This window comes from Urocitellus parryii, chromosome 13 (assembly GCF_045843805.1).
Source record: "Urocitellus parryii isolate mUroPar1 chromosome 13, mUroPar1.hap1, whole genome shotgun sequence".
Lineage (NCBI taxonomy): Eukaryota > Metazoa > Chordata > Mammalia > Rodentia > Sciuridae > Urocitellus > Urocitellus parryii.
Window position 1 is genome coordinate 16,563,223 of NC_135543.1, and position 125,937 is coordinate 16,689,159.

A 125,937-nucleotide genomic window follows, 5' to 3' on the forward strand; every position below is an offset into this window, starting at 1 on the left:
GCAGGGAACAGGGTCAAAAATCAAAAAAGAAATCCAAAGAAAAAAAAAACAAAGAAGCCAAGAAGGACTGAGGTGTGGATAGAAAGCCGAACAAGAACTCAAGTCTGGTTCAGAGGTTAGACTCCAGGGGATAAGGTTAGGAAGGGGACATGGTGTCTTTTGGGGAAGGAGTGGGGACTGAGGATTGAATCAGTCCAGGGCCTTGTGCATGCTAGGCAAGTGGTCTACAAATGAGCCACACCCCCTGCCTGGAACAGGGTGTCTTTCTTTTTTTTAGTGCCAGGGATTGAACCCAGGGGTGCTTAACCACTGAACCACTCCCAGCCCTTTTTATATTTTATTTTGAGACAGGGTCTTGCTAAGTTGCTTAGGGCCTTGCTAAATTGCTGAGGCTGGCTTTGAACTTGTGATCTCCTGCCTCAGCCTCCGGAGCTGCTAGGATTACAGATGAGCCCCTCTGCACCCTGTGAGAAATGGTGTCTTCTAAAGCCAAAGGACAATGAACCATCCCTGTGCCACCTCTGTCTCGGTGCGGCTGCTGGGCATGAGTGAGAGACAATCCCAGAACTGGCCAGAGGAGATCAGCTGGAGGGACCCAGCTCCCTCTCCTGTGAATTGGAGGTGTCCAGTGGGGATCATGGCCCCTGGTTAGGTCGACACAGTAGCCAGCAGGAGACTTGTCAGGGTTTGCCATGTCAAGAAGACTGGAGAGAAACCGCATGGCTGGAGAGCCCCCCATACCAGCATACTCTTACACTCACATATATTCTGAGACCCTTGTGATAGGAAAAAAATCCTCCAATGTCCTGCCCCCAACTTCTTGTCCTAATTCCCGGGGCCTGGAATACCCTGACTATGTTCCATTCAGTGTCAAAAGGGGATTTTGCAGATATCATTAAGGTTCCTGATCAGTTGATTCAGAATTAATCTAAAGGGAAATTATCTGGGTGGACCTAATTCAATCATAAATCCATTAAAAGCAAAGAGTTTGATACAGCCAATGGCAAAAGGGGAAGTCAGAGTGATTGACATCGGGAGAAGGGTGGTTGTCCCCTTCCTGGCCTGAACACAGCAGGGATGGCATGTCAGCCCCAAGAGCGACCCTGGGTGAAGCCCTCAAGGGAACAGACCTCTGTCTAAGTTTTGCCATTAATCCAAAGGAGCTTGGAAGTGACGTATTCTCCAGAGACCTGACAACAGCTTGGTTTCAGCCCTGTGAGACCCGGAGCAGGGACCCAGGTAAGCCTACCTGGACTTAGGACCTTATCAGCAGGGACTGCTTTCTACAGCCAAGTTTGTGGCAATTTGTTTCGTGGCAATTTGTTTGGCAGCAATGGAAAACGAAAACAACCGTCCATTGGGCTGGACAATACAGAGACAGAGCTGCTGCCTTCCAGAATCTTTATTTTGTGGGGACAATAGGTGCAAGCTGTTGCAGAGAAACGTAGGATGAAAGCCAAAGGAGTGGGGCGTGGAAAATGCACTCCTGAGGCCTGGTGGGGTGGTGCATGCATGTGATTCCAGTGGCTCAGGAGGCTGAGACAGGAGGATCACAGTTCAAAGCCAGCCTCAGCAACTTAGTGAGGCCCTGGGCAACCCTGTCTCTAAATAAAATGGAAAAAAGGGTTGCAGATGTAGCTCAGTGGCTAAGTGTCCCTGGGTCCAATCCCTGGTGGAATGCCCCCACCCCCAAAAAAAATCACTCCTGAGACGATCTGAGGAAGGGGCTGCGGTGATGAGGATGGTGTCAGAGGTCGCTGCAGTTATAGTCTCCAACATTTAGGTGTCTTGGCACCCCAAAGGGTGTGTATATGGGAACAATTCCTCCCTGCCTTTTAAACATCAAAATCAGTGAAAAATAAAATCAGGGACGGACAATTTAAGGAAAAGATACAGGACTAGATAGGTCCCTTGTTTCTGAACATTCATGCGCTGTCCTCTAGGATGTTGGTCACAGATACCATTCATAGACTGTGTCTGCTTTGCTGTAAGAGGCTGCTACTGCCCAATTATCCAAAATTCTGCTTCTTTTCAACAGTACTTTATTAAAAAGTCAGCACATTCACATACATTAAAGGAATATTTAGGAACCCCAGGGAGAGGCAGGTGTCAGCCAGCTGAGGCAGACACTCTCCTGGGAGCAGGCTCTTCCCCAGGACCCCTGCCCACCACCTACGGTTGAGGACGTCAGCCAAGAAAACACACCTCCACACTTGTCCCTTCTCTGAAGCCTGAGAGGTGGGCAAAAGGGAGGGATGGGGTTGGGCCATGGCAGATGTGAAAGGGAAGCGGACCAATCAGTGCTCATGTTGCTGTGACCAAGTGCCTGCAAACTGGACTGATGCATCCTGTCAGTTACCATCGCCCAGAACTTCCATAAATGGTTGACAAAAACATCCACTGGCTTTTCCCCCCCCTCCCTGCTCTGTGTGAGAGATAGGACCCAAGGGCACTTTACCACTGAGGTACCACCCCAGTTCTTTTTTATTTTGAGACAGACTGACCTTGAACTTGTGATCCTCCTGCCCCAGCCTCCTAAATTGCTGGGATTACAGGGGTGGCCGCCACACTCAGCCAGGTTTCTGCTTTGTCATATTTCTCCACCACCATTTCCTCTTCATCAAGCCTAGCAGAAAACGACTCCGATAAAGGCTCCCGTGCTGTGTAAAACTTTTAATTAAATGTGCATGCTTTTCTCTTGTTAATCTGTCTTTTGTTGGAGGGACACAAGCCTTGAACCCAAGATGGGCCCAGAGAAAGGTATTTTCCCTCCTCTCCCCCTTCCTCTTCAAGGACCCTTCTTCCAGAACAGTCCCCTTTAACTAGCTTCCCTCTCCTTTGTGTTTTCAATCTTTCCCCTCCCCCTTCTCCACTAGCTCCTACTTCGAGGCTGGAAAGCATCTTTAAATTCTCCTTCATTTAAAAAAAAGAAGAAACAAACAAACAAAAACATGAAACCACCCCAGCCATCATGCTGTGTACAAAAATACCCCTTGACGGTTGAGGCCCGAGCAGGGGCAGACACACTGGGTCTTTCAGGGCCAGGCAGTAAATTTTTTGTGAGCCACGTACAATGTCTGTTGCATATCACTTTGTTTTTCTTTACAACCTGTAAAAAATATAAAAGCCATTTCATAGCTTGTGGACAATATAAAAACAGGCTGCACACCAGATTTGTCCTCTAGGCAATACTTTGCCCATCTCTTGTTTATGGAAACAAGCATTTGCTTCTGAAACAAAGTCGAACATCAGCCCTGCCTCCGCACTGATGCTGGGCAGGGCCACGGGCTTGCTTGGCTGGTAGAATGTTAGCAACTGTGACATGAGAATAAGCCTGGGGTACTTGCCGGTCCAAGAACAATGACAGACATATGGAGCAGAAGTGGATACAAGCTCCAGCTTGGAACCAAGCCTGGCTGGGCCCATTTTGGAGCGGCCAAACCTCAGCCTGTGATGTTGTGCAATATTAATTGTTGACTACTTAAAAGTAAACTGTAAAGCGAGCCTGGAATTCCAGCAACTCAGGGAGGAGAAGGCAGGAGGATTGCAAGTTTGGGGCCAGCCTGGGTAACTCAGTGACATCCTGTCTCAAAATAAAAAATAGAAAGACCTGGAGATGTAGCTCAGCTGCAGCATCTTGACCAGCATGTGTGGGGCCCTGGGCTTGATCTCTAGGATCTTAAAAAATAAATAACTGAACTGCCTAAGGAGTTGAATTCAGTAATTGCAGTTCTTTTTGTTTTGCTCAGGAAAGTCTTACACAAGTGTTTCTCTAAGTGTGGTCAGGGACCACCTGCAAGATGTGATCAGAGACAGCTGGGAGGGTTGCTAGGTATCAGTTTCCTAAGCCCTCACCTTGCAGGGAATAATTTAGAATATCTTGGGAGAAAACTTAATAATGTGCATTATTACTAAATTCCCTTGGAAGATGGGAAATTACTGACTTTTTTCCCTTCATTACCAACATGGTGCTGGGTTATTGACCCACACATACTAGGCAAGCACTCTACCACCAACCTGCACTGCCAGTCCTTTGTCTCAGACTTTTTCTGAGGAGTTCTTTGGTTCATTTGGGCAGTATCTGCTTTTGCAGGGCATCAGTTGCTCTGCATAGATACATGAACTTAATTTTAAACCTGTTACAACTCACTGGGTGTGTAGTGCATGCCTGTAATCACAGTGTCTCAGGAGGCTGAGGCAGGAGGATCTCAATTTCCAGGTCAGACTCAGCAACTTATTGAGTCTGGGTCTCAAAATAGAAAATAAACAGGGCTGGAAAGCTTGGTGTTGAAGTGACCCTCGGGCTCCATCCTCGGTACCGTTAAAAAACAAACAAAAAACTTGTTACAGCTCTGCCAGGTCGGTGTGACTCTCGAGTCTTACAGCTGAGGACACTGAAGCTTAAGGAGATGAGGTCACTCTCCTTGGGTCACATGAGAAGCCAGAAGCAGGGCAGACTCACCCGGGGATTCTTCTGTGCTTGCTTCCTGCTGGCATCCTTAATTTGGTTGACAGCTTTAGACTTACTTGGGTTATATAACTATGCAAATCCACCTATGCAGTCGGCCTTCCAGCCAGAGAGTCCGGGGAAGCAAAAGGGAAAACTAGAGCAAGGGAGGGGGAGGGGGAGGGGGAGGGGGAGGACATGGGCTCCGGAAGCTGTGCCGGGCCTGTAGGGCAGGGGCAGCACTGGGTCTGCTCCTCAGGCCTGATTGGCTATTTTGGATTCCAGGGAACCTATAGAAAGGAGTTAGGGAGGAGGAAGGGACTTTAGGAAAGCAGGCTCCGGACAGTGGGGTCAGGTGGTCCAACCTGAAGTGCTTCTCTCACTGTGGAGACAGAAACTTTGAAGTTCATGTCAGGATTGTAGTGGGCTGTGCACTTCACAGCATCCTGGTCTGGAAATGAGGGTCTTGCCTGATCCAGGGCAAGCTCCTCCCATCCTGGCTCTGGACCCTCCTGGGCCTTTCTGACACTAATCCTGAGGGTCTGCGGGGCTGGCCGCTTTAGGTTACACAGTGTTTGCCCCAAGCCCCAACCTCCCCTCTTCCATGCCCATGAGTCCCGCAGGGATGTGTAGGGCTGGCTCCAGGACAGAGACCTTCAGCCAAGTGAAACCAGAGCCGCAGCCTTTGAGCCACAGCGCCTGCTCCCCAGCCCTGCCTCCTGTGCAGGCCTCAGGCCTGCAGCAACAATGCAAAGTTCAAATCTATGGCTACTTGCAAGCCCATTTGGCAGCCATTAGGTGGCCCCTGACCCCCCCCTGCCCTCTGACATGTGACCCCAGGCCGCCCTCCCTGCCAGAGACTCAGGGTTCTTTCTGAATCAAAAGAAAAATGTATGAGGCCTGTCTGGGGGGAAGAAATGAACTTAAAATACAATCTCTAGTAAATTTTTTTTTTTCTTTTAAGTAATTGGGATAATTGGCTTCAGTCTGAGATAAACAAACAACAAAGCAAATCCTTTAACCTCCTGTTTGGGGCTGTAAAAGGGCCTGCATTTGTATTTCCCCGGTGCTTTTATGACCTAAGGGCTGGCCTCTCTTTGCCACTGGACTGGGGCCAGCACAAAGCCAGGCTAATCACAGAGCAGTTTCGGAAATGAGGGTCTTGAATGGAATTTCCTCAACACGCCCTCCCCAGTCTGCAGCCTCCTCACTGAGCTTCCCCTTCTGGAAGGCTCCGGGCCCAGCTCTGGACAGGGCAGGAGAACAAAGGACTGTTTCTCCCAGTGTCCCTGGAGCCCACGGAGCCTGGCCTTGTACGAAATTCAATAAAAGCAACTCTTAGGCTGCGTTCCCTGTCCTGGGGTTGTCAGAAGAAAATAAATCAAGGGCTGTATATTTATGGGGAGTTTACAATGTGTAAATCTCTGTGGGGGGAATAAAAAATTGTATGTTGTGGACAGAAGCCTTGCCCTCAAAGAGCGTAATGTTAGGTTGGAATGTTCGGACGAGTCACAGCAAGAGGGGAAAGTCAGTCATGGAAATCATTACTTGTGGCAGCAAAGCAATCTTTTTTTTTTTTTTTCCCCCAGTACTGGGGAGGAACCCAGGGGTGCTCTATCACTGAGCTACATTCCCACCCCACCCCTGCCCCTGCTCCTTTTTTTAAATTTTGAGACAGGGTGTTGCTGTTGCTAAGTTGTGAAGGCTGGCCTTGAACTTGCGATCCTCCTGCCTCAGCCTCCTGAGTCACTGGGTTTCCAGGCACGTTTCCACCCCTGGCTCAAGCATTCTTTTGGCAAATAAAAGCTCTCGGCTCTGAGTTCAGTCGATGTGAAATACATGTTGGATCAGCCAAGATTGGGGATGACAAAAGCCCTCCATGGCAGCTTGTCTTCAAAGGGGCTGCCATCAATTCTTGCCTTCCTCTGTACTCATGCCCCTCGCTCTGGGAGGCTGGGAGACTATTTCCCGTCTCCTCTAAGTCTGGACTGGCCTCTGACCACCTTGACAGACAGCGCATGATGGGAGAGAAGCTTGACGGGCACAGGCCTCACCTTTAAGAGGGTGGCAACTCTGCTTCTCGTTTCTTAGAGCCCAGCTGTGGAGAGTCCCAGGGGTGGACGACCGAGGCTTCAGGACCATGGCCCCAGCTGGGCAACCGGCCCCTGCACTGACTTTCCAGCTCTGTGAGCAAGCCATCTGGAGGGCATCCTCCATCCCCCTCAACCCTCCTCTGACTGTGGGGAGCAGGGATGAGCTGTCCCTGCCAAGCTGGGCCCCAGGGGTAAATGGTAGGCAAATCACGGACAGTTGCTGCATCTCTGCATCTGCCTTGTCCTCACAGCAAGTCTGTGAGGAAGGCTTTATCAGCATTATCCCCATTTTGTAGACGAGGAGATGAGGCCCAAGAGGTTAAGATCACACGGGTCCTAACGGAAGATACAGGATGTGTCCTGGGGTTGGGGCATGGACCAATTTGGCTGGAGTTAGGAACATTAATTAGGAAGTTGCATGGTATAAAACAGGAAGATGGATGGGCTGGGATAAGATTAAGGGGGACCCACCTGCTAGGATAAGAAAGTGGCACTTCATTCAGTAATGGCCATTTGGAAGTGGTGAGTGATGGCTTTTGAGCAGAAGTGATGGGCTAAAAAGAACTTAAAAAGAGGCTGGATAGAGGGTCCTCTGCAGGGACAAGAGGCTGTAAGCAGCTGGCCCAGCAGAGACCCAGAGTCGGTAGGTGGGAAGTGACGGGGCCTGGGGTGGCAGAAGTGGGAACAGAAAGAGACACAGGGCAAGACTTAAAAACAACAAACAAACAAGCAAACGACAACAAGGAAAGCCCAGCGGGAGGGAGGTTCTGACCAGCAATTTAAAAGGACTTGGACCTGGGCGTCCCCGAGGAGCATGGGTGAAACCTCTCATGAAATTGGAAAGGCAGGAAGGAAAGCCAGCTTGCAGAGGTTTGTGTACTCAACAGTTTTTTCTTTTTCTTTGTGTGGATTGGAACAGAATCGAGGACATGTTAAGACCCAGGAGCTGACAAGGAGTGAGGGCTTGGAAGTCACAGCCTGGCCCCAGGCAGCTTGCAGTCCTGAGTTCCCTCTTATATGTACAATAGTGCGCGCGCACACACACACACACACACACACACACACACACACAGAGGAATGGGTGCCACACTCATGTGTCCAAACCAGAGAGCAAGTGAAAGGAGTACGTAATGAACAAGAATAAAATGAATGAACTGCCTAAATGTCTGGTACTGAGCATCCGCGCTGTGGTGAGCTGGGAGAGACCAGTCAGCCCTGCAGCACCCAGAGGGGTTAGAGAAGAATCTGACTGTAGAAAGGGAAGATCAACACAGGCGTCACACACTCTTTGAAACGTGATGTTCAGTGACCACCGAGTATCCTACCGCTCAAGTAACTACGATTTATGAAACTGATCCTCTAGTTTATGTTCTTCAACATGGATGAGGAAGACGATTTTGGCTATTATAGGTAATGCCAGAATGAAGGTCTCTGTAAATGATTTTTTTGGTGTACATCTGCTCATTCTTGAAGACAGGTTCCTAGCAATGGAATTAGTGAACTGAAGGGTAAAACATTTAAAGTATTCTTGATACTCATTGTCAAATTGTATGCTTAAAAAAAAAATCACCAGTTCGCACTCCCCCCCCCCCCCCCCCCCCCCCCCCGCTGTGGATAAGGGGCCGATCTCACATTAGTCTACAAAGAAAGTCAGTAGAGGCCTTAGAGCTGGGTTTGCTGAATTATCTGTTTTGCACATTAAATCCATGAAGTTAGGTGTAAAGAAATGCTAGTGTTGCCGGCCCCAGGGGTCTAATTTTCTTCTGCACACATTTTTATAACTTTCTAAATGGTGTGCCCACAGTTTCTTTCTTTCTTTCTCTTATTGGGAATTGAACCCGGGGCCTATAACCACTGAGCTACATGCCCGGTTTTGTTTTGTTTTTCATTAACGTCAGCTTCCCCTGAGCGGAAGGAAAGCCTGAGTGCCTGGATGAAGACTTCCGCAGGGAGCTGGGGGACAGTGGAGGGTGGTGACCGGCCTCCCCGTGGACCTTGGCAGGGCCTCAGCTGCAGGTAGAGGTGGTCTGATTCTCATCCATCACCGTCCACAGACAAAGAGTCACAATGAGGGAAAATCACAGCTCTCAGGGGAGGGAGGCCCGGTCCTCCTGGATTCCAAGTGCTGCTGGGAGAGATCAGGATGGCCAAGCCGGACAGATGCTGTCGGCTTTGCTGTCCTGCCCTCTGTAGGGGAGTAAAGCTGGTGGCCTCCCAGTTGCGGGGTTTGTGGTTGAGGAGAGGGACGCCGAGATGGGGCTGGAGGGATGGTGGAATTAGGCCTTGGCCCCTGCTTCCTCGGGACCAATGGGGAGCTGCCAGCTCTGAGCGGCCGGTGCCCAGCCTCCCCTGAAGCTGGGAGATTAGGGCAATTTAATCCTTTGCTCTCTCCCTTGGCTATTTCTGTAGAGAAGGGGGCTGGGCAGGCTGTGCGCTGGTTCCCCCAGCAACAGGCCCTGGCCTGGCTCCATTGTGAGGAGGCCCCACTGGGAAAAGCAGGGGCAGGAAGGGAGGAGATGGCTTTTCCAGGGCCTTCCCTTCTCAGAGGTGGTGGCTGTCAACACCCTGGAGCCCTGGTTCCAGAGGGGGAGGAGGAGCTTTGGGGACCTCCGCCCCTCCCTGGGAAGGGAAGGCCAGAGAGGGGCCTTGTGGGCATGAGTGAGCTCATTGTTTACACGTGGAAAGCGGCTGCCTTCTCGGGAGGAGGACCAGGGCAGCCCTTCCATTTGATGGAGCTTGGAGGAGGCCACCAGGCCCTGACAGCCCTGATCCAGCGCGGTGGCCCTCCCTACAGCCTTCTTAGCCTTTCTGTTTGCAAAGCCTCTTAGAGGCCCGCACCTCCCCGGGCGCTGTCTTTACCTGGCTGAGGTGCTCTCCCCATCCCTCCTTCTCTTGCTCATCCCTCCCAGCTTCCCCACCCCCCCCCAGATCCCCCTCCCATCCCCCAAATGAACAGAAATCGCCGTCCTCTTTCCTAAAGAAAGTTCTCATGGCCAGGAAAGGGTCGACGGGTTGGCTAAGAGGCCAGCCACCCGTGTTGTGCACGGAGGCCAGCGTTGGTCTTCCTGACGCCTGGGTCTTGGAAGACCTGAGCTTCCAGGTCTAAAGCAGAGTCTCTGTCAAGGCCATTTTCTGACCACACCCAGTGAGAAAGACGTTAGTGTCTTTCACAAACGTGACTTAATTAAGTTCCTTAAAAAGAAAACCAGTGTCTTCTGGAGGGACACATCGCTGTTTTCAGTAATTCCCACGATGCCACTTCCTCGGGGAGTGTTGGTTTAGCCTGGAATATGTCCTGATATTCCATGTCACACTGAGGAAACTCCCACCTCCTCCGAGGCCTTCTCTGCCTCATCTGCTTCATTAAAACACCCGGCCTCTGGGTCCGGGGCTGGGGCTCAGTGGTCAAGTGCTTGCCTGGCATGTGTGAGGCACTGGGTTCGAGCCTCAGCACCAAATAAGAATAAATAAAGATACTGTGTTTTCACCTACAAATAAGTAAATATTAAAAAACACAAACACCAGGCTTCTTTCTCACACAGGGAAAGTGCACTCCATGCTCCTTGGACTTCATTTTCTACTTCTGTAAAAGAGGATCTGTTGTGAGGATTAAGGTAAATTATCTGTGCTGGGCTGGGGTTGTCGCTCAGAGAGCATGTGCTTAGCATGTGTGAGACTCTGAGTTCAATCACTAGCAACAATGGTGACAATGATAATAATAAGAAGAATGATGATAATAACTTACGTATGTATGTTGAGCACTGACCACAGTGCCTGCTGCACAGTAAGCAATGTTAATATTGTCCTTGACCTTTTTCTTTTGTGAATATGCCTATATTATCTCATGTTACCAAGACTCACGATAAAATAGTGTATTATCAAGAATCACAATCAGTGCACAAGGATTGTCCACCTCGATCTGCAGACAGAGGGCTGGAAGCACAGGCAGGGTCAGTAATCTGCCCAGGGTCATCCAGCCAGGTAGAGAGTGGAGTCTGGATTTGAACTCCAAGCGCTCATCAGCGCCAACAACAGCCCTTTCCAGAGCACCACCGGCCTCTCGGGCAACGTGACAGTGTTATAAATGGTTCGCCTGCCCTGAGTCCCCAGGGGTTGGTCCTGTGGAGACAAGTCCATTATGTCAATGCGTCTGAAAACTGCTGGAGGCAGCCCTTCAGAGCGTGGCTTTTAATGCCTATTAAGCAGGTGGAGAGAGAACAGATCAATGAAGGGTGATGTTCTGCAGCTCCCACTAGGGCGTGCAGTCCTGTCCACACCGCCTGGTTCTCAGGCACAACTGAATGCCCAGGCCTTTGAGGAGATGGGTTTTAGGCAAGGACAGAGGAGGTGGGTTTTCCCACAGAGTGATCTCGGGGGCAGAGGAAGGTTCCTCTGGGTGCCAGTGTCTAACAGGAACAGTGTCTGAAGCCCCAGGTTCAGGACTCTTCTTCGGGTCTCAGCTCTGTTCAGAATCCTCTTTTCAAATGCATTTGCTTTCACAAGAAGCAAGAGTGATGAGCCATCTTCCCAGACTGCAGCAGAGTACCACGAAGCTGGGGCTGCGGGCGGAGGATAGGGAGGTGGCTCCTGGAAAACACAGACAAGGGGAGACTGGGTTCCGAGGACCGTGCTCCTTCCCTCCGTGTCCCGGAAAACAGACCTGACTTGTTTCTCGGTTTCTGCTGGATTTTCTTGCTCCTTTCTGCTAATTTCTGACCAGGGATGGAGAAGAGGAATGACAGCCAGGGGAGGGGCAGAGGTAAGGATGAGAGGTGGGGGGGGACAGGAGGGAAGCTGCCCCAGTCCCAATGAACGTGTGAGCACAGGCCACATGGACACCACATGCCAGATACAGCAGACATCTGACACACCTCACACCCACACACACACACACACGTCACACCAGTCATATCACACACACACACACACACACACACACGTCACACCAGTCATATCACACACACACACACACACACACACGTCACACCAGTCATATCACACACACACACACACACGTCACACCAGTCATATCACACACACACACACACACACACACACACACACACCACACTACATGCACACGTATCCACAAACTCACATGTACATGCCACACAGATGACACCCAACGCTCCACACCGAATCTGCGGCCACACACCCTTGGGCTGTGTAAGAGGATAATAGCGCCACCTGGTGGCAAGTTACTCGCAGAGCTTTCCCCACCCCCCACAATAACTCAAGAACAAAAATTGTTATTCTGTACTTATTTACTCTTGTTCCCCACAGTTGTAAGTCCTCCTCTGCCTCCTGACCTTTTCTCAGAAATTGAGCCAAACCGTAAATGCCCTTCTGAGAAGTGGTTTACGGTTCCCAGTGGCGCCCCGGGTGAGAGGGACGATACTCAGAACACCTTCTAAACAGGACTCCCTGTGCTCAGCCCCTCAATGCCGTGGCACTAAGCCCATTTGGAAAGGAAGTGCCAAATCCAGGAGGCAGAGAACGGTGAGGAAAAGTCTTGACTTTAGGAACTGATCCTAGCCCCTGTCTCAGTTGTACATTTTTTTAAAGCTATAAATGACCCAAACAGAGAACCTTGCATTATCGATATCTATTTCTGCTTTTCTAACCCAAACTTGTGATAAAAGGGATGCCATCATTTACATCATTGAGTTCCTCCCTGGGCCAGGTCCAGTGTGTGGGAGCCCTGACCCCTGCCGTGACTTCATCCTCCAGGACATGCACACACACTGCTGATTTGCTTTTCAACCAGTAACTCAGCCCAGGTCACAGGTGACCTTTGTCTCCCTGCATCAACGCAGTCACAGGGCTCCCCAGGACCAGCTCATGTGTACCACAACTGGACCTCGTAGCCTGGCGCAGTGAAAAGGCCTGGGATAGCCCCTGGTGACATGTGCAATTAATAACCATGACTGGGGAGAAACACTAAGCCTTAAGTGCTTTGAGACTTTTACAAGGACTCACGACAAGGCATCAGCGTTTCCAGCTGGGAGACTTATTTATGAAGGAGTTCAAAGAGTTCTTTCCAAATGTTCATTCTCGAATCCTTGCAACATCCCCCGGAAATGCCTGGCCAGGAAAGGGAGCGTTGCTCAGCCATTAATCTGAGAACCATGGCAGTGGAGGTAGGGCAGGGCACAAGCCGTTCCCCGGAGCCTCCCCCAAATCCGGAGCCGGGAAACGAGGTTGCAAACCGCCCAGTACTGCCTGCACCCTGTGTCCTAGGTACAGGGAGACTCCCTATTTATCCCAAGGCAAGGGAGGCCGGAAACTCCCACAAATGGCTGGGGACTAAGGACTAGCAGGACACAGGAAGCAGCTGGAGGGCAAACATCCTCCGCCTCCTTGCCCACCCTTGAACACAGGTGGAATCGGGGTAAAATGGGTATGAAGAGGGTCTCAATTGAGGCAGGACTTAGGCTAGGAATGCAGGGGGACAGCAGTGGGCTTGTGGGACTGTGGAGGAGGGGTGGTCTCTGGAGCCTGGGGTTGAGGGGTTAAGAGTCAATTCAGATCTGTGAGGCTCAGATCTTTGCTGGCACTGGCTGCCTTCTTCCCCTGGGCTGCCTGTAAACTGGGGGCTAGGTTGGTTACCTCTCCTTCCTGCTGGGTCAAGTTTCTTAGCCCTGTCTGTGGAGGACCTTTCTAAGTTTCCAGAAGAAAGCCTTAAAAAAAAAAAAAAAAGATTAAGAAAAAGTTTAGCTGGCTAGGTGGCACATGCCTGTAATCCCAGCTACTGGGGAGGCAGAGGTAGGAGGAGGTAGGCCAGCCTCCACAATTTAGCAAGACCCCATTTCAAAATGAAAAGAATAGAAAGGAGTGGGAGTAGAGCTCAGTAGTAAAGTGCCCCTGAGGCCAATGGCCAGTACTGGGGGGAAAAAAAGAAAAAATAAATTAAAATATATCATCTGCCCATCTGTTAGAAGCAGGGCTTGAGGCCATGTTCCTTCCTAGACAGCCTAGTTTCAGTCTGTTGTTTTCTCTTCTCACCTATTTTAAAGGCTTTTTTTTTTCTTTTTTAAAGTTTTGTAGTGAAATATTTTAAAATTTACGGGAAAATAGTACAGAAGGTCCCCACATGCCCTCCACTCAGCTTGCACTAGAGGTAACCTCTTACATAACCCGACTACAACAATCCAAACTGTGCGATTCACATGGTACAGCACTGTTTACTAAACTGCAGACTCGAGGTGGGCTTTGCTGGCTTCTCCCATGAATCTCACTCTGTGTTCCCAGGTCCCAGAAGAATGCTGCTTCCCATCCGTTGCCAGGTCTCCTCGGAGTCCTCTGATCTCTCACAGTTTCTCAGTCTTGCCTTGCCTTGGATACAGCTCATTTTGAGTTGGTTTGATGTTTTCTCCTGATGAGACAGAGGCTGTGCATTGTGTAAGAGTCCCACTGGAGTGATGTGGCCTTGTCTGTGGGCTGTGTCAGGGGACGTGATGTTGACAAGCCTCCCCGTGGGTGACGTTACTTCGATCACTAGACTGATGTGGTGTCAGCTGGCATTCTCCTCCAGCCTGACCTTGACGGTGGCACTGTCCCTTACAGTTCCAGGGCAGTGCCATCCCCAGCAGGTGGAGCGCCCCCTCTCCTGCAGATCTCAGGATGGGAAGCAGGCTGCTTGGGGCCCGGCCAGGGCCTGTGTGGGTGCTCTGAGTCTGCCTCTGTTTCCAACTTAAGAGAACTGATTATTTATTTATTTATTTAATTTTTTTCACATCTTCTTTCCTTTTATTGAAAAAAATTTTAGAAAATGGCAATTAATAAAGGTCGCCAACAAATCAACAGGGATATACTATGGGAAAACAGACAATATAAAATTAAAAATGCCACTGGCTTCTTCAATTGATTAAGAACACAAAATGTTTAACAGGCAGGTCTTTTTAGACAAATTTAAAAGCTATATTTTGTGGGTTTTTTTTTGTAGTTTCCCCAAGTCAGATATATACACAACCACAAAAATGGTGTGTGAGGAAAGCTGTCATACACAAGAAGTTGTATCCTGAATTCTTCAGGAAACAGTTGTTGAAATAGAAATTAACATGAAGTCAGAAACAGGTTAACAATTTTTTAAAATTGAGTCTTCAAATGCTGCATGGCATAAAGCTATACTATAGAAAGTACTACTACGTACAAAAAAAAAAAGTTTATATTATACAGCTTTTAGCAAGAATGCTTTTCCAAAGCAAGTCAAAACAACACAATCAGCAGACCAAGGAAGCTACAGCTAGAAATAAGAGCTACAACTTCTCGTATCTGTGCTAGAAAATCCTATTTTTCCAGAAGAGACTAAAATTTCAGGACAAAAAAAGGGACATTTTAAACATTTCTTACTTTACCCATTTTAAGTTCTGTTTCTTCCCCCACCCATCCAGTAATTCAGCATGATCCAGCAGAAAGAGGGCTGCTTTTAGAATTGGCTATTTTATTTTTCTTTCTGTGGCAAGACTGTCATGGAGCCTGGATAGTTCAGGCTCGTATGCATCCATGACCAGTGTCCCGCTGTGGTCAAAAAACTTGGCGATAGACTTAGTGAATTCGGCTTCCCTCTACTGCTTTGGAGAACTGATTATTTAAATACAGGCTCAGATGGATGGTCAGGAAATGACCAAAAGAGCCCGCTTTATAGCCACAGTTAGAAATAATAGTGACAAAAGAGCTCAATGGTGGAAAGCAAGGGCTTTGGAATCATCAACCTCCACAGCCCCCCTCTGCCCTGTAGACGCACCTGCTGATTGACTTCTGGAGTATCTGTCACCATCCCTTCCTAGGGAGGTCAAGAGGTTCAATGAAGTGATGTGCCAATGCCCAGGATGTGCTTGGACTTCTTCTTCTTCTTTTTTTTTTGCTACTATTTCTCATCATAGTGTAACTTAGAAGTCATAAGATCTTGCCACTTAAAATGAAGCTATAATGCTATCTTCTAAATTCGGTGCATTTAGTTATCCTCATTTATAATATATACTACATGAACATTAGCCATAAAGATCAATCATCTTAGGTTTGATCAATAATCAATGCTTTCTCAAAGCAGAGCCGGAGGTAGTTTGTTGCAGTACTGCACATACCCAGTTAATTTGGGCTTCGTCTGATTCAATGTCTAAAACCCACCGTGGGTGGAGGCTGCTGGGCAGGGTCCACACCGGTCACAGGTGTGAATCTGTGTCAGAAGCACAGTTAAAAAAAGATGCTAAGCTGATAATTGACTATTAAAAGCCTGGAACTGTAACAACTGCCTTCCTCATCAGAGCCCCGGCCCTTTTGGAGTGAATAATGCCATGACTTGGATCCCAGGCTTTCCCTCAGATGAACTGCATTTGATCCGGCTCTGCTGCTTCCTGGCCCTCCGCTTGGAACATTTCTGAGTCTGAGTTATTATGAGAACTGAATGATAGAACGCGTGGTTCTTGCCCAGCACCTGTGAAAACTGCTCCTTTTATCATTGCCCCTAGTGTGATCTTGACCACATGTAGGGTTCTAGAAGGACTTAGAATCAGTCCTGGGCAGCATCTCAAGCCAATGTGTTGAGCCCACTCCCAGGTCCTTTTGGTTGGCACCTCTTCTTTACAAACCCTGAAGGCCAGGAGGACACTTTCTGTCCCAGAGCCAGTTCAGGACAAATCATGATGCGTGTGTGGGCAGCATCGTGGCTGGTGGTTCTTCAAAAGCAGAGCCTGAGGCAGGGGCTTTGATGCAGGTGGTTTATCCAGGAGGTGGTCTCTGGAAGCAGAAAGGAAGTGGGGTGGGGGGGATGGGGCAGGGAAGGAGGAACCTTTAACAAAGGACACGTGCATCAGCGAGCAAGTTCCCCCAGCAGACAGCCTGGGCAACCCACGCTTAATCTGGTGTAAAAAAGAACAGTTACCCACCTAGGGGTGTGGGAGCTGAGGGACTTTTGCAGGAACAATGTCCTGGGTCACTGATCGATGGGGTGGGGGTTGGTATGAATTCCCGGGCACTATACTGTTAAAGACAGAAGAGAGAGAGCAGGGGAAGATGGTATGAGTGGATTTAAGCCCTAACAGGAGACCTTCCCTGCGCAGCTTCTTGAAGCCCCCTCATCTTAGAGTCCCCGCAGGCCAGCACTGTGTCTGGCGTATAGTGGGCATTCAGTACCTGTGCTCCATTGTTGAGGAAAAGGAGCTTCTACGCCAGGGAAGGGCAGAAAGGGCCAGGAAGCAGCAGGGCAGTGAGCAGGCATTGCTATACCCGTGCTGGGCCATGTTTGCAGCTTCTTTATGAGCCTCAGGAAGTCTGTATTTTGGGAAAGGTGTGGCCTGGACCTGGGGTTCCAATCACTTGTGGGCCCTAGAGCAGGCTATTTGAGGCCATTTGAGCATCAGTTTCTCATTTGGATTAAATGAGATCATGTAGGTAAGATCTCTAAGCACAGTGCTCATCACAACAAACGATGCTGGCTCAGGCAATGGCAGTTGCTTTTCTAACCTTTCCTTATTATGCCTTGAGAAGTGTGTGCACAAAGTAGCTGCTCAGCAATTATGCCTAAATTGTTCAATACGTGGTGAAAAATGAATATGCATGCGGTGTGTATTAGTGTGCAATGGCTGCTGTAACAAATTACTACAAACTTCCTGGCTAAACACAACACATGCTCATTTGCATACAGTTGTGGAGAACAGAATTCTGATTTCAGTTTCCCTGGACTAAAGTCAAGTTTCGGGCAGGCCTGGTTCTTTCTGAAGGCTTCCTTGACCAGTTCAGCTTCTCTTGGCACCTGTGTTCCTTGGCTTGGGGTCTCTTCCTCCATCTTCAGAGAGCGTCTCTCCTGAAGTCTCTGCTGTGCATCCCATCTTGTTCCCGTTTCTGTCTGTCTGGCTCTTCTCACATTCCTGTCATAAGGATCCTCGTGATGCCATTGGTTCACTCAGATAATCCAGGAAAATCTCCCCATCTGGAGACTAAATTTAATCACATCAGCAAAATCCCCCCTTTTTTCCCTTCAGATAAAGTAACATTTACGGGTTTGAGGATTAGCATGTGGAGGGCCACGATTCAACTGGGAAATCAGGACACAGAGACTGGATGGTATCAAGGGAGGAAATTTTTTGCAATATGGAAATCTTCCTGTGACATCAGTCACCCTAAGTCCAAGGCTGGGGACTATTTCTCCCACAGGGTTCTGAGATGTGTGCATGGGAGCTGTGTGTCTCCATGAGTTTCCCACCACAGGGGAGGGGAGGGCCCTCCTGGGACTCTTCTGGGACTCTCCTAAGCTCCAGACTTGAGACCCTGAAGCAGCACAAGTTTGTTTCTCCAGAAAGCAGAGAAAGATCCTAGAAGCCCAGCTCTCCACCCAGCAGGCTGCGCAGGTCCACTGGGGCAGTACTATTGGCCACTGTAGCTGCGGAGAATGGAAAGTGGCCAAAGCACACTGAGTTTTTTTTTTTGAAGGGGGAGGGGTACGGGGGGTTGAACTCAGGGGCACTCAACCACTGAGCCACTCCCCAGCTTTATTTTGTGTTTTATTTAGAGACAGGGTCTCACTGAGTTGCTTAGCGCCTCACTGTTGCTGAGGCTGGCTTTGAACTCGCAACCCTCCTGTCTCAGCCTCCCGAGCTGTTGGGATTATAGGCATGTGTCACCTTGCCTGGCCTGAGCTGTTTCTGTCTCTGATGAGATTTTTCTGGCTTTGGTTTGGAAAGAGGAATCCTATCCTTCTACCTCCCAAGAGAACCAGATTCAGGTAAGAGTTTTCCACTCACAAAAACGCTGCTTCTGAGGGCCTTCAAATGTATGGAATTCCAGAATGGCACCCATCAAAGGAGGTGGAGGGTATTCAGCACCCAGCGGAGGAGCGCCTGCCTAGCATGCAGGAGGCCTGGGTTCCATCCTCAGCACTGCCAACAGTGGAGAAGCCTCACCCCTCAGAGTTGAGAGGGGGTGGCATACACGTGTCCCAGGACCCCCAACAAGGTTCTGGTTACAAATCTTCTACCTTGTGGTCAGGTCTGTGTGTCTGGCCACCAAGGAAGGGGGAGCCCTGGGCCCTCCCTCACCAGAGCACAGACCACCCACCTAGAGGTCTAGGTATTGCTGTGTACTCCCCTAAGGGTGTGACACTGAAATCCCCAAGAGGAGACTCTTCACAGAAGCCCTCAAAGGGGAATGTCAGCATGGAGGTTGAGTCAGCATGGAGGTTGAGTCAGCATGGAGGTTGTTCAATGTCATTACCACCTGAGCATCCTGTAGGTCAATCCTCCCGGGGCCTCCCCTTTTCGCTGAATTTCTCTTAAAGGGACTGTCTATGTCTCTACAAAGCTCTGAATGTCCACACTTTTAGGATGAGCACATTTTCCCTCTTTATCACTTTTTTTTTTTTTAAATTAAGAGACAGTCTCCTATCAAGGTACCCAAGTTGTGACCTCCTGCTTCTGCCTCCCAGTAGCTAGGATTCTACTCTGCCTTGCTTTAAGACTTTTCTACTTTTTACAGGGAGAATCTCTCTCTCTTTTGGGTGTGTGTGGGGGGGGGTACTGGGAATTGAACCCAGGGCCACTAAACCATTGAGCCACATCCCCAGACCTTTTTTCTGTTTTGTTTAGAGAAAGGGTCTTGTTGAGTTGCTTAGGGCCTCACTAAGTTGCTGAGACTGGCTTTGAACCCGAGATCCTCCTGCCTCAGCCTCCTGAGCTGCAGGATTGCTGGTGTGTGCCGCTGTGACCAGCAGGGAGAAACTCTTGATGAGGGGTATATCAATTAGAAATTTGTTCAGCTGAAAAACCAAAGCAATGACTGAAGCCTGGCTAAACAGAGCGAGGTTTCTCAGCCCTAGCACTCCTGACATTTTGGGTCACATAAGTCTTTGTCATGAGGCTGTCCTGTATATCATAGGATGTCTTGTGGCACCCTTGCCTTCTACCTACCACCATAGCCAAACTCAGCCAGGGGTGATTTGACCCTTCAGGGGACACATCAAAATGTCTAGAGATATTTTGGTTGTCACAACTGGGGATACTACTGGCACCTAGGGGCCAGAGACCAGGGAGACTGCTGAAATATCCCATAATTCACAGGACAGCTTCCAACAGCAAAGAATTATCTGGCACTAAGAATCAATAGTGCAGGGCTAGGGATGTGGCTCAAGCGGTAGCGCGCTAGCCTGGCATGCGTGCGGCCCGGGTTCGATCCTCCGCCAATAACTAAAAAATAAATAAATATTTTTTAAAAAAAGAATCAGTAGTGCTAAGATTGGAAAACTGTGGTCTAAAGAAATTGAAGTGGACATTTAAGTTGATCCAATGGGATGTGTGGAGGAAATCCCAGACGATGACACCTTCTAAACATGTAATTCATATCCTGTTCTTTCAAAACCTGGCTCCTTGTGGATAAATCCAGAAAGAATTTTTTTTCTTAAAATATTTTTTTAGTTGTCGATGGACCTTTATTTTATTTATTTACATGCAGTGCTGAGAATTGAACCCAGTGCCTCACACATTCCAGGCAAGTGCTCTACCACTGAGCTACAAGCCCAGCCTCAGAAAATTTTTTTTTGGTACTGAGAATTGAACCCAGGGGTACTTAACCATTGGGCCACATCCCCAGCCCTTTTGGTATTTTATTTAGAGACAGGGTCTTGCTGAATTGCTAAGTGCCTCGCCAAGTTTCTGAGGCTGGCTTTGAATCCTCCTACCTCAGCCTCCCTAGTTGCTGGGATTACAGATATGTACCACCACGCCTGGCCCCTCAGAAAGAATTTTAATGGATTCCTGGGATGAGATACTTCACTAGATACTTTCTGGCCAGATGCTCACAGTGCTCCTGTGAAAGAAGTGGGAGACTTCTTGCAGGAGGTGAGCACATGTTTCATCTTAAGGCAGCCAGGGAAGCACACGGGAGGGTTAACAGGCACACGCCTTGCTTACTAGTAAGAGGCTGCAGAAATTCCAAAGCCACCTAATGCAGCCGTGCAGTTAATACGCGCATCGGCAATGTGCCGAAAAACAAAACAAACCCCAAAGGCCAGATGCAAACGTAGCCACTGGAGACAGTGGGCAGAGTGGCCTCACCTTTCCCCCAGTTGTCCATGTCTGGGAACACTTCCATCCCAGAGTGCACTCAGACATCGCCCACTTGTGCAGACAAATGAAAGCAGGCCTTGGCTCTAAAAAATAAAGAGCAGATAACAAAGGGAACAGGAATGCGTGTGAGCACAGATGCCTCAGCTTCAGGTCCACTGAGCCCTGGGCGTAAGAGGCTTTGTTTTGTTCTGTGGTCAGTACAGCTAGGTGATGATAAATAAATGGATGTGGGTTGTCACCCATCGAAGAGCTGTTCACAGTGTTTCCCTAGGGACAATGCAGTGGGCACAGGTTGAGGGAGAAGGTCAGATAGATAGAGAAAGAAAGGGGAGGTTAATTAAAGCCACGCTCTGAAGAGCTGCCTGGGCACCTGAAATACTGTCCTTAAAACTTCTTCTTTTCCACCTCCCACTTGCTTGACATGTAAAAGCTCAGATGTGATTTTTTTCCTCTCTGCTCTTTTGGATTAAGAAGTAACACCATTCCTGAGGGCCGGCTCCCCAGCCAGGGCTCTTGCTCAGACTCAAGCTCCTTAAAGAGCTGGACAACTCAGTGAGGATGAAGGCAGGCCAGGCAGAAGCAGGTCCTCACAGGTGGCACATCCTGAAACACGCTAGGTACTGAGACATTCCCAATTGTTAAGGTCCTCTGCTGCTAGGAAAACTACTTTTTGCAGTAGGGCTGAAACCGAGGGCCCATGGGGGAAGAGGTGGGTGGTGGATGTGTGCACACCTGCCCCTGTAGCACTGATACCCTCCTTAAAGTACTGGGTGGGGGCGGAGGATTTGCCAGTCTAAATGGACAGTTGGGGCCATTCTGGCTCCCCAAGAGTGTGACTCTAACAATCTCTGAAGCTGGTAAACTTATCCTTCCAGCAGCTCCTGAGCCTTCCCAGGATGGGGACTGTCTGGGTTGAGCTCATGGCTGCACTTGGCACCGGGCACAGGATCAGCAAGGGTGTAGTCATTAGCAATGTCACTGGAGCTGGGTCTGAATCCAGGCTCCACCTGTAGGTCCTGTAGGACCGTGAATGAGTCTGTGAGCCCTTGGGACTTGATTTCCTCCTTGTGAGATGAGGAGAGTATCAGCATCCCCACGGTCAAGACCCGAGTGAGTTCACAACTTTGCACTGTGGCAGGTTCCTAGGAAGCTTGCTCTGCCTATTAGCTGTTGTTATTATCAGGGGTTCAAGTTCTGTGTTGCTCAGCTTTCAGCTCATAGGAGGCCATGTACCTAATGCATTTTATTACTTAAGAATTCTGATCATGCCTGGGTCCGCTGTGCTGGCCACGGCACCTTGCTGGGCACCATGGCCACGCTGCTGGCACTGCTGGGTCTAGCCAGCAGGATGAGTGCCCGGGTCCCTGGCGCTGGCTCTGTTCCTGCTGGGGCCAGACACCTGGCTGTTGTGCATGGCCCAGGGAGTCTGCTGTGACCACCAGGACTCCAGCAGAATCACTGAGACCACAGGCAGAAATGACAGCAGCACAGAGCAAAAAAGGCAAAGCAGGTCACAGCAGCTGAAAAAGATCTTTCAAGAATACCGTGCTGGGCTGGGGATGTGGCTCAGCGGTAGCGCGCTCGCCTGGCATACGTGCGGCCCGGGTTCGATCCTCAGCACCACATACCAACAAAGATGTTGTGTCCGCCGAGAACTAGAAAATAAATATTAAAAAAAAAAAATTCTCTCTCTCTCTCCCTTACTCTCTCTTAAAAAAAAAAAAAAAAAAAAAAAGAATACCATACTGCTGGCCTATCATTGCACCTTGGAATATCATTAGTCTCCTGGGGGGTGTCTTACATGGTGGTTTCAGGTGGGGTGGACAGGTCTGCAGTCCTGCTTAAACTTTAATTTAAAGGGCCGTGGGTCAGTCCAATGGATGTGGTAGCTTACACAGTCCATGAGTGAGGATGGCATCACCTTAGTCTCTGTGCCCTTCGCTGTCAGGTGTTTTTGGAAAGTGGGACTTTTTAACAGCTGCACTTGATGAGCCCTTCAGTTGTAGGCCCTGAAACTTAAGTTACACAACATGGATTGGTTTTAGGGGTGTAGGTTTTTTCTGGGTGGAGGGAGGGGTATAATTGCTGTGTTCTTGTGAATTAATTTTACTTTTGTCTGCAAAAATCAGGATTTTGAATAATCATATATATATATATATATATATATATATATATATATATATATATATATATATATATATATTTGTTTTACAGTTTGTTAATGCTAAAAAAGGAAAAAAAGAAAAAGAAAATCCTGGTCATGATTCCTCAGAACTTCCTTTTGACTCACTCTGCACGTGATATTTTCAACCTGACATTTCAGAGGCCTTCAGACAGCCTTTGGTTATTTTCTGGCTGTGGGCAGGGATTTCTCTGGGGTCTTTTCGAATACTTTCAGATGAGATGAGGGTTCTTTCTGGCCAAAGGTGGGAGGGTGTGGGGGAGACATGACTGAGATACAGGATGTAGCCTCCTCCTGAGGTGTTCTGGAAAGCTCGAGGGTGCACAGTGGCTTGCAAGGGCTTCACACTCACCTTGGAATTCCTCATGTTCCCCCCCACCCAGCAGCATTCTCCAAGTCTCTGCCTGTTACGTTTGGGATGTGAGGTGTCCCCCAGAAGCTCATGTGTGAGGCAATGCAAGAAGGTTCAGAGGAGAAATGGCTGAGTCTTAACCCAATCAGTGAATTAATCCCCTGATAGGGATTAACTGAAAGGTAACTGAAACGGTAGGGTGCAGCTGGAGGAAGTGGGAATTGGGGCCTGGCTTTGGGGTATACATTTTGTATCTGGTGAGTAGAGTATTTCTCTCTGCTTCCTGAATACCATGTGAGCTGCTTCCCTCTGTCACACTCTACTGCCGCGATGCCTGCCTCACCTCAAGCCCCAAGGAATGGAGCTGGTCATCTATGGACTGAGACCTCTGAAACTGTGAGCCCTCAAATAAACTTTTCCTCCTCTACAATTGTTCTGGTCGGGTCTTTTTAGGCACAGTAGTGGAAAAAAAAAAAAAACCTGACTAAAACACTGCCTTTTCTTGGAGGTTCACTGTATCTGTCTGTAGCTCATTCTGTATGTGAAAAATCATAAAAAATAAAACGGTTAGGTTTGTAAGGTCCTTGCTTAGCATCTGGATGGTCATTTTAAGTGACAGCAGCCATTTTAAGAAAAATTTGGCTTTCTTGCCCAAGGGCATTTCTGAGAAAGGCTTACCACTCCCTCATACCAACCCAACCCTTAACCTCCCGCATTAGGACTCAGGCTCTAATCCCTAAGCCTGCCCCATAAAAGTCCCGAACCCCAAGCCTGTTTTGCCTCTCTGTCTGGGGAGAGATGGCCTTTATTCGTCAGCTCTGACAGGTAAACTCTCCTGTGCATCTCTGCCTGGTCTTTCATTTCTTGCTTGCCTGTCTCCTGGTTCCTCAGTTTCCTTTCAAGGTTGGTAAATTCTATGTTTATATTACCATAATTTAAAATCATAGTAGGGCTAGGGAGATGGCTCAGTGGTAGGGTGCTTGCCTAGCATGTGCAAGGCCCTGGGTTTGATCCCCAGAACCACAAAAAATAAAATAAAATAAAAGACATTAGTAACAAAAAAATTCCTTAAAAAAATTAGAGTGAGAGGGACATAGGGGCCTTCATTCATGATGTGACACCCAGTTTGGAGTCACATTACTTTCCGCAATCCTTCAGTCCTAATTGTTTTCTGGTTGGGTGGGTGGGTTTCAAAGCCCACCCAGAACGCTGGATTCTTTTGCTTCTGTGTCCTGATCCCCGCTCCAAGCAGGGCTCCAGATGGTGTCCCTTTGACTGTTCCTTAAAGCAGAAGCAGAAGAGGTCCCATGGCCAAGGACACGCCTACGACCACCTAGGAATGCTGCTTCTAAACATTTCTCTAGGGTCCCCAGATCTGGGTGGGAATAGAAAGGAGTGGGGAGCGGGCCCCTGTGCAGGTGTGTTCATGGCCTGCCAAGTCCAAAACTGCTTAGCGAGTTGCCTTGGCCCTTGGGGTTCCTCAGGCCTTTCTTGCACCCCATCCCCCTCACCGTATTGACTCAAGTGTGTGCTGTAGAAATGCCTGGTGCTCCCAGCAGGCTCAGGACTTTGGGCAGGTGCAGAGGGACTGTTGCTGGAGACCAAGACCAAATGCAAGCCTGTACTGCCCTCTGCTGGCAATCCTGGCTCACAGCCTTGAGGACAGCAAGCGGGCTCAGAGCCTGGGAGTGGGGAGAGAGCCAGCCGTCCTGAAAGAGGCGCCCCAAATTCCTGAAGATCCCTCATGCAGGTTCTTGGCCAGTTCATCCCTGCTGAGACCTCAGTGGGTCACCCCGGCCTGCCTGCCCTTTTTGTGGGTGCAGGCTGCCAAACAGAAAGCCGTTTTTGTAGGTCACCAGGTTTGTGTTCTGTCCCCCTTGGGCTAGATGAGCTTCAATTGTCTCCCTGAGGCAGTTTTGGCTCCTGCTTATTCCTCCAGAGTGTGCCATGTCTCCGGTTTGTCCTGCCATTGCCACATACCTCCGCGTCCTTTCCAAAATACAATTCTTAGTGCCTGCCTACCATCAGTCCCAATTATCCAGAGAGTCTCTGAAGAGCCCTCCCGCCCCTAGGCCATTCTGGCCTGATTGATCTGCACAGAACATTAATCTGTTTCTGCCATGCTCCAACCTGACATCCTTCATGATATTGGTCAAGAGGGTCATGACCAAGTTGGCATGAAATACAAAGCTCTTGAGGTCTAGCTTCTGCCTTCTTCTCCACAATTAACTACAACATTGTCATTCAAACAAGAGCTGGTGGAACAGCTCGGATCCTAGAGCAAAACTGTTTGCTAGCTGCTTGACCTGGGCAAGTGCCTCAATGCCTTTGCCTATAAAATGGGATCTGTAGTAATAACCTAGAATTCCTAGAACAGTTAACATATAAATAACATGTGTAAAGCACTTAAAACAGTACTTGGCATGTCGCAGGCACTTTATAAGTGTCAGTTATTATTATTAATTGAAAATATTGGTGATGTCTTCCTTTTGACTCCAACTTCTGTTGATCCGATTGCTGGAATATTCACAGGAGCAACCCATCCAGCAACCTCAGAGCAGCAACTTGATCTTAACCCCAGTGCCCTTCACTCCCAGTTAACCCAATCCACCCACACCCACGACCGTCCCAGCACTAGTCAGCACTTAGAACTCGAGGCACTGTCTTAGAGTTCTTGAACTTTAGTGTGGACGTCTGACCACAAGAGCTGACCCTTGGGCTTTCCCGATGTGCGCTATTTTGCAGCTGCTCAATGCTTTTCCAAGCCATCCAGCTTTTTGGCTTCTCCTTTTTTTCTTGGTCCTTTAGATCTTTCTAACTTTAAAAATTTCCCTTCCGAGTTTAATACATTACTCATCCCTTGAATTCTTACTAAGATCTTTAATTCTCTTGCGCATTCGTTCATTCATTAACCCAACAAACATCACTGAGCCTTCTATGTGCCTGGCCCTACCTCAGGTGCCGGCACACGAGGCACAGGGTACGCTTCTTGCTCACAGAGCTTAGAGCCTAGTTCAAGAAGACAAAATCATACACTAAAGATTGTACAATTACTAATTGAGAACATTCTAGAAAGTCATCAGCAGGGTGCTAGGAGGCTGAATAAGAGGAGGGCTTCAGGGATGACATCATAAAAGCATTCATTGCACTTCAGCAAATCAAGGCCATTGGAAACTTTGGCAAGGATGGTTTCAGGAGAAAAGTGTTGGATCAGAATACTTTAGAGTTAATGAGAATAAAGTGAAATGAAGTGAATTCATGAAGTGAGACATTAAGTAGAAGTACAAATGATTCATATTGGCTACTCTTGACAAACCAGGGAGAAAGAACAGGAAAATGGGAGATTTTGTAGCTGGCAGGACTGGTCCCTTGTTCAAAAATGAATGACCAGTGTCAGTGTAGGAGTGAACCAAGCACAGGGCCCTGTGTAAAATGCAAAAGGCACATGCCCATGAAGCTGGCTCTGACAGATTTGTGTGTCAGTGAAAATAATTTGTCAAAAAGAGAGACACTGATAATGTAGGAAAGAAGATAGGGAATAACAGAAGAAATAAAATTTGAGAAAGATGAAAGGGAGATGGGATCTAAAGTATACATGAAGGGGTTAGACAGGAGGAGGGACTTGTCCTCTATTATAGCAGAAAGAAAGAACAATATGGTGGTAGATGCACTAAGATCAGTAATGTGGCTTAGATGGTGTGTTAGTCAACTTTTTTTTGTCACTGCCACCAAAATACCTGATGAAGATAACTCAGAGGAGAAAAGGTTTATTTTGGCTCATAGTTTCAGAGGTTCAGTCCATGATGGGCCAACTCCATGGCTCTGGGCTCATGGTGAGGCAGAACGTCATGGCGGAAAGATGTAGTGGAGGAAAGCTGCTCACCTCCTGTTGGACAAGAAGCAGAGGGAGGGGAAGGGGCCCCAGGGAAGATGCAGCCTTCCGGGGTACTCCTTTAGTGACCCACCTCCTCCAGCTATGCCCTACCTGCCTATAGTCACTATCCATTCAGATTAGGATGCACTAATTAGGCTACAGCTCTCATAATCCAATCATGTCATCTCCAAACATTTCTTCATTAACACAGGAGCTTTTGGGAAACACCTCATATCCAAACCATAAGAGGTGGCTTCTAGTTTTCAATGATGACTTCATTTCCCTGAGGACCAGGGAGGCAAGGTTTTCAATCAATAATGAGAGGGCAGGAGGGGAAGGATGAGTGGTCTGAGTACAGAGAAATGCTTGTGGAAGATGGTCGGGGCTGGATTTATGCCAGTAAAAAGAAAACCGAGTTGGGTGTGGTGGCACACGCCTGTAATCCCAGCAGTTTGGGAAGCTGAGGCAGGAGGATCTGTAACTTAGTGAGGCACTAAGCAACTCAGTGAGACTCTGTCTCTAAATGAAATTCAAAATAGGGTTGGTGCCGCAGTCTGGCTGGGCACAAATCACGAGCCACTGAAGCAGGGACAAACTTTATTTCTGAACTCCACCAGCACGCTCCACACACGCTCCCGGGAATTCCCCCAAACGTCACGTGGCCTCTCCAGGAACCACAACCGGAAATATCCCTCCTCCTGCACTTCCCCAACCAATGGGAACTCTCCGGGAATCCCCACGAGAGCTCAAGCGGAACTCAACGGGAACTCTGCCAGAACTTAAAAGTCATCATCTTAATGGCTCGCTAGCGTCACCTCTCAACCACTACTTCTGGCAAAAATGCCATGCGTCATCCCGACTCGGCTGTGGCCCTCAACAGGTTGGGGATGTGACCCAGTAGTTGAGTGCCCCCGAGTTCAATTCCCAGTACCAGAAAAAAAAAAAGAAAGAAAGAAAAAAAGGAAGAAAGAAAGAAAGAAAGAAAGAAAGAAAGAAAGAAAGAAAGAAAGAAAGAAAGAAAGAAAGAAAGAAAGAAAACTGAAAACCATCACTGGATGGGAGATAGGAGAGTGCATCAGGGAGTTGTTGGTGTTTGTGAGAGAGTGATAGTAATATGACAAATAAGACAAATTCAGGTTTGGCAAGAGAATAAGTCAAGAGAGATGGACTGAATCAGAAGGATAAATGGGGTAGTAGTCCAGGTTTACGCAAGGGGTACTTGAGAATTGGGGCTGGAAGGATAGGGTTTGTGATCACAGAGGACAGTATGAGTTGATGATACTGGAAGCATGCAGTTTCCAGACCATCTGTGGGATGTGTGTGGTTGAGTTATAAGAAGAGATCTCTGTTAATGGGGAATTCAAGGATATGAGAGAGAAGTTGGGTGGGCTGTCACCATAGAGTGGAATTTTCCAAGAATGACAAGAAGGCACAGGCTGGAGCACGAGACTTTGGGAAAAGTGCTAAAGAATTCACTATTTTTTCAAGACAGGGTGAAATTATGCCTATTATTTTCTCCCCTACAACCATATTTTTTCTTTCTCCCTCTTTTTTTCCCTCTCCCTCTTTCTTCTTTCTTACTTTCTCTTTAGTACTGGGGTTGAGCCCAGGGGTGCTCTACCACTGAGCTACATCCCAGCCCTTGCTAAGTAACCCAGGATTGCAGGTGTGCACCACTATGCCTGATCTGTGACCAGATTCCCTTGGTTCTCCCATTTTCATTTATTTATTTATTTTAATTAGGTATCTATGACAGCAGAATGCATTTTGATGCATTGTACACAACTGAAGCACAACTTTTCATTTCTCTGTACATAACGTAGCGTCACACCGTATGTACCTAGGAAGTCCATCACATTCCACCATCTTTCCTGCCCCCTCCCCACCCCTCACTCCCCCTTGTCCAATCAAAGTTCCTCCATTTTTCCCATGCTCCCCCGCCCATTTATGGATCAGCATCCACTTAGCAGAGAGAACATTCGGCCTTTGGTTTTTTGGGATTGGCTTATTTCACTTATGAGATTCTTCAATGCCATCCATTTACCTGCAAATGACATAATTTTATTCTCTTTTAGTGCTGAGTAATATTCCATTGTGTATAAATACTTCACTTTCTTTATCCATTGAAAGGCATCTAGTTTGCTTCCACAGTTTAGCTATTATAAATTGAGCTGCTATGAACATTGATGTGGCTGTGTTACTATAGTATGCTGATTTTAAGTCCTTTGGGTATAGACCAAGAAGAGGGATAACTGGGTCAAATGGTGGTTCGATTCCAAGTTTTCTAAGGAATCTCCATACTGCTTTCCAGAATGGTTGCACCAATTTGCAGTCCCATCAGCAATGTTTGAATGGGCCTTTTTCCCCACTCCCCTACCACTTATTGCTTGTATTCTTGATAGCTGCATTCTGACTGGTGTGAGATGAAATCTTAGAGTAGTTTTGATTTGCATTTCTCTAATTACTAGAGATGCTGAACATTTTTTCATATATTTGTTCATTGATTGTATATCTTCTGAAGAGTGTTCAGTTCCTTAGCCTGTTTATTGGTTGGGTTATTTATTTATTTATTTTGGTGTTAAGTGTTTTGAGTTCTTTATATATCCTAGAGATTAGTGCTCTATCTGATGTGCATGTGTCAAAAATTTGGTCCCAAAATGTAGGCTCTCTGTTCATCTCATTGATTGTTTCTTTTGCTGAGAAGAAGCTTTTGAGTTTGAATCCATCCCATTTATTAATCCTTGATTTTATTTCTTGTGCTTTAGGTGTCTTGTTAAGGAAATTCGGGCCTAATTTGACATGATGAAGACTTAAGCCTACTTTTCCCTCTATTAGGCTCAGGGTCTCTGGTCTAATTCCTAGGCCCTTGATCCATTTTGAGTTGAGTTTTGTACATGGTGAGTTGTTTTTTCCCATTTCATCTGAGATGCCAAATACCTGCAGGACACAAGTAAAGGACAAAGAAAGACACAGTTCTTTCTTTGGACCAGGAGGGGGCACCAGAGACCCAATCAGAAGGTCCCGAATCTACTGGAAGTCTGGGAAAACAGGTGGATTTTATAAAGGAGCTCAGGATACTCTCCCTTGGGCTGTTGTAACAATCACCACTAGCTTGGTGGCTTAAACCTGCAGAAATATATTCTCTCATAGTTCTAGAGCCCAGAAATCCAAAATCACTATTAGTGGGTTGAAGTCAAGGTAATGGCAGAGCCATGCTCCCTTCAAAGGCTCTGGGGAGAAGGCTTTCTGGATCCTTCCAGCTCTGTGGCTGCCAGGACTCTCCTGTTGTGGTTACATAGCCAGTTCCTGCCTCATCTCCATGTGGCCTTCTCTGTGCCTTCTTCCTCCCATGAGGATATTTGTCATTGGATTTGGGGCCTACTCTAATCCAACATGATGTCATGCCAAATACTTAATTATGTCTGCAAAGATCCTATTTCCAAATAAGGTCACTAGTGGGTGGCTCAAATTTTAGTTTGATGATAGTATTAGTAGATTTACTTGGTTCTGGCTATATGTCTGTGCTAAGCTTTATGTCCATGCTAAACTCTTTAGGAAGGTGCTTAGCATTACCTTATTTTATGTTAAAAAATTCCTAGAGTCCTACAGCTGAAAAGATGTTGATATGTGAGAAAACTGAGACCCATGGTGGTGAGTGGGCTGCAGAGTCAGGTTTGAACCCTCCTACTCCCAGGCGGGGCTCCCTGCCTCTTCTTGGTTGGTGGGAATGTTATAGGTTTCTAAAGCCTCTGTTTGTGTTGTTCCCATTAATTGAATTTCATTTGTAAAAGGTGAAGTTTGGAAGTAGTCATTTCACATGTGACAAAAAGGAAAAAAAAAACTTACCTGTAAACAGTTTAAATTCAGATGTAAGTCTGGCTGGACTAAAACAATGGAAGAACTTGGAATTGAGGTGCTCTGTAGGTGCAGTTCTGGAACCCGGAGGAAGTGTAGGAGCCTGGACAGTCCTTTTCTGACCTTCATTTAAAGAGAAGGAGAACACCATCGTGGGGAGGCAGAGCCTTGGCACTGGTGGCTCTGGTCCTTCCAGAACTTGTCTGTATCCTCTGCCCCTGGATCTGGAACATATCCCCGAGTCATCCTAATGAAAGTTCATTTTTGTTAGGCTCATTTAAAGGGGGGTTCTGTTAACAGTCACCTCAAAGATGACTTCTTGAGCCAGTTCCTATCCTCCTGGGCCTTTCACAAATTCTAAAGACCAACCTGGAGGAATCTATGAGGATCCTACTCTCTCTCTCCCTCCTTTTTTTGGTACCAGAAATTGAATGCAGAGGTGTTTATCCACTAAGCCACATCCCCAGCCCTTTTGATGTTTTCTTGGAGACAGGCTCTTGCTAAGTTGCTTAGGACCTCACAAAGTTGCCGAGGCTGGCTTTGAACTTGGGATCCTCCTGTTTCAACCTGCCGAGTTGCTGGGATTACAGGTCTGTGCCACCACCCAGTCTTCCTCACTTTCATTTTACTCTTTCCATTCTGGTTTGGATCTTGAATATCCCCCAGAGGCCCATGTGTTGAAGACTCAGTCCCCAAATGCCACAGTGTTCAGAAGTTGGATCATGAGATCTATCCTTATTAGTGGATTAACCCATTAGATGGATTAATAATTTGAATGAACTGTTGGAAGGTGATGGAAACTGTTGGAGGTGGGCCCTAACTGGAGGGGCATGTTCTGGAAGGGTATTTCTCTCGTGCCCACCCAGGTGCTTCCTGACTACCATGAGCTGAGCAGCATTTCTTCACCAGGCCCTTCCACCATGAAGTTCTGCCTCACCTGGGGCCCAAAGCAATGGAGCCAGCTGAGAACAGACTGAAACCTCTGAAACCATGAACCAAAAATAGATCTTTCCTCCTCTAAGTTGTTTTTCTCAGGTATTTGTCACAGGGATGAAAAGCTCACTAACATTCCCCACCCCCTTGATACTCAGTTTATAAAGGAGAGACCTCCTCCATAAAGCAATGGCAGCCATGAGTCAGAGAGTCCCTCCAATGCCCTTTCTTCCACCCCCTCTGTGCTGTGTGTTCTCACATAATTTTTCCTATGCTGTTCTTGAAATTAGGAGGGAGGATACATTTGAGAAATGAATTGATTTTGGAAAAACTCCAAAACAAAACAACCTCAGTAATTTTGAACTACATTCTTTTAAAAAAGAAGTTTACTGAGGGGGAATTCATATACTCACACACTTGAAGTCCACACTTGGAAGATCTATAGATCTCACAGCCATCCCGAAACCAATTTTAGGATATTTTCATCATTCTCAAAAGAAATCCATTAGCAGGCCTCCCTAGCCCCCACTAATCAACCTTCTATCTCCAGATTTACCTTCTTTGTACCTTTCTCTATTTCTCAGAAATAGAACTGTACAATAGAACTACAGTCCCTTATTATTTGTGGTGAGCAGAGGGGTAGGTGCCACTCTTAGGACTTTAGAGTTAGATTCAAATATAAGGCTTGTTCTTTCCACAGTTGGCCATTGGAGCAGCAGAGATGTAACTATTTGAAGAGTTTCTAATGAAAGTAGTTTGGTGGGATGGGGAATAGGAGGATCACCATCTGGATGACCCCCTTTTTTCTCTTTGCTCTCAGCCCTGTCCTTCCCTACCAGCAGCCTAGAGAATAAGATATTGGGGGGAAAAGAAAACCTGAAAGCTTGTGGCTGTGAGGGGAAGAGAGGAGGAAAGGAGGACAAGAGAGAAATCAGATTTTAAGAAACTTAATACCTTAAAACACACGTGGGGATGTTTCAGGGTGGCGCCATTTCTCCTCCTTTTTCTGACTGTAGGCCTGGAGTCTCCCTGCAGCTTTGCTGGCAGAAGTGTAGCCATGTGCCTCTGCGGGGAACTGGACTCAGTGAAGCACACTGTACTTTGAATACATTTGTCTATATTCTACATCCCCCACTATACTTTTTTATTTTTGGTACAGGGGATTGAACTCAGGGGCACTCAACCACTGAGCCACATCCCCAGCCCTATTTTGTATTTTATTTAGAGACAGAGTCTCACTGAGTTGCTTAGCACCTCGCTTTTGCAGAGGCTGGCTTTGAACTCATGATCCTCTTGCCTCAGCCTCCTGAGCCGCTGGGATTAGAGGCGTGGGCCACCACGCCTAGCTCTGCCCTATACTTTAAATCATCTCTATTACCTAGTACAGTGTAAATGGGTAAATAAATAGTTGTTACACTGTATCAAGCAATATGACAAGAATGCCTGCACATATTCAGTACAGATGGGACTGCCAGAGACCAATGACATCATATGTCAGAGAGCGCCAGGGGCCTGCACAGCTGCGAGGTCTCAGCAGTGCGCCTGCATATCCCCTGGTTTGTGTGGAGTCAGTGGGGGCATAGTGCTTGGTGTGTGATTTCAGTTTTGCTTTTTGGAACACTTCCCCTGAGTGTTTTGGATCCTCAGTTGGTTGAGCCCACTATGCTGAATGTGCCTATACAGAACTGCTGGTTATTTGGTGACATTCTTTTCAGTCCATGGAGAATCGGTGCTATCTGATTTATCTTTGTGGTCTCTGTGGCCCTCATCATTCCACACTGGCTTGCCACAGCTTGGGCCTTGGTGACAATGTTGCTCACATACTGTGGAAAAGGGTCCAGGACACAAAAACTTAGGAAAGGGAAGTCCTGAGACTCATACCACGATAAGGACCATGTCATAGGTCAGGCCTGAAACGTGGTAAGCAGCTTTCAAGGCAAGTCCATGAGTTGATTGAACAGATAACTCCTGCTAGAGGAAACTTCAGTCAGAAAGGGGCATTGGTGGAAGACACTGGCAGGATCCTGCAGGTGCCATTTCAGGCAGGGACTCTCAGTTTGGAAGCATTCTAGGTTCATGGACAAGGCTGGCCAATGACATGGTTGTTTTGGTCACCTTAGCCTGCTGTCATTAACTGTCCCATTCATGTAATTACCCCCCCTTGCTTCTCTCATGCTCACAGAAATGCCTCTGCCTGATTTGGTGTTCTGTGCAGGTGTGCTTTATGGAAGAGGATGTCCCAGCACACTGACCCCTGTGCTGGGACAGGCAAATGCCTACCTGGCCCTCCCCAACAAGCTCCCTCTGCCTTTTAGGTGAGTGTGCCTCTGTGCACCTTGAAACCCAGTCAGGTGACACCGCAGTGTGAAATCAGATTTTAAGAAACTTAATACTTAGTTAGCAGCAACAATTGACTCCAATGGGAAGGTACCACATGCAGACTTGCCTTAACAGTACCTACCAGCAAGCCACATCTTGAATGACAAGGTTGATTGAGAGCCAAGTTTGGTGCTGTTTGCTCCAATAGCTAAAACTGCTGGTCAGTACCTGCTCACACGTTTTTCTTTTTGGTGGTTCTGGGGATTGAACCCAGGGGTTCTCAACCACTGAGCCATACCTCCAACCCTTTGAATTTTGAGACGAAGTCTCCCTAAGTTTCCCAGGCTGGCCTCTAACTTACTATCTTCCTGCCTCAGTCTCCCAAGATGCTGGGTCCATCATGCCTGGCTCTCATGGCTTTTACTGTTGGGAGCAGCTCAAACTGAATGGCTCACAGAAACCCTTCCTTAACAGGAGGCTAGAAGATTCTAGCCCTCTCCACGTAGTTTGGAAATTCTCCATCCCCTTCCTTCTCTCCACTATAGTCTTGAGAGTCACCCAGCTGCTATCATTTTTGGCTGTGTGAGAGGAGGAGAATCTCCAAACAAAGGTGGGGTCTGCCAAGGAGACTAGAGCCCCAACCCTACCCACCATTGAGGATCTATTCTAACATTTTGAAAACCATTGGGATCCAAGGTGAGGTCAACTGGATAGGAAAGTGGGAAAGTGGGAAGAGGAACAAAACCACTTACTCAAGGTGGGGCAGAGAACAAAGGGTGCTGAGTGTTAAGGTCTGTAAATAAGTCAAAAATAACACCTGGTATTTTGCCAGACAAATGTTAGAGTTCGTAAACAAGTCTGGATGGTGCCTGGCAAAATGTCAGAGGGAGTGGTTTGAGAAGTAACAAAAGCTAGCCATTAAGTTTGGAGATGCCTTATTGGTTGACTGATGTATCTAGTTTATGCTAATTAAGATAAGCTGTGCAAAATGTATAAATAGCTCTGTTGCTCTACAATAAATGGCTCCTATTCCTGCTGCATCAATCTACAGAAGTTATTCATCACCCCCCGGTTATTTTGCTGCAGCTGGCCTGCGGCAGATGGTGGCCCGTACGGGGAGCCCCGGGACACTTGGGGGTAAGTGACGAAAAAAAGCTGCCCGTCCATAGATAGGACGGGAGCAATCTGCTGGTCCCTAGGCAGATAGGGCGAGAGGAAAAATGGCCATTTCGAGAAAATGGAAAAGATTGATACAGTATGTTTGTGTCTTGTTTTGTCTCAGTGTATTGTATTGTCTTTGCAATGAAAATATGGAAGGGGTGAGAAGTAAATTACTAAGGGAAGAAGGCACCCCAGTGGAACCAAGAATAATTAGGGCATGTGTTGATAAAAGCCTGGGAACTCTAGTCAGAAAGAAAAAGAAAAAGAAAGTTCAGAAGAAGAAGGATTATCAGAAAAAAAGTTGCAGCAAAAGGCTATTACTAAATGCTTTTCGTTACCGGAGGGTGCGTGAATCTGTGCAGCGGCTGCCATGTGCGCAAGCAGGTCATGGTGCAGCAAGTACTTTCCAAGCAGCGGCGGCAGCCAGCTCTTCCACTGCCGGGAGCCCAAATCTAGACCTGACCTGGAGGCACAGTCTAGCAAGCTCTTGCTCCCTGTGCTCGAAGCAGTTTGAGTCCGGGACACTCCCCAGGGCCATCCGGGGATGCCTGGGACACTACAGCTGGCAGAAGACTCGATGTTTGGTCATTTTCAATGCCAATAACTAAGCTACAATGGTTCTCCCACACCAGGAAGCTAATGAGTAATGAGCACTATTAAGGCTTATTTCAAATGTAAAAACCCTTGAGATAATGTACTAAATTGTTCAAAAAGTTGTTTTCTTAGTGGAATGCTACAGGATTTTCTTTAGCCAGCGTTGCAGAGTTCCTGCCTTTGTCCCAGTGCCAGTGAAAACGAACGTGGAAGAATTTCCAGCGTTGCTGAAAACCGGAGGAGATTTCGGCTGAGAACCGGACAAGACTTCGGATCAAGCTAGCTGCCTGCAGAACTTACCTGGACTGTGATTTAAGCTAGCTGCCTGCAGAACTTACCTGGACTGTGATTTACCTGGACTGTGAGTTATTCTATTGAGATACTGCATTACCTGGACTGAGACAACAAACTGTAATGTACAACAAATTGTAACTCAATATCTTTGCTAACAGTGTCATTGCTGGTATAATTTTTCCAAGGGCTTCTTGCATGGAGCCATAAGTTGGCTTGGTATTGTAGCATTTTGTATCCTCACTTTCTGTTTGTAGCAGGTTATTTATGGTGTTTCTGTAAAAACCACTATGGTCTTTATTTAAATTAAACAAAAGGGGGAATTGTTAAGGTCTGTAAATAAGTCAAAAATAACACCTGGTATTTTGCCAGACAAATGTTAGAGTTCGTAAACAAGTCTGGATGGTGCCTGGCAAAATGTCAGAGGGAGTGGTTTGAGAAGTAACAAAAGCTAGCCATTAAGTTTGGAGATGCCTTATTGGTTGACTGATGTATCTAGTTTATGCTAATTAAGATAAGCTGTGCAAAATGTATAAATAGCTCTGTTGCCCTACAATAAATGGCTCCTATTCCTGCTGCATCAATCTACAGAAGTTATTCATCACCCCCCGGTTATTTTGCTGCAGCTGGCCTGCGGCAGCTGAGGTCAGGTATTGCAGGAATCCAAGTCTGGCAGCATGAGAAATGTGTGTGTGTGTGTGTGTGAGAGAGAGAGAGAGAGGGGGGGGGGTTAGGGTGAAGATTAGAGAGAAACGATGTACTCTTCTAGGGCATGGCAACAGCAATCACCTCCTCCAGCCAAGCCTGACCTGCCTAAAGTTACTACCAAATGAGGGCATTGGAACTAGGATAGAATGATACCATCCATAATCTACTCTTGCATTAACAGGAGGTTTCACCCAGTCTCCTCCTCCTCCTTCTCCCACCTCTTCCTCTTCCCCTCCTCCTCCTGCTCCTCCTCCTCCTTCTCTCTCTTCTCCTCCTCTTTCCTCTCTTCCTCCTCCTTTCTTCACCTTCTCTTCCTCATCCTCCTTCCTCTTCTTCTTTTCCTCCTCCCCTTCCATATCCTGCTCATCTTTCTTCTCCTTTGCTTCCTCGTCCTCATCCTCCTCCTTTTTTCTTTTTCTGCTTCTCCTCTTCCTTCTTCTCCTTCCTCCTCCTCCTCCTCTCCTAATCCTCCTCCTCTTCTCCACCTCCTTCCCCTTGGGATTCTGTTTTCTCCTCTCCTTCTTCTCCCTCTCCTTATTCTCCTTTTCCTCTTCTTCCTCCTCCTTTTATGTTCCTCCTTCTTCATTTCCTTCTTCTCCATTTCCTTTTCCTTCTTCTTTTCTTCCTTCTTCTTCCTCTTGCTTTCAATCTCCTCCACCTTCTTTTCCTTCTTCTCCTTTTCCTTTCCTCCTCCTTCATCTTCTTTTTATTTCTTTTCTTCTCCTTCTCCACCTCCTCTTTCTCCTCCTACTTTTCCCCATTCCTCTCCTCCTTCTCCTCCTCCTCCTCCTCCTCCTCCTCCTCCTCCTCCTTCTTCTCTCTCTCTCTCTTTCTTTTGATTGAACGCAGGGACAATCGACCACTGAGCCCCATCCCCAGCCCTATTTTGTATTTTCTTTAGAGACAGGGTCTCGCTGTGGCTGAGGCTGGCTTTGGACCCACAATCCTCCTAACTCAGGATCCCAAGCTGCTGGGATTACAGGTGTGTGCCTGGTCTCTTCCTCCTCCTTCTTCCTTTTATCCTTCTCCTTCTCTATCTACTTTTTCTTTTCTCCCTTCTCCTCTTTTCCTCCTCTCCTTCTTCACCTTCAACTTCTCCTACCCCTCTCTCTTCCTCTTGTTTTCTTCTCCTCCTTTTCTTACTACTACTTCTTCCTCTTCCTCTTCTTCCTCTTCTCCTTCCTTCTCCCCTCCCCTCCTCTTCTTCTTTTTGCTCTTTCTCCTCCTTTTTTCTTTTACTCTTCTCCTCCCATCTTTCTCCACCTTCTTTTTCTTCTTCTACTCATCATCCTTTTCTCTGCTTCCTATTCCTCTTATGCTCCTCCTCAGTCTTCTACTTAATCTTTTCCTCTTTCTTATCCTCTTCCTTTTCCTCACCCTCTCTTCCTTCCTCTTCCTCTTCCGCTCTTCCTTCTCCTCCTCCTTTCCTCCTCTTTCTCCTCCTTCTACTTGTTCTCCTCCTTTTGCTTTTCCTCCTTTCCTCCTTTCTCTACCTCTCCTCCCCTTCCTCCTCCTTCTTACTTTTGTCTTCCTCTTTTTCTACTCCTCCTCTTCTTCTTTTTAAAAAATTTTTCTTGTTCTTCTTTCTCTTTCCTCTTCCTCCTAATTCTTTATCTTCTCATTTTCTTCCTTTATGTGTCCTCCTTTTCCTTCTACTTCCTTTTATCTTCTTCTTCTTCTTCCTCCTCCTACTTCCTCTTCCCCTCCTCATTTTTTCTCCTCTTACTCTTTCTTTTTCTTCTTCCTCTTTTTCTCCTTCTACTTTTTCTTCTTCTCCTCATACTTCTTTTTTTCTTCTCCTCCTCAAACTTCTTTTTTCTTTTTTTTCTTCTCCCCCTCCTCCGCCATCTCATTCTCCTCTTCCCCTTCTTCTTCCTTTTCCTCTTCTCCTCCTCCTCCTCTTCTTTCTCTCCTCCTCCCCCTTCTTCTTCTCATCCTTTCTCTTCCTCTCCTCCTCCTCCTTCTCCTCCTCCTCTTCAACCTCCTCCTTCAACTGTTCCTCCTTTTCCTCCTCCTTTCTTTTTCTTCCCCTCCTTCTCTTCCTTTTTTCCTTCTTCTTCTTCTTCTTCTTCTTCTTCTTCTTCTTCTTCCTCTCCTCCTCCACTTCCTCCTCCTTCTTTTCTATTCATTATCTTCCTCCTCCTTTTCCTTCCTTTTACTCTTCCCCTCTTCCTACTTCTCCATCTTCTGCTCCTCCCTGTCTTCCTCCTCCTCCTCCTCTTCCCACCCCACTTCCTCTCCTCCTTTTCCACCTCCTTTTCTTTTTCTTCTTTTCCTTACCCTCCTGTCTCCTCATTCTGCTCCTCCTCCTCCTTCCCTTTCACCTTCTCTTTCTCCTCCTTCTTCCTCTTGTCCTTTGCCTGTTTCTCCTTCTCATTCTTCTCCTTCTCATTCTCCTCCTCCTCTTTTTCTCTCTTCTCCTCCTCCTCCTCCTCCTCCTCCTCTTCTTCTTCTTCTTCTTCTTCTTCTTCTTCTTCTTCTTCTTCTTCTTCTTCTTCTTCTTCTTCTCCTCCTCCTCCTCCTCCTCCTCCCCCTCCACCTCCTCCTCCTCCTCTTCCCTTTCCCCTCCTCTTGTTTTTCCTTCTACTTCTTCTCTTCCTTCTTAGTCGTCTTTTTCTTCTCTTCCTTCCTCTCATTATTCCTCCTCTTCTTTGTCTCCTTCACCTTGTTTTTTGCCTTTCACCTTCTCCTCCTCCTGTCATCTTCCTTGTCTTCTCCTCCTCCCCTTTTTCCTCTCTTCCTCCTCCTCTCCTTCTTCACCTCCTCCTCTCCCTCTTCCCCCTTTCATTCTTTCTCTTCCTCTGCTGCCACTGCTGCTTCTTCTTCTCCACCTCTTCCTCCTTCCTCTTTTTCTTATCTCCCTTCTCCTCTTTTTCTGCTCACTCTCCTTCTCTTCCTTTTCATTTTCCTCTTCCTCTTTCTTTCCCTCTTCCCATCCTCCTCCTATTCTCTTCCTCTATCTCCTCCTCCTTTCTTTCTCTGCTTTCTCCTTCTTCCTCTTTCCCTCCTCCTACTCTTCCTTCTCCCTCTCCTCCTTTCTTCTTTTCCTCCTCTTCCTCCTTTCTCTTCCCCTTCCCCTCCTCCTCCTCCTCCTCCTTCTGCTTCCCCTCATCCTTCCTCTTCCTCTCCTCCTCATCTTCTTTCCTTCTTCTTCCTCTTTTTTCCTTTCCCTTTTTCTTCTCTTTCCTCCTCCTCCTTCTTCTCTTCCTTCTCATTCTCCTTCTTCTCTTCCTTCTCATTCTCCTCCTCCTCCTACCTCTTTATCTTCCTTTCTTCCTCCTACCCCTCATCCTCCTACCCCTCCTCTTCCTCCTTCTTCCTCTTTTCCTCATCTTTCTTTTTTCTTTTCTTCTTTCCTTCCTCCTCTTCATCTTCCTCTTCCTCTTCTTTTCCTCCTCTTGCTCCTTCTTCTTTTCTCTTTCTCCTCTTTCTCCTTCCTCTTATTCTTTGCCTTCTCCTACTCCTTCTTTTCCTTTTACTCCCATCTTCCTCTTCTTTTTCTTCTCATCCTCCTCTTTTGCTTTCATTCTCTCCTCCTCCTCCTCCGTCTTCTACTTACTCTTCTTTTCCTTCTCCTTCTCCTCCTTCTTGTCCTCCTCCTCCTTCTTCATCTTCTCCTTCTTCCTTTTGTGTCCTCCTCTTCCTCTCCTCCTCTTCTTCTCCTTTTCTCCTATTCCTTCTTATATATTATATAAAATTATTAGAAACCCCCGTTGGCTGTCTTCCTTCTTTTTCTGGGATGATGGGTATGAACCCAGGTCCTTACATGTTGGGCAAGAGCTCTACTCTTGAGGTCATCCCCAGTACAGATGTCTTTCTTGTAATACTGAATTTACCATAGTATACAAGGTTAGAAGTGGCAAAACTAAAGCTGATGAAAATATATAAAAATGTTTTAAAAACAAATTTTCCTATCATAACAGTCTTCTCCATTGAGCAGAATACAGCAACATCAATTTTAGGGCAGACCTTTTAAAGTTCTTTGAATATGACCTATGGTTTTACATTTATAGATGTATCTTCTACAAATGATCTTTCAATATTTAAGAATATTTTTCATGGAAGAATGAAATTGACATTGTTTAGATATTATTAGAAACCCCCGTTGGCTGTCTTCTTTCTGTGGTTAGAAAATATCCAAATCAAGCACCTGACCTTATCTAATTCAAGATGCCACTTTTGTTGTCAAAGTAGGACAATTTCTTGCAAACTTCAGTTATATATCTTAGGCACAATATTTATTACTCTATTAAATGAGAGCGCTTACTGTCACACCACTTTTGTACCAATTCAAGAATGATTGAATATCTTCTTCATTATTGTACAAGCAGCAGCAGCATTGTGGAAAAAATAATGGGCTGTGGTCTAAATTTGAGTCATCCTGCCTCTGCACTTACCACTTGAGTTATCCTGGGATACAGGTAATCCCAGCAATCAGTTTCTTCATCCATAATTGCAAGGCTGTTGAGGGATAAATGAAACTGTTATAAAATGTTTGTATGTAGCATGGAGAATGTGATACTATCCACTATCCTGGTGCTGAATAGCTTACACCACCATTTTTACAAATGAAAATGCTATTAACTAAACTCAACAGCATGAAAAAAATGTAATGACTTCAGATTTATGGGTAGGATTGGATTTACTCATTTTGTAACAGGTATAATTAGTAATAAGCAACTCTGTAATTATTCATGATATTAAAAAACATACAAGGTACTGTGCACTTTTAAGTTTAAGATTATCCTAATGAAAAGGTAAAAATGTGTCCTAAAAATAAATTTATTGAACTTGAGCATCATATTTACAGTATACATTTGTATGTCTATATTTTAAAATTAGACAATAGTTTTGCTATGTATAAACTTCAGAAAATACAGGTAAGCAAACAAGGAAAAATAATCCCACTAGAGATAAACACTGTTAATCTTTTAGTAAGTCACCTTTCAGAATTGTGGAAGTAGTAATAATAAAGTACTTTATACAGTATTAACAACTGGTGATGTTATATCAGCATGTTTTTTGAAAATAAAATTCAAATGTAACGTATCTTAGAAGATATACTATGCCAAAACTATGAATGTACTTTATAGGAAATACTTTAACAGCAAATATATTCTGTATTGGTACAGATATGGTTTTGAGAATGTCAGATTGGAAGAATAGTGTTCATTCTTCTCAAAAAGTTGCCACTTTATAGAAATAATCTTTTTTAGTACTGCCAGCTCTGTAAAGTATTATAAGCTCTCTGATTTATACCATCATCTCCAATTTAATAGATAAGAAAATAGGAGCAAAGACAGATGACAATTTCAAGTCACATGACTAAATGGTAGAGCCTGGAATTACCTTAGATGACTCCTTACTAAAGCCAAACTTGTGTTTGATGCTGTAGTATTTTTAAAGCTATCAAATAGGAGGATAAAAGATAATATGCACATCTATACAGCATTCTCCTGTTCTGGGTATATTTTCTTTACTTATACTTTATTAATATGGAAATATGTTGTATAACTGAAGGCACCAAAAAAGAAAAATAGAGCTGTTGATGTAGCTTGAGCACTTTAGCCATGCTTGAGGCCCTGGATTCCATCCCCAGAACTGTGTTTTAGTCAGTCCTGGACAAAATTCACAATATCAAACTGTGATTTCAGCCTGGGCTGTGGCTCAGTGTTAAAGCATGTGCCTAGCATGTGTGAGGCAAGGGGTTCAATCCTCAGTAGCACATACATATAAATAAATAAAATAAAGGTACTGTATCCATTTACAACTACAAACATTAAAAAAACTTGATTTCTTTTTTATACTGGGATTAAACCCAGGGCTTGAGCATGTTAAACACACACTCTACCACTGATCTACACCCCAGCCCCTCAAACTCTGAGTCTGAATGTCAGTGTCCATCTGAGAAACAGGATGAAGTACACAAGGAATGTATAAATTCTGAGTATTTGGTATCACATGACAAATAAAAGTATATAAATATCAGAGACATGTGCAAGCAACAGGAAACAGATTTCATCCTCATTAAACTTGTCCCTATGTATATGTCAGTTACCTAAGCTCTGGCTACCTGGTTGAATTTCTTGAATTCGATAAAAACTGTAACTACTGAAGATCCACCTAATTGCTTCATATGAAGTCTCAAAGCAACTGGCCTAAGAGAGTTAAGTAAAATAAAAACATGGCTGACAAAATTAAAAAATGGTACCGTTTATTTTAAAATTATAAAGCTATAAATAGGTTTTAAAAATGCAAATAGTAGAGTATAAACATGAAAGGTAAAATGTTCTTTAACCTATATAACTTCTAGTTCTCCACAGCTGCAGTCCTAATATGGCAGACATTAGCTATATACATAGCTAAAACTGAAATTTAAAAATATGGTTTCTCACACTAGCTATATTGCAGTTGTACAGCCACCACAGGGGGCTAGAGGCTATCACACTGGATGTGCAGATAGGAAGCATTTCCACCATCACAGAACGTTCACTGGATGGCACTGATGTAATCACATTCAAGCACTTGCACATATACATATATATTTCATTATTATGAGTTCTTTCCAAGTCCCTTATATTTTTCCAAGTCCCAGATATTTTTCAAAATTTTCTTCCTGTTCTGGGGCTGTCTTCCTACTTTTTCTTAATGGTGACTTTAAGGCACAAAAGTTATTTTTTATGAAGTCCTAGTCAACCTAAAGCTTGAATACAAAATGGCTATTTCCTCCCAAGAGTTTCAGTTCCTGTATCTAGATCTGCGATCCATTTTGAGTCAAGTTTTGTATGTGGCATGAGGTAGGGGTCATTTTGTAATTTATAAGTTGTCCCAGCACCATTAGTCTAAGACTCCTCTGTCCTTACTGAGTGGTATTGATACCTTTGAGAACCAACCAGCAACATCTAAGGTTTCTTTCTGGACTCTCAGTTCTGCCCCTTTGCTCAATTTATTCACACACCTACACTGTCTCCATGACTATAACATCGTAGTAGTGAGACAAGTCCTCCCACTTTGCTTTTTTGAAGTTGATAGGGCTTTTCTGGGTCCCTTATTTTTTTTCCCTTATGATTTCATGTTAATTTTATCAGTTGCTTGTCAGTTTCTGCAAGTAATGTGGCTGGGATTTTGATAAAAATTGTTTTCACTTTGGGTAGCATTGCCATCTTCATTAGATCTTTTATTTCTTTCCACTTTTTTTTCTTATGCCTTTATCCTTTTTGATATTACTATAAATAGAATTTTCTTAACCTCATTTTTGGAACATTGTTAGTATAGAAACAAAATGGATTTTAGTATATTGCTTTTGCAACTTTTTGAATTCAGTTTTAAAATGAATTTCCTATGATTTTCTATGCACAAGAATATGTCAACTGTGAATACATATACTTGTTATCACTTATCCCAAGCACTTGAGATCAAAAGTGTTTCAGATTTTTGGACTATTTACATATATATGAGATATCTTGGGACAAGTATACCCCTTATACACAAAACCTGATGGCAATTTTATGTAATATTTGTAGTGTGTCTGCATTTAAAAATATTTTTTAAGTTGTTGATAGACCTTTATTTATTTATTTATATGTGGTGCTGGGAATCGAACCCAATCCGTCATACATGCTAGGCAAGTGCGCTACCACTGAGCCACAGCCCCAGACCCATGTGTCTGCATTTTGATTATGGTTTGTCATGTAAGGTCAAGTGTGGAATTTTCTACTTGTGGCATCATTTCAGTGCTCAGAGTTTCAGATTTTGGAGAATTAGGAATGCTTAACCTGTAGTTTTTAACTTGAAAACATCATGAACCATTATGAAAGAACGTTAGATTTTATCTAGTGCTTTTCTGCATCTGTTACGACAATCTATGTGGGTTTGTCCCTTATTAATACGGTATGGTTGGATCTTCATTACTAACTTGCTAAAATTTATAACCTCCATTTTGTCATCTTTTTCACTGCTGAGACTAAAAAGATCTGACCAACACAATAATAGAGGAGGAAAAGTTTATTTGAGGGCTCACGATTTCAGAAGTCTTAGTCTGTATAAAGAAGGCCAGCTCCATTCCTTGGGGATGGCAGAGGGAAGGGGCTCACATCATGATCCAGAACTAGAAAGAATCCACCTGCCAGATACAAATATATACCCAAAGTCATGTCGCAATTCCCATCTCCTCCAGCCATACCCTACTACTTCATTTACCACTCAGTTAATCCTATCAGGGGACTAAATCACTGATTGGGTTAAGACTCTTATGACCCAATCATTTCTCCTTGCACTGACTCACGTGAACTTTTGGGGGACACATCACATCCAAAACATAACATTCGGCCCCTGGCCCCCAAAAGCTTTCAACCATCTCACAATGCAAAATATATATTTTTTCCATTTCCAAGAGTCCCCATAGTCAACAGTTCTGAGATTGCTCAAAGTTCAAGTCCAAAGTACGAGGCTCAAGGCAATCTTGCATTGTGAGCTTCTATAAAATTAAAAGTGATTTATAAGTATCCAATATATAATGGTATAGAGTAAACATTTCCAGTTAGAAAATTAGAAGGAAGGGATAGGATTAAAGCAAGACTGAAATACATCTGTGGCTCCATGTCTGGCATCTGGGGCACATGGTATCTTGAAGTTCTCTCCAAAGGGTATGTGTAGCTCTATCCCTATGGCCTTGTTTGTTGAAGCCCAAGTGGTCTTTATGTTGGCTCGTCTCTGCTCAATTCCTGCAGCTTTCCTAGGACGATGTTCCACATTACTGGCATTTCTTAATCTCGGGGGTCTCCACTACACCTTTGGCTTCCTCCTCACATCTCCACACTGACTTTTTCAGGGGGTGCCTGCAGGGACTACAACCCTGCCTGGCCTTCCTTTGAAATATTGGTAGAAACCTCATAAACCCCTAACTCCAGCATCCTGCATTCCTGAATAACCAGCACCACATAGTAGATGCCAAGTTCTGCTGCCATCTTGAGCAGTAGCCAAGCCTCCAGGGACCCTTGTGGTAGCAGTCTCTGAGTGTCTTGGTGGCTGAGGACATTGAAAAAACTTCCTAGGCCCCCTTTTGCAAGAAGGGTGCTCCACTGGTCTTTTCTCAAGAGAATTTTCACCTTTTACTTCCTTGAGCTTGAGATGGGTATGGTCTTGCCAGCTCCTGAGATGCCCTCAAGCCATCTTTCTTAGGGTCTCTAGGCAAAGTCGTCAGCATTTCTGTAGTAGCAGTGAAGTCTTTAACAACCACAACTTTCTTAGCTCTAGCTTTACTCAGGACTTTCAAGTTCACTTTTTCCAAATCTTTCTGCTCCTGATTATCACAATAAATTTGGCTAAAAGTTGCCAGCAATATCTATGCCACTTCCTGAAGGTTATGCTGCCTAGACATTTCTTCTGCCAGATTAAGAAGTCCATCACTTCTAAAATCATCCTCACAGAAAGTCTCTGGACATGGGCAAAATGAAGATAGCTTCTCAGCCAGAACATAACATAAATGGCCTCTACCCCAAATTCCAATAGAGTCATCCTCTGAACCCTCTTGAGCCCTGTCTTCATTGTCTCCAGTCTTATTGGCATTCTGGTCTTCTGAGCTCCCACCAGAATCAGCCATTAAGCTCTGCTTACAACAATCTAAAGTATTTCCAGCTTGCACTATTAAACATCTTCAAATTCCTCCCACCAATTCTAAAAAGCTCAAAAAGCTTCTGAACCACATGGTCAGGTTAGTCACAGCAATAACCCCACTTCTTGGAACAAATTTCTGTCTTAAGTCAGTTTTTTTCACTGTTGTGACTAAAAGCATCTGATCAGCACAATTATATAGGAAGAAAAGTTTTATTTGATGGTTCATGGTTTCAGAAATCTTAGTCCATAGAAGGCTGGCTCCATTCTTTTGGGGCCTGAGGTGAGGCTGAACATCAGGGCAGAGGGAAGTGCTGACATCATGATCAGAAAGCAAAATCTACTTGCCAGATACAAATATATATACCCAAAGCTACACCCCAATTCCCACCTCCTCCAGCCACACCCTGCACTTCAGTTACCACTTAGTTAATCCCTATCAGGATTAAATCCCCCATTGGGCTAAGACTCTTACAATCTAATCATTTCTCCTCTGATCTTTCTTGCACTGTTGCTTACATATGAGCTTTTGGGAGATACCTCACATCCAAGCCATAACAATTCCCAAATCAACTCTTGAGGAATTTTGTGGTCATCTGTAGACATGTAGAGAGTAGTGAAAAATTTGTCACCCAGACTACATGTTCCCAGATGAGGCCTAACAAGGTGATGCTCTGCCTTCTTGCTTTAGTTCTCATGGAGATGACAAAAGGATGAAGGTGGAAAGCAGTTCAGTGCGGTTCAACAGTTCAGAAGCTCTGGCTCAGGCTGGACAGGACTTGAATTCCAACTTCGGCACCTGTTAGTGGAACAGCCTCAGGCATGTCACTGAACACTTCCAAATCTGTTTTACTTTTGTAGAATGAAGAAAACAGAATCTATGTGAGACATACATGTGTCTATGTGTACACATATGTACACACACACATACCTATTCTCCTAGGAGCAATGGTTCCACAGTCACTAATTCTATGTTGTGGTTACTTTATGGAGCATAACAATTGTGATAATGAGAGCTGACTATATATTAGCTTAAATGATGTTTAGATGTTAAACCTTGAATTTGTGGCATAAATTCCACTTGATTATGGTATGTAATATTTTTATATGCTAGTAGATTTTGTTTGCTAGTAATTTATTAATAATTTTTGCATCTGTATTCATAAAGGATATTGGTCTGTAGTATTCTTGAAATGTCCTTGTCTTGTTTTGGCCTCACAGGATGAGTTTGGGAAACGTTCTCTCCTTTCTTTGGGAAGAGTGTGCAAAGACTGGGTGCTGATTTTAATGTTTGGTACAATTCAGTGGTGAAGCTATCTGGGCCTGGAATTGTCTCTGTGTGACTTTTAAAATTACTAAATCTTTTCCCTTGTTATTGCCAATTTTCTTTTAAACCTGCTTTTATGTAGGACACAAAATGATAAGGATATTATCTCTTAAGCCCATTTTAAATTACTAATTCTCTATTTTCCCTTGTTATTTCTAGCTGCATTTCAATCCAGCTTTTAGGCAGAATCACAAGTGATAAGAACATCATCTCTTAAGTCCAGTTAAGTTCAAGAAGGAAACTAGGCACAGTGGTGTATGCCTGTAATCCCAGCAGCTTGGGAGGCTAAGGCAGGAGGATCATGAGTTCAAAGCCAGCCTTAACAACTTACTGAGGCCCTAAGCAACTTAGTGAGATCCTTATCCTGTCTCAAAATATAAAAAGGGCTGAGATGTGGCTCAGTGGTTAAGCATACCTGGATTCAATCCCCCCCCCAACAAAAAAAATTCAAGAGGAAAATATATGTCATCAACGTTTGGAAGATTCAGATAAACATCTACCAAAATTACATCTCTATTCTTAACTCTGCTGTCTAGCTTCAACACAGATAAACATTTCATCACCTCTCGTGGTTTTGTGAAATTATGAACAAGAAATTTCAGTCCTTTCTACATAAGATTTATTTACAAACAATCTTAACTGACACTTGCAGCAAGGTCCTATGATTATTAACTGAAGTTTATACATTGCTCAAGATAATATACAGATATGTGTACCTACCTACCTGTCTTTCAACCTATCTACAAAAGTAACAGTTGTCTCAGAATCTGTCAGGAAGGCAGGAGTAGAGAAAACATGGGAACAGAATTCTGGAGTCTCAGTTCTGATGCCAGCTCCAACTTACACAAGAGACTTTAATCTTTTTCTCCCACTGATAAAACTAGGTTAAGCCTGATGATCAATAGGATTCCTTCTGGTGTAAAATATACAATGACTTATTCTACAACAATGCCATTCCCATTGCTACTAACTCAGTGATCAAAATGAAAAGATTTTTGTTATGTACATGTACATACACACACACACCCACACTCACACCCACACGTCATTCTTACAGAACCAACCAACCACTTTCACAAAGTCTTAAAAGAGAAAAAAGAGCAAGAGGAAGTCTGTGGTTAAATAATATAATTCCAACAACTCATAAAGTCCTAAGCCTGCTATGAAACAACTGTCGCTTATTTTCTTTGTATATATATATTATATTTGTCTTTTCACAATGCTCACTTTTTAAAAAGCACTATTTCATGTGAGGCATCTAATAAGAAGGTCACTTTTCAGAAATCATGAGCCTATCAGAGAAACTGAATGGTATTTCATCAGTTGTCTCGACTGGCACATTACTTCTACTGAAGTGGCAGGAGTAATGATGGGTATGATAATTTGAAATAAATGCATTAGGAGTCCGGCTGCAATGACACCTGTCTGATGGCATAACACTGTTTGAATTACTAAGATGTGAATGGTAGACACCATGGAATGAGTCCTGAGATGAATGATAGTGCCCTGCTCCCCCCAAGGTGGATGTGGAGCTATGGTAAGGCCCATCAGACATAAGACGTGTAGGAAGGCAAGTCTTTCTTCCCAGACTTCGGTGCATGTCTAATTTAGCGATGAGAGGCTTCCCGACGTTCACTTCCTGCTTCTCCTCCACAGTGTCTTCCAGTCCCGAGTACTGATAAGACAAACATACTGTGAAGATTAGATGTTCCTGAAAAGGAAAAGAAATGAGGTTTACCATTTTATCAATGTTAAAAATATCAATCTTAAGATATAATTCCCATACATACAACAAAAAGCCATTCAGCCCTCTATCCCAGGTTCCAATTCTCAAGGCATCCTCTTCCTCTCCCCTAAATCAAAAAAGGCTGGCCATTAGCCATCTTCTTTTCCTTCCTTCAATACTATACTGAACAAGATAATGGGCTAAACCTTTAAGAGATGACTTTAGCTAATACATAGTTATGCGGCTATGAGTAAGTTAAAAACTCAACTCTTCTAAGGATATGACTTTATGTAGAGCTAGCTTCTCATTAGCAAATCAACTAGAAATTTAAAAAAAAGATTAAAGAGGAATTACATACTAATTTGCTGTATATTCTGTGGAAAGTCATAGAACAAGGAAATGATGATTCAAAAATGCTAAGATATTTAAAAGTCGAATATGCTGTATTTTCCTAACTTCTCAGGAGTATGGATGATAAACACACATACTCTCACACAAAAGTCCTCAAGCCACTACCAGGGATAGAATATAAGGACACTGAGAGGACCCACTGTAGATTGATTATCTCAACTTCAATTTAATAACCAATAAAGCAGCATATGAATGGATTTTGCCAACAGACTTTTCAGTTTCAAATAATTTTTCATTAGTAGCTATAATTAGGAAAAGTAGTAACCTTTAATTTTTGCAGTGAACTGAGTCTTGTATACAGGCAATGCTTGGGAAGATCCTTTGATACTAAATAGCTGCCAGTTTCTTCAGGAGTTCCTTTATTTGCATCTTTTGGATCAATATCCAGGTCCTGCGGGGTAGGGGGGGAATCAGTGAATGTTATTAATGAAATCAATCAGTCACACACTGTCTATGGTAGAACATCTTGACAGGTATTGCTCTCATGAATTTGACATAAGTAGTGATTCCTTACCCAGGATTAAAGAAGCAATGAGAACCATATTCTATGATTACAATAGAATTGTAAATTCTGTACTAATATATTTAAAAAGTAAAGTTATCTCTGAAAGGGTAGTGCTAACTTTACTACTCTTTGAAATACTTATTATCCTACTCAAGTTTCTTTTTCAGTAGAGAGAACCCCATTAGTAATTAGCTCCTGAATTCTTTCTCGTTATGATCATATGTTTAGAATATTTAAGAAGAATAACTGAATAAGCTAAAGTCAGCCCTTCCCTTTTTCGTTTTTTAGAGTCAACCACTGGTGAAGGACACTGCCCTTCTGCTTTTCTGGAGGGACGCCCCAGCAACACTGGGTGGCCTAACCTGAGCAGTGCTGCTATCACTGGAGGCTGGTTGAAACTAACTGAGTGATTCCGTACTAAATCATTTGCTGTCACATGAAGCAATAGGTTCCATGAAGTCTCTATAAATAATAAAAGTGACATTTTGGACTTGTTTCTCTTAGTCCTTGCTTACTTCTCAGTTTGTCATACCTATGTAGAAAGAGGGGTACTATTTATTAGATTATTTTGATCAATAAAAAATAAATACTAGAAATAAATGTTTGGAAAGAATAGAATTAGATTTCTATTCTTCCAATATATGACCATAACTTTACAAGTAAGTTTTATGTGTTATAATAACACAATGGAAACAATAATTTTTTTTTAAAAAAAATCCCCCCACTCTATATATGTACTTGTATGTATAAATAAAGTATTTTGTTCTTCTACATTTGACATCCTTTTTAAGGTCTGAGAAAGGCATCCTTTCTGAGTGAACTTTAGACATTTTAAAATTAGACAAACTTAAGGTATTTTGGCAAAAATAGTAAATGTCATGATCAATGTTTCTAAATTACAAAGAAGTAACACTTATATAAATACATTTCCCTTATATTTACCATCAACTTTTAAGTTTTTAAAAGTTTAGAAGTTTTTTTTTTTTTTTTTTTTTGTGTGTGTGTGTGTGTGCATGCTGAGTACTGAACCCAAGGCCTCCTCACATGTGCTAGGCAAGTGCTCTACCACTGAGCTACATCTCCAGCTCAAAAGTTCAGTTCTTTAACATCACAATACCCCTTTTATTTTTCTTCTCAGAACTGGGGTTTGAAATCAGGGGTACTCCACCACAGACACACATCCCAAGCCCTTTTTTATTTTTTGAAACAATGTCTCATCTTGCTAAGCTGCCAAGGATGTTCTTGAACTTGTGATCATACTAGCCTCCTGCCTCAGCCTTTTGAATTGCTGGGATTATAGGTAAGTATCACCAAGCCCAGCTAATATCACTAATTTTAAATAAAAAATAAAAATAAAAAAGGAGAGACTTACAAGTGGGAAATCAGTAACATATGCATCACACATTATTATCTCAGGTGGTTTGTGGACTATACTTGTATAGATTATCATGACATTGGAAAACTCAGCTGCAAATCCTAATTGAATCTGAACACCACATTGAAATTTAAGACACATACTTTCTGGAAGTTCTGAAAAAGAACAATAGGGACAACTTATAAAGAGTGCTTGGTAAATTTTCTGATAAAATATCTAGTATTCTGTATAGGATAAAATACAATTAGAGACTTTTCTTTTGCTTAAAAAATGTTATATAACCAATATTATTTAAACACATATTTTTGCTGGCTAAACATATCAAATCTTTTATTATAATTCTTGCCCATCTGCATATATACTTTACTTAGTGGTAATCAAGAGTATATGCACAATTATAGATATATTTTCACTGATGTCTCAATCTTCATGACAATAATTTTTTCTGATGCTGGAATGAAATCCAGGGTCTCATGAATGTTAGGCAATGCTCTACCAGTGAGCATTTTTCACTTTTTTTTGAAGACAAGGTCTTGCTAAGTTGCCTAGGCTGGCCTTGAACTTGGGATTCTCCTCCCTCGGCTGCTGGGATTACAGATGTGGGCCACTGCACTACCTTCTCTTACCATTTTATGCTATTAAAAAAACAAACAAACAAACAAAAAAACACCAAAAAAGCTATCTGCTTATTAAATTTGTTACAAATACCTTCTACCTGACTTTTTAGTCTTATTTTATAGAAGGTTTTGTTTCCTATTGATCTTTACCACTGTCACTTTGTGTTGTTCAGACTTATTTACAGAAAAGATATTCAATTTTAATTACTATGCAATTATCTGGAATGCCAAGATAATGTGTTTACAGCACTTTACCCTTTAATGTGCTCTAATATGTTAATTTGCTAAAACTATTATAAAAAGAAATATGCTTTATAGGCATTCAATAAATGTAATTATTTTTCAATTATTTCTAGCAAGAGATTCACAGAATAGATATTTGGAGCTCAAGGGAAAAATCTAAAATCTTTATTACAGTCAATAATTCAAACTTATTTTTTCACTAAATCATAAAAGGTAAACTGCAAAATAATTGCCAAAATGTAATTTAGGCTACAGATAGGATTTTTATCTCACCTTTTCCCTTTTATAACCCCAAACCAATAAAGTGTCATAGAGAGAATGGCAGTAATATTCATGGGCCACGCATGTGTTTCAATCACAGCAATCCTATCTAGTAGGATTTCACTCTCATGTTATAGATAACATGTTTACCAGGTAGTAGAAACCAGGTCAGAACCCAGACCTGACTAGATAGCTACACACTTCAGTAGTCACAGTATAAGACAAGCTAAAGACTACATACTACACAAATAAAAAAATTAACTCATTTAAAAAACACAAAAATAAAACATACTCAGTTAAATTTTACCAATGGTAAAAACAATGGGCTAAAGTTTTTGAAATCTTTAACATTAAATAAGTTGGTATAATATCTATAATTTAAACATTTGAATTTGCCCACTAAGCCAAAAATTTTCACTATAAAATTGGGAGGAAATCTATTTAATCAGATTAAAAAAAACCTTAACAATTTAAAGTAAGTTTATGATAGAAAGATTTCACAAGAAATATACCATACCATGAGCCTTGGCCCACTGTAGATTGCGCACTAGAGATTCTGCAGAATGAGCTGTGCCCTGAATTGGATCGGTGAGTGCTCTCTTCTCAGACAAACTGCTTCGAATCTCTAGAGCTTGTTTGCCTTTGGTAAGGTGACATTTACCCATATCTAAAAAAATAAGAAAGTAAGTAGTATTTTTAAAGTCAGCAATTCTTTTGTTATGTTTATGACATTTAGCCAAGAACTCTCTTATAAATCAGATTATATTCTCAAAATGATCCACTGACTCAAAAAATGTTTACTGAGCACTTACTCAGACATAGATTAAGGTGCCAGTGATGTAGCAGTAAGCAAAAACAAAAATACTGGACCCGTTTCTAAGAGCTGAAAGTATTTTTCTAAAAAAGCAGTCATGATAATTTTATGTCTATATTGGCTTACATTATGACCCAGCAATTCTAAATCTTAAATTTATATCCCAAAGAAACTCTTGTAGGCACACCCTAGGAGACATATACAAGAATGTTACAGCAGCACTATTCCCAGTAGGAAAATGCAGAAGTAACTCAAATGCCCATCAACAGGAGAGTAGGTGGAAAGAAAAGTTAATATGTTTTAAAAGTGGAATTTTTACACAGAAGTCACAATGAATGAACTATAGTTATGTAATAATATCAATCTTGGCAATATAATATTAATTGAAAAAACTTTTAGTCAAGTCCTGAGAGACTACATATTGTGTAATATCTTTCTATAAAGTTAAACACAACCTAAAACAAAAATATACATAATTTGGGGGGACATATGGAAACTCTTTTTTGCCCCTTTCTTGGTACTGGGGACTGAACCCAGGGGCACTTAACCACTGAGCCACATTCCTTGTCCTTTTTATTTTTTATTTTGAGTCAGGGTCTCACTAAGTTGCTGAGGCTGGCCTTAAACTTTCGATCCTCCTGCCTCAGCCTCCTGAGCTGCTGGGATTACTGGCATGAACCACTATCCCTGGCAGAACATATAGAAACTCAATAAAACTATGTAAGAAAGAAACTGAGGGCTGGGATGTGGCTCAGTGGTAGAGATGTTTGCCTGGCATGCATGAGACCCTGGGTTCCATCCCTAGCACTACAAGAAAAATTCACACACCGCACCCCCCTCCCCCAAAAAAGAAACAAACTAAAGAAATGATAAATGGTGGTATTTAGAAATGATTATTATCATGGAAGGTGGCAGCAAACAGATAGAGGAAACATAATTAGATGTAGATTTCTGTAAATGTCCTAGATTCAGATTGTGCATCTGTTCACAATACATACCTCAGAAGTAAGTTTGTTGGTACTACTAATTAAATAAGCTTTTTTGTTTTGTTTCTGTAGTGCTGGGATCAAATCCACATGCTAGGCAAGTCCTCTAACACTAAGCTACATCCCCAGCCGGTTTTATTCTATTTTTAGTCAGGATCTTGCAAAGTTGCCCAGGCTGTCCCCGAATTTGGGATTGTCTTGTCTCAGTCTCCTAGGTCACTGGGATTATAGGCTTGTGCCATTGTGCCTGACTAAATAAGTGTTTATTTCTAGCAGGTCTTGGAGTTTAAATATGAATATCATTTTCAGATATCTGAAAGCCAAACTGAAGAACTAGACTAGTGAGCATTCATTTTGCCATTTCAATCAATTGAATAGGCTGTACTGAATAGTACAAAAAAATTATATTCTGGAGCTACAATTATTACAGCGAGCAATTTATTTCACATTTTGTTTTACTTGTACATAGCTGAAATTGGCAATTTTAATTAAGGAGACATGGTAGATCTAAAAAAGATGAGCAAAAAGCAAAACTTTCCTAAGAAGTTTATAAGAAATTAAAAAATAATCACATTACATACCAAGATGCCATTTGTTGTCATGGCAACTTGGTAAGTAATCCTATATGGGTAAGTGTGGAACTTTTTTTTTTTTAATACTTTAAAAAATAACTTTATTTAAACTGGAACAAGACAAGGATACCCTCTTTCACCACTTCTATTTAACATAGTTCTTGAAACACTGGCCAGAGCAATTAGATGAAAGAAATTAAAGGGACACACATAGGGCTGGGGATGTGGCTCAAGTGGTAGCATGCTCATCTGGCACGCATGCGGCCCAGGTTCGATCCTCAGCACCGCATACAAACAACGATGTTGTGTCCGCCGAGAACTAAAAAATAAATATTAAAAAAACTCTCTCTCTCTCTCTCTCTCTCTCTATCACTCTCTCTTAAAAAAAAAAAGGGACACACATAGGAAAAGAAGAACTCAAAATGGCACTATTGGCTGATGATATGATTCTATACCTGGAAGGCCCTAAAGTTCCACCAGAAAACTCCTAGAACTAGTAAATGAATTCAGCAAAGTAGCAGGATATAAAAACACACCCATAAATCAAAGGCGTTTCTGTATGTCAGTGACAAATCCTCAGAAAAGGAAATGAGGAAAACTACCCCATTCTCAATAGCTTCAAACAACAACAACAACAACAAAACAAAAACAAAAACAAAACAAAAAAAAGACTTGGGAATCTTGGATAGGCAGAATTAATATTATCAAAATGACCTACTTCCAAAAGCACTATACAGATTTAATGCAATTCTGATCAAAATTCCAATGACATTCCTCATAGAAATAGAAAAAGCAATCATGAAATTCATCTGGAAAAATAGAGACCCAGAATAGTAAAGCAAACCTTAGCAAGAAGAGTGAAGTAGGTGGCATCACTATACCACACCTTAAACTATGCTACAGAGCAATAGTAACAAAAACACTTGGTATTGGCACCAAAATAGACTTGTAGACCAATGGTACAGAATAGAGGACACAGAGACTAATCCACAAAACTACAATATTATTTTATATTAGACAAAGGTGCCAAGAACATGCATTGGAGAAAAGAGCCTCTTCAACAAATGGTGCTGGGAAATCGGAAATCCATATGCAATAAAATGAAATTAAACTCCTATCTTTCACCACGTACAAAACTCAAAATGGATCAAGGACTTAGGAATACAACCAGAGACCCTGTGTCTAATAGAAGAAAAAGGAGGCTCTAATCTCCATCATGTGGGATTAGGCCCCAACTTCCTTAATAGGACTCCCGTGGCACACAAATTAAAATCAAGAATCAAATAAATGGGATGGACTCAAACTAAAAAGCTTCTTCTCAGCAAAAGAAACAGTCTGTGAGGTAAATAGAGAGCCTACATCTTGGGAGCAAATCTTTACCCCTCACACAGCAGATAGAGCACTAATCACTAAGGTATATAAGAACTCAAAAAGCTAAACACCAAAAAAACAAATAACCCAATCAGTAAGTGGGCCAAGAACCTGAAGAGACACTTCTCAGAAGATGATGTACAATCAACAAATACATGAAAAAATGTTCATCATCACTAGCAATTAGAGAAATGCAAATCAAAAACACTCTAAGATTTCATCTCACTCCAGTCAGAATGGCAGCTATTATGCATACAAACAACAATAAATGTTGGTGAGGATGTGGGGAAAAAGGTACACTCATACAGTGCTGATGGGACTGCAAATCGGTTCAGTCAATATGGAAAGCAGTATGCAGATTTCTTGGAAAATTGGGAATGGAACCACCATTTGACCCACCCAGCTATCCCTCTCATCGGTCTATACCCAAAGGACTTAAAAACAGCATACTATAGGAACACAGCCATATCAATGTTTATAGTAACACAATAGTAATTCAATTCACAATAGCTAAACTGTGGAACCAACCTAGATAGCCTTCAGTAGATGAATGGATATAAAAAAATGTGGCTTATATATACAATGGAATATTACTCAGCAATAAAAGAGAATAAAATCATGACATTTGCAGGTAAATGGATGGAGTTAGAGAAGATAATGCTAAGTGAAGTTAGTCAATCCCAAAAAACCAAATGCCGAATGTTTTCTTTGATATAAGGAGGCTGATTCATAGTGGGACAGGGAGAGGGAGCATGGGAGGAATAGATGAACTCTAGATAGGACAGAGAGGTGGGAGGGGAAGGGAGGGGGCATGGGGTAATTAATGATGGTGGAATGTGATGATCGTTATTATCCAAAGTACAGGTATGAAGACACGAATTGATGTGAATATACTATGAATACAACCAGAGACATAAAAAATTGTGCTCTATATAATAAGAATTGTAATGCATTCTGCTGTCATATATAGATAAAATTTAAAAAAATTAAAGTTAATACCTAAAAAAATAAACTTTTATTTATTGCCTAAAAAATACTTTTAAAAATAACTTTATTTATTTGTTTTTATGAGGTGCTAAGGAACAAACCCAGTGTCTCATTTGTGCTAGGCGAACATGTACCACTAAGCCTCAACTCCAGTCTGGTGCTTTCTGTTGTTTTAAAATAGTTGAAATATTCACTCATTCATGATACTAGGGATTGAACCCAAGAATATTCTGTCTCTGAGCTACATCTCTAGCCCCTTTTGTCCAAGCTGGTTTGTGATCCTCCCTGCTTCAGCCTTCCAAATAGTACACCGAGCTTAAAATGTACTTTAAAAATGAAATTAGACTAAAAACGCTTTAGAGGCTCTGAAGCACCTTAATGGATCTCAGTATAAAAATAACTAATATAATCCAAATATTTTACTTTTTTTGTTTGTTTGTTTGTCTTAAGCAGAAGAACCTTTTCTTCAATTGACACTTATAGGGAAGCCCAATGTGTAAATGAATTAAAAGCAGAACTTCTCTGGAAAAAAGCAGGAGGGTGGGGAGAAAACCCAAAGCCCTGGCAGGCTACATTAAGTAAGAGAGTGGTTAAGTCATGGGGTATAACTAAAATATCTACATTGACAAAAACATGAAAATAAATGTGACTGACAGTTGCTAGTGAAATAACTTACACTCAAACTGTCATCTCAGGAACATCCATGAAACTCATTTTTAGGGAGTGCTAGTTTGCGCTAGCATTACCTTATTTTTGGTCTGGATCATAAAAGAACATTTCCACAACACTGTAATCTACTGATGTAACATATATTTATTCAGACCTGACATGAGCACAGACAGCAAGCACTGTACTAGAAGGCAGGGCAGGGGACAAGAGGATATAGAAGACACAGCATTAGACCTCTAGGATCAAGCCTTTACAGCAGGCTTCAAAAAATACTAAGTTCACCAATTAAAGAATGAACTTGGCTTTTTCTATCAGAGTGTCAAAATTTCTGTAAGATTCTCTCTCTAATCCCAGAAGAGACTGTTCACTGGCCTTTTTTCCCCCTTTCTTCCAGGCAAGTACAGTGGGCAGCATCAAGGCGCCAGGCACAAAAACAAGGTATAGTTCTGAGGATTACTTTATCACCGTGTCTGATGTCAGCCCTGTCAGCTAAGTGATACTGCACAAATGCCATGAAGCTAAGACTGCATGGAGAGAAGAAAGGAATTAAATAGCAGGAGCTCTGATGAACATTACATTTAAAAATTGTTTTATAAAATAAATGTCAATTCCAAATCCACATGGTACTAGTAAGAATAAAATAATCACCAAACAGGGATTGGTAGTAGGTTTGGATCCCATTTGGGTGTTTCTTAGAGTTAACATCTATCTGAATAGGTTTATCTCCCACTCCTTTTTCTGAGTTGATTTCTTTCTTTAAATTTTACCTTCTGCAACTTCATCCAGTAACACAGTAATTTTTTTATCTTCTAATAATCTATCTTTTAAAAATTTCATGAAGATTCCATTTGCCAATCCAGAATGCTGGATTTCAAAAGCTTCTGCTCCTTGACACCTTAAAAACACCAAGAGAAAGAAGTGAAATAAACCAGGCACAGAAAGCCAAAAGCCACATTCTTATTTACATGTGGAGGCTAATCAAATCAAACATAGAGAAGCAGAAGGCAGAATGGTGATTCCTGGAGACTGGCAAGTCGGAGGAGTGGGAGTTGCTGGTCAAAGGACAAAATGCTATTAGACAGCAAATATCTTGAGGTGATGAATACATTAATTTGTTTGATCCATCACTCCACTTTGTACTCCATAAATACATAAAACTATACCTTGTCAATGTCCACTGAATAAGAAATTAAAGAAAGAAGTTTTTAAAGAAGCACATACTTGCTACCTGGAGTATCCATGTACAGTGATGAGCTTCATTCTCTCTCCTCCTCCCCTACAATGACATCCCTAATTAAAGAGTTATCTTTAAGCAGGAACTAAATGCATTGGTGCTTATAATAAGATACCAAGACATTAGGTACTGATGTCAAGTATTTAAAACTTTGCACCAAGAACATCAAGGAGGCAAATTTATGTCTAGATATCTATGCATCTAGGCCTCTAATCTCCAATCAAAAGAAAACATCAAAGAATAAATAAAGGAATCTCAACATAAGCATAAAATTTTCTTACGTGGCATATCCAAACACAATATTGGCAGTCACTTTTAGTGCATCCAAGATTGGAATGGTGTCATCATAATCATTTCTATTTAAAAGGAAGAAAGGAGAGAAGGACAGATACAGATATGAAAAGTTGAACAGTATTCTTTAAAGAATATAAATAATATAATGAAAAATACAATATAATTTTAGTATAAATTATTTAAAATTGTAGGTTCCAAATTGCTTCATCTAGTCAGCAATTTATTTACCAAAAATAATCTCAGGCTCCTACACACACAAAAAAAGCAAACAGTCACATCTTCTGTTAGCTTTAAAACTGGAGGTACATTTAAACTTGGGCATTGGGTTTGATTGGTAAATGCTGAGAAAGTGAAAAGCAGTAAATCCAATAATCATTGGTTCTGTTCCTTAGCAATGCAGTGGCAGGCAAATGGGATCCAAACCTTTAAACATTTGCTTCAGCTATCCTTTCAATATTTGCAGATTCAGGGCTAACTAGTGATGTGTCCTAACTCTAGGGGAATGGTTTTGTTTTAATTCCTGAAGGAATAACTGTAGTGACTGTCAGAAACATGTTCAGGCATTCTGGAGAGTTAACTCTTTGTAGTGTGATAACCATGCCTTTTAGTTCTTCACTTTTATTCTCTGACAAACAGGAATAGAATAAAAATAATTCGATATACATAGAGAAACAAGGAATTTTTTCTAGTTTTCTTCTTTCAGTTTCAATTTATAATCAGAAATTCAAAAATTCAAATGGTTCTTGACTTCTTACAAGTTTGCCTTAGGTTTAATTTATCAAGGTTGATATTTAACAACAAAAGTAACTTAATAAACATTAAAATTTTACCTTTTCCTACACATATCCAACAAGAATACATTGAGTCCAGTTTCTTTTTCTTGCATCAATTTCAGTATATTTTGTACACACAGGCAATTTTCAGACCTATATGGATTTGGAGCATCTACAGGGACCATAAAGCTGTTTCCAAAGTTTTCATAACCATGTCCTGCATAATATAATAACCCTGGAGAGAGGGGCAGGGAGAAAAGAGATAGATGTTAACTCTAAGAAACACCCAATATAAATTCAGTCAATGTTAACTTCCATTTTAAATTATTGAGGCAACAGTCTTTACTTAAATTCTGCATTTAAGATATCAAGATGCAGTATGAAGTGTATTCTAATTAATACAAGAATATATTTACAATATGAATTGCAGTTTTATCTCAGGTTGTATAAAGAAAAGGGTGCAGGACTGTTTTCCTGGCTCATTTATCTCAAAAGGTGAAGATTTCCTTCAGTGCACAGAAGTCTTAAATTCATCTGTGTATTCCTGGCACAAGGAAGGAGCTTAGGAAATATATAAAAGATGAATAGGCAAGCAATGTTCAACATCATGAGCCACTAGGAAAATGCAAATCAAAACCATAATAAGATATCACTTCACACTTACTAGGTTATCTATAGTAAAAAGAGAATAAAAAGTGCAAGTGAAGATGTAGAGAAATCGAGATCCAATTACTTCTGGAGGGAATATAACATGGTGTAAGAAGTTTAGAAAGTTTAACAATTCTTCAAAAAGGTAAACAAAAAATTACCATATGACCCAGCAATTCCACTCCTAGGTACATACCCAAGAGAACTGAAAACTTAAGTCCACTTAAAAATGTGTACCCAAATACTTACAGCAGCATTATTCATAATATCCAGAAAGTGAAAACAATCTAAATACCTACCTGCTGATGAACAGACAGGAAAAATGTGGTGTATTCATATAATGAAATATTATTCAGCCCTAAAATAATAGAGTCTGATACAGGCTACAATATGGATGAAACTTAAAAATTTTACTCTAAGTAAAAGAAGGCAGACATAAAAGACTATATATTAAATTTGCATTTATATGAAATGTTCAGAATAGGCAAGTCCATAAAGATAGAAAAAGGTAGGGTATGGAGGAAAAGTACTGACTACTAATGGGTTTCTTTTTGGGTTAAAGAAAGTAGAGAGTTGGTGATCACCAGTGCACAACTTTGGGGACAGTCTGACCCACTAAATTATACATTTTAAAAGTAAAATTGATACTAAGTATTCAAAATATGACTCTATTTCCCCATTAGTGACTTCACTGCTTATTTTGAATCTTTATGACTTTTATTCTTTGATTGCCATATATTTTAACCCATCCTCAAAGAGCATCTCAAGTTCAGACTCCTGGGCAAGTTATCATTTGCTTATATCTTTCTAACATACTGCAATCTCTCCCTGCTTTGAAAATCACTGGCTTTGACTAACATTGTATAGTTGTACACACACTTCATTTTTTCTGATAGAAAATGATCATAGTGACATGTACTTTCATACAATCTAATTTTAATACACATAACACAATCTATAAACTATTCCTACCTACATAGATGAGAAAATTAAAAAGATTAAATGATTTGCTTAAAGTCATACAACTGATAGGTGAATAGACTCCACAGACAGTGCTTTGTCCCATTATATTAAGGAACTACAATTTTCTTGGGAGAATAGATCTTGTTCTTTATTCTCTATATTGCTCTCAGCAGTAGCACATTTCTTATCTGGACTGTGGATATGATAGGAATCCAGTAAGTACTTACTGAACTGCATTATATCAAACTGATCAAGACAGAATCAGATATAGAGCCCTTTTGTAAAGGGTCTGATTTAAGGAGAAGTGGTGCTATTCTAACTATGGGTATTAGAGAGCATCAACCAGAAAGCTTGGGTGCTACCCACATCATATCATTGAACATGCATAGCTTTAGTAAGATTTGGTCTGGGAGAAGAAGCAAATTAGGGAGGGAAGAGAGGGAAGGTTTGTTTCCATTCATCTAGGGGAAAGCTAGGTATGGTTCTACTATGTCAGTCATATGCTCAGCCTTGTAACTGCTGAAATCAAGGTACTTAAACCAAAATACGTCTTCTTCCCAAGAAGATTCATGAAAAGTATAAAAATTTTCTATTAAAGCCTGCAATCAAATTATATTAAGTGTTTTATGTAAAGTAGTTGAGATTTATTTTAAAAATTCCATCTCCAGTAATAATAAACTAACCCATTGCTCAAGGACAGAAGACAATATAGATGTCTATAAAATGTCAAAGAACCTAACATAGTCAGAGATATAATTCTGCACAACAGATCTTTAGGGTATTTATTTCTCTGGAATATGATTTTCAAGAATAAAATTTGCCAAAGCTATTTATTTCTGACCACAGAGGAGATATTCACTACTCTAGAAAACTCTCCCTCCAGAGAGGATCTGCACTCCACCTAGCACAGTGCTCTGATGAGGTCAACCCCACCTCTGGGAGACTCAAGAGAACTTGCTGTGCCAGGTCTGGCTCCAGGACAGCACTTCAGTTATGTGACCTCATATAACCCTCAGGACAAGGTATATAATATTATATTATCATTCCCCCTTTACAGATGTGAAAACAGACAATAATAAGTTTATAAGCTTACCTGAATTCAAACCACTAAAAGTGATAGACTCAGAATTTGAATGTAGGCCAGTTTATCACTGTGCTGTATTATACTGTCTTTATTATTTACTGCTGACTTTTTATTTAACATTATTCTCAGGAAATATAAAGTATAAAATGTTAGTATACCAGTTTCTCACCATTTTAATACTTTATAAACTCCTCTCCCCCCACCTCCTTAGAAACCTAATGGAAGCCCAAAGCAGAATGCTGCCTAGTCTAAATCCTCAACCTAAAAATAAAGGTTGAATTAATTTCCTTAATAAATTTTCAGGAAGTCATCATTGCTGCAATATTTTGAGCACTTCAAGGTGCCAGGCACAGAAGTAATTATTTGCTCTTACTTTTCCTTTACCAATCCCATTAATTTATTACTAATCATTTTTTGAGATCACTGTTGGCTTAGAAAAGGTAAACCACCTTAGTTACACTGCTTGTAAGCAGAAAAGCCAGAGCCTGAGCCTGGGCTAGCTTACTCTGAGGCCTCCTTCTTAACCACTGAGCTGCCAAGAACTGAATGACAAACTCTTAAGTTTGAACAAGGCTTCTGCCATCTTTTGACCAGACACTTTTATTTCTTCCCCACAAAAGCACAGATAAGCTGCAGCCAGTGATGAATATACTAAAGCATTTGGTAGATAGATAATAGGCCAAACAGCTACTTTTTACCTTAGCTATCTGTATAACTAAAAATCTTTATCTTACTTAACTTCAAGGACACCTAATATCATTCAATTATTTCTATTTTTAAGGCATTTGTAAACATAAGTTTCATATGTTTTGAATTACTTATTTTCTGTTCTACTGTAACTTGTATTTTACAAGCCCATAAATAACATAATAATATAATGGCATAAACTTGAGTCCCTATGTTTTTCTAACCTAAAGTTGTTCAAGCTGAAATCCCCATGACTCTACCTTCACCTCCTCTCCACCCCTCAGGTACTACCAGTCATCTGGGGATATCAATCAGAGTCAAAGGCACAGTCCAAACAAAAATGAAAGGTTTATTTATGAAATGCCCTAAACCCTCAAGCCTTTAACACACTTACATTTAATGTAGATGTGTCTGATGTTTTGGATAGTCACAATACTTCAAAATAAAATGCAGCCACCCTGTTAAGACATGAATCAGTGGGATTTAAAAATGTTCTAGCTTCCTTAAGCTACCATTTTGCCCTAAACATGTCTCTTTACTCTGTACCCCAAGATGATGTTTTTATAGTGGGGCCTCAACTGAAATCTTTCCTCAGCTTTTTATATTTCTGGTTCTCTATTTAGCAGGGACAATTAAAGGTTTTGATTTGATTAGCCAAATAAAAGGCTTAAAAAGCAAGGTGACACTGTCAATATAAATAAGAATAGATACTCAAGTATATACTTTTTCAGAGAATTCCTTCACTCTCCATAGTTTACCAATCCAGAAATCTAAATTTACCAATATTTTTTCTTATATCTCATTGCTTCTAAAGAAGTTTTGAAGACTTTTCCTGTTTAAGCCATTTAGGTACCTTAAAAACTGAGATGAATACACTTAAGCAATCCACCTGAGTCTAAGATGAAAGTATAAGTCAGTAATAGGGCATCTTAGTACAGTATATTCTTTCCTATTTTCATAAGAAAAATGGATGGTTGCACCATCAGTTATCATCCCATAATGCTCATTTGCAAAGTTATACTATTACAACATGAACATAATAGCTGAAGTTGCAAATAGTAGTTACTTGTTAACTTCAGCTGTGTCACAGTGGTAATTCTCATTATTCAGAAAATGAAAGTCATTTAAATAAGATTTTTTTTCCTTTGGTACTTAACCACTGAGCCACATCCCCAGCCCTTTTTAATATTTTGTTTAGAGAAAACGTGTCACTAAGATGCTTAGGGCCTCACTAAGTTGCTGAGACTGGTTTTGAACTTGCAATCCTCCTACCTCAGCCTCCTGAGCCACTGGGATTACAGGTGTATGCCACCATGCTGGCCTAAATAAGATTTTATGACTTTTCCTCATCTCTTATACTCAGTGTGCTAAATCTTGAAAGAAATGCTTCTTGTTCTATTAAAAATTCTACTTTGAGAATTATGAGCAATTCTGCCAACTTGCCTGATTAATCAATCTAATTATAAATAAAAAATCAAAATCCATAAATTATTAAAGTAAAATTACTTGAAACATATAAAAGTAAAATTGAAACTTTTTTTTTTGTTGTTGTTTTAAATTGATTGTATGCCTAAGGATAGCCCTGGAAGTCAAATGTTATTGCACAATGTCATAGTAAGCACAATTTTCAGAAATACAGTTCAGATGAGCTCAACAGCTGGCCTACTGATGTTTGAGGTTGTGCATATTAAAATAAATAAATTGACAAATTACCACTGAAAACATATTCTGTTGCTTTAAAAATTCTTTATCAGACATGCAGTGTCTTAATATATTTAAGTAAAAGAATGGGAAAAACCATTAATATTTGAATCATATCTGTATAGGCTCTCTTCTTCCTATCTGTATAGGCTCTCTCTCTCAGTACTGGGGATTGACCAAGGGCACTTTACCACTGAGCTACATCCCTAGCCCTTATTATTTTTATTTTTAAAATCTGACACAGGGTCTTGCTATGTTGCCCAGGCTAGTCTTAAACTTGTGATCCTCCTGCCTCACCCCAAGTTGCTGAGTTTAGAGGTGGGCACCATCATGCCTGGCTATCTGGATTTTTAATTTCTAAACTGACTAGGCCAGGGGTATAGCACAATGGCAGAGCACTTGCCTAGCATATGTGAGGCTATGGGTTCAATCCCCAGCATCAAAAAAGAAAAAAAGAAAAAAAATTTATATACCTTGTTCACCAACATTTCCATATTAAAATCTGGTTCTCACTAAAAAACTACAAAATACCACGCAATGATTAGGAAAAAGAAGGAAAAAAACCCCTACAATGTATATTCTGGTACAACCTTTCATACTTATTATTTTACATATGTGAAAGTATCTTTTCCTATTTGATCACCAAGCTTTACTATATGGTAGCTCTCATAATCAATAAAAAATAAAATCACAAAAGACTGCTAATAAGTCTAATATGAACAATATTGTTTTGATGAAATAAAAAACATAAAAGTAAAGACATTGAGCTAAAAAGTTTTCAGTTATACATGGAATGAAGATCAAATTTATCTTTTTTTATAAGAAAAATAAAACTCTTCAATAATGTATTTATCTTACCTTTACCCTAATTTTCAATTCTTAACTTGTACAATGAGAATAGTAGATAATTATAAAGAGATTATAAATATCTTACCATATACTCCTTTGTCTAGAAGCAGTAAAAATTCATCCACGGCATTACGCATCTCATATTCAGTAAGATCCAATAATGAAACAACTTTGAAATCCAGCTGTCTTAGTAAGTTGGTCAATTCATACACATCCACCAAAGGAGCTTTAAGTTTGGGGTGCTCCCAGTAATTCATATTTCCTATCAAAAGAGCAACTTTGTCCTTTGCTGTAAAGAAAAAAGGGGGGCATTGTAGGTTTAAAGGAGAATACACAAATTAAAACCTATGGAAATGATATCATTTTAATGTACTTTTGCTTTAAGATTGTATCATTTCATTTCAAATAAGATTTTATCATAATCTAATTTCATTTTAGTACTATTGCTTTATGTAGGAAATCAACACATGAAGGGACTTAAGAGGCTATATGAACAAACAACTGAAATTAAGCTTACAAATACTTTTGAGAACCAGGTAAAGGACATTTGTTAGCTGCAAAGAAATACAATGGTAACTAACATTAAAATACACTTTTATGGCCAGGAGCAGTGGCGCATGCCTATAATCCCAGTGGCTTGGGAGGCTGAGGTAGGAGGATCATGAATTCAAAGCCAGCCTCCGCAAAAGTGAGGTGCTAAGCAATTCAATGTGATCCTGACTCTAAATAAAATACAGATTAGGGCTGGGAATGTGACTCTGTGATCGAGTGTCCCTGAATTCAATCCTGGTACTGCCACCGCGCCCCCATACTTTTATGGAATTACAACAAAATAATATTCAACTAGACTTTCAGAGCAAATTAAACAAAGAATATTTAGAATTGAGTCCCCATCAAATTAGGTCCTGTTTTGCTGAGAACAGAAGAGGTAAAAACAAAAGAAATACTTAAAAAAGAGACATAAAGAAGTCTTATCAGAGCAAGTAAGGGAAAAGATCAGAGAAAAGAAACTCCAGCAGGACTGTATTATTTGTTTCTGCAGTAGCTCTGTAAAGCTACTACTGTCTTCTCCTAACTTCTTTTAAAAATACTTCCTGTCTGTCATGAGGCTATTTGAGGGATATGTGAGCTCAGTGTACTGTGAGACTTTGTTAAAGAGTGGGTTCTGATAAAAATAGGCTTTTCTGTGTGTGTGTGTGTGTGTAAGATACCTATACCTAATGCCTTAAAAGTACCAGCTAGCTTAATCAGGTGTGTGACTTGCTCTAAACAACCAGCTTAGGGCTTAAGAGACTTTACCACTACCTTTCTTTGAGGGTCTAGGGTGGGGACAAAAGGTGTAAACAATATATTATGCAGCCTGTCATATGAAAATATAGCACATTTAATGACCTATAGGACATATTTGAAAAGGATGATAAGTGACTGTGCTATTAGTTTATAAATTTTAAATTAATCAGTGTTATTGTAGAGTGTACACCTTCTACTTACATTAAAAGAAGTTCATTGTACAATTGCCTTGTTATGCTGACAGCAGTCTCATACATCTTATGTTTACTATATCTCAACTGTACTGGGGCCACATTCAGTAATTGACCTACATGGCCTAACAGAGCATTTCTCAGAACATATTGCTGTTATTAAATGACACAGACTATATTTGGGAAAGAAGAGTACAGTTTAGAGAATGCCAAGGTTCAACAATTTGAGAACTATATGCCTTACAATGTATGTATCAACAATAATGGCCCATAACTCTTCCAAAATTTTCCCCAATGATAGTTTTTAATAGGCAGTTCCTAAAATCCCATAGAGCATTTTCTTCAAATTAATGTTAAGAAAATTTATACAAGTAAATCCTACCTTGCCCCATCTACTTGTGAAGCAGTTCCTTGATGGCAGGAGAACTGGGGTGGATTTAGAACAGAGAAGCAGATGCTATGGTTGAAATGAGAGTTGACAAAGACTTATTCCAGAAAACTGGTTGTGGAAAGAGAAAGAAAGAGTAAAACTTTAGAGAAAGGACAGAGAAAAAAATGGTAAAATTTGAATTTGAGGAGTTAAGGGAGAAGAATAAAGAAAAACCTTCAAAACAGTAACTATACAATTTATGTTTGGGTTTTCATATAAAAAATAAATGCAAGAAATTTTTTATGAAAACATTAACTGTAAGAACCATCCACAACTTTTTGAACAAAACCCATTTAGTGGAAAAAGAAACATGGGGTTGGGGGTGTAGCTCAGGGGTAGAGCTCATGTTAGCATGCATGAGGCCCTGCATTCCATCCCCAGAACTGCTACCCCCAAAAATAGGATTAAAAAAATAAACAAAAATGCTAATTCATTACACAAAAGAAAAATGAAACCATTTCAGAAAGATATTTTAACTACATGATCTAGACCTCTTCTGAAGTTTAATGCAGTGTTCTTCAAAAATTGGTAAAGTTTTATATGATTAATTTTGTACCTAATAAGTCTAATTATTATGTTACTTATTCAAAATCAGTGAATATCCCTTAGTACCTAGAAAAGGGACTGGTACAAATTAAGTGCTATTAAATATTTGTTAAATAAAAAAATCTTTGCATATGCATCAAAAATTGAGTAAAAGCATACAATCTGACTGGCTAAATATATAGTCCTTATTATTCTGATGCATTAAACTTTTTAATGACTCTCCCCCCATGTTCTACAAACTAAGGTCCAAGTTCCTCAGTCCAACAAACAAGGCCATTCTCATTCTAGATCATGCCCATTATCTTTCCAGCTCCAGTTACAGATGATCCTCCAAGGAATCATGTATTCTTGCACTTGTGTGGTACAGACTCACTCCTGAATTTGGGCAGCTCTGTGACTTTTGCTGAGCAACATAATGTGGTGTGACACGCTGCCAGTTCTGAGTCCAAGCCTTAAGAGTTCCTGACAGTGTCTACTTTTGGGATCCAGCCACCATGTAAAGAAAGCAGTAGATCAGTGAGGGAGAAGGTACAGTAGGAGGGGATCTTCTATCATTCCTCACTAAAATACGTGAGCAAAGCTATCTTGGATGCTGCGGTCCTGATCACTAAGCACACCAATGAGTGTTCCTAAAGGAAAACAGTCAAGAATCATCTGCTGAACCCAGATGAACTGCAGAATCATGAGAGAGAATAAAACTCCTGTTTTTAAGATAGTAAATTTTCGAATACTGTTATTAGCAATAGACTACACTACCACTCTAATCTATAAATTCCTTTCCTAGGACTCTGCCTTCCCACAGTACTGACCTGCTTATTCCCTACCCAGGTCTCATATCTCCATGCTCACCATGCTTCATTCCTTCTGCCTCAAATACTATTCTCACTTTGTCTACTTGGGATCCTCCTATTTATCTGAAAATTCTCACCTGGGCTTTGCCTCTTAGGTAAAGCCTTCCCTGGGTTCTTCTTGGACAAATTTGATTACCATCTTCCATGAACAATTTCTGAACTATTTCTAAATTCTTTACCTATTTCTTGTATGGCATGTATTACATATCTATTTGTGTTATAGCATGCATCATGTACTGCATTATTCACTTAACATCTGCGTCCCTTATTAGGATTGCAATGCCCTGAGTTCAGGAGCCAAGGCTTATTCTCTTACTTCACAAAGGGTACCATAGATGAGACATTTAACGTTTGGTGAATTTCATGATAAAAGCTAAGCTGATCTTTAGTTTATCTTGCTATTCTTTCAATTAGTACAGCTTGAGAAAGGACCCCCAACATAAAAGAAGCTGTGGAACTCCTGGGTATATCAGGGTATATCAATACTCCTGGGTATTGATCCTCAGCTATGAAATGATGTAATCCTAAACAAGTTTCATTAAACACTTAAAGAGTTTTAGCTGGCACAATGGCTCATGCCTGTAATCCCAGTGACAGGAGGCTGAGGCAAGAGGATCAAAAGTTCAAGGCTTGCCTTAGCAATATAGCAAGGTCCCAAGCAACTTAGCAAGAACTTATCTCTAAATAAAAAAATATAAAGTACCTTGGGTTCAGTCTATAGTACCAACCCCCACAAACCACTTATAGCTTTAAATTATCATCTACAGAACATGAGGAAAGTGTCTACATCTCAAGGCATAATTATACATTTCACCAAGTGAAAACACTTAGTTTACTGGTATTACACTAATATTAGTGTATTTGATATTCTACTAAACCATCTTCAACTATCAGCTGGTTACATTTGGACCTTATCATACTGTGTACTTACATACATATATAAGGATAGAATAGTCATGGCTTTGTTCAGGATACTATTTAAATAGGACTTTCTTAATAACTGAGGCTTAGGGTTCTAGAGGAAAGATAACAGACCTGCAATGCACAACAACTTACCACTATGAATGAAACAGAGCAGCTTTTTAAAAAATGCAGTAATTCCTAGTCCCTTGTCTTCTTTAGCACCAAAGGCTTTACCTTCACTGTTGCCAGTTCCACGAGCAAATCCTGAACCTTGCTGTCACCTAAGCTGCTGCACCTCTGTAACCCCAAACAATGTATTTCCTCTCTGTAACCATGGTGGCCTCTTATTTGCTAACATTTTTGCCCCTCTATTTTTTCTTTCAACTCCTGATCCTCATATTCTCCTGCTTTTTCTTGGTAGTACTGGTGGTTGGACCCTACTGGGGGTGAACATGCTAGGCAAGTACTCTTTCACTGAACTACATCCCCAGCCCATCTATAAACTTTTTAAGGCTGTCTTTCCTTGTGTAGTCTTTATCCCTTGTTTAATTTCTCTAAATACTTGCTTCTTCTGGATGTGCCCTGTAAACTCTACCTCAGTGCCTGGCTTGCAGAAAGGAGCAGGAAAACTAGTCCATCAGTCTTCCTTCTCTAAAAAGCTGAATTGTTACAGAGAAGTCACAAAACTGATTTGTACCATTATAAATCCTAATTTAAAAAAAAATATTTATTTTTTAGTTTTAAGTGGACATGATATCTTTATTTTATATTTATGCAGTGCTGAGGATTGAACTCAGTGCCTCAAGCATGCTAGGTGAGCACTCTACCACTGAGTCACAACCCCAGCCCATAAATCCTAATTTTTTAAAGTCTTAGTTTGACTCCTTCCATATTCTTGGAGATGGTAGCTTTAATTTTCTTTAGCCCCTAAATCTCTGCTATTGCCCAAGTTCTATATTTAATCTTACTCTACTCTTTTTCTCAATTCTTTAAGCAGAATTACTCAGAAAGGAAAATCATCAATTAAAAAATGTCAACTTCCTGACAAATCTTTCTACATCTTTACCAATCTCTCCTTCCTGCTAAATCACCCCTCTCTCTCCCACAAAATAAGGTTTCAATATTCCACTTAGAGCCAATTTCTCCTTTTTCCATCTTAGCCCAAATCCCTAATATCTCTATGAACTTACTCCATATATTGTCTTCTCTTTGATGGAATCCTATAACCTCTCACCTGCAGTTGCAGGAGAGCCCATCTCTCAAATGTAAAGCCTTGTATTTCTCCCACCTTTTCAAGAACATTGATTATATATCTATCCAATGAATCTTGCACTGCCATTTTTCCTCAACAAACTAATTTGTTTTTGTTTTCACATGTTCACTTCTTTTTTTTCTTTTTAAAGTTTTTAGTTGTAGATTGCAATACCTTTATTTTATTTGTTTATTTTTATGTGCTGCCAGGGATCAAACTCAGTGCCTCATACATGCTAGGCAAGCACTCACCACTGAGCCCCAACTCCGGCCCACATGTTCACTTCTGAATCATTCTTTATCTACATATTTTACCTACATCTGAACCGCCAGCAAAAGCTCAGTAACTGACTCATGTTAGGTGGGCGCTGTTGACATTTCACTAAAAGTAAAAATGGCTTCTTCAGTAACCAAATCCAGTGGTGAATTTTAGATATTTCCTTACCTGACTTCCATTGAAATCAATATATTGACTGTTTTTACCCTTTTTAAATGTTAATCTGCTAACTTTTACATGGTATGAATCTCCTGGATATTCTCCAATTTTCTTGGTTTTCTCCCTTATATTTTCTTCTCTAAGCATTCTTTAAATGCAACTGTTCAGTTATATCTTGCCCTTCATTCTCTTCTGTTCCCACTGGAGAGGATGGGAAATCAAATGCCAAAATTTACTGCAATCCCTATGGATTTTCTAATTTCTACCCCACCAAGAAGTCATGTTAAGCACTTCCTTTTTATGATCTATTTAACAGGCACATGTTTCTCTTTGATTACATATAGTGAAAAACACAGAAATCACGCCACAAAAGCCGACCCCTGAAATGGAATTTGTCATCTTTTTAAAGCCTCTTTCTTTTCTAATTTCTTCTAAAAATATTAAAAATAAATGCTTGGTCCTAAATGGATTACACCTGTAATCTTAGCAACAACTTGGGAGACTAAGGCAGGAGGATTACAAGTTCAAGGCCAGCTCTGGCAAGTTAGCAAGACCCTGTCTCAAAATAAAAGTAAAAATAAAAATAAAAAAGGCTGGGAAGTGGCTCAGTGGTAGAGCACTCTGGGTTCAATCCTAGTACCAGGAAAAAAAAAAAGTCTCAACATTCAAATGTTTATAAAACCAAGTTAAAATATCTTAAATCCCTTCATGATCATCAAAAAATAGAATTAAATTATGTTAATTATATTTGATTATGCACTTTAAACTCTACTCACCCAAAGGCTGGTCAGTTGTTTGCTCTTTATTATCTATATAAAGATAAAGAAAGCAAAACAGATGTTATTATTTATGATACAAATATTTTCAGAGCTAAAGATGTGAGAAAAGTAATGAATGAAAACATCAGCAAAGTCATTAAAATGAAGAATATGGTAGAACAGAATTCACTAAAGGCTGGAAAGGGGAGGGGAGATAGACAATGGGCACCAAAACACAGAGGAGGTGAAGGAGTTCTGTAATACTATACCCAAAGGACTTAAAAACAGAATACTACAGGGACACAGCCACATTAATATTTATAGCAGCACAATTCACAATAGCTAAACTGTAGAACCAACCTAGATGCCTTTCAGTAGATGAATGGATAAAGAAAATGTGGTACATATACACAATGGAATATTATTCAGCATTAAAAGAGAATTAAATTATGGCATTTGCAGGTAAATGGATGGAGTTGGAGAATATAATGCTAAGTAAAGTTAGCCAATCCCCCCAAAACCCAAATGCCGAATGTTTTCTCTGATTTAAGGATGCTGATTCATATTGTGGTTGGGTGGGGGTGTGGGAGAATTGGATGAACTCTGGATAGGGCAAGGGGGGAGGGAGGGGGTATTTGGGTAGAAAAGGTGGAATGAGATGGACATCATTACCCTAAGTACATATTTGAAGACGAATGATGTGACTCTACTTTGTGTACAACCAGAGATATGAAAAACTGTGCTCTATATGTGTAATATAAATTGTAATGCATTCTGCTGTCATATATAACAAATTAAAAAAAAAAACGCAACTGCAGTCTACAACACATATACATTTTGAAATAATTAGAGAAGCATTTGAAGGTTCCTTACACACAGGACTGATAACATTTGAGATGAAGATGCTAATTATAGCATGATAGGATCATTACACACTGTATACATGTATCAGATTACATTGTGCTCCATAAATAAGTACAAATATTATATGTCAATTAAAATATAAAGAATTTAACCCTGGGTTCAACTGCAAGCAAAACAAAATAACAAAAACAAAGAAAGACTTTAAAAGGAAAAAAAAAGTACATCTAGTTCCTAATAACTGATTTACTGTTTTAAAATTTTCAGATTTTTAAATTAGTGCTTTCGAGTTATGTGTTATAGCTGGGTTCATCCCAACAAATTCTTATATGCATGGAATTCAATTTCAGATCACGATTCCCCACTTTTCCTTTTCATCCTCCCATCCCTCCCCTGTTGTCCTTCATCTATTCCTTTCATTCATCTATTTATATTTGATTATTTTACTTATACATAAAGGTGAAATTCACACACACACACACACACACACACACACGATTTTTAAAGAATTCATTCTGTATTACCCTTCCATTTCCCATCCCTCCATTATGCCTATAAAATCTTCTACACTACCGATCTTCCCTTTAAGACTTTCAGGTTTTTAATAAAACTATATAAGGATGAATGGAATTGGAATCAAGGTAGGGGAGTTCCTTTGATAACTGAATGACAAAACTGGGGTAATAATCCTTAATACTTTACTAGCAATAACAATCTGAAAATGGGAGTGGTGTTAAGAATAAGTACCAGCAGTAACACTGATGCTTTGGTTGGCACTGTTATAATTGCTCTCTACACAACAGATTTAATTAGACCTCACTTTACCCCATGAAGTATGTGTTATCATCAACTCCATCATACAGATAAAGAAAGAGGTTCAACTCAGTCACTTGCCCAAAGCTGTCAAACTGGTAGTAGCAAATCTAGATTTTGACTGAGGGAGTCTCATTCTTGATCCTACACTCTTACCGTTATTCTACATAGAATGAAATCCCTCTCACCCTTGAAAGCCACCAGGAAGAGAGGGAGGGAAAGATGCAGTTCAATCCATTGTATGCTCACTTCTGTAGGAGGGTAACTATTCACACATTTAGTAATATAAATGCTACAGGAGCCTATTACAAACACAAATTTTGCCCACGTCACTTTTTTTTTTTTGTACCAGGGATTAAAACCAGGAGTGCTTAACCACTAAGCCTCATTCCCAATCCTTATAATATTTTATTTAGAAATAGGGTCTTGCTGAGTTGCTTAGGGCCTCACTAAGTTGGTGAGGCTGGCTTTGAACTCGAAATCCTTCTGCCTCAGCTTCCTGAGCCATGGGGATTACAGGCATGTGCTACGGGCCAGCCATGTGTCCCTCTTTTTAAACTCAAATTTTTTTGTCTCTATGAATCTTGGGGAGTTAAGGAAAAAGAGAGGCAGGAAAATTTTAGAAGTTTAGTAATGGATGTAAGCAGAAGGTTTTATGAAATAACTTCACAATGTTCATGAAAGGGCAAGAAATAATAAATTTAGGAAGAAGGATTCAATGTAGACCAAGTGAAACAACATCTGATGGTTCTCAACTGTATTCAGTTCTGAATGTTTGAAGCAAGTCTCAGGCTTCACATGAATTCGAGGATATCACAGCATGGAAACTGATACATTTTGGTAATGGTGGTTTTTTTTTTTTTTTTGCTTTATCTAGGTTGCCAATAGGCAATTAGCACAGCTCAAACAGATTTTAGAATGATAGATCTTTATTAATGAAATAGAAAACTATTAATTAAATAGTTTAAACTATTAATTAAATACTTAAATATTAATTAAATACTTCATTTAATTAATAGCAAATAGCAAATAGGAGCTTGGGTATAGCTCAGTAGTAGAGTGCTTGCATGGCATGCACATGGCCCTGGGTTTGATTCCTCACATTGCCAAAACCAAAAACCAAACAAACAAAAACTCCAAACAAAAAACACACAAACTAATTATGTGTGTTAAAATAATGAGAAATAATGACTTTCTATAGACATTAGATTATATAATTCCCTTCTTAATGAATTGCTGCATGCTTTTACTTTCAAATCTATTCACAGTCTCACAAATCTATCTGCACCTTTTAGAATGCTCATAAGCTATACTGACATCCTCTGCTTTACATTTTGATAGACCTTTTATCCTAGTTAAAGTCTTCCTTTATCTTGTTCAGAAATCTGTTCTAATTAAAATCAGCCTAGATTCTTAATACAGCCTGCATATTCCTGCCATCTGTCAGTCTCTTAATGGTCACTGAGAAGCCTACCTGCATAGTGCCAGCTTTCCCCATTCACACACATCTCACCTCAGGTGAAGGTGACCTACCCAGCTACTTCAGATGCATTCTTTGTCTCCAGAATGGAGAACATGGGCTAAAGTGTGACCTGTTCGGAAATGTAGCCTGTCACTTTTTTTGTAGGGCTGTGAATCAAATGTAGGGCTTCAAGCATGCTAGCCATGAGTTGCACTGAGTTGCACTCCAGCCACTATCACTCTTTCAAACCTACTTCCCTTTTACCAAATTAAAGGTCATCATATTACCCATTAACTCTTGTTTATGATATAAGGAATAATGCACAATTATAAAATATACAATAGTATTTTATGCTGCCTCAAATACTTAGTTTTCTACCATTATATTTGTTTCACTTGCATGAAATTCAACTTCATGTAAGTAATTTCAACTCTAAATTATATTCTTTCAACAAAAAATTACTATTATTACTGTACCAAGAATTATCTATGGTGTTTTTACTGTATTCAATCACTTAAAAATTTAAAACTAGGGGCTGGGGTTGTGGGTCAGCGGTAGAGTGCTCGCCTAGCATGTGCAAGGCCCTGGGTTTGATCCTCAGCACAACATAAAAATAAATAAACAAAATAAAGGTATTGTGTACAATTAAAAAAATATTTAAAAAATTTAAACTAAAACATTTTATGTTTGTACTACTCACCAGGATGCCCAAAATCATTTAGTTCATCTGAAACAGAATAAGGGAAAATATATTATTTTAAATAATCTGCCAATTTCACACAAACAGACTAGAGAAGAAGTTTTTGAGTTCTTAAATTATGTCATAATGTTTTATTAGTTTAGAACTTTTCAAACTAAATGAAGAAGCCATGCAAATACTGCATAGGAAAGAATGCTGTTGTGGACATCATTTAGGACTATTAAGCTACTGTTGCTTTCATTAAATACTGAAAATTTAAATAAATTCATTCTCAATTTGTTCAAAGTTTTAGATATTCTGGCCAATTATGGGGGGTGGGACTCACAAGAGGTCTATTTGTGGCAACTGTAAACTTCCTGAAACTAACAAAACTTTAATTTTAGAACATTATAAAGTTTACAAAACTACTGAAAGATAGTGAAGAAGGTTCCTGTACTCACTGACTTAGTCCCCCCCCCTTTTAATCATCTTAGGTTAGTATGGTGTATCTGTCATGACTAATGAGCCATTTTATATTTTTTTTTGTTCTAGGACTCCATTTAGGAAACAATTGCTCAGACATTCTTTATTTCCAATGAATGTGACAGTCTTGAGGAGAAATTGGTCAGGTATTTTTTAGAATGTCCCTTTACTGGGCTTTACCTAACGTTTTCCTCCTGGTTACTCATGGTTTCTCAAAAAGTGATTATGCTTCAGGGAAGTAGAGTGGTACCCACTCTGGGTCATCTTACCACGGCTCAAGAACAGTTAAAATATTCCAAGCAAATGTCCATGTCAATATAGCCACTATTTCTAAAATTCTTCAAAAAATTTTATGAAGGTAAAAACTAACATTAACAATACATTGCAAATGTTATACTATTCATAAAGTGTTATGCAGAAATTTTATTATTATATGTGGCATAAATCAATCTAAGAGTGGTATGAAGCAGTGCGTGGGGTGTGGAAAATTTCTTCTGCCTTCAGTCTTAGACTACACTCATTTCCAGTAGTTATGTCAGCACATTCTTAGCAAGGCTGTTTGTCATACAGTTAGGTGCTTTGGGCATATTCTGCATTCCATTGTGGGGGACCCTTCCTCTGGCCTCCTAAGTGATTGTTTAAAATCTGTACATGTGCATTACTGCTGCAGTTTTAACACAGGACAGATTCCATGCCACCCAAACCCCTAGACTTCACCTATTCAACCTCTGCCCCTTGTCCTAATCAAACATTTTAACAAAATACACAAAATGAAATAGAGGACATTATATTTTGTAGGTTAAAAAAGATATAACATGGGATACTGTTCACAATATGTATCAATTAACCAACTATAAAATATCTCATCTTTATAGGCTCTTTAGAAAAAATTGGATCTAACTTTTCATTCTGAAATTTTTGGATCAACTTCACCACTAGACTTTCATCTCTACGTGTTCTGAATAGAGCTGTCTGAAAAAAACAAATTTTTGTATTTTTTTGCCACTGAAAAACATTACTTGAGAAATTGTGCAGGTATAGAAGCAGCATGGCAGGGTGATAATCACATGCATCACCATGAAGCCAAATGACAGTGCTCTCTTTTTATTTATTTTCACAGTGGTCAGGTATCCAATATTAGGGTGTTTAAAAGAAAATATGCAATTAGGCAAAAAGGAGTTAGAGAGATGTTTGATGAGTAAATCTTCACATGGCTCTCTCACCTAGGGTTAACAGATCATGGATTAGAACTCCCTTATGTGAGAAAATTCTTATTTATTACCATGTACCAGGATAAAAACAATAGTTACAGTATTTTAAAGTGATATGATATGAAAGACAGGAGATATGAAAGACAAGAAAACCAGAAAACATGATTTAACATTATTTTCTTACTTTATCCAAGTAGAACCCAAGATTATGTAGTAGTCTGAAGAGGCAGCAAGTGAAAAAATACTTTGCTATCCACAGACATAATTTTACAAATCAATGTGACAGCACACTAAGGGAAGGTATCTAAGTTTTAATATTTACTCTTTACTCATTACAATTTAAGTATAATGTTTGGCTAATTAAAATATATTAGAAGTTTGTGTTGAAATAGATTTTCCATTTTTTACATATTATGGAACAGGTGACTATAATCTATAGATTTATAGCTTAAAAAATTCTTGTATTATTTTCAGAATATTTACTATTTGATTAAAACATGTAATAAAAAACAAATCTCCTGTTCTGAAACTACATTTGCATTTGGGGGGCATCTTATAAAGGCTAACAAAATAATCTAAACAAATATTCATGACAATATAGCTACATATTATACAAATTTTTGTATAATAAAAATCAACATTAAGGATTAATCACAAATGTTCATTATTTAAAACAAGTTATGCAGGAGCTTTGTTATATACAACAGAAAATCAACTTAAGACTAATAATTTCAGAATTTCGGTTTAATAGCATCTGTGGCAATTCATAAAACTTCAATGACTAACATACATTATTCTTCAATCAAAATAATTTCTTAGAGCTAGTATTTTTTCCATCACTGCACTCAGTAAGCTAGAGCACTTCACCAGTCCCCAGAGCAACCAGCATGCAAGAGCCTTGGTCTTGAACCAAAGAATTACACTACCTTCAGTGCACTCCACTGCCTCATCTGTTCTTCCTTGTTTCAGAGAAAACAAATTTGAATATATTATATTTCATGATCTTATGAAGGGCAGCCATCAAGCAAAGAGATAAATAGCACAAAAACATGTGGGCACACCAACCCATGCATCACCATCATCTACTACTAACAACAGGATCACACACATAGTAAGCTTCAATAGCATAAACTCCCCAATTATGCTGTTCATAGTGGGGATTGTTGAGTAATAATTATGTTTTCCTTTATGAGTCTGTGATGATTACTTTTTAAAATGTTTTATTAAAAATCTTTTTCTGGGCTGGGGTTGTGGCTAAGAGGTAGAGAGCTTGCCTAGCATGCATGAGGCATTGGATTTGATCCTCAGTAACACATAAAGTAAAATAAAGACCTTACAACTAGAACTAAAAAGTAAGTATTTAAAAAAATCTTTTTCTATCAAATCAAGTTTTTTTTGTATGTAAAGCTTTAAAGAATATGTTTTTTTGCCATGAATGTTTAAAATAAACTAAAACTTTTCAAGAAAATTAAAATTACCTAAATGGCTTTTGTTTGGATTCATTTTGCTTTTTGTATGTGACTCTAGATATGAATTTAGTGTGCATTCTCTCAAATTCTATATAAACAATATAACTCCTGACATCAAACACACTGTTAAATAGTATGGGGTTAAAATGTAGAATTTCTTTTGCATAAATGTTTCAGTTTATATAGCTTATATTATATGAGTAATACAGCTTACCTATGATGACATCTACCTTCTTGCTATCCTGACTGTCTCGATCATTATAAACATGACACCAGTAGGTTCCTTGATGTTCTAAATCCACATAGGGCACCTGTATCAATATCAATATTAGAACACATTTTAATGTACTGTTACATTCATTTCCATTAGAATATATTTATGGAACTTACACCGATACCATTTTTAATTGGCTATTCTTTCTATTTACATGTAGTTATTTACCTCTCAGAGGTTAACAATTTAGGAATAATTATTAAAATAATAATTTACTTACATATTGGTTTTCCCCAAGTGCAGGATTAAATATCAGATACTAAATTTATAACCACATTTGTCAACACTTTATATTTTACCTTCTTATACTAACATTAGGAGGAAATCCTTGATTTTACAATGTAATGTTAGAATGTGCAAGTATTAAAAGTTCATTAGAGTAAAACTGAACCTCAAGTCATTATATGTCATAATAACCAAGGTACATAATTTTACATAGTTTCGTAACTGCAATATTATATACATAAATGTCCTATGTAAGTCTTAATTTGGCTTATGATATCAATTAGCTAAAAAATTATTCATTAGCAAAATAAAGCTTTATTTGAGAAAGTTATCTTATTTAAGTTAAATACATTTTAGCACTGTATGTAAAGTTTTAATATTTGGTAAGGAAAATTTATTCTTATCATCCCTTCTTTTAATTTATTCTACATACATTTCTGGTAATAGCTTCTATTTCCTATTACAGGGAGAATCTTGCTCTGGGTTATACAGTACAGTGGGTTATAATTATGTAACTTTTATCAATTAATTAAACTTAACTTTCATGATATCCTTTTATTTATCTATAAAATAAGGGCAATGAAATAATATATTACCCCTAAGATCTCTTCCAGTTCTAAAATATAATAGTAAAGAGTAAATTATATAAATTTGTACATTTATAAAAATGTACCTCTTAAAATGAATTCAAAACAGCCTTGTAAAATATGAATTTCTATGTTGCAAAACTGTCAACCACAATTTACTTTCTTACTCAGTTCTAAAATATACTTACTTTATCAAGTCTCCTTAGAATATATTGAAATAATGTCAAAACCAAGATGTTGTATTTGAGCATTATAAACATTGTTGGTAATGATTATATAATTTTTTGGTTAACATAGATACAGCCCTTATTATGAAATGAAATAAAGTCAGCAGAACCAATTAATTTTAAATCAAAAGGGACTTGAAATAAAAATATTGAAAACATTCAAGCACCTTGAAGAATATGAGTTTTAGTGTTCACTTTTCATTTTAACTCTACCATTTATTTCCCCAAACCCCCCAAATCAACTACCTACCATGTATAGCTTTTTTGTCTCATGTGGTAATGGTGATTCATTTTTGAACCACTGGTAGTGAGGAATAGGGCTTCCAATAGCAACACACTGTAAAACCAATGTGCTTCCTAGCATTAGCTTTTGGGACTTTGGTTCAACACAAATTTGCAACCTGGATTCAGACAAGCTATCCGGACTTCCTTAAATTAAAAGAAAAAAATCTCTAGGTTAAAAATAAAAAACACATTTTTCCTATAATTAAAAAAATACATAAATCCAAGCTCACTATTCAGTTTTTACAATCTTTAAAAACATTTGCCAAATTAAGTTTCACAAAACTATAGTATTATCAGAAACATTAAGAGATGTTCTGAGGATAAGCAAGTGCTATGACAAGTAAGTTTAGAATATTCTGAATTAAGCAAAGTTAACAGGCAGGTAATGGGAAGAAAATAAGCTTGAGATGGAGATGCTGTGCATGAAGGCAGAGTAATAGGTAATGGAAACTGCAGGGTAGAGGAGCTCAGCAACAGGGACCAGACTGAGAAGATTCTGTGTTATCTTAGAAGATGGCGTGAGCATGCAAGTGTGCATATGCACGAACACACACACACACACACACACACACACACACACACACACACACCCACCACAAGAAAGATGATTAAACCACATGGGGTCAAATCTTAGTGACTAGTGACAATGTATTAGACAAAGTATGTATGTGAGCTTTTGTTACTATTTTGACACTTTGAAGTTCTTTTAAAGTAAAAAGAGTTAAGGCAATTCATCAATCAATATTAAACTTCTTTTGTCACTTACTCCGGAAGCTTTCTGTTACTTCTGTCACATCACAAACATCCAGCTGTGACCACTGGCTGAATTCAAAGGTAAGATTATTATTAACACGACAGACATAAAAGCCTGCATCTTTTACATGCACAGTGTTAAAAATAAGTTCTGATGCATTTCCATATGGAATCTGTGAAGGAATAAGGGAATGTAAGTGTATATTCATCAAAAAGGCATCTTAAAATATATGACATAATTCATGATACAAATTTGGTAATTTTCCCCCTCCAAGTTCTGAAATATTAAAAAAAAACAAATAATAGCATTTGGAGTTATTTGGGACTTGAGTTAATAGAAATCAAGAGCCTTTTTAAAAAAAATCATTAAAAGGAGTGAGATGTCCTCCAAATATCTTCCTGAAACTAATAGAAAAGCTGCTCTTCTATAAAAACAGTTCAAATGTTCAGTACTGAAAGGATTTGCAACTGCAACCTTTGTAAGTTAAGTAGCATATAACATGATAAACATCACTGTGGTGTGGAGAAAACACAATTAGACCTGGCTATAACTTTCAGACCAAATGAGCTGTGAATACATGGACACATTATTTCACCTCATCTACAAAATTCTGTAAGAGGATAATCTTCTTTAACAAACCATATCCAGCTGGGCAGAAAAGGGTTATGGAAAGCATGTAAGTGATGGAAGGGATGGCCATCCAGGGTCTCCTGAGTTCTTCTGCCTGGGCTCTGTCAGTGTATTAAGGTTTCTTTCACCTTTGCTGCTCCCAGCAATTCATCAACTCCACCCAACTTGGGCACACTGCCAAGGGGCTTCCTCAAGTGCTGCCTCATTGTGTTACAGCAGCCCCTTGCAAGGTTATTTCAAGGAGGCTGCAACTCTTCCTTTCCATACTCCAACCAACTCAACTCTCAGTACAAGAGCAAGAGCATTTCACTGAAAATGGAACTACTGGGATGAGAGGCTGTACTTAGCATGGCCTGACAATCCTTTTATGTTACCCTGCTAAGCCTGCTTTCCCATTAGATGATTCAGTAAACTTTCAAATCTCTTGCAATCCTACTTCTCTCAGGCATTGAATACAGAGAGAAATTCTTTCCTCTTGCTGCCACTGAATCACAAACCCACCTATCAGTGCCCATGCCTATTTATAACTGCCCTCTTCCTTCCTGTTCAGATGGAAGATGCATCTTTCTAACAAAGACTGCTTGGGCTAAAGACCTGTGAAGACCCACTTGGCACCTCAAGAGTTAGTGTGAAGATTGTATTAAATGAAAGACATCTGGGATTAAACAGAAGCAGAAAAAAGTCTTCTCATATGTCCCTTTTCTGACTAAAAGAAGAAAATTCTGGGAAATGAGGCTGCCATAAATTCCCTCCTAGGGTAACCTCTGCTCCTTGGAAGGTGACCAGAGTAAACCTACTATAAATCCCCTCTCCAGTTTTATGGCTATGAAGAACAGGAAAAGACTCAGCACCACTCAAAGATTATAAAAAACTTTCCTACTCCCCTTATTCTTCTAGAAATTCTTTGTTATTTTCCACAGAAGTTTATATGCAACTTAGGTATTTAACCAGTTAGCAAGTAACTTCTTTGTAGATTCCTGCATACATATGAATAACCTCCTTCTCTTGCTATTTGCAGGTTCCCATCACTGGAGGCAGAGCAAACACTTTTCTTTTCCAAAAATCCCATCCCCTCTGATTTTGCTCCTGCAATGCATCTATTTCTCCCATTTACTCTATCACTCTCCCAAACACACTCTAGTACCTTCTACCTTAAGTCAAAAAACAAACCTGCCTTGACTCCACATGCCTCCTCCAGGAAGTACTGAAGAAGCTGGCCACCCTTTCTTCTTGAAATACTTTATTTTTTATTTTTCCTGGTTTCTTTACTGGTTCATCCTTTAATACTGAACTCTCAATGTTATCTATCACCAGATATCCAAACTGCCTAGCTGATTCACTTGGATGTATAATAGACATTTCAAATTTAACATGTCTAAAGTCAAATCCTTGATGTTTCTCCCTAAATCTATTGCAGTCTTCTCAACACCTCAGCATAAATATGTCCCAGATGCTCAAGTGTAAAACCTAGTCACCATCCTCTACCTTTCTTCCTTCTTCCTCATGTTCCACATCCTAGCTATCAGCTGACCAACTCTATCCAAAATACAAGCTGAAATACCCTGGGATCCATCTCTACTGCTTTACCCAACTCCATACTAGGGTTATTTCTTTTCCAGCACAGTCAGTAGATACCTGGTCTTCTTGATGTTCTTTGTTTCCTTCAAATGTTTTTGTGTTAAAAACATAAATCCTCCCATACTACTTATCTCGCTTAAAACCTTTTGTGGCTTCTCACTTTATGCTTATTTTCTTACCACATGCTTATTTTCTCCTAGCTCTGAACTCAAAGAAATGATCACATTTGCTTACCATCCCCTCCCCCCGAAATGGGCAGGGACCTTGCATTTCACTGCTCCATTGTCATGCCTTCAAATGTGACCTGGCACAAAACAGGTGCTCCACAAATACTTAAGTGGATATCTCCTAAGATAGACCGAGGAACATAAGAGTGGTCTGGTAAAACTTGACTTGTTAGAATTTTCAAATCCACTACAGGGCTGAGGATGTAGCTTAGCGGTAGAGCATTTGCTTAGCACATATGAGGTCCTCGGTTTCATCCCAACAGGATACACAAAAAAGTCTTTTCTAAAATCCACTTTAGCTCTTCATATCTAAGATGTACTCCACAACCACTACATTTACACCTTTCTCCAATCAGGAAAAACCTTAAAAATGTAGGCTTAATGCAGTAGGGTTTTTCTATTACTTATCTTGCAAAAGGTGTTTATTCAAATAAAAGCAACTTTGCAATAGAAAAAAAATGGTAAAAATACCTTTCACTACTATGTTCCAACAGCCAAGGCACATATTTAATTCTTTTAACTCCTGATGGTAGGAGTTCATGTGGTGAATAACAGTAGTCAGGGTTCCAACACAGACCTGTCTAGCTCCAAAACCTACATGTAATCTTTTTACTACATTCCATAGTTGCTCTACTTTACCTATGAAGGGATGGAAATAATAAAAAAAATGATATAAAACCACAAACTTTTTCTATGGTTTAAGGTGATTTCATGTAAGCAAAGATCATAATCTCATGGCTCTTTTACTTGGTTAAGATTTGCAAATGGAGCCTTGGCATCAAGTTTTAAGGATGTTGAATTTACTGTGACGAACAGGTTGAAAAGAAAATGCATGGAGTTTCAAGGTATAATGTTGGAGAAAAGTGGGTGAAGGAGAGGCAGTGAAACAGAAAAGCCCACAAAAGTGGATATACATGGGACAACTAGACAGAAATCCCTAATGGCAGGGTGGGTCAAAAAATTTCAAGAAAAGATAATTCTAATATGTGATTTTAAATTACTTATTGAGAGGTGCAGGCATCTAATCCTTCTACAAGTGGAATAAATGCCCCACTCTGTGAACCTTAATTTTACTTAAGAATGGACAGGACCAGGGGTATGGCTCAGTGACAGAGTGCTTGCCCAGCATGTGCAAAGACCTGGGTTCAATTCCCAGCAAAAAAAGAAGGTCTATATCTTCTAAAATAGCATAGTTCTGTAGAATTTTTCAAATAATAACATTGCATTAACTTTTCATCTAGCCTTCAAAGACTTTTAGCTAAGAATTGTGGTTGAAATATAATCTGTTGTAAAGAAATTGGAAGATATGTTAAAATGTACCAGTGATGGTTCCTATCTGCTAACACTGTTGCCCTGAGTAATCCCTATTTCCCACAATTTTTATAGTGGAAAACTGATTTCATTATTACTTACATTGTTTTGGCAATTTTGGAATTATGTTACCATAATAAAGATTTTTGAATACTTCATTAATAATATTAACAATATCTATCAGACTCTTAGCCAAATTCCTAAAATTGCAGTTAGGACAAATATATTAATTAATTTTCAATCTTTTTCTCTTCTTGAAGAAATTAAAACACTTAAAAAAATTACCTCTTTATTCATTTTGAACCATTGGTATTGTACAAAAGGATGTCCAGTTGCCCGGCAACAGAGTTTCACAAACTGTCCAGCCAAGACTGCCTTTGATTCTGGGTTTACAGTGATCTTTAATCCTTAAGAAAAAAAAAAGTTGTGTAAATAAAGTCACAAAAGATGGGTTCTCCTTGTATATGTCTGAAACCCAAAAAGGAAATATTTTGAAAATAACCTGTATATTAATCTTTGTCATAAATGTGTTTATTCAAATAAAAGTAACTTGCTTCTACATTAGTTTATGAGGTTGTGAGCTGTAGGCTTTGTAGAATCTTGAGGAAAGAAACTTACCTGCAAAAGACATTGATTTAATCTATTTCCACATGACTGGAAGAGAATTACATTTCTTCAATTCTTAGACATGTTTTCCCTACATTCTAATACTTCTGAAATCAGGATGCGCTTCACAGCAGACACTTGCCAGGCAACAGTATACTGTAGTTCTCAGGGCCTGTTCATGCAAATACCTGGTCCAAAATGCTCACATGGCTGGGATTTCAACTGAGTTAGGTGCACTATTAGTAAAATAAGAATTAAATTTAAATGTCTGCTGTGGGGTCTCAATGTGTCACCTAAAATTTGTGTGGTGGAAATAGTCCTCCAGACAACAGTGTTGGGAGGAGGGCCAGTGGGAGAGGTTTAGATCATGTGGGCTCCATCCTCACGAATGGATTACTACACTATAAAAAGAGCTCTCAGGAGTGAGTTCACTCTCTTGCTTTTCTGCTATGTAAAGACACAATAGCCATGCTTGCCATTCTACCTTGTGTCATGTGAAGCTAAAGCAAGAAGGCCCTCATCACATATCCATGCCTTGATCTTAAACTTTCAGCCTCTAGAAATGGAAAAGTAAACTTTGTTCTTTAGAAATTACCCAGTCTGGCTGGGTGTGGTGGCACATGCCTGTAATCCCAGTGCTCAGGAGGCTGAGGCAGGAGGATCACTAGTTTGAGGTCAGTCTCAGCAACTCAACAAGGCCCTAAGCAACTTAGTGAGAATTTGTCTCAAAATAAAAAATAAAAAATGCTGGGGATGTGGCTCAGTGATTAAGCATCCCTGGATTCAATCCTGGGTTAAAAAAAAAAGGGAAAAGTAATTTCCCAGTCTGTGGCATTCTATTTAGTAGAACAAAACAGATTAAGTAAGATGATAGCATAAAAATGTCATGAAATGATCATATTATGACTTAGCACTGATATGAAACCTAAGCTTTGGGGTAATCTATTTGCAGCAATAGATAACTGACATTACAAAAACCTCCAAATTTAGGAAGTTTTATATTTGCCAAGATTATAATTCATAAAACTTGGTTAACTTATTTTCAGGAAGAAGAAAAGATCATTAAAACTTCCTGATCCTACTTGTTTTCTCACTTATCCTGAATGTGATCTCAAAACTGTTTTTTTTTTTCCCTCTACAACCCACTAATCCAAAGTAACAAAATAAGATTACAAGTAATGAGGAGAGATTAGAAATAACAGCAACCTTAAGATATCAGAGGTACTAAGCTTTTATAAAAAAAAAACTGCTTAAAAGTAAAATGTGAAACCATACCAGAAAGATACCAAATATAAACAAAACTTGAGTAAATATTTATTGCATACCTAGTACAATTGATGATCTGGAGAAATCCTAGATAGTCTTTAGCAAATTAGTACAATTTCTCAAAAGAAAAAAAATTAAAGCTCTTGACAGGGGAGAGACTTCAGTTTCATTAATCATTTATATTGAGGATGAATGAAGTTCAGAATTTTTCTGATATCTGTGACACATATTGGTGGGAAAGTCACAAAACTATATTTTATTTATTTATTTTTAAATATTTATTTTTCAGCTTTCGGTGGACACAACATCTTTGTTTGTATGTGGTGCTGAGGATCGAACCCGGGCCGCACGCATGCCAGGCGAGCGAGCTACCGCTTGAGCCATGTCCCCAGCCCCAACAAAACTACATTTTAATGCCTCCACATTTATCATTATCTACTTGGGAAGTCTTACAGCACAACTTTAAAATGTAGATATTCTGATTTTCCAGGTTTAGGTATGATAAGAAGGGGAGACAGTTACAACAATGATGAAAAGGAAAAAAATAAATCTGAAAAATATAGCTTTGATTAAACTGGCTTTAAATATGGATGGCCTCAGTACCTCCAGACACAATCAGACTGCCCCGCCAGTTCCTGCAGGTTTCCAACGGGAAAGGTTGCAGCCTACCATCATCTGGCCAGTTACTCAGGATTAAAACTTGGAGCAGTTATCCTTGAATGCCTCCTCCTCATTCGTCATCCTGCACTTGCAATCTGTATGCAAGCCCTGTCCATTAAGCTTTTCCATATCTCACCATCTTTCAGTACCCCAATCTTTTTTTTTTTTTGTACCAGGGGTTGAACCTAGGGGCTCTTAACCTCTGAGCCACATCCCCAGTCCTTTTTTCTATTTTATTTAGAGACAGGGTCTTGCTGAGTTGCTTAGGAAGTTGATAAGTTGCTAAAGCTGGCAAAAAAAGTACCTCCTCCTACCTCAGCCTCGAAAACCACTAGGATTAAAGGCGTGTCCACCACACCTGGCTCAAGTGCCTCAATCTTAATCCAAGCTGCTGTTAGCTATGGAGTGATAATAAGCCTGTTCACTTATTTTCTTACTTCCAACCAACAGTCCAAATATCTATTAAAACATAAATTAATTCAAAATCACTCCTGTAATTAAAACCCTCGAGTGCCCTCCCACTATACTTGGAATAAAATTCCAACTCCTTACCACAGTTCACAAAGCCCCACATGAGCTTTTCTCAATCATTCAGGTCTCTTACTAAAATGTTAGCAGCTTCTCTGGGAAACATCTCTAAATTAGCTACCTTTCCACCCCAAGTTCCCTATTACCTGAAATACCCATTCTTGCTGCCTGTCTAACCTATTAAAATAAAAACTCTGTGAGAGCAAGGACCATGTTTGTCTTAATCACCAGTTTACTCCACACCTAGAGTAGTGCAGCACCTGTTAAACATAGTGGTACAGTGGGGTTCAACATGCAGTTGTTAAGTGAATGTGCAGAATAATAAAAATTATTGTAGCAGTAATTTACTGGCTGTTTAATATGCACCAATATTTTTATCATTACCCTCCCAAATAACTATAAAATGTAGATATGAATTATATCTATGTTGCAATAAAAAGAAGTAATTTGCAGAAGATCACACAAATTATTTCTTTTTCCTTGTAAAAAAAGGCAGAACCAGGATGTGAATCTGTACTTTTTCCAGTGATTGTCAATGTATTCTCCACAGTAATCTCATCTTTGCCCCAATAAGTCTTTCTTACTGAAGACAGTGTTAGGCAAAGCAACTCTGTACCATAATACTGCTTACAAATTTACCATGGCATGTATTCTCTGTAATTATATAAAAAGACAAGAGACAATAACTACAGAAATTAAAAGGCTTTCTTCCTAGAGAGTCTTACAATGGAATAAATGACTTTACTGGAAGAGAATCACATGGCATAGATGTTCTAAAGGCATCTTTCCTTTGTGTGGGACACAAAATTAAATGATTTCTAAAGAAGATTCCAATTCAGTTTGTAAACTGGCCCTATACCAAAAATTTTAGTACAGTCTAGTCTTTAACAACAAATAAATATATTTTGTTGTTATGTATATACACATACAGATATATGTATACATATATGTATGTGTGTGTATATATATAAATAAATAAACCCTATCACTTATTGCTTCAAAGACTGAGAATTTATAGGCAAAATGAGATTTGGAAACTGGCCCCAGTGAGTAGTAAAGCAAAGAAGTTGCAACACCTCCCATTTAAACCACACACATTTCCTTCCTCCCACGATGCCTTGTATGACAGGGAACCATGGTCAACCCTTAACCACCCCTGTGCAGCGCCAACTAGTCAGAAGGTGCTGAACAAAGGTAAGGAAAGAATCTGGCACCATGCTATGTAGGATGTAGCAAGGTATACAACTGAAAGTTCTATTTTAAATGGTGAATGCACAGTTTCCTGGCAAACAAGCATATTTTCAGATAACATCTGCAAAGAAGTCAAGAGAAGTTACTTGATTTCCTGTAAGCCTGGGAGAATGTGACTAGATATGATGGAACTAAGGATTGTGCTTTACAAACATACACACACACACATACACACACACACATATTATATTAAGCAATAAAACAAAGTTAAAATATTGCTAGAATTACAAAAAAGGTAAATTAGGACGATTCTTGGTTTGAAAAAAGGATTCATCATAGGTTCACTTTAAGTTATTTTCACAATTCATGTAAATATTGATGTAATTTACAAACACCCTTTCCAGAAACAGATCTATTGAATGTGTTTAAATACATCTACTTTCAGAGGCCATGAACAACAACAACAAAAAACCCATCAGCTTCCAACTAAAACATTTTCTCAAAGTTACTCTAAAAATTTCTAAGCTATCACAGCAAACTATCAATGTACCCTACAGCATTCCAGAATAAACACCCCTCCTCTTCCTGTAAGGTAACATCTCCCCTTTTATACAACCAGTGCATGCCCACGAGTGTCCTTCTTACATGTCAATTTGCATCTATGAGGCTAAATCTAGTCTCCCACATCCATCCCTTGTTGTGCTGCAGGGCCCAAGACTGAACACTCCACACCCAGAAACACATTCTTTCAGACCTCACTTAATACTCCCTTTCCATCTCTATTTTTTAATCTTATTCCCATCCATACTATCTCTATATTTTTTCACTTGTTGTTATTTTCTTTTTCAGGAATAATTGCCAATTTTCTGGATCCATGAAATAAGCAAAGACCCTTATAAATAAGAAATAGCATTTAAAACTTTTAAACTTGGTAATAAGAAAAAAAAATTGAAATCCATGGGTCAAAGAGGCACCTGAGGTAATAATCCATAACTAAGTTTCTCAAATGACCTAGAATTTTCTAGCATTTTGAAAATGGTACTTGATTCAGCAGACCTAGTTTTTAATCTTACTTTTGTCAATAACTAACTGTGACTTTGGCCAAACTATAACTTCCAGAAGTCTCATTTTCCACATAAGTATTTGCTGGTTAAGATTAAATGTTCACACTTCACTGAGGTATGAAGATAAAATTGAAGTTCAGGTATTTTGGACACCAAAGAATACTGTTCAGTAGTCTCTGCACTTATCTTTGAGATCATTTGACAATAAAAATAGATATAAAACATAATGAGTATGCTACAAAGAATTCAAGAATAAAAGTGATATGAAATCAAAGAAAGGGGTGGGGGCAAATGGAAAAGATGCTCCTGAAATCATGTGCTGTGTCTGATAGGTATCCTCAATGAAGCATCTTTTATATGAAGAATGAAATAAAAACAGTAATATCACAAAACCAGGGTAAGAAACTTAGAATTCATCCTAATGAAACCCACATATACAATGTTAATTATCTTTAAATGTCCTCACATTTCCAGCCCCTGTTCTACCAATTGCAGGTAAGTATCTTACTTCCTTAGGTAATTGTTTCATGATCTACATAAATATAATTGATCGAGCTTATAAGTCTGTGCTCAAAATGTTTTCACTTAGAATAAAAGAAGCAAAAATATCTTGAATTGCATATCTAAATTTATCTACATCTTCCAAGACTATATATGCCACTATTGTTGCTTTGGGATCAGAGTCTTTGACCCTTAAATACAATAGAGATCTGAAATAAGATCTCTGGTTAAAAACAATTTTAGCACATTTGATTACCTCCTTGTCCAATTCCCAAAGGAATAAAAATAGAGAAACACTATGAGTGCTGGAAACCAGGAATGGATACCAGCCACACAAAAACACAAAACAATTTCTCCAACATATAGTTCAAGCAAGACTGAGAGGAAGCTGGCCAACTACCTGCTGTGGAAAAGTGCAGTGAGAGAGAAAGCAGAAGGGAGGAACTTTAGTCTGGACTTCAGAAAATGTATTAGGTGCCAGAGCCTAAAGACAGCAAGAATTTCAGGATGAGTTCACACCTAAAGACAGCAAGAATTTCAGGATGAGTTCACACTCACCTAAGACTTTACATTAAACGGCCACTGAAGCTGGCTCCAAATCACAGGGATTATTCAGCTAGAGATGGAGGAACACTCACAACTTTAGCTACTTCTGGGCTACCAAATATATAAAGGAAATTTGGCCAGTGTCTTAAAAGACATATCAAATACTACAGTTATCTCTCAAGGTTATTTCACATTATTGTTTCATACCAATTGGAATGAAATATAGCAAACTAAAGTTCTTTCTGTCAGAATATACCTAGAATTTCCCCTCCTCCTTGCATTTGGACTTGCAAAGACCTGTTCTAAGGCTCACAGCGTCTTTGAAAGAATTCATATTATTAACCCTAACCAGATCCCTATCAGAGCCCCTAACATCAGAGAAAAATCATCTGACCCCTATCAGAGAAAAATCATTAGACTTTCTGTGGAATAAGGACTAATATCATCCTGTGAAATGATATTAACTACAAAATACAGAGAAAACATTAGAATATTTGTTAGTTTTTACTAAGATTCAAGAATATAGTACACTGAAAAGGAAAACTAGAGATTAGATAAACTTATTTTACATATACTTATTTTTACAGTTGTCCTGGCTATGATGTTTGCCTCCCCTACTAAACTATGACCTTCAATAGGTAGAAACTATTATTTAATTCAGCTCTGAATTCACAATACTTGATGTCTGAGATAGCAAAGTATTGGAATACAGTAAAGGTTTACTTAATGAATGAGCAAAGTCACAAATTGAGGTGATTCTATCGGAGCTTGCAATCTTCTCTTTCTAAAAATATTTTTGATGTTGATGGACCTTTATTTTATTCATTCATTTAAATGAGGTGCTGAGAATCAAACCCAGTGCCTGACACATGCCAGGCAAGCACTCTACTGCCGCAGCGGCACTCTACCACTGAGCCACAAACCCAACCTCAGAGCTTGCATTCTTAATGTAATTATAAGAGTTTTTATTTTTGATAGCATTGATATTAAAATTCTTCTTTATAAATCTTACATTTCTTTATTCTAATACCTATAGTGTAAATTTTAGATTACTGGGTAGCTATAGATATTAAACTAACAATAGTTTACTGCTTTCCAAAATTACTGAGCTTTATTAAATCCCCAAAATATTTCCTTTTAAATAAATAAATAATATTCAAGTAACAACCAATTTTATTGATACCATGTGGTTAATACAACAAAAACCTTCACAGAAACAGCATACAAGTGGTAATATAAAAACTGTTTTCCTATTTCCTACAAAATAGCCCTATGGAATGATCTTGTAAAAACCTGTTTGCCACATATCAGAACAACCTGAACAGGGCACACTGACAGGAGAGTGCTCTTATTATTTGGAGAAAAGCACAAAGAGCAAAACTGGATTTTTAAAAGGAAGATTACTGATGTTTACTAGGGAGGCACTTTACCAGTTGCTGGCTTGTCAAAGGTCAAAATATAAAATATTATTTAAAAAATTCAGGCAGATCATTACATATCAATAAACTTATGACTCAATTTCAGTGAAGCCTGGTTTCACATACAGAAAACTTTAATTGGGAACCATAGATTTCAATGTCAGTGACTGCACCACAAATTTAAGAGATGTGTTTGGCCCCTGTCACTGTCTAGAAACAATTCAACACATCATTACTCCATGTCACTCCTGCTCTTCTGACAGACAGAACACTCCACTCATTTTATAGAATTGATAACCAATGGTCAGAATGATTGAAAAAGAGAAATGAGATTCAAAAGTGTTATTAAATTCCAAGAGAAGTTTCTTAAGTTTTCAGAGGCCTTATTGTTCTATAAAGTATGAGAACTTAGTGCCCTAATCTGGTGGATTTTGATCCTCACAACTACTGTGTACTCACTACTTGAGGCATTGGGCATATAAAAATTAATAAATAGTATCTTAAGAAGTTTACTGATTGGTGATGGACAGAGTTACATACTGGGGCATCTGTATTAGCAGCTAGTTATTCCTAGCCTGCAACACTTGATATGAAGAGGCAGTGGGAAACAAAAGCCAAACATTTAAAACTGTGCATATCTCAAAGGAAGCATTTACTGGTGGCTTATTTTACCATCTACATTAGTAAATTGGGATGACTTGGGAGTCCATGTTTCTTCTCATTTGTTCATGACTTTTTGGTTATATCCCCAGCATCTGTTGTTTCTGTTTTCCATCCAACAGGTCTAATTTTGTTTGGTGATACATGTGGTTCCTGGAAAGCTGACTCAACCCAATTCACTACTGGCTTTAATCCAGGCAAATCAGCACATTCCATGTCCCTGGCTACAATGACAGGTTTAGGGACAGGGAAGTATACAAAACTAATTAATGAGAGTGAATCTTTTGATTTTTCTGGGAATGTGGGGAAAAAGATGCATGAGACTAGGAATGGATAGCAGACATCTTGGGCTAATGGAGCAACAGTCTTAAAAGGAAGCTTATGTCAAGAGAAGAACAGCAAAGACAAAAACCAACCAGTCCCTTACAAATAGGCTTTTCAGTCGGGACAAACAATGTATTCCCTTTATTCTATCAGTTTGAGTTGGGGTTTCTGGTACATGTAAATCCATAGTTCACTGCTATACCTTCTGTCCCTAAGTCCTTATTTAACATAACAATATATCATAACCAGGTTGGTTATATAATGAAGTGGCATACCTGAAATTTACATAAAACAGAGAGCATCAATTCCTTAGTCTATGGCCCTTCCAAACCTGGCTGGCCTCTTTGCTTTCAGTGGATACTTAGGAGCCTGCAGTACTGTTGCATCAGGCAACTCTGATACATGTCTTTCCTGACACCATTGCAATTGACTAACTCTAACTATAGCTACAGAGAAGAGGAACTGTTTCCTATTCCTCATTTAACTTTGGAAGTAAGATGCCTCACTCAATTTTGACATATTGAGGAAAAACTATTGTGGTTTATTTAATTACACTTGAAAATATCATGTTGGCAAAAAACTTAAAACATTAAACATCTGGCAGGTGTAGGGGCACATGTCTGTAATCCCAGTGGCTCTGGAAGCCGAGTCAGGAGGATTGCAAGTTCAAAGCCAGCCTCAGCAACTTAGCAAGACCCTGTCTCTAAATAAAATATTAAAAAAGGGTTGGGGATGTGACTCAGTAGTTAAGTGGTCCATACCAAAATCAAAACAAAATAAAATAAACATCTGTCCTACTGCGTTTATCATCCAAATACATACGTATACAAAAATAATTGTGTGAGTTCACTTTTTTGGCTAACTGTTTCAGTGTCTGTTACCTATAACAGACAATACAGTCTTATCTATAATAAGATTATTATAATCTTACCTATAAATATTTTAGCATGCATCTCCTTGGAATATATTCCTCTATAGAACTACAATATTATTGTATGAACTCCATAATGACAAATATGTAGGCTACATTAAAAATTTCCCAATTGTTTAAAAAACATCTCCTATAGCCAGTTCTTTGAACTATAATCAATGTTCATGCATTCTTATTTGCTTTTTATATCTTTTTTGGTTTCGATATGGGACAAGAAAAAATTTAATGAAATTTACCTGGTAAATGAGATGTTTTTCTCTAAGTTTTACTCCACAAACTTCTACATAATATTCCTACCAGAAAACCCACCTGGGGGGCTGAGAAGCTGAAGAACTTCAGTGTGTTCCATAGCCTGTAGGAAGTCGCTCAATTCCGCTACCGTGCAACCTTTTTCACCCATTAGTTTTAGTAAACACAGGCTTGGGCTTCCTTCAGGCTCCAACACCTTAAGAGAACACTGCTCCAGGTCCAGACAACTGAAAATGACAAATTTATTCAAGTCAACAACCTCTTTTCAGAATGATATATCTACTAAATAGCTGAACCATTCCAGGTACTATAAGGAATTAATCACAAGTTGGTGTGTGCTGGAAACTATTTACATTATCAGTGCTAGTGTTCTTTCCTCCCCCTTCTTTAGAATTTCCTCCTCCTCTTTATTCCCTTCTCTCACTCAGTTCCCAGAGTTATTAAGGCAGGAGAGTTCAAGAGAAATCTTGAAGCAGGATGTGAGAGAAATTCAGCCTTGATGGTGATCGAAATTTTTGTCTTTCATTTGAAAACAAGAACTAGGAAGAACAGAAAAAAAATCTTTTTAACTTCTTCTTTGAAGATAATGAAGCACAAGATGATCCAAAATGAAGGTGCTAAAAGGTTAAATTCTGCTGTTTTATGAAAGGAATATGCCTTCATTCCATTGGGGAACTACAATATCTGAAATCATGGCACATGAGCAAATACAAATAGTGCTAGTAGGGCTCTAGAGATAAAGAGAAGCCAATGACTCAAAAATGTCACTAGATAAAACAATCAATGTTACAAAGTTAGCAATCAGAAAAGACTTAAAACACCCAAGTCAAGCCAAGGAACAAACATAGAAATAGCTTAAGGACTACTAGGCCTTTTTTTTTTTTTTTAACTTACAACATAATGAATGAGCTTATATTTAATATAATACTTCTCAACATGGGATTTTACTCAATTAATACAAAGGTTGTTTTGCTTACACTGAATCTCTTCCAATGTCAATATAAAGGGTTCTTTTTAACTTTAAATCTTTTTCCATTTCAATATAATATATATTAAATACATTTTTCCAAACCTTTTTCCCCCTATAGATGTTTTAATTTTGGCTATTTGATATGTAAGTATAATATTAACTTGGTATATAAAGCAAATATATAATAAAAACATGGAGAAAAAGACTCCATAAGGATTCAGGAAGCAGTGATAACTTGACAGTGGAGATCTGCCAGATTCTGGACAAGAGATTCTTCCTTCCTATTTCCTGTGCTTTGAGAATTCTGAAACTTTCAACTACTACTTACTTTATACCATCCCATGTCTTTGACACTTATTTCTAAGCAGCAAATACAATTTATGGGCTGCAGTTTTCAGTACATTATTTGTTATAAAGAAAACATTTTTTTTCCATGTAACAAACATCTATTTGTTCTCATTTCATGGGAAACAACTAAGAATAAGAAACCATTACCGTTCACTGGGAAGTTTACAGACTAAAGCTCAGGTTTATCCTCAATAACACAAAAGTTTTCAGGGCAAAGTTTGATTCAGGAGGCCCTTAAAAGTTACATCTGTCCATTCTGCTTTCATGCATACACACCAAGGCAAGCACAAATGCCTGCAATGTTGAGAACCACATCTAACAAGGTAGCGATTGTGTCCCCGGTTTCTAGTGTTTCAACAACTAGCAGAACCAAAAGCAATGAAATGAGGACTAAGAACAATTGTGTTGAAACTGAGGTCATGATACTGGGATCTTGAAGGCTGAGAAATGGTACATATAAAAATTTATCTGGCTTGAAATATTCCCTTTTTGAAGCTCTGGATGCTGAGGCTAAGAGAGTACATGTGACACTGCTTCTGGGAAGCAGCCATTACAAGAATCAGGATTACTAAGTTTTTAAATAATTAGAATGAGATTTTTAAAAATAAGAATACTATATGCTAAATAAACTTGTTTTATGAGAAGTTTGCCAGGATCTAATACATGAAATTAAGACATCATCTCATTAAATCTGATGCTTTAACTGTTGACATTGATATAGAAACACTTTGACTTTTTTTCCCCAAAAGACCAAATTGAAGTAATCAATTTCTCTTCTTATACAGAGGCAAAGAGAAAAGCAAGATTCTGAGTCTCCCTTCATTGTACTAATTTTCTGCATGGGTACTGGCTTTCAGCTAAGGTGATGCATGAAACATACTCAAATTTTATCTTTCCTTCCTTAGTTATATTCCTGTAAGTGTGCTTCCTGAGCCCTAATTCAGAATTTTTGAATTACATTTAAAAACTGCTTTATTACTGAAACAAATGGGCTTTGCTTTTTATAAAATCAAATGGAACATATTATAATGGTATTTTTGGGGGTATAAACCACAGAATTGCTTTTAGGTTCTTCTGCTTCTTCTCTTGGTACATTTACTCTCTGGAATCTTCATTTATTAATTCAATTTATCTATCTATCTATTTATGTAATTAGTTTTAATTTCTCAGCATCAAAATTATACTGGACAACTTATTTATTAATCACCCAAAATAGGTAAATTTTTTCTAGGTATTGAGGATAGAACAGCAAATAATATTTGCTACCCTCTTGAATTTTTTCACTTTAGAGGAGGATAGATAACACACAAACCTCTCTCTCTTTTTGGTACCGGGGATTGAACCTAGGGGCACTGAACCACTGTCACATCTCCTATTCCCCCTGCCTTTTTTTTTTTTGAGTTAGAGTCTTGCTAAGTTGCTTAGGGCCTTGTAAACTTGCTGAGGCTGATTTAGAACTCACGATCCTCTGGCCTCAACCTCCTGAGTTGCTGGGATTACAGGTGTGCACTGCCATGCCCGGCATATCTCCTGATATATATATCCAATGTTTTGGAGAAAACTAAAACAAAGCAAGGGGACAAAAAATACTGGAACAGATGTATGGGGTAATTTCAAATCTTATAATCCATAAAGTACTTATCCAGAGGATGGCTTTTAAGCAAACACTTGAAAAGTGGACAAGCAAATCATGTAGTTATTTGTGGAGACCACCTCATTCTGAATAAACAGCAGGTACAAAGACACTACTATATTCAGGGGGTATGACTAAAGCGGTGGTGGTGGAGAGAGATTGATTAACTGTAGGATGTAAGGTTCAAGTGTTAACTAGTATCTAAATAGCATTTTTACACTGAGATAGAAAAGCAACTAGAGGGTTTTGAAGAAAGGATAGACAAAATACGATTTAATGTTTTTAAAGAATCTTCTATGCTGAGAACAGACCAGAAATAGGGGCAAAGCAAAAGGAGGAAGAAGTTGAGTGGCTATTGGAATAATCCAGGTGAGAAATAATGGTAGCTTGGCCCAGTATGGTAGATGTGGAAATTGGATTCCAGATATATACTGAGGATTTGAAGATAAAAATAACATATCTAGAAGCAGAATCAGGAATGACTTGATTTTTTTTTTTTTGGCCTAGCAACTGGAAGGATAAAGTTGTCATTTATAGAGATGCAGAAAACTGAGAAAAAGGTTTGTGGGAGGGGACATGTTAAGATTCAGACATGTTACATTTAAGATATCTAAAAGACAAGAGGAGATGACAAATAGACGTCTACACACACCTGGGGATTCAAAGCAGATATATTGGTAGTAATCAACTTAATGATATATAAAGTCATATGACTGAAGAATAACACCAGGAGACTAGGTTAACAAACAAAACAGAGAGATACAAAGCCTGAGCTCTAATGTACGATAAATTCAGAGACAGGAGATGGAGAGGAGGGAATCTTTGGCTAGAACTTTTACACATATTCTCATTCCTGTTATAAGCTGAGCGAAGGCAGGGTTTCTGTAGCTAAAGGAGCACCTTTTACATGCATGTATGCAATGACTGATGGTTTTTCCTTGGTGTGTGTTCCACAGTCCCATTTTTTAGCCTCATTTCTTAGCTTCTGACTGAGCAGAATTTAGGGATTTTAGAGCTCCCTCCCCGCAAATCTTTGCCCATCCCTGAAGCTTATAATTTACACTATGGGCAAGACGCTCAGACTCTGTGCCTATATACAGCAGTGTCCAATATTTGATCAGTTTGGAATGGAACCACGGCTGGTTTTCATGTAGGGCATTCATGGTCGTGGCAAACTAAACCATAAGTAAGCAACATGCTGAGTCATCAACAACCGTGTGAAAATATTTACAAGTATTCCTAATTCCTGCTGGACAGCTCTGAATGGACTTTTCTTGTGGTTTATTGATTTATATTCTTAAGTAAATTCTTATCTAATTTGAGGAAAGATATAGAGTCAGGAAAAAAGTAAAGAGAGAAGAAACAACTTTCAAGATATTTGGGCCGTGAATCTAGTTAACTCTGAGGAAAACTCTTCACATTCTTTTGTGACTCATTGTTCACTTGGATCAGACTCTCTCACTACAAGTCTTGTCTAACACTAGAGAAAAACACTTTTAGGACCTTCTACCATCACAGATGCTCTTCTCCTATCATGGTATGAAACCACTTTAACATAAGCTTTTTTTGGTCTTAAATGGACTGAGAATTACCAGCTATCCCAGACCCTTGCCTGTCACTCTCCAGCCCCAAGTTTCCCCTGCTAACTTTTATAATGGCAGCTTAACTCTTCTGATCTCAATAGACACAACCTTAAACATCCCAAATTCTCCAACTCTCCCCACCTCCATTAACCTACATGGAACTAATCTTCATCATCCTGGAAGACTGGTGTAACTCACCTGTCTTGTCAGGCTTCCCACCCAGAATTCCCAGATTTCACAAATGCATGCTCTTCCGTGCTTGTCACCTCTTGCTAGGCGATGGTCCTCCTCTCTATATTACTCCATAGAAAAGTGGCCTCAAAGCTTTCACCAAACTCCCAAAGCTAACAGCATTTTGCAGCCTCTAGTGACTGAAGGCTTGGGAGGAAAATGCAACACCCAGGATCAGGTATCCACTCTTTGAGATCCCAGCAGCCACACGTTTTGCTGGCAAAGTCTTACTGACTTTCTTCCTTTATCACCAAGTGGTAGTAGTCTCCAAGAAGTCCAGATTCTTTCCTAACTAGGTTCCTGATTAATGTCAGAACAACACGAAGATCTGCCTCCAAAGACAGTTTGGCTGTGTGTGTGTTGCGGGGGTGAGGGTACTGGGGATTGTACTCTCAGCTCTACCACTCAGCTACATCCCCAGCCCATCCCCCCTTTTTTTTGATTTTGTAAACTTTGAGACAGGTCTCACCAAGTTCTGAGGCTGGCCTAGACTTGTGATCCTCCTGTCTTAGCCTCCCAAGTCACTGGGATTATAGGCATGTAACATCACTCCCAAGATGACAATTTTTTACATTATGATGAATCTAGAAATTCAGAAATCTGTGGACTTAGACAATAGTATTTTGCATTTCCTTTGTACAGCTAAAAGCCTAATGTGTTTTTCCTAGAATAGAAAAAACTTGCACCCTATGTCTGCTTGACTTTCTTAGCTTACATTTCTTACCTCATTTCTGCATGGGAAATAATCCCAAATCATTATTAAGTATTGCTTCGATCTTAACTTTGCAACTCAGGGTTGTTGGGAGGGTTAAAGTAGATAATATATGTAAACACTTAGTACATTGTTTGGTACTCTGTACTCAATAAAAAATAAAACCCCATTTTTAGTATTACATTCAACATGGCAATTAATGTTACTGTGAATGTCTCAAAATTCTAGTCTATTGCTAGATAAACCCTCATGAAGAGGAATAAAATATTTAACTTTTAATCTTCTGGAACTTTTAGCTAATAGCAGGCCTCAATAGTTTAAATGAATGACTCTCAATTCAACAAGCACTTATTGTCTAAGACAAGTTCTATGCATAACAGTATTAGGAGGTGATTTTGTATAAAGATATGTACAAATAATGGTAGAACAATATGAAGTTTGGTCACTTGAGAAGTTTAAAAAACTGCTAAGGAGTTCAAAGGCAGGCCAAAGTCATAACAATGGTATAGAGTGGTGGTTATAAGTATGGTCTCAGAAGCCCTGTTGCAGTTTCTGGACCCTTTCAGGAGGTTCACAGGTGAAAATGTTTTTTCATAATAATATTAAGATTTTATTAAACTTTTTCATTCATTCTTCCAGGAGTGTACACCAAAGTTTCCACTGTTGTTATCTGCCGATTTCAACAGACTGAATACAAAGAAACATAAAGAATCCAGTTTTTGTGATTGAATCAAGACGTTAGCGATTTTCAAAATGTAAATCAATGCTACTTTTGCTAATTATGTTTTAAAAATTTTGGACAAGTTTGCTTTTCTGCAAAAATGTTGTTAACCATGTAATGGATTCTTTTAAAATAAATTAACGTCTTGGAAATTTCTTGCTTTTAATTTCAAATGTGGTAAATGTCAATATATATAATATATATGTAACACAATAACCTGCATAAAGGCTCTCTGGGTTATATATATATATATATATATATATATATAATATTTTATACACACACACACACACACACACACGGGGGGGGGGGTGGAAGGTGCTGGGATCCCAACAGAGGGCTTCATTCATTCTAGGATAATTCTTAAGAGTGTAAAGGAGTCCTGAGATCAAAAACTTCAAATATCATTAATAGCATGGACCCTTTCCTTATCAGGAAGTTTCACTTATCAAGTTTATGCTCATGACGAAGTCAAAAAGAAAATCTGGTAATTTGATTTGATGGAGGAAGATGGTGAGTTTAGATTCAATTTTTCCCTCTTTCCTTTTTTTCTGCATAAAAATCTTCAGGAATCCCTGCACCCCAGTCCTTGGCTTCACTCCCTCTTCACCTGCACACCTGCCTCCTGACATTCCTTGGCCCCTCAAGGGCAGGGTCCACATAACTTTCTTCTGCATTTTAAGTTCTCTGGAATTACACTCGGAGAGAATTTCATTCTCTCAATATCTTCCCGGGTCAACCTCGACTTGTGGCTTTCAGCTCAGGGTCGGAGGGCAGGAAGAGGGTGCAGCGGCCGCGGGGCCACTTCGGCCTCTCCCCCTCCGAGCCGGGATCCCACCCCGCACTCCTCGCATGGCCAGGACTTGGCGTTTCGGGCTCTCGGAGACTCTGTGGAGGCTCTCGGTAGCCGTCCCCACCTGCGCTCTCTCCTCACCCCGGCGACGCGCTCCAGCCCTCCGCCCCAGCCCACACGCCCGCCCGCCCGGGCTCACCTGAGCCGGAGGCGCCCCCGACTGCCGGCCAGCTCGGCCAGCCGCCTCCAGCCCCGGCCCTCGGGCGCGCGGTCCAAGGTCTCGCCGAGCCTCCGCAGCAGCGGCTCCCCAAGGCGGAGGAGGGTCGCGCTGGCCAGGGAGGCTAGCGACTGCCCCGAGGGCGCGCCCGGAGGCGGCTGCAGGGCCGGGGACGGCGAGGCCTGCAGCGGCTCCCCCCTCAGCGACATGGCCCGCGCGGGCCGCGGCTCCGTCGCCCTTCCGCTAGCCTCTCGGCTCGCCTCGGAGTCCTGAGACAGCAGCGGAAGGAGAATTCGGGCAGCGCAGCGCAGCCCTCGCAGGAGGAAGCTCCGCTCCCCGCCCCGCGAGACAGGTTCTCCCGGGCACCCGCCCGGCGGGCCGAGGGGCGGGGCCTCCGCTGCGCGCGTGCGTGCGACCGCGCCTCCCGCCTTCCCCCCACAGCCTCCGGGCCCGCGCGGCGCCCGTGGCGAACCCGTGGAGCGCGGCGGCGCGGTTGGCTGCTGCTGCAGGAGGAAGCTGTGTAGGAACTGCGCCTCGGCCGCTCCTCCTCGGCGAGGAAGCCTGCGGCCTCGGGGCTTCCCGAGGCCGTGGGAGGAGGCTTGCCTCATGCCGGGGAGGGGAGCACTCGACTCCCGGTCTCCGGCCCCCACGCGCTTGTTCCCGAGCCGCGCTCGCCAGACTTGGGGACTTGCGTGTGTCAGGCTATGCCACCAGCTCCCACGTTGGGCAACCTCAGTGGACGCTTCCTTTTTTGGGGGGTTAGATGTGTATGGCGTTGCCAAAGGGAAGCAGTAGTGCTGGAGCTTCCTATACTTGACAGGAATCGCCCGAAACGTCCGCCTAGACTTTAATTTTAAAAACTGAAGGGTCGGGCCTAGTGGCATACCTCAGTGTTAGGGCACCTGCCGAACGTGCACAAGGGCCCGCTTCCATCCCTCGCATTGCAAACAAAACAAACTGAGCTGTGGTGTGTTTGGCTAATCAGATCTTGGAAATTGTTTTCTCTGGGTCAGACTGCCACCCACATTCGTAATCAGAGCAGGTAACCTTACAGAAGATGCCTTTCTCTGGACTGATCCACAATATTTAAACTGATAGACCAACTACACTGGAGCTTTCTTAGCTATATTCAAGGCCACAATCACAATGGAAAGTGTAGGCTAGTTTGGGACAAAAGCAAACAATTTTCTGAAGTCTGTCCAGCCAGGTAGCCCTGAGATTCTGGCCCAGCTTCTGGGTCCATTAACTTTTTCATCAGCCCAGACAGCAGGATTTTCTTCAGCAATAATTTGTACGCCCAGATTTTCATACCTGTTAGTGAGGTAGTGCTCCATACAGGCTCCCCCACATTCCAGCATAATCAGTCATCAAACTTTTTCACTCCTGTATGAGTTCAGACTTCAGAATGCAGTATAATGGTAAAGAGCATGACTTTTGGATCCAGATATATCTCCTGGGTGCGGGTTTTTATGACTTTGAATAGGTTACTTAACTTCTGTGCCTCCTCTGTAAAATGGGACTGAAATATAGTTTATGTAGGTTTCTGCTGGTGAAAGAATTTGATGTATATAAAGCACTTAGCTCAGTGCCTGGCACATAGTACACAATAAATGTGAACTCCTACTCTTAACAATACAAATGTTGTTTCACGTTCTGTTTGACTGGGCAAGTCTCTTCCAATCACTTTTAGTGCTTTCCTGTTTTGTCCTCCATCACTGGACAAATATTTTCTCAGAGTCATTACCTTCATATGCCAGTTGGGGAAGTTAAGTCTTCTAGTCTTTATTAGAATCCTACCTTTGAATTTAAATTTTGTAGACTTCTTTTCTAAACCTACCTTGTGCAGGGTGTTACTTAAGCAGCTCTTCATATGTGAGCATGGACTAAAATGGGTAGCTGTGTTATATTTATTTACCCTCTAAGTATCCTTGTCAATCTGATCCGGTGTTCTTTACTCAGTACAGCTCAAGGGGGCACTACATTGACTCTCCTTCCCATTCCCCTACTTCCTAAGTGAGGGCATCCCTCATTTCACCCTGTTCCCAACCCTGTTTTCTACTTAGCCATCTTATAGCCTATCCAGTCACCCTACATATCACCCTCCATCCTGTACTCTGGATTGACATTACATTTTTATGACTGGTCTTTTTCTTTTTCTTTTTTGTACCAGGGATTGAGCCCAGGATGCTTAACCACTAAGCCACATATCCAGCCCTTTTTATAATTTATTTATTTATTTGGTACCAGGAATTGAACTCAGGGGCACTTGACCTCTGAGCCACATATCCAGCCCTGTTCTGTATTTTATTTAGAGTCAGGGTCTCATTGAGTTTCTTAGAGCCTCGCTTTTTGCTGAGGCTGGCTTTGAACTCACAATCCTCCTGCCTCAGCCTTCTGAGCCGCTGGGATTACAACTATGTGCCACCACACCCGGCTTTATATTTTATTTTGAGACAGAGTCTCACCAAGTTGCTCAGGACCTTGATAGATTGCTGAGGCTGGCTTTGAACTCACAATTCTGCCTCAGCCTCCTGAGTGGAGGCTTAAAGGCATTCACCACCATGCCTGGCTGCTTACTGGTCTTTTTCTGCTCTCAATCAAATGTTAATATTTTTGCTACATAATTTTCATTTATGTTCTGGTGCATAATGGTATAGTAGGAAATACATGATCTTTAATTCAAATCTTGATACTTTCACTTATCAGTGGTGTGATCTTAGATGGTTACTTAAACTCTCTAAGCTTAAAGTTTTATGTCTGTAAAAAGCAGAAGATAATAGTACCCCAGCATATAGTGTTGGAGAAAAGCAGGGCAGTATATATAGCCACACTTTGCTTATGGTTGGGGATATGTTCTGAAAAATGCATTGTTAGGTGATTTCATCATTATGTGAGCATCAGAGTGTTCTGGATGGGCTGGATGTGACATGTCTGGGCAATATGATCTTATGGGACCACATTGGTATATGGTATATTGACTAACATTTTGTTATGTGGCATATGCCTACATCAGTACTCTAAAAATTGCACATTAATTATGGAAACAATATAATCAGTAATTCAGCTTCCTTTTCCTGTCAATTATGTATATATAAAGACAGGAGAAAAGTTGAGAGTATGGATCTGATTTTTAAGTGTCCCTTAGAAGTTAATGCATATAGATAATATCCTTGGGAGTTCTTTTTCATTTAGTTAAAAGTGATATAGATCTTTATAAATCCAGACAATTTGCAGGAAGCTCATGGTTTCATTCTGTGGAACTTTACTGATGTAATCTTCAAAACACTCAACAGATGTGGAAGTTGACTCATAGTTTTTTTTCCCTTTATACAATATGACTGTAGATGGTCTCCAACTAAAAATGGCAGAATGATATATAGTATAGAATACCTGTGGGTCCTTGGATCTGTTTACAACTGAGAAAAGGAAACAGGAGTTATGTGTTCACTGTCTCCCATCTCTTATGCCATGCCTGGAACCCTTGGTGACCTCTCTGACTCAGCTCCTGTATTGGGGCCACTCAGGCAGCCCTCAGACAAGACTTGCCTTGCCACATCCCCTGTAGCCTGTTCTTGCTAACATTTCTGAAAGGATTAGGGGAATTTCCTCAACTCAATTTTAATTTTGGAATAGAGGCCAAGAGTTACACTAGTATTCCACACCCTACTTTCAGGATGAATCATCCAGACCTAAATACTTGATGTTGACCATGGCAAAGACTATATTTACTTGTCTAACTGTATTATTTCATTAAATTATTAACAGATATGTACTGCGTGTGCCTATTTTGTGCCAGGCTGAAGGCCAAATGATGTTAAAGGATGGTTTTGAAAAAGAAACTTAAAATCATGATTCCCAAGAAGTACACAATGAACACGTGTTAGAGGCTTTAATTCATTGAGTTACAACCACTTCAGAGGAGAACCCAAAGACTTATTAAATATGTAATTTTGTCAAAAATGCCAAAATATGTTTGATTCGTAGGTACAAATCTGGCTTCTTTCTCATCAGAGGAGGGAGAGCAATTGCACTGCCACTTTACAATTATTTATAAACAAGAATGATATGTACTACTAACAGTTTTCTACAAGTCAGCTTCTATTTCACCGAGTTGTAAAACAGCCTAGTCAAACACAACGCAAGGGAAAGATCAGCAGGTCTTTTGACCAAATGAGCTGGTCAAGATGCCCAGTATATTTCAGCCTTCTAGCAGTGTTTTGTTTGAGTACAATGTTGGCAAAATCCAAGGACAGGGAGTGGAGAGTACTCTGCTGATGGCAAAGGAAGTGTAAAAATGCTGAGGAGGGTCCTTCCATCCACATGAGCAGATGAGAAGAGATGCGTGGAGAGAAGGACTAGAAAGAAGAGCTATGTAATGACCACAAAACATCATGGCAAGTTGGTGACCTGCAGTTGGTTCAGGAGAGCTGGCAACACACACGAGAAAAGGGCAAGGACCAAAACCAAGAAGGCAGTGAAGATCGGATTGGGTCAGGCCAAAGGACCAGGTTTTTACCTTATAAGGTCTGTGCCTTCCAGAGGATCATTTGTACCTCTTTGTTGATACAAGATACTTTGGAATAGCACATGGATGTTTTTGTCTTCATAGTTATCCACTTATTTATACAGAAAAGAAAAAAAATCTGCCAAAGTTGCCATTTCTCTGATAGTATTGATTAGGATGAGGCCAACTTTAAGTTAAAGTGTGATTTCATTTAAAGGAAAAGGAATCTATTAAATTTCCAAGACTACAGGTGAAACGTGAATATGTCAAAACTTCGAAAGCAGGTAAATGTTTAAAGTTTGAGAAATTCTGCTTTAAGTAAGTGATGGGGAGTAATGGAAAAATTTTAAAACTCACTTTGGCAGCATTGTAGGGAGGGACAAATCTGGAGATTCAAGAAGTATTACAATAATGGCCTCTGCCATGATTCTGGGCATGAAAACAGGGGACAGAGTGAAGAAATGTTGGGGGTTACTTTTTGCCAGTCCAGGGTAGTATTAGGCTGTATGAATCACTATGCTTTAAAGAATTTTTAGTTTAAACTTTCATAGCTTGTTTTAGCCAGCAGGAAATGAAACAAAACATTTCTAGTGTGTGGAATGTTGTAAAAGTACAATAGAGAGGGCAAAGGTATTAGAAGGTCCTGTCCTGTTGTTTTCCATTTTATTTATTAACTTCCTTTTTTCCCATGCTGGAGATTGAATCTAGGGCCTCACACATGTTAGGCCTTGTCTAACTGTATTATTTCATTAAATTATTAACAGATATGTACGGCGTGTGCCTACTTTGTGTCAGGCTGAAGGCCTGCCACAGTGCTACACTCCAGCCCTAGCCCTGTTGTTGAATGAAGAAACTGGAAAGGTAGAGAAGATGAATTATTCCCAAGAGGAGAATTGTGTATATATGTATCATCAGCAGGTTCTGTGTGATAATAAGATTTAATACAGTGGGATTTAAATAACTGGTTATTCATAAGTATTATAATAAGTAACCAGCAAACGCTTCCTGTAGGCAGTTTAGAGTTCGATCTTGAAGGCAGGGATGAAAATGCTCCATGTGGGGAAATAAAGGCCAGAGGGATGGAGGTGGACTTCAGCATTCAAGGGTTGGAATATACATTGTCTTGGAGAGAGAAGTGGATAGTAAAGGGAAATGAGAGCTGTGAAGGGCTGTGGTTGACAGCAGGTTTTGGATACCAAGAAGAGTGAGTAGGGTTTGAAGGGCCAGGCATACACTGGAGCACTGGAGTCAGAAGCAGCTACTTCTCTGGCTCTAGGACAACATTTGCTTAGGGATTCTTTAGGTTTTAGTGCCTTTACTACTTGAAATCAGCTGTGACGTCACTAGTCCCTCAGTGTGCTCAGGGGATTGATTCCAGGCTACCCTTCCCCACAGCTACCAAAATCCTCAGGTGCTCAAGTCCCTTATACAAAGCGGTGTATTTGCTTATATACTATGCAAATACATAGGTATATTTGTATATATTCTATGTACATCCTCCTGTGTATGTAATAATCTCTGGATTTACTTATGATACCACATGTAAATGCTGTGTAAATATTTGTTACACTATATCATTTAGAGAAGCATGACAAGAAAAAAGCCCATACATGTTCAGAACAGATGCAAGTTTTTCCCAAATATTTTCAATCCTTGATTGGTAGAATCAGTGAATGTGGAACCTACATATAAGGAAAGCTGACTGTCCAGCATTTATCCAAACATATCTGCTTATTGGGCCTAGTTTTACTAAATATATCCCAAAACTAGTGTTCTAGAGATATCCACAAGAACCCAGAACCACCTAGAACCACCCAGATCTGAAGACACACAGCTGCTACATCTCCTCTCAACTGAGTGTCCAGGGAGCACTGAAGTGCCACTGCTCTTCCTGCCCCACTCAATGACCATAGTGGATGACCTGGAACACTGTCCTTATCCTCACATTCAGTAGTGATTGTCCAAATTCAAACACGTTTTCAAAAATGATAAAACAAGACTCCTCTCCCCCGAAAAAAGAGATAGAGTAATTTATTTGAGAATGGCAAGTCTTGAGGCCTTCACTCATTATTCCTTAGACCTGTTGTCCACATTTTCTTTCTCAGAGTTCACTGTGGGATTTCTGTTTTTACCCATGTTATGCATGTATACTTTCTTATGGACTTGTAACCTGTATACATTGAGGTCTGGGATTAAAAACTATGGGGAACCTACAGATATTTCCATCTCCCGCCATCCAGAATCCCAGTTGATTCCTTCATGGAAACAGAACCTGCAAATTCAAAGAAATAGTCCAATCTGCAGACAGGGTATCAAAGCATTCCAAAAGGTAGTTGATATTTCAGAATAGACACCTGTTGGGGAGGAAGGACATATAATTGTGCAGTAAAGTATCCTGGCAGTTCATTTTTAGGTACACATTTTTGTGCCTGATAGAAAAGAATCATTTAGCAATGCTTTATGAGATGGAAGACGTGCACAGGAGCAACATCCCTCCAAGGATATTACCATCTTATCTTTCCTCTTTAAAATAACTTATCTGAGCATGAGTTTTATGACATGAGCAATATTAGGCATTATGATAGAATTGCCATTATAATAGGAAAAATAGTGAATCTGATTGAATTTATTATCTACAAAGGAAAATGTCAGACATTTGGATACTTAAATTACCATAAGAGATACATTTCAACTGCAGGTAGGAATTATAATTGAGGTGTTATTTCTATTGAAAATTAGACACTTTCTTGGGATTTTCAACAGGGTAATAACCACATTAGTCCACACAACAGGTTTTTGAATTTATGACAATAACAAATGCAGTAGGTTACAGTGCAAATGGAATCTCTGAAGAAATTATTTCAACAATAAATTCATTCTTTAGTACCAACTACCAATCAGTATACTCACTTTAGTTTTAAGAGTGATGCTGCCCATACCAATGTTCCTCAAACTTGGCTACACATTAGAATCAAATGAGGGAGCATGGTGGCACATACCTATAATACTAGTTTCTTGGGAAGCTGAGGCAGGAGGGCCACAAGTTCAAAGCCAGCCTCAGCAACTTAGTGAAGCCCTAAGCAATTTATTAAGACCCTAAATTTATTTTTAATAAAAAAATGAAAAAAAGGGATGGGGATGTGGGTTAGTGGTTAAGCACCTTTAGGTTTAATCCCTAGTACCACCTCCTCCAAAAAAGGAGAATCACATGAGGGTATGTTAGTTCCTCAAAAAATTAAACATGGAATTGGCATACAATCCAACAATTCCTCTGCTAGGTATAAACCCCAAAGAATAGAAAGCAGAGACTTGGACTCCTGCTTAGGGTAAACATATCCCTCATGTATATGTTTAGAGTCGCATATTCATAAAAGCCAAAAGATGGAAACAATTCAAACATTCAGCTACTGATGAGTGGATAAACAAAAGGTGGTTCATATACACTATTGGAATGCTAGTTAGCCTTAAATAAGAATGACATCCTGATACATGCTATATCATGAGTGAATGTAGGGGGCTTTGGGCTAAGTGAAATAAGCCAGACAGAAAAAGACAAATATTGTATAATTTCACTTATGTGAAGTATGTGGAGTAGTTACATTCAAAGGGACTGAAAACAGAATGGTGGTTTCTAGGGGATGTGGGAGGAGAGAATGGAGGAGGACTTATTGTTTATTGGGTACAGAATTTCTGTTTGCGATGATGAAGATGTTCTGGGAATGGGTAGTGGTGATTTTTGCACAAAATCATGAATTTACTTAATGCTACTGACTTAGATACAAAAATGGTAAGTTTTATGTTATACTGTTTCTCTCTCTCTCTCTCTCTCTCTCACACACACACACACACACACACACACACACACACTCACACACATTCATCTGAAGAACCCTGAAACAGTACTCCATACCTGGGCCTCAATCCCCAGAGACTTAATAGGTCTGGGGAGGGGTGTTTTTAAAACCTTCTTAGTTATCTAAGATTCAGGCTGGCCTAAGAAGAGATGCATAATCTCCAGGGCAGTGGTGTTCAGTCTTGACTTGGAAATTTTCAAGTATACCAATGTCTGGATTTTATATGGTCCTGGGCCAACAGTATCTCTATCTTTGGGGAACTTTGAGAAATGCAGATTCTCCGTCCTCAACTCAGACTGTTTGAATCAGAACATCTGGGGACAGATCCAACAGTATGTGGCTTCACAAGCCCTGCAGGTTATTCTGAGCTTGCTAGTGCTCCCCCAACACCTCAGCTTCAAAATATCTTGGGGCAGTAACTTCTCTTAGATGGCTTTCAGTCACAGAGAGAATTACTTCCTGTTTTATGTCTAAATTTATCTCCCTAAAGCTTTGAAGAGGAGAGCACAGTCTTCAAAAGTATAGATATTTTTCTCACGTTCCTTTGTAGGTATCATCAGAAAAGGAACCAAGCCGAAGGAGGAGATGAAGGCAGAACCGGCGCTGGGCAGGAACGTGGGGAAAACAGGGCTGATTTTTGCCACTTCTTTCCAACCATTGTTCGATAACTGGATACCTCAAGATCCACTCCAAAGAGGAGCATGGCATAGTCTGGCATGAGTCATGGGTACTTAAGATTAATAACACTAGTCAAAGGACTTGGGGAGAAACTTTGGAGCTATGTAGTGGAGATGATGAGAATCTCACATAATGGCTGACATTACTTCAGAAATTGTCTGAATAAAGCAATATAGAATAGAGAAGGGCAGAGCCTTCTGGGTGCTGAGCACAGAGAGGGAAAAATATGGCCCCAGATGACTGGTTGTGACGTAGAATGCGATGTTTATTTCAAGGAATTCAGGGAAAATTTCATTTTAGCATCCCATTACTTGTATCTTCTGTTATGGTTTGGACCTTAAATGTCTTCCCAAACTCATGTGTTGAAGGCTTGATTCCCAGTGCAGCAGTGTCCCTTGGGGAGGTGATTTGATCATGCTGGTTCCGACTTCATGAATGGATAAATCTGTTAATGGACTATCAGGAGCTGGTAGAAGCTTTCGGAGCTGGGGTCTAGTTGGAGGAAGTAGGTCATTGGGGGTATGCTCTTGAAGGGTATATTTTGTCTCCAGCCCCTTACCCTCTCTCTGTGACTCTCTCTCTCTCTCCCGGACCCCTTTCCAGCCATCATGCAGTGAACATCTTTGCTTTACCATACGTTCCCTGCCATGATGTTCTGCCTTGTCATAGGCCCAGAAACAAAGCCATGTGACCAAGGACCAATCCTCTGAAGCTGTGAGCCAAACTAAATCTTTCCTCCTTACAAGTTGATTATCTCAAGCATTTTGCTCTAGTGACAGAAAGCTGACTAACACATCTTTCTTAACTTGGCATTTCCCCAGCATCATTGATACACTAACTGGTAAATTTTAAAGCTCACACATCTTTACCACATATAACAATACTCTTGGAAGGACTACTACCTTCTTCCCTTGAGAAGCATATTCTGTTGTGCTCCCTTCACTTCCTGTCATCAAGCCAGTGCCTAGCTGGGCATGGTGGTACATGCCTGTAGTCCTAGCTGCTCTGGAGACTGAAGCAAGAGGGTCCTTTGAGTTCAGGAGTTTGAGACCAGCCAGGGTAACATAACAAGACTCCAACTCAAAGCAAACAAACACCACCAAGCAGATGCCTGAACCTTTCTTCACATGTTTTAATCCTATGTGTTTAGAAAAGTTGGGGGTTTGGGGGGCTTGTTTTTTTGGTGGTTCTTGGGGATAAAACTCAGGGCTTTGTGCATGCTAGGCAAATGCTCTACCAATGAGCTATGTTCTTAAGTGCAAAATTTGCATTTTATGTAGAACTTTTGATAAAGAATTTTATCACTATAAGTAATTTATGTCCCCTAATTTGCATAATATTATTCAATTATGCCTTCCTTTCTCTGGGTACCATGTTATTATTCACTTTGTGGATTGTTTGTGCATTTAGATTTCCCTATTTTTATTACAGATTCCTAGAAGTATTATTGGCAGTTTGACAGCTTCAAGCTCAGTGGTCACCTGTAACACCAGTTTGACTGATGGTCACTCAGTTTCATCTTCAGTGAATACAGCCCAGTATTTATTCTGGTGACTTAAAAAAACTGAGTTTTCAACAACTCTTTTTAAATGAATGCTTCAAAACTATTTGCTTCAGGGCTGGGGATGTGGCTCAAGTGGTAGCGTGCTCACCTGGCATGTGTGCGGCCCGGGTTTGATCCTCAGCACCACATACAAAGATGTTGTGTCCGCTGAAAACTAAAAAATAAATATTAAAAAATTCTCTCTCTCTCTCTTTCTCTCTCTCTCTTAAAAACAAACAAACAAACAAATCCTTCCCATCTCCTTTAAAAAAAAAAAAACTATTTGCTTCAAAAGACACTTGGGACAAGACTATTTCTAGAATAGAGAGCAAAGACGAAAGCAAAGAAAGTGTGCCCGTGCTGATCCTCTCCTTCCTGAATGCACATTTGCTCTGCATTAATCTACACAGACGGCAGCAACATGGACTATGCTTTGGTTGTAAACTTTTGGTTTCACCTTGTTAGGTCTCCTCCCTTTGTGGTTAGCCACTTGGGAGGGGATTTCCGGAGATGCAGGCTCTACAGATGGTTTCCCAAAATATTTTGCATTGTTTTGGGTGACAGAGTGGGTTGCCTACCCCATGATACCTAGGTCTTAGAGAGCTAATATGATTTATAAAGCATAGTCACTTGATCATAATTTATCCCACTGGTGAAGGAGGGTGTCTCTGTCAAAACATGTTCTTTTATAAGAAAACTTAAAAAAATTTTTTTTAAATTGTGGTCAAATATAAACAACATAAAATTGGCCACTTAAACATTTTTAAGTGTATGATTCAGTGGTATTAAGTTCACAACGTTGTAAACCTTACCACTATCCATTCCTAAAACTTTTTCATCATCCCATACAAAACCCCTGGTCCCATTAAACGATAACTCCCTATTGTCCCTCTGTCCAGTCTCTGGTAATTTCAATTCTACTTTCTATCTCTATGAATTTGACCATTCATAAGGCCTTATAAGTGAAATCACACAACATTTGTCTTTTGTATCTGGCCTATTCCCATAGCACAAAGATTTCTAGGTTCATCCATGTTGTAGCATGTATCAGAATGTCATTCCTTTTTAAGACCGAATAATATTCCATTGTGCATGTGTGTGTATGTATAATCACACCAAAACACAAATTCCAAGCTTATAAAATAGTTTTTAATCCATTCATTCATTGATGGACATTTGAGATATTTCTACCTTTTGGCTTTTGTGAATATGCTGTATTGTGTACAAGGATCTTTGGCATGTATACCTAGCACTGGAATTATTGAATTGTATGGTAATTCTGTTTAACTCTTAGAGGAACTGAAGAAGGACAACTTTTGAAGTATATGTTTTCTTCACTGACCACCAGTTGACTTCCCAGGCTCCAAATGTGATATGAAAGAATATTTCAGAATATGCTGTTGCCATTTAGAATCATGGAATTTGGGCCTGTCATCTTCCCTAGAAGCTGGTTTGGTGTTCCTGACAAAGAGCATGTTGGGTAAGGCAGTTCAGTCTAGGGTATCTTATCTGGACCCCATGATATTTCTATACAGAAAAGATCCAGGTCTTTTCCCAGGAGGATACTGATTTTTAGGGCAATTCTAAAAGTAAGCCTGCATCCTGAATGAAGCAAACTAGAGCTTTTATAGAACTGGACTAATCCTAGCATTGATTCAGGTAAGACTAACACTTTCATTTCCTAAACTGCCTAATCATATTCATCCACGTTCTGACAAGTTCATTGCTACATTCTACTTTACTCCATTTCTACTGCTGCAATCTGGTCTAATTTACCTTCAATTTCCTTGTGATCCCCTTTAGTAGTATATCTTTGGCATGTACTATTGTACTTCATACTGTAGCTAAAATGATTCTTTTGAAATCCTAATCTGATCATATTGCAATAGGATTTTGTTGCGGGGCGGGGGGGGGGACCAAACAAGATAACTATAAAATTCATATAGAAAAGTAAACAGGTAATAATTAAGAAGTTTTTGAAAAACAAGAGTAAGAAGAAGGGACTAGCCCCATCAAAAATCAAAATAGATGATAAAAGCCATAAGTACTAAAATGGTTTCTCATCAGTACATAGACAAATCAGTGGAACAGAATACAGAGCTATAAATGAGACCTGAGACCCAAAACAGATTTAATGAATTTAAATTATAATAAAGATACCATTTTGAATCAGTGGGGATTTTTTTTTTGGGGGGGGTACTAAGTATTTAATGCAGGGACAATTTACCACTGAGGTACATCCCCAGCACTTTTTATTTTTTGAGACAAGGTCTCACTAAGTTGCTTAGGGCCTTGCTAAATTGCTGAGGCTGGCGTTAAACTTGGAATCCTCCCGTCTCAACCTTCTGAATTGCTGAGATTACAGGCAAGCGCCACTACTCAGCTGGTAGGGAGATTTGGATTTTACATAATTAGGTATTGAGAGAATTAGAAAAAAATTTCCTTAATTAATGCATCACACCAAAACAATTCCAAGAATATGAAATATTTGTGGGTGTGTGTTGCTGGGATCCCAACCCATGACCTTACACATGCTAGGCAAATATGCTACCACTCAGCTAGCTCCTCTAAATACATGAAAGATTTAAATAATATATATTAAAAATTAAAATATGAAAAACAAGAAGAGAATTCAGGAAAATATCTTTATATTCAGAGTATAAAGGGTTTTTTGAAAATGGAAAGTCTCGTCGGGCTGGGGATGTGGCTCAAGTGGCAGCGCGCTCGCCTGGCATGCGTGCGACCTGGGTTCGATCCTCAGCACCACATACCAACAAAGATGTTGTGTCCGCCGAGAACTAAAAAATAAATATTAAAAATTCTCTCTCTCTTTCTCTTAAAAAAAAATGGAAAGTCTCAAAGGCCTTCAAGAAATGATTCACAAATTATTCTACATACAAATTAAGCTTTTAAAAAAATATTATAGGTTAGGTAAAAATGTATGTGACAAATTGGCAAGTATGTTAAGGACAAGCAGTAACATACTTTTCTTTTTTTAAATATTTATTTTTTAGTTGTAGTTGAACACAATACCTTTATTTTATTTATTTATATGTGGTGCTGAGGATTGAACCCAGGGCCTTGTACTTGCTAGGTGAGCACTCTACTGCTGAGCCACAACTCCAGCCCAAGGAGTAACATAAGGTACTCTTACAAGTCCATATAAAATCAGTTATCAAAGAGAAGATGGGGGACTGGGGATGTGGCTCAAGCGGTAGCACGCTCACCTGGCATGCGTGGGGCGCTGGGTTCAATCCCCAGCACCACATAAAAATAAAATAAAGATGTTGTGTCCACTGAAAACTAAAAATTAAATATTAAAAAATTCTCTCTCTCTCTCTCTCTCTAAAAAAAAAAAAAAGAAGATGGGCAAAGAACATGAACAGGCAGTTTGTGGACAAAAATCATTCAAATGGCTTTTGAAAATATACTTAGATTCCTTTTAAATAACAGAAATGTAAGTAAATAATATGATAATACTAATTCCATTTATCAAATTGGCAAAAAAAATTCTGATATATTGTATCAGCAAGAGTGTTTCAAATTCAGTATCTCAAATGTTAAGAATTTAAATTAGTATTATTCTTTAAAGGCAATTTAACAATAACTATCAAAATCAAAATGCATTTACTGTTTAACCTAGCAATTGCATTTCTAGGAAAATTTTTCTGAATTTTTTTCTTGCCAGGGGCCTAAGCCATGATAATAGATTATTAAACCTACACTTGAAATAGCATTGTATAGATAAACCTAAGGAAACAGACTTCTCTACCCAGGTAATTAACAGTTTCTTTATTTGATGGGTACAAGGCATGTTTGCATATTAAGGAGGGTATCTTCTTACTTTCCCCCCTCCCATTGCTCTGATTTTCATCAATGATAGTGATATCTTCAAATTAACCCTTTGGGTTTTTTTGCTTTGAGGTAAACATTGCTTTCTTTGGGCATTCTATTTGAAGTACAAATATTCTCCAAAGTTAAGGCATGAAGTTTATTAAGGCATTAATGTCATAGTCAGTATGAGTTTAATTCAGACAAATATTACCAGCCTACTGTGGGGTGGAAAAAATACTAGGTGAAACTGATGATGCAATTGGTGAAAAGTGGTTGATAGTTGATAAATGTCTGAAAGTAGTGATTCCATTGTGTTGTTCACTAGCTGCTTGCTCTCAGAGAGCTTGTTGAAAATGCAGATTTCTGGCCTTGATAGCACTGCATCAGACACTAGAAAGGCAATATGTCAATCAATGGAAGGGTAACTGATGTGATGCAGCAATCTGTATACGGGATAAAATTGGGAGTTCATAACTCATTTGAATCAAACTGTGAAATATGATGTATGAGGAACTATGTAATGTTTTGAACGACCAACAATAAAAAAAAATAAAAATAAAAAAAAAATAAAAATAAAGAATCTCTGGGTACCTAAAATCTGTATTAAACAAGAGTCCCAGGTAATTCTGATGCATACATAGGAAAAGTTCAAAACTAACTGGCTTAAAAGTCATTTAAACTTCAAATAAAATCAGATGAAAATATCTTAGAGCCTATATTTTGTTTTTATCTCTACTTTCAAATTGATGTTAAAATTGGGGAGTGGAGTTCCATAACATTGCACGGTCAGAGAAGAAGGAAAACTGATGAGAGGGGTGAAGGACAGATAGTTGATTATCAAAGAAAAGGAAATGGGTAGATAGCACTAAGTTGCTAACAACCTCCAGGGGAAGGGAAGGATACAACTTTCCAACACAAGCAATCACCCCCTGGAAGGAAACCTAAAATCTATAAAGGGTCAAGACATCCCCACTCCCCTTGGGTACCGCTCTGGGTTCTCTCCTCTCTGAAGTCCTTCTCCTCCCCTTCTGTTCTATCCCTTAAATAAAAACTTATTTTCTTGCCTTGGCATTTCTCAGATATTTAATCTTCAACACCAGGGGAACGAGGACCAGATCCTAATTTTCAAGACCCATATTAATGAGATGGGGAGAAGATGGAGTGTAAAGAACAGGCCTGGGAAATGATGTTTCCAAAATTCCATCTTTCCTGCTGAGGTTGAGACTGGCCTGCTGAGGCTCCTCTGAATAACTACAATTGATTTTACCTTCCACTTTAATGAGTGCCATTTCATAAATTAGTTTTTTGAGAGTGAATGAGGAATGTACTGTTATGAGAAGACTATATGTTTAAGATCCTGCCATTCATTCACTGATTTGAGCCCGTTCCAGCCAGACAGTATGTTAGGAAAGAAAGAGTGAGCAGTGTATCTCATAAAGCTTACAGACTGGCTGCGGAGAGAGGTAACAAGAAAATGAAATCAATATTGACATTTGTTTCAAAACAAGTTTCTATGCTAATAGTAAAAACGGCAAGCTATCTTTGTTATTTTGTTCTACTGTATGAGGAAAAGCTAAAATGGGAAAATCCATAGTGCTTAGAGGCTTTATTTATTTTTTTTTAAATTTGTAATGAAAGAGCTATCCAAACAAAAGTTAATAAAGCACCGTGGCACAAGCAGTGATTTCAACAGCAATATAAATGCATCTCTCACCATCAGGAAATAATTTGTTTTCATGGGGTGGTTTTCAGAATTACTGTCTGCTCTCTGCTGCCACCAGATCTTTGGGTTTGTCTGAATCTGTCAGATGGTCAAAATGAAGAAATTGGATTAGGTAATTGTGAAAGGACCTTGAAATTGTACTTGTTCTTCCAGAAAAGAGATTTCCTCCACTCCTTTAAACTGGAAATGGAAATGGAGTGGGTTAAAAAAAGATCCAAGCTGTATCTTGGTTAAGTCTGGACAGATGTATCCAGATGAGGAATATCCACAAAAATGCCCATTACAGGCATGATACTGTGCTAACCTGGGTCGGAAACCCAAAGAATGAAAACAGGTCGGCAGCATGTAGGACTTAACAAATACAGCTGAGAATATTGTACATACCAAGTGATGTTCCTCTGTAGTCAGAGGAAACAACTAAATGTATTTGGTTGTGGCTGCTTTGTCTCCTCCTCTTGGCCAAGGGAGGAGGTAAGCTCCATCTTGCACTGTCTTCCCACCACCAAGAATCTAGGGAACTCAAAGTGTCAAAATAAATGGGAGACAGATGAGTTCAGAGAAGGGGGATGCAGGAGTGGGGAACTGGAGCTACTTGGAAGGGCACCCCTTGAGCTGACCTGTGAAGGAGGTTGGAGGAGTGTGGTGCAGAGGTTAACGTAGGGAGCTTGGTCACAGGGAAGAGGTGGGCCTGGTTGATACAGAGTGCTGGGGAGTGGAGAACAGAGTTCAGTGGAAGCAATTCTACCTAGGGCTCAATGTATCATGGTCCTGGGAATGAGCCTCAGATGGTCCAGCTTCACATTAGCTTAATGCCAGTATAAAATATGTTCTCTGAAAGATCTCCGAGGTGCTAATGATAAATACCACAGACAATTTGTCATGGACTAAATTCTGATCCATATGTATTACCAATCCACTGAGGCGATAATATGGCTGACAATTGATACAGAAGTTGAGGAAATGAGGTAGGGAGAATGCCCCCACACTCCCTATGGGAGAGCAGACTACAGAATCTGGGCTGCAGTAATTGATTCTTTGTTGACTTGACTGGGCCAGGGGGTGGCCAGATTGAACATTATTTCTGGAAGTGTCTATGGGGGCATTTCCAGATGAGATTAGCATTTGAATCAGTGGACTCAGTAAAGCAGATGCCCCTCCCCAAAGTGGGTGTCCAGGGCTGAAATAGAACAAAAGGTGAAAACAGAAGTAATTTACCCTTTCTGCTTCCTGCCTGCCTGCTTGAGCAGGGTCACTGGTCTTCTGTCTTGAACTAGGATTTACGCCATTGGTTGCCCTTGTTCTCAGGTCTTTAGACTTGGCCTAGAATTACCCCACCAGCTTCCGGGGTCTCCAGCTTGTAAGTGGAAAAACATGGGCCTTCTCCACCTCCGTAATCACGTGTGCCAACTCCTCACAACAAATCTCTTCATATGTTTCCTATTGATTCTGTTTCTCTGGAGAACCCTGAGTACTACAAGGACCTACTTTTTTTTTTTTTTTTTCAATTCATTTCTGGGTCAGCTTTATCACAGGACAATAGAGGACTCAAGAATGTTGGTCCAAGAGGTCTTAGATTTATGTCAAGCCTCAGGGAAGACTTAACAAAAAGTGAGAGATATGAAAAACCAGAGAGTTCTAGAGGACTGGCCCGATGGCTGTCTGCAGAGCAGCTGGCAGTGGTGATAGTGGTGGACCTGGACGGAGGAGGGTGGGGGCTACTGATGTGGCCCTGTCTGTGTCAGGTCAGGGTGTTGGATAGGAAAAAAATGGACTCATAACAGGCTCATGAAGCAAATGAGCATGGATGAGTGCACGCGGACCATGCACAGATATTAACTGCTTACATTATTGGTCACATGCAGACGCCTTAACAGGTTGGGGTGATAGCTTTCACTATGGAATGAAGTTCTGTTTATTTATGAGGAAGACAGGTCTGAATTACCTTAAGAGAGAGAGGGCTGTGGAACAGAGAAGGGCCATGTGCTCAACAGGGCAGCCACAGCTTTGCCTCCCAAAGGTGGGAGTTGGCGGGGATGGCAAAACAGCCCAGAACTCAGCCGCCTGAGCATTTTATACCAAGAGAAGTTTGACCAACTTGCACAAAGCCTAGACAATACTTTGGAGTTCCAGAAAGGGCAATTGGGATGAATTGTGCCTCAGAAAGCTATGACTTGGAGTGATTCTCTTTTGTGAAATTTTGCTCCAGGCAAGGAACTTAGACTTTTCCTAACCTTTGTTGTTGTTGTTAGATATTGTTAGATGCCTCCTATCAGGTTGAGAAAATTACCTTTTATTTCTAGTTTGTTGAAATTAAAAAAAAAAATTGAAATGGGGTCCAAGTTGCTCAGGCTGGCCTCAAACTTGTGGTCCTCTGGCTGGGGTAACAGGTGAGTGCCAGTGTTGGCTATTGAGAATGTTTAATCACGATTGGCTGATATGTTTTTTAAAAAATTAATTAATTTATTTATTTTAATTAGATATATATAACAGCAGAAAGCATTTTGATTCATTGTACACAATTGCAGCACAACCTTTCATTCCTCTGGTTGTACATGATGTAGAGTCACACCATATGTGCAGTCATACATGTACCTATGGTAATGAAGTCCATCTCATCCCACCATCTTTCCTGCCCCATGCCTCCTCCGTCCTCTCTCTCCTTTTTGTCCAAAGTTTCTCCCTTTTTCCCACGCCCCCTGCCCCCATTATGGATCAGCATCCACTTATCAGAGAGAACATTTGGCCTTTGGTTGTTGTGTTTTGTCCTACTTTTTCTGTCTCTGTTGAGCGGATGATGTGGTTTTGTCTTTTATTCCATTAACAGAGCATTATATTAATTGAATTTTAGATGTTAAAACATCCTTGCATTCCTAGGATCAATCCCAGTCAGTCATGGTGTATAAATAATCCTTATGATATATTTCTGGATTCAATTTGGTAAATTTCATTAAGGATATTTGTATTTATGTTTCTGAAAGCTATTTTTTTTTAAGTTTCATTTTCTTGCAACATTTTTGTCTTGCTTTGGTAGCAAGGTAATACCAAGAAACAGTTCCTATTGACAGGTTTTTTTTTTCCTCCGTAAAAATATACTTTTCTGTTTCTTTGCATGTATCGTAAATTTTTGTTGCAAACTTGTCATTTTAGATAGTATATGGTGGTAACTCTAAATTACCCTTTCCCTGCCAAAGGTTGATGTTGCTTTTTGGTTTATTTGTTTGCTAGTTTAATAATTTGCCTAGAATAAATCTATAAGATTTGTCTTCCCAAAGTGTGTGAAAATGGATCTCTCTGCTCAGTTATATATATATTAAATCTTGATTTTATTGTTTGTTTTTGTTCTTTGAGATTGTATCTCATTATGTTGCCCAGGTTGGCTTCAAATTCCTGCACTCAACTGATCCTCCTGCCTCAGCTTCTCATGTGCTGGGACTTTAGGTACATGGCACCATGCCTGACATACAAAAAAGCTTGACTTCCTGGGGGTGTCCCCCTTGTATGAATAACTTTGTGGTCAGCTAAGGATTGGACAGAGGTGGTGCCCAAATACCTTGAGCCATTAAAACTTCTATCTTCTGCCAGTGAGTTAGTGTGTGGATAGGGGAGTACATTCAAATATCTACCCTGATGTTTACTTTCTGCTGGGCCTTGTTGAATCTCCTCTGGATATGCTAAGAATGTGTAGATTGCTGGGTTCTCCAATGTGCATGTATGTAGCATCACTCTGTCAGATGTTTGTCTCAACCAAATCTCATCTTTGGCTAGTAGAGCTTTTGGTCCTATTCATTTGTAGCTGCCAAGGTCACATCCATCAGTAACACTGCTGAGCATAAGCATTTTCTAATGCCCCATATACAGTGAGCCTTCTTCGATCATGTCAATGCAAATGCCCATGCTCAGAGCTTGCCTGTAGAACATCTCTGATATCAGAGTAAGAAAAGGGAATGAGAGCTGTTTCATGCAAGAATGTTGTAGATTAATTGTTATTACCCAAAGTCAAAAACTTTTTCAAGCACAAATGCTTCTCAAAATGTTGTATCTTCTGTTGAATTCCAGAGCACCGATATAGTGGTTTGTCTATATTGTCCATTTTATTATTGGTTTTTGGGAAGAGGGTTTTCTGAAATTCTATTTTTAGTGGAGGAAAAATCCCAAGTCCTAACTATTATGTCTGTGTTAATCTGTTAGTTGCAAAAAGTTGAAGGCCCCATAAAAATCAGGGAAAATTGACAATCTTATCCAGGTTGAGAAAAAAGGCACAAACTGATGTAGTATGTTAGCAAATAACATGAAAAAGTGGGGAAAAGGCTTGATTTGAACCTAACCTTTCTCTTTACACCTTATAGCAGTATGACCAAAGAATCTCCTACAGGGCCCAAGTTTAAAAAGTCTCACCACCCCCCAATAGCACCATCCTAGGGATCAAGTCTCCAAACATGAACCTTTGTGAGGGCACACAATTAAACAATATCCAAACTGAAAAAAAAAGCCGATCAAAAAAATTTAAAAAGACAACCCATGTATGAAAAAGGGTCAAAGAACTTTTATAACCTCAATAGTAGTGAAAGAAATGCATATTAAACCAGATACCAATTTTTATTTATATTTTTAGTGCTGAGGATTGAACCCAGGACTTGGCACATAACTTGGCAAGCATTTCACCACTGAGATACACCCCCATAAAGGTGCAAACATTTAAAGGACAGTGATCAGTGCCAAGATTACTTTCTTGGGGATGTGGGCCATCTTATGGTGGTGGAAACATAATGCAGGACAACTGCTAGAGTTTTGTTTGGTAATATGTCTTTAACCTTGAAAATATTATTGGGCAAAGGGGAGGGAGGGGGGAGCATGGGGGCAGGAAAGATGGTGGAATGAGATGGACATCATTACCCTAGGTACATGTGTGACTGCACATGTGGTGCGACTCTACATCATGTACAGCCAGAGGAATGAAAAGTTGTGCTGTAATTGTGTACAATGAATCAAAATGCATTCTGCTAATTTAAATAAATAAATAAATAAATTTAAAAAGATATACCAATTCTGATAAAATTGTATTTTTTATTAATATTTTGCAAGTATTTTAGAACTTCATCTTCTCTTTAAGAATTTTATAGGAATCTATTAACTGGGATGAAAAATGCCACAACAGGACAGAGTATTGCTTATAATATTTTTTTACCATGGTACTTGAGGGGGGAAACTGCCTGTTTACTGGACCTACCTGAGTGACTGGCAGCCATTTTAAATAGGTGAGCTGAATGAAGGTTGCAAATGCATGTTTCAGGTCATGCCCACCCAGGAGAAGCCCTGGACCCTAGAGAAGGATGAATTGTTGGGAGGGAATTCTCTCAGTGCTGGGGGGACCCTGCCCCAAACGTTGCTGCTCTGTGCAGCAAGAGTGACCTGCTTAGTTCCAGCTTGGCCGGAGGACCCTGGCAGGACCTCTCACCTGACATGTGATTGGTGTGTCAGCCAAGAATGTGCTCAGCTGGGAAGGACATGACATCACTTGTGCCATTCTACACCAGCATTTAGGACTTTCTGTGCCAGGCAGACGAAAATGAGCAGATAAACTACTCACGAACCATCCTAACTCAAGTTATAGAAGTGAAAAGCAGCACAAGAAATGAATAAATTTGCTCTAAGAGTTCAGATTACACTAAGGGGTTGGGGATATAACTCACTTGGTAGAGTGCTTGCCTTACATGTACAAGACCCTGGTTTCAATCCTCAGTACCACACACACACACACACACACACACACACACACACACACACACACACAGTGTATATATATCTCACAACAAATTACCCTTAAGAGTCAGGAACTGATTATATTCCTGTCCCCAGCCAAGCCTAAGGTGGCTGTGACTACAGTGGCTCCAATTCATTTGGGAACCCCAAAAAATAATAGTGGGAATTTTGGGGAAGCCCAAAAGGAACTCTCAAGAGTTCTAAGGTCCTTAGAAGGATAATACCTCTACAAATAGTTCTTTTCCCTTTTTTATAGGTTCAGAAAAATAGATTACTTAAAACATGTTTTTTTTTAATACTCCATACTACTTGACTTGGAATTATACTCAAGTTTTTATGTCTTTACATTTAATCACAAACTCATGTATTTTTTGGTGCAATAGAGGTGCACCAACTTAGGACTTCTTTTTTCTCTTCAACATCCTACTCCTTCCATCTCTCCTTTAATAATCACAGAAAATTCAAAGCAAGTGTCCTGAACTAATTGGGTTCAATTTCAATATCTTTGATTTTCTTCTATCCCTGCTCCTAAGATTGAAATAAAAATTCCATGGCTGCAGGCTAACAAGATGATAATGAAGC

General features: G+C 40.2%; 2 protein-coding genes and 1 long non-coding RNA gene across 3 annotated transcripts; all 3 read right to left on the minus strand.

The window, feature by feature from the left end:
- Positions 1-10,370: 10,370 nt before the first annotated feature.
- Positions 10,371-15,889, minus strand: LOC113185915 (uncharacterized). Its single transcript, XR_003301193.2, has 5 exons — positions 15,287-15,889; positions 13,779-14,286; positions 13,150-13,220; positions 12,520-12,624; positions 10,371-11,127 (listed from the first exon to the last, which is right to left on the minus strand). It is a non-coding gene; the product is annotated as an uncharacterized LOC113185915 (long non-coding RNA).
- A 28,975-nt stretch (positions 15,890-44,864) lies between these two features.
- On the minus strand, positions 44,865-103,836 carry Malt1 (MALT1 paracaspase). The gene is made up of 17 exons (XM_026393194.2): positions 103,442-103,836; positions 96,312-96,478; positions 86,593-86,714; positions 82,574-82,733; positions 81,773-81,951; positions 80,424-80,520; positions 79,667-79,699; positions 77,068-77,094; positions 73,250-73,282; positions 66,661-66,864; positions 60,701-60,878; positions 59,858-59,932; positions 59,110-59,237; positions 53,461-53,610; positions 51,820-51,977; positions 50,208-50,333; positions 44,865-49,516 (listed from the first exon to the last, which is right to left on the minus strand). Exons 1-17 carry the CDS (start codon positions 103,666-103,668, stop codon positions 49,076-49,078), a joined length of 2,505 nt encoding a protein of 834 aa, XP_026248979.1. The 5' UTR covers positions 103,669-103,836; the 3' UTR covers positions 44,865-49,075.
- On the minus strand, positions 97,832-97,990 carry LOC113185911 (small integral membrane protein 30-like). Its single transcript, XM_026393195.1, has one exon. The coding sequence runs from the start codon at positions 97,988-97,990 to the stop codon at positions 97,832-97,834; it is 159 nt and encodes a 52-aa protein (XP_026248980.1).
- Positions 103,837-125,937: the final 22,101 nt, after the last annotated feature.

Bases quoted from the DNA above. Each gene is read 5' to 3' on its own strand.
- Malt1 (XM_026393194.2), bottom strand. From the start codon at position 103,668: ATGTCGCTGAGGGGGGAGCCGCTGCAGGCCTCGCCGTCCCCGGCCCTG. The intron at 51,978-53,460 runs GTATGGTATATT...GTTCTTTTTCAG, and splicing joins ACAGTGGGCCAAGGCTCATG to AACTTCCAGAAAGTATGTGT. The intron at 50,334-51,819 runs GTAAGTCTCTCC...CCTACCCCGCAG, and splicing joins ATGTTACTGATTTCCCACTT to GACCTGGATATTGATCCAAA.
- LOC113185911 (XM_026393195.1), bottom strand. From the start codon at position 97,990: ATGACCTCAGTTTCAACACAATTGTTCTTAGTCCTCATTTCATTGCTT.